This window comes from Paralichthys olivaceus, chromosome 14 (assembly GCF_024713975.1).
Source record: "Paralichthys olivaceus isolate ysfri-2021 chromosome 14, ASM2471397v2, whole genome shotgun sequence".
Taxonomy (NCBI): domain Eukaryota; kingdom Metazoa; phylum Chordata; class Actinopteri; order Pleuronectiformes; family Paralichthyidae; genus Paralichthys; species Paralichthys olivaceus.
Genome location: NC_091106.1, coordinates 8,363,190 through 8,472,265, shown reverse-complemented (window position 1 = coordinate 8,472,265; position 109,076 = coordinate 8,363,190). Strand labels below are relative to the sequence as shown.

The 109,076-nt window shown below is 42.9% G+C and overlaps 3 protein-coding genes across 9 annotated transcripts; 2 read left to right on the top strand and 1 right to left on the bottom strand.

Moving 5' to 3' along the window:
- Positions 1 to 14,805: 14,805 nt before the first annotated feature.
- sipa1l2 (signal induced proliferation associated 1 like 2) lies at positions 14,806 to 96,322 on the bottom strand. 7 transcript variants are annotated; one of them, XM_069538610.1, is made up of 23 exons: positions 96,047 to 96,321; positions 87,154 to 87,263; positions 65,315 to 67,141; positions 61,247 to 61,380; positions 59,774 to 59,962; positions 54,873 to 55,047; positions 54,525 to 54,628; positions 52,830 to 52,987; positions 51,592 to 52,168; positions 46,050 to 46,324; positions 39,272 to 39,526; positions 34,973 to 35,119; positions 33,464 to 33,567; positions 33,071 to 33,159; positions 31,468 to 31,841; positions 29,314 to 29,580; positions 28,181 to 28,234; positions 26,627 to 26,765; positions 22,349 to 22,568; positions 20,823 to 20,954; positions 18,433 to 18,550; positions 17,003 to 17,081; positions 14,806 to 16,608 (listed from the first exon to the last, which is right to left on the bottom strand). In XM_069538610.1, exons 3-23 carry the CDS (start codon positions 66,873 to 66,875, stop codon positions 16,462 to 16,464), a joined length of 5,298 nt encoding a protein of 1,765 aa, XP_069394711.1. In that variant the 5' UTR covers positions 66,876 to 67,141; positions 87,154 to 87,263; positions 96,047 to 96,321; the 3' UTR covers positions 14,806 to 16,461. The 7 variants fall into 7 exon arrangements, with proteins under 7 accessions (XP_069394711.1, XP_069394715.1, XP_069394712.1 ...); XM_069538614.1 differs by lacking the exon at positions 87,154 to 87,263 and having other exon boundaries at positions 96,047 to 96,322; XM_069538611.1 differs by lacking the exons at positions 87,154 to 87,263; positions 96,047 to 96,321 and adding an exon at positions 78,177 to 78,438.
- Positions 96,323 to 96,923: 601 nt separating this feature from the next.
- On the top strand, positions 96,924 to 100,666 carry map10 (microtubule associated protein 10). Its single transcript, XM_020108370.2, has one exon. The coding sequence runs from the start codon at positions 97,422 to 97,424 to the stop codon at positions 99,909 to 99,911; it is 2,490 nt and encodes an 829-aa protein (XP_019963929.2). The 5' UTR covers positions 96,924 to 97,421; the 3' UTR covers positions 99,912 to 100,666.
- Positions 100,667 to 100,800: 134 nt separating this feature from the next.
- Positions 100,801 to 104,322, top strand: ntpcr (nucleoside-triphosphatase, cancer-related). Its single transcript, XM_020108373.2, has 5 exons — positions 100,801 to 100,928; positions 101,900 to 102,062; positions 102,153 to 102,255; positions 102,824 to 103,033; positions 103,576 to 104,322. The coding sequence occupies exons 1-5, from the start codon at positions 100,895 to 100,897 to the stop codon at positions 103,651 to 103,653; spliced, it is 588 nt and encodes a 195-aa protein (XP_019963932.2). The 5' UTR covers positions 100,801 to 100,894; the 3' UTR covers positions 103,654 to 104,322.
- The last annotated feature ends 4,754 nt before the right edge of the window (positions 104,323 to 109,076 follow it).

The window sequence follows — 109,076 nt, the reverse complement described above, 5'->3', positions numbered from 1 at the left end:
GCAAAGTCATCCACCTAAAACATGAAAGTGGTGCAGGGAATGAGTGCTCCCCTCTATCCGCCGTATACTTGAGTGAGTGGCCGCTCCCTCCCTCCTCTGTTCTGCCGTCTCTCTCAGGCTCTTTGTGGGTTTTTAGCTGCAGAGTAGAAGTGCCTGTGATGCCTGATCACAACATGACACTGCAGAACATTGACTGCTCTTTCCAACTGTCTTCACGAGTCACCCTCTCTCTTCTGGCCTCATTCAACCTGCCTGGTGCTGGCGAGGCTGAGTCTGCAGGCTCCCCACACTGACTGTGTATTCACAACAGTGAGCAATGTCTGCTATTTCTGACCTCATTAGATCACATTAGCTGTACCTTAAGTATTATCTATCTCTCTGTGTTGAGAATGAGTGAGAATTATAGAAGTGTCTCAGTGGATCTTTAAACAAAAGTTCTGGAAAGAAAGAGTTCAACATGTTGAAAATTCACAAATTTACTTTCTCTCGAGTTAGGCCCATATGTGTAGATCAACATCTCATCCCATTCCAAAGGCGTCCAACAAACATCATCCCTAAGCAGTAGAGGCTCCAAGGTGGTTTTACTGAGAGATCCTTCTCAGACCAACCTTGCCCAGGTTTCATTGCGATTTCGATGACAAATTGTTTTTCAAAGAGATAATGCCGATGGCAAACAACCTCTGTTGACCATACTCAGGTATTTTGGTCTGGCCTTCATGGTCTACACGGAACTTGAAGGTCGCCTCCTTCACGGGCCATGTAGACCAAATCCTCTGTAAAATGGCCCCCTAATTGGGACACAGCTAATGATTATTATGTATCTTAATCAAGGACACTCGATAGGGGTGCTAGTGGAGTAGAATTGTTGCATATGTTGTCATTTTTACATAGAATTAGATGCATATAGAATTTGACGTAGATGATGTTAGAGGCTATCACATGGTCAGAGGTAAAGGACTTAGAATGTAGACTCGGAGACAGGATCAAAATCAAGGTTGTTAATACTCAAAGTCCAAGGGACAAGGAAAAAAGGTACAAATCTCTACAGGGAGAAACTCAGAGACTAAAAACTAAAAGAAGAGACAACAAAACAAAGGTGTGACACATCAGAGCAGGTGTGATCAGGAGAGCAGCACAGGCAGGAGGATCAGGAAGTGAAGTGATCCGATATCAGACAAATTGTGAGTTTCAAATTTAAAAGAGGAAGCAAAGCAACATGCAGGATAAAAAGGAAACAGAGAGGCGACTTCTTATGAAGATTAAAGCTGCAATCCATGTGAGAACTGACCATTGCTGAATATGGTGTTGTGCTGCTTTGACATACAGTACAGTTCAAGTTTTTTTTTCTGTTGTCTAAAATGTTTTGGGCCTTTCAAAACAAAGGCCAATAAAAAACAAACAGATAAAGAGCTGCTGCTCTGCATAAATTCAAACAAAAAATGTTTTTCACAATGTTATTAAGGACTAGCACTAACTAGTAAAGAAGATACAGCCTCAGGGGCCCCGAGAGGTCAGGGTGTGCCCCTGGGCCACAGCCTCTGTAGGAAGTGACAGTTAATCACTTCATAATCTTGTCTGAAAGTCAAAGAACTCAGTTAAGAGCCAACAAAAGAGTTGCATGTGAAAACCACTCTCATGACTGCAGCGAGGGGGGTTCAATCTTTTCATCTAACCCTTGGCAAGAAAAAGAACAAGTGTATTTCCAAAAATGTGGAACTCCCCCTTTCTCCAAATTTAGTTTACTGGAGCAGGAGATTACTCAGCATCCCCTTCAGGATCGTGCCCTTGTTTCTGATATAAAATGACCTCAGAGCTTTTATGTCTTTCATCAAACCGACCCAAAAGAATTCATCCCTCCCTGTAACTGTAATCTGCTTTATCTCATCATGGTGAAGTGCAGCGACCAGTACAATAAAGCAATGACCACAGCGCTCTCAGATTCCACCCTCAGCCTTGATCTAAGAGAAAGGGAGATACTCCCAGTTGAAATCAGATCAGTTACAGAGTAATGCAGGCTAAGTCTCTTACCTTCACTGTCTTTTTAATGTAACAAAGCCCCCATGAGAAACCTCTAGCAAATAGATAGCAAGATATAATGTTAATCAGCCAACCAAAATTAAATCAGGATTATCCTGGCAGAGTTGTATGACTTACACAGTCATATTTTACTTAAGTATTTGGACACATGCCCAAATATGAGAAATCTCATCTACACCCACTGCTCAGAAGTGACGTTAAGCCTGCAGAAGAATTTGCTAATAGGTCTGTGTGGCAGCGTTAAGCAGCTGGCAAAGACCAAGAAGTCAAGACAACTCATGTAACCATGACCACATCTAATCAGCAGCAGGCTCTTATACAAAGACAATAAGCAGTTCATTAGACTCACTGCTGAGCTGGTGGTTTGAAAAGGAAAACAGTCACACACCCGGGAAACACAGTCAACAACATAAGACTTCTGTTTGTTGGTTTGGTTTTACTCTTGGTTCAGTGGCACAAAGAGGTTACACATGGCACTGAGTTCTTTAATGTTTTGTCAAATATATAGATGGATGGGCATGTTGGTTGGATTGATGGATGGATTGATGGATGGTGGATAGGTGGGTGGTTAATTAGGTAAGTAGGTAGCTAGATAGGCTGTAAGATGGTTGGACAGATTAAAAGAAAGATATATACATTACATTACATGTAAGAGAGTAGATGGATAGATAGATAGATAGATAGATAGACGAACCTTCACCTTTCCATCTCTACTCTGTAGAATCTCTAACAGGCCTGAGGACTCTGGAGACAGAGCTGCAGCTCATAGGAACTTACAACGTGCACATGTTCACGAGGCTGTATTGATTTTCGCTGCTAGCCACACACACCATCCTGAATGGTCAGGAGACAAAGAACCAGACAGTATGGTCACTCACACTATACAGTCTGGCTACCGGGCACATTTCATGCCTCCATCACCGTGGAAACCCGGCAACTGCTGAGCCTGGAGGGTGACAACAAACCCTGCATTGGAGGGGAGAGTTCATTAGTGCCCTGGCAGCAGGGTAGGTAGTCAAAAACAGACTTTTTTTCTTTCTGCCTCTCTGACAGTCAAAAACCACGGCAGCAGCGTGAAAGTCTAAACTAAAACAAGCAGGAATGGTCAGGATCTGAAGATTATTTACCTCTCTGCGTTTGCTTTTAATCAGAGATGCCACTCACACCTTTCAATCCCAATCATTCCTGCTATCGCTCACATCTGCTCTGCACAATGTGCTGCCTTTGTGTGCTGAATTAGACCTATTGTATGTGCACGCCCACAGCCGCCTGTATCGCTCTGCCTTCATGAACACGGAGAAATTAATTTCAGCTTTTTTATTATAACAGCACAAGAACAAATTGTCATTACCTGCCCTCCTTTATACAACCAAATGGAATAAATGAGGATATAATGGCACCATGAATATATTAACATAACGCCGACACATGGACAGACTTGAGCTCTTGATTAGAAGCACTTGTGTTTGGTTGATAATCAGTGTTGTTACCAAACAACACTGATTATTCTGCATCCAGACAAGTGATGTTAATTCCTACATTATAACAATATTGAATATACATGTCTTTTAGCATTGACATCATTTGAAGCCTGACCCTGGATCTCTGATCTGTACTTTGGTGATGGAGCCACAGTGCAGGGCTGGTCTGATGCCTGATGGTGGAATGTAGGAGAAGCAGGCCAGATGTTTGTTCCCATCAACACGACATAATGCCTCTGTCCCTCAGAGTAAGCCATGTAATAGCAGAGTGAAGCATGATGGGAGGAAATGTTTAGTTTTGGTATTTTCTGGTGTTATATTCATACAATGAGGTTAAGGTATGTAACTGTGCACCAGGTTTCTAAGTTTTATCTTCTGTGATGTCAGCTGGTCACAGATTTCTTTTTATGGTCATCTGCTCCATGTTCCCACAGCACTTGTTGTATTATATGGATGTAATGTGCTCCAGCATATGACTTACTGACAGTGTAGGTTTACTACACAGTTGTGTGGCAACAGCAAAATATACTTTAACTGGCAGCATCAGCTTTTCTATTTCCCAACAGCACAGTTTGCACAAAAATAACTATTAACAATATATATGATATCAGATTGTGAGTGAAAGACTAAATCCACAGTTAAGTCAAACAGTGAGCAGGTAAAGAAGAAGAATTGTAAATAGTTGGTGTTGCCTTTGGTAATCAGTTATGTTCTGTCACTAAGTTTTAGTTGCTAGTTACTTAAGTTTAGTTATTTGATTTTAAACTTCAGAACCTCCACAACGCTCAGAGGATGATGTGGTGCTCATGAGCAGCCCTTCGGCAGGCTTTGGCCAATCAGAAGACAGTGGGCTGCTAAGAAGGCCTGAGCTCATATTTCCCGTTTCAGTCTGAGGCTCGACTGAAGTGCTGTGTGACAGGCAGCTTGAAAAAAAAAAAAACTCTTTGAACTGTGAGTCATGCAAAGCTACTCTGGAGGACTCCCGGAAATAAAAATATGGAAATTACGATTCCCCTTTAAAGATGAATAACTCTAAGCTTTGTGTTTAAATCTCGCAGGGTACATGATTTAAATCTGATCTGTGCTATTTTGTGTTTGACTTGAACTTAAACACCTGCAAAGCTTAGAGACAGATTATATTTCATTGGTGTTAACTGCATCAACAGTCTGTCATGTGCAAATCATGCTTTATTTTGCTTTCGTTGATGAACCCACTTGACCTCAGAGAATTCCTTCATTTCCCAGAGTGCCTCTCAACATCCCTGAAACGTGTGACTGTTCTTTCATCAGTGGATCACTCGGAGTGTGTTTAGAAGGAGCGATAACAACAGATCGTGTTCTCAGTAGCAACAGAGGAGCAGTTTGCTGGACAGTGAAGAAACAGTGAAGAAGATGTGAGTCATGGTTTTAATCAAAGGCACAAGCGCTGTTGCTGAATTGAAATCTGTACTATTGAGTTTACATGTGATGTTTTACAATGCTGAGGTATTTTCTTTCTATCAAACTCCAGTTCTTCTTGAGAGGAACATCTCCTGCCACCCCCCTGGGGAAATGTCAGGCAAATGTTTGAGTGAGTAAATAAAGAACCTACAAGTGTGAGATCAGATGTCAACGGATGCAGAATCGCATACCAAAGATCGCCCTAAAATGGACACCACCATGACAATGCAAACGGTCGGCCGAAGACAACATGAACTGTAACAGCCAAGCTAGAAGAGAAGGGTCTGACATGAGGGGGAGGACCAACATTGTTGATGCCCCTCAAGGGACAGAGAGTATTAGGATAAATAAGACGTGAGAATTCAGCAGGAAACTGCCCGCACAACACATGGTTTTGGTCATAACGTGCTGACGCCACTGCTGACTTGTCATGTCCTGCCTCCTGCATGCTTTACACACCATCCCTTCACTGAATGTTCCAGGCATGTTCCTGTTGTCATGAACACGTCTGACCTGAACAATCTCCTGCTGCACTCTTCGTGTGTGAAAAAAGTTTATGTCTGAAAATGACTTAGTTGGAGCCAGAAATGCAAAGATATAAAGTCACTTGTTGCATGAGCTCAAAGATATAAAGACATAACTTAACCCTACAATAAAAGGTGTATTACACTGAGTGAAATACAACTTTTTCTCAGTATGTTTTACAGCATTGAATGAGTGAATATGGAAAGCAGGACTGACAAAGTGAGAAAATTCTCTGGGAAAAATATTTAGGAGACAGATTATTGCTGGAGGTTGAATCTTGGCTCCACTATGATGATCTTTATGGGGCCATGGGACACGTTGCATTCATATAAATAAAAGATGGAATGGAATAAAAAGTATATTGAAATGACCTGCAAGGTGCATGTCTGGGATGTTTATTTACTGCCTGTGTTTGCTGCAGCTGCACAATACACTGGAGGAGAGTGACAGGAAGATGGCTGTTGGCAAACCGAATGATGAACACACACACACACACACTTTGCTTGTCAGTCCTGGTGAATCATCTCACATATTCAGCAACATTTCAACATTTCTAACACTGGGACAATAATACAGATTTGAAAATTGAAAAAATGTAAAAGAAAAAAATGTATGTACATGAATACAACTCAGTTAAGTCTCTGTGAATATGAACATAAACAAGAGTAATATTTGTAATTTGATTTCAGCCTGTTGCCCACCTGCCCTGTTGTACCTGCAGCGTAGTGGGTGGTGTGATAGAAACCTGATCTCGCTCCTTGAAGATGTTGTGGTGGTTTGAGCCCGTCCAGCTGCTTGCAGACACACAAGCTGCCACGAGGCGCACACTTGCACTTAGTGTCACTCTCGCTGTCTCGCCGCCCAGTTTACATTGTCACACTGTCACAGATCGAGGCTGCTGATTAGAGAGTGTATGAGAAAGGCCACAATCACAGTAACTACAAGCTGGAGAAAAGCAGTCCCTGTGTGTGTGTGTGTGTGTGTGTGTGTGTGTGTGTGTGTGTGTGTGTGTGTGTGTGTGTGTGTGTGTGTGTGTGTGTGTGTGTGTGTGTGTGTGGCTGAAGAGTACATAATGTTCAGCTGCAGAACATCCAGACTAGATGTCTTTTCACAGAGGAATGCAGTAGAAGCTAGTCAGATTGGTACCTGGCTTTGTTGATAAGCCCGGGCATTAGGAGGAGGAGAAGGAGAAGGAGGAGAGAGAGAGAGAGAGAACGTGGTCTCCATCATCAACCACTCTTTCTCCCATTGTTCTCTGATCCTTGCACCGTGTTATCTCACTGCTTCAAATCTTTATACAAAAGCTCGGTCTTACAACCACACTACATCAAAAGCTTTGTGTTCTGAGACTTTGCAAAGTTTGTTTCTTTACTTTGTGAAAGAACATGACGGAGGGTTCACAGCCACGCAAGCAACTCTGTGAGGAATCACAGTGGTGTTAACCCAGCATGCGTACAACTGCTAACTTAACCTGCCAATCTGGTTTAGCAAGGAACCAGGAAGTCATTTATTGGAACAAGTTTTACAGAGAGGGATAACATATTCAAGCAAGTAGATCAAATAAAGTTTGGAGTGTGTGGAGTTAGCATGCTCTCCACTTGGTTACTCCTGGTACTCCCACGGTCCAAAGACATGCAGATTGAGGTTAGGTTGAATAGAGACTATATTCTACATGTCAATGTTGTTTGTAAATGGTAAATGGTCTTAAATTATATATTTTTTTCTAGTCTTGATGATCACTCAAGTTACTTTACAGTTTTCCCATTCACACACATTCAAACAGTGCATCCATCATACATCAATCATAAACTGCCGGCACAGTATCAGTATCTTGTCCAAGGACACTTCAGCACGCTGAATGGGGGAGATTAAGATAAAACCTCTGACCCTCCGGATGGTGGACAACCCGTTTCACCTCCTGAGCCACACCTGACATATGTATGTTTGCCCAGCGAAATGCTGGCTACCGGTCCAGGGTGTTAACAGGACCCTCCAAGGATAAGTGATGTGGATAATGGATGGACATATAAAACAGCCGATAAACACAAAGTATAGCTGAGGCTGATGGGAATGTCTTGCATATTGTTTTGTACATATTTTCAAAAAATATTACAAGATTATAATGGCACTCAATAGAGTTCATACTTCCACCAAGGCCCAACACTCCCCTTAATTTCAATCAAACACAAACTTTTACACACTCATAGATATCAGTCCTCTAAATGATCTGGATTTTTCTCATCATCTCATCCATGAACTATTCTCAGTGAAAATGTCCATTGATCCACATCCTCACCAAACTTTTATGTGTTCTTTCCCTTCACCAAGTTTTCGTGGTAATCTGTTGATTGTTCTTCTGAACCCTCCTAACTAACAGTCTTGTTGAAGAATGCACAGCTATATACCATTAGAGCAGAGACATTGTAAACATTCACCAAAGCAAAAATGATCTACATATGAGGAAGAAGACTGTATTAAATGAAAAAGGAGGAGGTGGCTGTCATGTGGAATGGAGGTACAGTAAAAACTGATAGAGAAGTGAAAGTCTCTTGTACCTCTGGGATCTGGCAGACTGAAAGCTCTCTCGTCTTTGACGTACAGATCACCAGGGCTTTGCACTTTTGTTATTGCACACATAAATTACACGGGCAGCGCAGTGAGCACTTGTCAAAGTGTTATGTCGCACCGGGGAACAAAACCAAATAAGTCGTGAGTAAGTAAGTGAGTAAATAACACACAACGGCACGTCGGAGGATTGGAGAGTTAGTTTTCCTGACATTAAAGGTAGAGAGGACTGTTTTATGCAAATGAATTTGTCCTTATTAAGTTGCCTATTATTGATTGGACAAGCAATCAATATAAAAGAATGACCGAGGTCAGAGGTCGACTTTAAGATGTCAGACGTGTGTGTGGAGCTGGAGAAATTATCCCTCATATCTTCATCAAACATGAAAACACATTTTTGCCTCATTTCTTTCATACAGTTATTTATATATAATGGTGTCATGTATGGGTTAGATGTCATATTGCATCTATAGCAGCTCAGTATAAACTTATAGCATTAAATGGGTAATTGTAGTTTTGAAGAACATCTAGAAATATACAAGCAAACTGTTAATATCCCAATTAAAAAAATATAAGTCTATAGATCACATGTGTTTTTAATGGTGAATTCATCTGAGGGATCCAGGTCAAACCGATCGTTGGGCACACTGGGCTGTGGCACCGCAGCTTTGTTCCACCACATCATAAACTGAGCTGTCACCGAGGAAGAAGCGAACATTAATTTGTACTTATTGAACCGGTTAATGAGCTGTTCAGGAAAATACCAATATTCCATGTTTGCTTCATTGCTCCCAGTGAACATAACGTTCTGCCATCAAGCCGGCTGATTAAAATCACAACTCAAGATCTTTCGCTTTGTGTCTTTTTCATAGATATACATATATGACTTCTGTTAACGTGCTGAGTAAACATAGTGTCACCATCTGGCATGTGAAAAATCACTGCGGGGGGTGTGAGAAGACACACTCCTCAGGTGGGGAGTGTAAGACCAGAGGTTACAAATTTACTTTCAAGAACATTTTGGATCACGTGAACACTGACGATGACCTGGGACAGAGGTCATTTTAGCCACGTTAGCAGCGTGACTCTATGCATGCTAATGTATTTTGACAATTGACTCACATCTTTAGTCCAGACCAAGACCTTGTCTGTACTGTGAGAGGATTTTTTCCACGCGCAGGTCCACATGACCTTTGACAGAATATTTCTGTTAAGATGAGAACACAAAAATGACTACAAATGCTCAAACAAACATGCAGGGCCCATGGGGGGGTTTCGGGGTCTACATCACCGATCCGTCAAATACCAGCAAAGAAGGCTATGGTCAAAGTAAATTTGTCAACAACAAAACAATTGAGAGAGTGCAAAACTACAAATATCTTGGCTGATGAGAAACTGACCTCTAAAGTCTATACTGACAGGTTGTTGTCCAAGCTAAGAATGAAAGTGGGATTAAAAATCTTGTTTTCCTCTGTTTACAAAAAGGTTTTTCTCTCTGTTCTGGATTCTTGTTATTTATGGGCGAGCAACAAGCTCCACCCTTAATGTGGTTTACGATTTATTCCTGGAGATAGTTATGGGTTTGATTGTTTTTGGCCATTTCACTCGATCACCCAGAAGGTGCCAAAGATCCACACAGAGGCAGAAATTCTGCTTTTCTTCCAGTATCCACACACTTTGAATAGAATTCAACAGAAATTCAAGTGGACTTCATGAAGACCACTGAGGCACTTCTGAGCATTAATTCACAATACTATTGATTTTGGCTTTGAATTTTACTATACTGGTTTTATTTTCATTTTATTTTATTAATTTACTGTTACGATTTTTAACTGGTAAAACCATATATTATTTTATTGCTGTTACAGTTTGAATGTATTATATTCTCTGTATTGTATTCTTGTACCTCAGCACCATTGAAAATGAGGGTTCTACGTCAATGTGTCTCCTGAGGTTTTAAATAAATAGGTGATGATAAAATATAAAATGACATTAATGGCCCCCAGAGGATGAAACCAAACAACTCTAGCAATCCCATGATTTGTTTTGTTAAACTTTCACATCTATTCCACATGTTGAGATAAACTGTAAAACATATTCAAGCAGAAGGACACTCATACCTAAGCTAAGGCCCAACACTTCCCTCATGAAACCACTTCTTAAATTATTATAATCAAACACTTATAGATATCAGTCCCCTAAACATGTCAGATTTGTTTTTTCTGAGAAAAATAAAATCCTTGATCCGCCACTTGATGTGAATCCTCGTGAACCACACTGCATCCTTCCACCAAGTGTCCTGGTAATCCATCCGGGAGTCTTGTGTAATATTGCTCACAAAACCATCAAACAGACGGACAGGGGGGAAAGCATAACCTCCCTGGCGGATGTAACCTGCAGGTGATGACAGGTCAGCATGCGTTCTCTTTCACAGTGTGACGTCCGTGTGACCGGATGAAGGTAGACGCACCCTGGCGTCCCTCATTCCTGAGCTCTTTGTGTTTGACCTTCTAGTGTCTCCGTGTCTCCCCCTCTCACACACAGCATCGATTTCTTCTCCAGTTAAGCTTTTATTGCTGATGATGGGTCAGTGGGGGTTGTTCGTTATTCGGTACTATGCGCCCCCCGCCTCCCACACCTAACATTCACCATCCGGACATCAATATTCCCATGACCCTTTAAAAAAAACAACCTCACTACTCAGCCACAGGCCAGGCCAGACTAATGCGACTTTGCATAATCAATATCTTAGATTTTCCCTTTTTTGTCTTTTAGTGGAAAAAGTCTGTGTAGTGATCTGGGTCTGAGCTCCTTCTAACCACCACCCACCGCCCACTCACCCGCCTGCTCCACGCCTTGAATGCCTCCTCTCAGCTGGGGCCGTCTGCACTGGAGGAAGCCGATTGAGAATCAATAGCGGCGCTCGCTGTTGCTCGGCGGCTGAAAAGGACAACAGACAAGGACATCTCGACAAATGAAGATAATTCAGCTGTCCTGTCTTATCTGTTTGTTCCTGTCTCTTTATCTAATTTGGCAGTGGAAGAACACACACAGAGAACACAATAGAGCACTTTCATTGGCACAGGCCTGCAGCACAAGAGGCCGGTCGAGCGTTTTTTGTCTCCGCCGGGCGTGAGAGATTTCAAGCTTCTCTGCCAGCAATGACCTTTCTGGAAAATGATTTTCTTTTTTTTCTTTTTGATTTCTATTGAGGCCAGGCAGGCAGCGAGCGGCTTATGAGATGTCGCCCTTCACTAGGTTCAGCTGAGAGGTTTGGTCACCTGTGACTTGACTGACAGATAGTGACAGCCCATGGGGACCCAGGAGGCAGACGAGGGAGAGAAAGAGAGAGATGACTGTCTGCTGCTTTGGAGGATCTTTCTTTTCTTCTCTTCTCTTTCAGTTTTTTTGTGCTGTGTGAGTGTGTGTGTTTGTGTGTGTGCGAGAGAGAGATGCACCACCCCATTGAGTGGGAGGGAGTTTCAAAGCACCTGCAGAGGAGAGATGAGCTGCTCAGATAAGCAGTGCAGGTGAGAGAGCTAATCCTGCCGTTACGCCTGGCAGGCACACAACACGATTGAGATTTCATAACTGTCTGGCAACACCAGAGGCATGCTTATTGAATTTTTCTTCTCCGGTGCTTAATATCGCAGCCGTGGTCAATACTGTGCACAACTGACTCTCTGGTAAAAGCTGTATGAAGATATTGAACCGAGGAATACACACACTGCTCTGAATAATCATCCACAGATTCTTCTGATATTTATGAATAATTCCCCGAAATCCAAGCAATGGATGTTGTCAGTAACAGCGACACAAAATCAAACCCATTGTTTCGGATGAAGCTGATACTGACACTTGATATTTTGCAGGCAATAACTACAGGCTGACCTCCACACACTGACCCCCCCTCCCTCTGTGCTGTGCCAGCTGTGCTTTGGGCACACTGAACCCTATTCTGGGTAACATGATCCCGGCCGGGGTGGCAATCACAGCGGAGGAGCATCTGCTGTGGGACTGTGGACGCAGGACAACTGCGTCCCAGTCACATGTTATTATGTATGATGAGCAACAAATCTGTGTAGCAGTGGACGGCCATGTCTCCTGGAACGCCAGCCTTTACTCCTTACACTGCTGACACAGTTGAATATTAGAAATCAATACAGTTTGCGTGGGTGTAAGCTCTTCCATCTGGTTAGTGCAGATTCTCAACCTAATGGATTGGGTCTAACTTTTACTGCTTGTCAGCATATTTTGCAGGGCTAATAAAACTCCAGTATGTCATTGTAGTCTTGGAATGGTCCCATGTATCTTTTTTTCACTGCAGCTTGTTTTTCATCTTCTCCCTCTGCCTCGGTCCACGGATATTTCTCCAGATTCCTCTCATGCCAGAGTCATTTGGCACCTCTCCTCTCCTCAGTCGCTGGTCGAACTCCTGATCTTATCCCTCGCAACACACCCTGGAATCCGCCTCCGTCTATAACAGACACATACACTTTCGTCCTGTGCCAGTGTGAGCTCCCATCTGCTGTCCTGGCACCACACACACACACATGCACACATAGACACACACACACGTAGATTAACTATCTCGTCTCACTGCCCGTTGCTGTTGGCCAGATCCGGAGCTCATCCGTGAACACATGCAACCGTACAGGCATTTTATGGGCAGCTCTGTTTTGGACATCTGATGGAGAGAGGTCAGACAGAGATCAGGAGCCTCTCAGGAGACAGATCAAGCTGCCAGGTCAGAACTTCCAGGTCCATTCAGGTGATGAAGCCACTTCTTTTATACTCTAATTTGTCTCAGACACAGAGGGGGTGCAGGAATAAAAACATATGAAGTGTCTCTACATCAATTGGCTCCAAGTCCCTCTCAGGTAAGACAAAAGATCCAAAAAGGACTTTGCCAGCACAACTCTACCCACAATCCATTGCAGCTGCTCACCCACCAGCCCCGGGAGGACGTGATAGATTGGACCACACTCCAGCAGCTGGGCTGGAGGTTTACACAGGAAGTAGCAAACAAATTTAATTGTTTTCTTTCTCTCCGCACCCAAAAAGGCTTATGATTAATTATTCAGCCGTTGCCGTCCCTGAGGTGAAAAGCAGCATCTGTCATTTATTTTAAAGCAGACCAACACGCGGGGAATCAAGTCACAAACACATTAGGGTCTCGTGTTTCCATTCGATAGTCTTAGCACACCTGCTGTTGACAAAATAAGAGGATGAAAACGTCTCGAGGAAAATCTCTCGCCGTCTCCTGCGGGAGCTCTGAAAATGCACTGCTCAAAATTAGCTCTTTGTGTCTCGTCTGCACCTGGAGAGCAGGTATCAGTTCACTGAGGACACACACACACACACACACACACACACACACTTGTCTCTCTGTAGTTGTGAGGACACATTGAAATGTGTTCACTAGACCCTTACCCCGTAACTAAACCATCACAACTGAATGCCTAATCCTAACCCTAACCTAATTCTAACTTAAAACCAAGTCTTAACCCACAACCAGTCCTTTGAGTTTGTGAGGATCACAAAAATGTCCCCACAATGATGTTATTGAACCAAAATGTGAACTCATAACTCTCTCTCTCTCACACACACACACACACAATGTGCACACAACTCTCCTCAAATCATTTACTAGTAGTGCTTTGAATTGTCTGTTCCCAGATGTTGTCACATTAATGTTATAACAGAGCTGGTTTTAACAGGATTTGTTTAAAATATCTGCAATTTTTACATCAACTGACTTATTCTCTTTCTCTTTCTGTCTGATTCTGCAGCACAGTCTTCAAAGTTCATGTAAAAGGCAGATGTAAGAATTTGTTGAAAGCGGTAGACTGTGTGAGGATAGATTCACTAATCAAGTCTTTTTTTTTTTTGCTCAGCTGTGGTGGGGGATGGATGCAAAGAAATGGCGTTTCACACTCAACAGGCTGCAGCTTTGTAAGACCCACACTTCATTTGACTGATCAGTGGAATTCATTTTCAACACAGAATAAAGATGGTGGATTTGTGTCATTACAAATGCATTAGGAAGGGATAACTTCACACAACCAGTGGGGAGAGGAGAGTCTCAGTGTAGACACAGGCATAGAAGGGAAATGTGTTCATTGATTCACACAGTAAATATAAAGCTAGAGCAAACTGTTAGCTTAGTGAAGACAGGAAACATGGTTAGCTCTGCAAACTATCAGTTTGAGACAGTTTAAAAATGGGAATTCTTCATTTACCACCACTGAGTGCTACATTATTGAACTTATGGTTTTTAGAGTTTGCATAAATGACAGCTTACGTTTTACCTACGCCTGGTTGTAACCTCAGCTCCTCAGTATAGCCCTAACAGAAAATGTGAAATGGTGACTGTTCATCATTTCACATTTTCTGTTAGGGCTCCCACGGTTTAGAACAATCTCACTGAGGAGCCTTCTCAGGACTTGGGGCCTGAAATCACCTTGAATTTATAATTCTTATGTATTCATCTATATTCTTTTAATATAGCTCCGACCACACCGCCTGTTTTAATCATTATATTTTATTTTTGTTTGTTGGTACTCTTTTCTCATCTGTAACATTTCCATTCTTGTTTTCTATTGTTTATCTTCAATTCTTCATTTTTATCATGGGTAGCACCTTGTAACTGTTCTGAATGTTTGCAATGTAAATAAAGTTTTTATAGTTATTATGAGTGTGGCTATATAATGGTTGTCTGGAAAGCTACAATTTGCAATAAAGACCGCACAATTACTTATTTGTACAACTACATTTATTTAAAAAAACAAAGCAAAAATTAGAACCAAAAAAAAAAAGCCACCAGTGTCCCACCAGGGATGAGACAGTTTATGGAGAGAGACATTTTTAAAAGCATACAAACCAGCAAACTGTAATCTAGCAGCATCCAAATGTTGGAACCTCCAAAAAAATTCATCATTTATATATTTAAATATATATATTTTTTTGCCCTGGCAAGCTACACACTTTACAACATACACAGAGCTTTATCTCTCCTTAGTGCAGAAAAAAAACTCAAAACAAAAACCTTTTAATAAAATAAACAACTTTAGGTTAAATAAGCTTAAATAATAGTGTTAAATACAAGACACTTCTGTGGCAGATATGTACAGAAATAAACACATTTGGCATTGTAAGTGTGGTTCACTGGCGCCTGCTCTAATGCTCTAGAAACCACTGCATAAGAACACATTTTGCTGTGAAACTAAACCCCCAACACACACACACACATGCAAACACACACATCATCATCATCCACACACAGGATTTTATATCAGTGAGCCACAGACAAGGCTTGTGTTTAGAAAAGACGACTAAAAGCAAAGAGAAACAATCCATTTACAACCGAGAATTTTAGGCACAGTTTTATAAATACATGTCAAATACAACTGCTTCTCAACAGGAACTCTTCACGTTTGTGCTAACTTCTTTTTTTTTTTTAAAACACAGTTTTGAAACTACCACTTTTGTTATTGCTAGGACATTGTGACAGTGAATGGAAAAAACTACAGACAAACGCGCGTGTGTATATGTGTGTGTAGGGAAAAGCACCTTGAAACATCAAAATTACTGCCGTGTGACCCTACGATACGACACTGAGGACAAAGAAAAAGTGGAATTAATTCAACGAAAAGCAAAACATCAAACCTTGAAACTTTTTTGTGACTTCCAGAGAAAATAAAAGGGTCTCATTTGAGCTACATTCATGTTTCCCCCCCACAACCACGGTACGTTTCAAGACCCGACTCATGTGGATTCCTCTTGGTGCAAGCAGACAGTAAGTACCACTTCATTATGTCCAGTACATTCCTCCCCTCCTCACCCGCTCTACTTTTCCTGTGTCCATGAAGGCCGGCACAGAAACAGCTGTGTGACAGTGTGCGCAGTATGATACAGTACAGCTGAGAATACAGTACAGTAGACTGACGTGACATACGTAGGTAGATTATATGTTGACTACAGTAAATGAGCTTTACATTCCACTACTGTAAGAAGATCTCGGGGACTCGGGCTGGGGGGCCCCTTGGGGTTCGCCGTTCTCTATTCCTCCTTCCAGCACCGGATATGAGGACGCTTCCCGAGAGTCCTATTTGCCAGCACAGAGAAACCGTTAACGCAAGAAACAGCCCCGCACAGCAGACAAGAGGACGATCCCAAAGCTAAAGGTTCAGATCAGGGTTTCAAGTCACTCCACACACGGCTGCACGACAGTCTCCTAAAGCCATTTATTTTAAAGAGTCTTAATTTCTCTAGGGGCCTGTAAAGGTTTGTTTTAAAGTTTGTTTGCCTGTGGATCATCTGGGAGTCTTAAGTAGGAGTTGAGTGGGAGTGAAGGCCATCTTGCTCTCTCTTGTTCTCTTTCTGCAGGTCTCTCTCTCTCTCTCCGTCCCTCTCAGGGTTTCTTGTCGATGGAGTGAAAGAACCACTCTGTGAACTTCCTGAGCTGAGCCGCCGCCGTCAAGCTCTCCTCCTGCAGCCGCATGTTATCCTGTCTCAGGTGTTGCACCTCCTCCTGCAACATCGCCTTGTCCTCTTTCTCCTGAACACACCAACACAAACACACAATCAGCACCGGGACACGGAGCAAAACTAAATGTGTTAACTTTCGTCAGTGCTGTGTAAACGGGGGGCGTTAACATAGCAAAGCGGCCTTTTCTTTGTCCTGATAAAAGTGCATTTCCTCTCTCCATTTCTAGCACATTAGTGGAGGTGGGGAAATGTTGGGCTGGGACACAATAAGGAAAGGAAGCAGGATATTGAATTAAGTGGATGAGTTTATATTACACAGACCTCAGGGCGCCCATTACTCAGTGTCTTACTCTCCTGAGCTGCGTGACACAGTCATGCACAGTGCTGATGTGAGAAGGAGTGCAAAGAAAAGAGACTGCTGGTGAACACCTAATCAAGAGATTAGTTTGATATACACATCGTACCTTTCTGAGGTCATGCTGCAGCTGCCGGAGGATCACCTCCAACTGGTTGACTTTGCCGGTTAGCGTAGAGGGGGAGCCGCTGCAGAGGAGAAGAGCACAGCTTCCAGTTAAGACTCAAGACAGAAAAATCACAGAAATAAAACCGAACAGTTTCTACCAGGATACAGGAGCTAATAATGGACTCCTTGTTAAGTCCTGCATTTAGCTGCTGTTGCCAGTCAACATTTCTCTTCTCACACAGTGAGTTTGCAGTTTACAATTAATATGGAGGCAGATTTACCTATGTGGCTCATGTTTATTCAGAACTGTTCATCTGATTGGCTTCACACTTGTCTATTGTTAAGGGACTGAGGAAGTTCAGTGTCAAATTTTGTGCAATTTGGACTCACGGTATGTTCAATATTAATAAACTGTGAATAAACAGGGGACCAGGGCTCTGTGGCAGTGGTGGTTGGGACTCATTACTTCAAGTGTCAATCATGACAACATGTCCATTCACGACAAAGTGGTGCCTGAATACAACTGATTCCTCTTTTACCCATAAATCAGGTGAATGACTCAAACGATTATGGCTATTTATGTACCCACACCCATAAGTTCAATGCACAATGTGATGTTGCGCAGAAAAAGGAGAATTTAGTGTGTTCATCAGGGTGTCATGTTTCCATCACTGCCAATCGGAGCTCATTAAAACCTGTCTACTGCAGAGTCATTTGACCTGAGAGTGCATGTTGATATCTTTTCCCATTGAAGACAAAAGCCAGATGTTAGCAGATGTTCTTTGTGCAGCAGCGGTGGCTTCAGCATTCTGAAGGCCAGCAGTTGCTCTTCACCAGCTGCAGGGCACTTTTGCAGTTTCAGAAAGAAAGCTGCAACCAGAATCACCACAGACCAAGAAAACAGCCCAGTTTGTCAGTAAAACAAGCAGGCTGCTCATTTCTAGCAGACATACAACATTCACTTTCACCCATATTCAAAGACGAGACACAACTATGCGTTTGCCAAAAGTTTCACAATCTGAAACTGGTTTGACTGAAGTTTCTGGAGCTTTTCCAAACCGCATAAAGAGCAGGATAGAGCTTCTATAGTTACACTAAACTCTAATATACCAACACTGTGGCTCCCACTCTGGATGTTCTACTCCTACCAGACAGTTTGATTCACACTGTACACCTTTGTTCTTTAGTTTTTTAAGGTGACACCACCTTACTATTGACAAACAGAGTGTTGCTCTTGTTAGAGTTTCATGCACACTGCTTCATCAAGTGGAGAAATCTTCTTGACAGGCCTGCTGTGCCGAGGTACGGCCTCCAAGCTATGATTGGACGATCACCATTTGGGTGCAGGGTTGAACAAAGAGTCAATTATTCACTTGCTCCCGAATCATTGGTGCGGTGCTTGTGTGTTTGTGTCTGTCGGTAAGGCCGTACTCTGCTTCCAGTGCAGCTCCCTCCGCCTCCACCACACGTCTGGTCAGTTCTCTTGAGATCTGCAAAGCCTCTGCGCGCTGCATGTCCGTCATGGTGCAGAAGGACGCCACGCGCTGATCTGGAGAGAGAGCAGGTGACGTAACAGGTCATAATCTGCCCTTAACATCAAAAAACAGGAAATAGGTTCAGAAAATTCCCAGTGTCGACATGCAGCTAAAATAGAGCAGAATAACACACACGCAAGCACTTGACAGGATGGGGGTGACTCATTCATTCATGCTTTATATGAATGAACTAGTTCTGGTTGAAACCACTGAAGACAGTCCGCCTATACTAAGAAGTTTTTAACCAGAGAATAAGGAACAAGGTGGTAAACAGCCTTTTTTGACTATTACAGATCAAGTTAGTCCCTTGGGTGTCGCTCTGGTGCCCTCACCCCTCTGAGGCTCCTCCAACAGCTGTTTGGCTCATAATGGGCTGAATCCCAGAGCTGTAAGGCACCAGTCATGCTTGTTTTACCATATCAGGCCCTTAAGCTCCCTCAAAGCCCCATGGAAAGCCCAAACTTGGCATGTTACGCTCAGGGACTGCTCAGTTTGGAGGAATAATGCTCTTTTCTTTAGAATCCACTCTCACTCAAGCCCTTGGTCTGAGACTAAAGATAGGAGGATCTGCATATTCATAGAAAAGATTAAGGAACCCCTTCCATTAATTTAGCCCCCAAATGAAAGCTAATCCACTCCAAGACAAAAGCTGATGCAGCCCGGAGTCGGCTGCTCAGACGAGGCAGGAAAAGGGAGGCCATGCTTTCATTTACATATGAATGAACATTTTCATCATATTCGATGGCTGCATCAGAAAGATTAAAGACATCGAGGAAAACGGCGTCAGGCAAGCAGCTTGTCCTTTTTTTTCTGCGTGACCCCGTGTTTCCACAGATTTAGCGAACAAGCGGCTAAAATTCAAACAAACACAGATTACGTTAAAGAGAAATCATGACAATCTACATAAGTGAACATGCTGTGCTTAATTTATTTGTGAGTAAATACTGAAACATATCCCAGTTGTTTACAACGAGAGCTTTCGGTAATTGCACAAAAAGCACGGTGGGTTTTTTTGGGTGCTGAAAGCCAATCCAAACGTGCATCATGAATATGAATCGTCTCTCAGAAAACACAGGACCACGGTACTGAAAACTACAAATGCTTTACATCTCTGCCAACCTCTTTCTCTCCGTGCTGTAAACAGGGTTGGTTAAACATACATGATAACAGCCTTGAGCCACTTTCTGCTCAGCAACAAGCATCAGGTTAACACAGCGCTTTTTTTCTGGGCCAGCCGGGGTGACGTGACAACTGCCTTCTTGCTGCCAGTCAGATTCTGCATCATCTCCACTGATTCCACTCTTGTTAAATGATATGCTGCAGGCGATGCAGCAGGGAACGTATCAAAGGAGAAACTCCACAGTGGATTCATTAATTATGACAAATGAACGGTCACATGCCTCGTTGCCTGATCGCTGGTCGCGGGGTCGGGGCGAGGTCAAACGGAAGGAAACTCGTGGCATGTTAGATTTGTAGATTTCGTGATTGATGGCATGAGAGTGGTCGAAAACTAGAAAAAAACCTAAAGTAATAAAAAGTGATGATGTCGATCATGAGGTGATAAGGTGTAAAGTAAGAGACTAAATCCTCATACATTTATGTGAGTGCTTGTTTCCTACATCCCTCATCCCAGATCAGGTGCCACCCTTTATATACAGTCTATGGTGCCACCACAAAACACAAACTGTTCAGACGTTTAATAAGAAACATCAGTCCATCTTTAAAAAAATGAAGATTTCTATTTGTAAAGGGAGAATCTGCCACTTTGGGCTGTATAAATTGTGTCTCTTCATTTTCTACAAGAAGAAGAAAAAAACCACCATCCTCCAGTGGACCGTATTCAGAGTTAATGGACAGAAGGCCAAGAGAGGACCTGAAATTACCCCCAAACTATCAACCCAAGAGCTTAATAGTACAAGTCACCGCTTTGAGAGCCCTCCCTGAGTGGTAACTTGCTGACTTTATGGTGTGAAAATTGGCTCTGTGTCCGTGCAGAGAAATGATGGCTCATTCTTCCAAGTTACACTGCTCGATGGGAATCGCAATGGGGCTCAGAGTGGAGGCGCAAAAAGCAGAGGGATTCCCAAAAGTCACCTCCTACAGCACTTAAGAAACACAAACACGCAGCACACACAAACCTACACATGCAAGCCATTGAGCACTTGCAGGTTGCCGACACACACACACACACGTGCTAAGCAGCTAGGATGGCTAAGGGGGAAGAAGGTGGTGGTGTAGGGGGGAGGAGTTGCACAAAGTGCCCGCAGCTTCAGCCAGGCTGGTTACCTTCGAAGGCTCGTGCTGCATCAACCAGGTGGGACCAGTCCAGGCCCGAGGCGGTGTCTGGGAGGGGCATGAGGCCCGGGTCGCTGAACTTGGACCTGTCCGCCAAGGAGCCATCAGAGAACCAAAACTCATCTGCAGAGACAGGCAGGCACTCCGATCAGTGTCTTTGCCTGGCCTGGGTTTAAGGACTAATCTGAGTCACCCATCAGTTTGCATCAGACAGGAGGGGTCGGGAGAATGGAGAGGCTTAGGGGGGGGGGGGCAGGGGTTTTATTTGAACTAGTCATTGCTGCTAAAAGAGATTATCTTTACCTAACTCCAGCCCTGCACAGCAGGACACCTCGCTCGCCTGTGCTCACTAGTCGCTCGGATCCAATCATACCATCAACTCTGTCCACCTCTGATCTAAATACACTTAAACGAGAAATCCTCCTTACGCTTGCAAACAATTTATCTTTGGAAAGAATATTTTTCTATCAATGTGACAGAATGACAGACTAGCGACTGCTATCTCTGCATAGCGCACGCAAAGGCACTGTCTGAGGGGCAATAAATGACTTGTCTAAGTGAATGTCTCCATGTCTCAATCAATATCTCCTTTCCATCCCTTCTGTCTCCCTCTACCCTCCCTTGCTCTCAGCCCTGAAAGACAGGGAATGCAATAAACAAGCTCCCATTCTGCAGAGAGGGGTGTTCAGAAAAAAAAATTGTGAGTGGAGAAGCAGAGAACAGTCAGAGAGAGCTTGAGGTGATGCTGACACTCTCCTTTCAATTTATCCAGCGTCTCAAGTTGGAGTGATTCTCTGTTTACCAAACTGGGCTGTTTCAGCAGGCCTGTGTGCTCAGCTACCCTTCAAAACAATCAGGAATCCATCAGGCTGACAGCCAGAAGAGGCTAAAGAGAGAGAAGCATCTTTCCAAAAGCCATTTTCTATCTCGGTATGTTAGCCGGAGACGGGCAAGGAGCTGTATGGTAATGAGACAGGAGGGACGGAGAGGGGAGGCAGGCAGGGACTGATGAGTGAATGAAACATTATGTATGACAGACATTGTGACACTCCTGATGGAAAAATAGGCATGTTCATGTCAGATATCTTAACGACCTGCAGCAGCGCAGGAAGGACACATCACACCTCTCATTGCTGATACATATTCAGTGAACAGTGGAGAGGGGAGCGCTAGCCAGCAGTGACAGGTGTCTGCTTAATGCAGACGGAGCAGCGGGCCCCTCGCAAGTTGCACACTACTTCACCCGGTTCGAATTAGTTGGCTATATTGAGGAGTGTTGCTGGAGTGTTCACCAGTTGTGCTAATGAGATTTATGACCAGAGTGGCTCTTCAAACAAGTATCTTTATCCTGACTCTCGCCTGGTGCCACAGAAGAAGGTTGATAATCCAAAAACCACATGCAGAGAAAGACATTAGTCCTCCTCTCTCTATTCTTGCTTAAATCAAATATTTTACAAGTTGTCAGATGTTTCTTCAGCCCCACGTGGGCCCATGTGAATTTCACCATGTGCACTTACGTCTGAGGTTGGATGCTCCCTGGTTGTGGATCATGCGGGGAGGCAGTGTACTGTGGTAAGGTGGGGTGGTGCTGAATAGGATGTCATTGGGCATGGCTTGGTCCAGCATGGAGCTGTGCGAGCTGGCATAGGACGAACCCTTGCGGTTGCTGCACACACTTTCGTCCGACAGCGTCCGGTACAGGGAGCGCCTCGGTGATAAACTGCCGATCGCTGACACCTGCGAGATGGAGAAGGAGAACAGTTTGTTAAGAGATGGTCGCAATGCAAAGAACCGATTGATCTGCAAACCCCCAGCGATGGCCCCCTGTCTGCACCTTCCCTGCACAGTGCGTTTACACGAGCAGGCAGCTGGGATCAGTAAGGAGGGAAGGGAACATCAGGGAGCAGTCTCAGGAATCAATTACAGACTGTGCTCTCAGGAAAATGCAGATGGATTGAGCACAGCTGGTGAGTGTCTGACAGAGTGGGAAAAATATAGGACGGGGCTTGTGGAGGTGGTGACAAGAGGTCACTGCAGTGAGGCAGCCGATAGGCAGCTGAGCTTATAATGATAATAATAAGTTTATTTGTATAGCACCTTTTATATAAGTAAAGCAGCTCAAAGTGCTTTACAAACAATAAAGATACAAATAAAACACGTTTTAAAAGTAAAAACATGTAATTCATGTGAGAAAGTCAAGTTAAATGGACACAAGAATACCAAAGTCTATATTCTGACCCTGACTGCTGCAAGAATTCATGCAAAACAACTTTCAATGCTTGCTACACGATTGTCTCTGAATATGACTGAAACACAGGAAGTATCCTGTGCATTGGGATCTATTTCCAGGTCATTTTGCTTATTCATCCACTCATCATGTAATACTACTGCAGTTACACTGTCTTCTAAGCAATCATAATACAAGGATGGACGCAACCATATTAACTCAAACTGGAGGAATCAGAAATAATAATATTTTGATATAAATTAATATGATGTTGTATCAACACTACTACTAAAATATGTCCTGAGTATTTATTCTCCTAAATCCTATAGCTGCCAATAAAATAAGAAACTAGAATGGCATTCACAAAACAACATATCTCCGCCAAGGCCCAACAGTCCTGAAAACACATTTAAATTCACTAGATCTGGATTTTAATTTGGATAACATTTTCATCAAGATTCATGAATTATTCTCTGAGAAATCAATGAAAATGTTAAAAACTCCCAATCACACAATGTAAAAGAGAGAAAAAATTTAATGGGTTGTTCTTCATGTCCTACCTCTCAACAAAGTTTCATGGAAATTGGTCGTGCATTTTTGGCATAATCCTGCAAACCATCAAAAAACACAACCTCCTTGGCAGAGGTAACAACAAAGAATAGCTTTGAAGGTTGTTTCAGGCTGCTACTTTCTGTGTTTCCTGTCAGATGGACTCAGAGAAAAGCATTTGAAATGATTCTGTGTCAAAATTGATTTAGAAAGCTGACCGAGTCACAAGGAGCTTTGCACACAATGTTTTTTCCCCAAGCACACATGCTGTAAATGGAAAGTTAAAGCAATCCGTTGAATCACAATGACGACAGCAAGTTGGAAAATAAACTCTGAGCTGTCTTGTCAAGGGAGGCTCAAAACGCCTGAATTTGCTGAATTAACACGGATCATCATGATATTTGTAGATTAAGTCATGTACACTTTCTTTTGGTTCCTTATTTACAAACCAGAAGACCGATGAGCATAGTTAAGTGAGGCCTGTGGGCTTTAAGTAAAGTGAATATATTTTATTTGCAAATAGTGCATGCTCTCTAAAATAAGAGGGAACAAATCTAAAGTGGATGGAAGCCTATGGCAGACAACGTTGTGGTCAAAGGAAACTACAAGATTAAAGTTAAACAAGCTGAGTGGGCTTGAACAGCAGAATCCTGCAGGATGTCTTCTGTGAACGGAGGAGCACTACGCAGCATACCACTGCAGAGATACTAGAGTTACATGACCGTGGCTGCAGTTTTGACAGAGGATCTCTTGTTTAAACACACAAAACCACAAACACCCATCCCATCCATCATTGTCCCATTTAGCTTACATAAATATTGCTGGAGTGACATCAAAAGTAGCCACAAATGATATGCGGGGCAGTCGGCCAGATGGGTAAATGTCTGCCTTTGGCTTCCCAGCTGTAACCAACATTAAACTGGTATCCCCACAAGCCAACACCCAGCCATCTCCATTTCAAAGACGCACAAATCTCATGGTGAGAATTTAACAAACATCTAGTACATCTTTAAAGAGGAGATATATATACTGGAATGCAAAGCTCGGCACAGAAACACACGCACAACCTTTAAAAGAACATCTCAGAGGCTTTAACTCAACATGGGTGTCTCTTATTGCATTTTCCCACCCAACTTTACAAGATTAGAACCCATAAGGTTCTCGCTCATCAAAACAACTTTAAACAGGATTTGCTGCTCCTCTATATAAAGCAAAAATACCACAGATGCAGGAGCTCCAGTAAATGGAGTCACGGCAAATGAAATAATTTGCAATAGGGCTTAATGGTTTTTCAGAGGCAACAATCTATTTCATCTACAGTTTAAAATAAGGCTCCGTGAACACAGCTTGGCAGTGGTTGGCTCAACCTGCTGTGCACATTACACACAGAATATTGTATTTATCAAACCTGCGATTATAGGCAATTTCAGTGTAAATGCACCGCAGCCTGATTTTATTCTTTTGTACAACAACCACACTCTTATCAGTGGAGCCACATCCACCGGAATTTTCCTGATTTCCCAGAGTTTTTTTTGTCTTTGCTGCCCACAGCGAACAAAGACACCAACAAGCAGCTCTGGAAGCCTTTGACGTGCAGTTTAGAGGATGTGTTGGACAACCACCTTTTCAAATCCTTTTTTTTTCTCTTTCCCACAGGAGGTTCAAAAGAGGAATGCTGTGGGAGAATAAGCGGTGAGCTGCCTTTCCTATACGTCAGCCACACAATAGTCTGCCTGTCTGTGGAAGGGGCGTCCCAGCGGACACAGCGGCTGGCGAAGAAAACCTCTCTGCACCTGCTCACCCACACAAAGAATGGCGTCGGGTGACTACCTAAGTGACACACGCATTAACCTTTAGTGTAGACTCTGTTTAATTACTTAGGAGATTAAGCAAGTCAGATTGAATAAAATAAACAATAAATCAATGATGTTTCCAACATTGTCATTGCTGTAATTTGATTCCTTTAACGTGCCAGCTGATGATTGAAAACATGCAGCCCCAGAGAAGCTGCTCCCAGAAAAGAACAGTATGTGTTCATTGGGATCAGATGTGTATATGGTCGGAGTGTCTGGCATCGTGCCCTCCCTCATGCATCTCTTTTCCAGATCGCTTTTCCACACAGTGTGTTATTGCACGGAATTCGACTGGAGAGTGAGATTACAACAAATACCATACTCCTCTTTGAATCCAATAGGCAGCAGTGTGCACCTTTCTACTGGTTACTGTGCTTTTCTTCTCTGTGGGAAACAAAACAGATCCAACTGAATAAGAATCACAGCAAAGGCCTGATACACCTGCTTTCATTTTAGCCTGTTCTCTCACAGGGGCCACATTTTATATACAGTGAGCACGATGCATGACAGCGACAAACTAATCAGTGCATTGAGCTTCTTCATGTGAGAGACAAGGCCTGCCTGTGCCGGAGGACATGTTTGTCTTCTCAGGGGATGAAATGCTTTTGTATTAGAATCGAGCAGCATCCAAAAATAGCCCATTTATACGTCTCCTGGGTCCTTTCCTTGGAGATAATGGATGGGGGATGGGGACGGTAGGCGGCACGGGGAACTCAAGATGCAATTAATAGAGTCGGCAGGAACCAGGATCATCAAACATCGATGCACTCTCTGCAACTTCCTGCCTTTAATCCATGACATCCCGACTGATCAAACTCAGGTCCATTATAAATTAAATTAACCAAACACTGTGTGCCAGTCAGTCGGGGCTGAAAGGGTCTGGTGTTGGGAGAGTTGTGGTGCTTGGCAGCAGGGGCTAGCTGAGAGGCAGCAGATGTTTTTCCTGCTTAATCTTGCTTCCCAGCACGAGGTTATCTGCTCTGGTTCTGGACTCATATGTACCACGTCTGTGAGTCAGCGTGAGAAAGTAGCCTTAAGGGTTGCAGTAAACTGTAATTATGCTATCAATCATTGCATCATAGTTTCAACAGGTTTTATTTGTCTATGTGTTTAAACGTCAGAATTATCATGTCATTTAGAGATTCAGTCAGCCACAAAGATCTCACCTTCCGACTCCTGTCATCTCCCGGGGGGCTGTCTGGCAGCATCATTTTAAGGTATTCTTCTTTTGAAAGTCTCTGCAGCGATTTTCCATCCCGCTCTGCATCCTGGAGCCGGCAGGCAGCCTCCTGAGCGTACAGCTGCCTGTGGACAATACAGAGGGCATAGAAGAACAGGGCTCATCAGAAGGGGTCACACGATCCACAAACCTGCGAGGGAGGCCTCAAGCCATCGCAGCTTGGGATGACAGGTGTCCCCAGCTATTTAGAGGATAATGTCAGTATCAGACAAAGGGGTTTTGGGTGAAATCCGTGTTAGCATGCCAACATCAGGTGCCTCCCTGCTCAGTGCTACTCAGGTGATTGTGGGGAAACAGGGTTAGAGAGGGAGCTTGGGAAGAAAAACTCATTTTCCAACAACACCCAGTCTCATCTCTGTCTGCTAAAACAAATGATTAAAGAGACTGTAAAGAACGAAGCTGAGCACTGTGAAAGGTAGAAAGTCAGGGAAAATAGAGGGACAGAAATTAGAGACAAGGTAGTGCGAGGACAATGCGAGTGACACGGCGGCTGAAGTTGTGTGGCTGTGAGACCTCTGCTTTTAGTGAGCAGCCTGTGAGCATGACACACTGAGTGCTGTTGGCAGGGTGCTAGATGGCCACAGGGGGATACACTAGACGGTGAGACGATGGGACAGCCTGGCCGTGATGGTTACCTAGAGACATTATTGCTGAGAGTTGCCCTGTTTTAAGCTTTTGGCACCATGGCAACCAAGCCCTGAATACATAGACTAGTATTGCCAGATGCATTCTGACTGATCCACGAGATCTCTGGTTCAAAAACAATTACTCTGTTGTGAAGGCTGCATCTAAGATGAAGAAGTGCAATTTACTGAGCTCTGTTTATTCATGACTTGGTGTTAGGAAAAAAAACAACTTTAATTTCCCCCTGAATCTTGAACTCCTGCCCAATTTGTTCCTCTGTGATCAATCTGTGGTTATGGGAAATCTTCAACAACGCTAAGGCCCTGACCTCAGCAACTAAAGATTATTCCAACACATGGGAACCTCTGATAAATGCTTACAATGCAGGTCGTGAGAAAAAGAAGGTATGTTTTCATCCAACGATTATTTTTAATGTCTCAATTTAAAAAATAATGATGACTTGGCAGAACCTATTTCTGCTTCATCTATTGTATACAAGGTATGATGTCCTGCTGCCGAGCACTGTCACAGGCTCCAAATAATAAAAATAAAGCTCACATTTTATTTTGAAATTTCAGAACTTTGCTTCTGTCCTTAGTGTGTGTAGTGTGTTGGATGAGGGTCAGACAGGGAGAAGTGTTGGTGGACAGTACACAGCAGTGGGATTCTGTGGGAGATACAGCAGAAATGTCACAGCCACTGAGCCACAGCTGGTTGCCTTCCACTGTCAGCATGTGCCACATGGCAAGGCCAGCACATGATGAGAGGAATGGGGTGGTGGTCTAGGACATGGGAGGTGCGGAGGGTGGGCTGGGTCAGATCGGGGCCACAGGGTTGACTTTAACTGACTGTGTACCTTGAGCGATCAGCCAGCATTTTGAGAAGGAAGGCTAGCAAGCTCTCCGCTCCTCTGGAACAGGAAGAAGCAGCAGCAAGAGAGAAACAGCCAGGGGTTAGGAGCATTTTTACATCCTGCGTTAACATACAGTGTTAGAGCAGAGGAGGAAAGTTTTTAGAATGAAGGAAGAGAAACTTCATTACGTTAGAACAATATCTGTGAGTAACATTAGGCCATTCATCACAAGGCACAGATATGCAAGGTGAAATAAAACTGTAGGAATAGATAAACAAACAACGGGGAGGGTAACTGAATTACAGAGCTTTTTCATAAGTTGGCAAAAGATGACTTCAGTGCATGCGATCAATCACACAGGCCTTAAGTGGCAAATTTCAAAGCCTCAATGAAATTACTTGGGAGCAGGAGCAGGGGGTTTTCTTTCAGGGCGAATCTCACATTCTTTCCTTCAAAATATGCCCCGAGCCCGGCACACAAGCACCTTCAAACAAGCACACACACAGACGCTCACATACACACCTGTGTTTCAGCTTCACCATCAATGGTCCTACTCTTCACAGCAAAGCATTTAACCATCAGACTGAAACAGTCAGTTGTAGTTGGTCATATAAAGTCTGAAGGGAGTATATACATTTTGAGCCTGGCTGAATAACTGCCTACATCCCTTTTCCTAGAGGCTTTTCTGTGGCTGGTGTTGTCGAGCTAATGTGTGGATCGTTGCTTGGCTCTGCAGCAGAGATGCTGATCTGGTGGAGGCTCAGCACGGCAGTCCACAGGGACGCGATTTCACAGGAACAATCAATAACCACAAGTGACATGTGCCAAGTGTATTATGTCCGCAGCTTCATTGAGCTTATTTATTTTGTGGCTGTCGGCTTCAATCAAGGCCAGTTAAGGAACGCTGGGTGGGCTGATGGAGAGGGATGCTTGTATTGGAGCGGATTTGGCAAACGTGCAATAGCGAGTTTGGGAGAAAACAGCTGCTGGATGGGAGAAACAGCGATGGGGTCAATGAGTGAGACTGAAAAGTGTCATGTACCTTTGCATGATAGTGTTGAGCTTAATATCAGCCTCGTGAACTGACACCAAGAGCCTATTTGGTGATGTTCTCACACACACATGCACACACTCACCCACACTCTGAAATGTTGGGAGGTCCCTCAGTGCTGCGGTCTCCATCATCACCCTCATCATCACCACCAGTCGTCTTCACCCCCACCAGCAAATTGCAGCCAAGCTCGGGCCGGGTCTGTCCACAGGCCTCTGAGCTGGGCCCCGGCTCTGGCTCTGGCTCTGGCCCTGAGCTGCTGGTCTGGGGGATGGTGTACACCTTGGAGGAGTCAGCGGACATACAGTATCTGGCCCCACGGGCGAGGGGACTGCCAGAGTGGTGTGAGCCACTGATCAGACAGCAAAAAAAGCATAATGTAACTCAAAAATGACAAGAGAATGAATGCATTTAAAATGAGAGAAAAAAAAAACTAAACATAAAATTGTGAATAAAAGTATATAAAAGCATTAACAATGAAAAATGAGTCTTCTAGCAATGCAGTGAGGTTCCATGTTGAGAAATGACGGTGATTTTTGAAGCTGATTACTGCTATTGGCTTTGATGAGGGTGACTTTATTTCCTCCACACAAAGTGTATTCCAGCTAGTTCACCTCTAACCTACATTGGAATATGACTCACATCCAGTCTCTCATGCGACTGTTCCTGTTGAACTTTGTCCTTTCACTATTTAGTCAAATATCAACTGACAAACTGTATTAAAGGGTCAGTGCATTCAAATCCCAGACACATTTTTCAACTCCCTCACAGTGGTTTCTATCAAATTCTTAACATTTAAGTGACATTTTGGTCCCTAAAAAAATGTTTTGTTTCTGTTATATATTAATGATATAACATGCATTCTATTTGATGCCTTTGGACTTATTTACCCACACTGTCAATTGCTATTTTAAGGCAAATCTCCTCACTAATACAAGTGAGGGCAAGTCCCCTGGACAGATTGAGTTTTTATCTTTTAGCTACTGGACTGAGATTGAAATAATCTGTACAGCTTTACATTTTGGTTTGAACATCTTATCATTTGTTAACAAACTTTGCTCAAACTCTTCTCATTCTGCTTAAATACCCTGAGACATCACAGTTTATGCACTCTTGTTTCCATATTCATGACCATCTGGGCCACACCTTCCAAAGTGTGCTCCTACTGCTTCACTGTTAGTTCAGATGACACTCGGGTGACAAAGTCCATCACATTAAAGGTGGGAAGCATCGGGGTGGTCAAGGTGATGGCATGTGCTCTTTCCTAATTTCTGAATGATATCCTGGAGTGGACAGTTCTGACACCTCCCCAACAGCTCAGTGATCTGAACAGATTGCTCCCACATAATCCTGCACGGCATAAACAAAGAGGTACCCGTTCTATTTCATAAAGACAGACTGTGAGTGGCTTCAGGGCCAACCTCTATCTGACACCCCTCCTCTCTCAGCTGGACCCCAGTCTGGTGAGGAGGACTTGGACCACGGTGTGATGAACCCTACCCACAACCCCCAACCCCCATGTTGCTCCAGCCTGACAGCAGCTCCACCCAGCGGCTTCAGCACAGCTGGATGAGTCAGGCTGCGGGTCAGGAGTGAGGGAGCACGGAAAAGGGGAAAAGGTCAACTAACAGCCAGAAACAATCCTTTTGTGCATGTGTGTGTTGTCTGTGTTGTCTGTGTGTGTGTGTGTGTGTGTGTGTGTGTGTGTGTGTGTGTGTGTTTAACAGATCGGATAATGGGCTGAATTGTGTGGCGGAGGTGGTGTATATGTGAATGTACATTCACATGTTTGAACACAGTGGATTGTGCTCCGAGCCATATACCATGAAAAGGGTGTGAGTTTTACTCAGCGGGCAAATCAATGACCCGACACAGATGAATTAAGTCACGACAGAATGAAGTAATTGCCCATAGACAAGAAAAAACATAAAGTTGCTGCGGATGATGCAACAAGCACATCAAGTCTTTGTGGGTGTCTCAGCGTCGATGCTTCCTGGCACGGAGAGATCGCTTTCTAACATGTCAATCAAAAATCTCCCAGGGGTATTTAATTTGACTGGATCTGGTGACTGCTGAGGAAAAGGCATATGACTCCATAACCATCTGACTGTATGTGTAAGCTTCTACAGTCTCCTTATTTATGCTTTTTTCCATTTAAAATGACCCGAAAACAAAACATTGACACTAAAAGAATTAAAACTTACACATTTAACTGATTAAAGTTACATCTGTGCTTTACCTTGAATGGGACGAGATCTCGCTCAGGTCTCCGATGCTGCCCTCCGTTGCGTGACTTGACATAATAGCAGAAGCGTATCCCTGTGGTAAGTACAGTTTCCCGTGATCCTCCTCTGACGCCCCATCCTCGTGGTGCTCTGACACCCAGGGGTGTCCCTGCTCCCCCATCCTGCACTGCAGCAACACCCGGGCCCCGGGGGCCACGCAGGGATTAGTGTCTATGCCGCTGTCTGTGGACGCCCCTTTGATGTACGTGAGGCCGAGCATCTCCGGGTCCATCAAGTCTCCGGAGCCAAAGTGCTTATCATCGCTGTTGCTGGAGGCGTTGCTTGACAGAGTGTTGCTACTCGAGTGGCTGGAGTTTTTATCGCCCGTCTGGTGCAGAGACAGAGAGTGAGAAATACAGTAAATCAGATGAGGCCCAACAGCAGCTGCAAATAATTTTTTCTGGGTGTTTTGACATGCCTGGCACACCAGAAGGGAGGGGTTTACCCATCAGTTTACATGTTGATGTGTGTCTGACTGAAGGGACAACCCCTGATACTGTCACTAGTTGAGATTAATAAGAAGAAATAGAAACACAATACGCTGAATGTCACTTATTTTGCTCGTGACCTTTTTATATCTTGGTATTTAAGTGAGAGATCCAAGGGATCTGGTCCCTGATTAGCTTTAAAGAGGGTTTATAATATTTTATCAACTACTTTCTGATCAGAAAACCAGATTATTATTATTCATCACCAAGCACCACTTATCAGGCCAACTTTACTTCAATGGTTCCACAATGTAGATCAGCAGCATTGCAAATCAATTTGTTGACCCACAAAAAAACCCATGTGGACGGGGTTAACAGCGATGTTTAATTACATCAACTATGACCTCAGGGTTGCGACCTGTCATGTTTTCTTCATTATGCCACGCTAAACGCTGCTGAATTATGGAAGCAACTTAAATCACATTACATCAAAACGACAGAAAAAAAACAAGCAATGTGCATTAGGGGAACGGTTTAAATTTTCATCCACTGGCCTGAGTTAATGCTGAAAGCATTGAAAGAAGTTGTTAGCGGTATGTGTCTGCCTCCAGCAGCAAGGAGAAAGGAAAGAGAGTGAGAGAGTGCATGGGCCCAAAAAAAAGATAAATGAGATAGCAGGGGACAGAGAGAAAAGGGGAGGATGAGAGTATGAAGCACTTAATATATTCAACCTTCTAGGAAAATGTGTCCTAGAAAAGTGTGAGACAACCACAAATGGTGATGTGATGAGACGCCCGTTAGCAAGCTGATGAAGGCAAAGTGATAAGTGCAAAGAGTGGCAAGAGGGGACGACACGAGGCTGAACACCCCAATTGAAATGCTGATTGCTGCAAATCCCATAAACAAGGACAATCACCCTGATTCACACAGCGGTGTGGGGTAAAACAGGTCTGACAGTGCAGAGTGAAGCAGTGCAAAACACTCCACTGCAAACACAGCACACACACTGTCAATGCTGCATTAAACTTTCAAACACTGCGCCCTCCAGAGCAAGTTGAATATGAATTTCCAGTACATGCTATGTGGGCAGCGTCTGTCAAACTAAAATGAAAGTAGGTCAGTGATTTACCCTGGACAGCTTGTTGGGTGAGTCCTTTCCTCCTTCTCTTTGCTTCAGAGGGTTCAGGATCTTGGTGGAGGGGATGTGCCATTTGGCCTCTGTGCACCAAGAAGGAATAAGGAAGATTTTAAAACTTACATCGTATTTTTAGACATTATATGCGCTTGAATCAGGATTGGTTATCAATTGAATAAGTTCCTGAATTGATCAATACTAAATATCTCAGGATGAAAAAGAGACGCCACATATGCAGAAGACAACGAGATTCACAAGCTTCCTGTGATACATGATCTCTGCATATGACGTTTATAAGTTAGGTTGACTCCGGAGAACGTCTGAACCCCACTGTGAAGACTTTCTCTGCAGTTCATGCCTGAAATTGGCTAAAGAAAACAGGCTTACCTGCAGATCTGGTCCTTTCCAGAGTAGGCTCTCTCTCCCTGTGGATCTCCCCCTCTCCCCCCTGGATGTCCCCTGCACGTTCATGAAGAATAGGGGAGGGACACCTGCAGAAACAAAGAGGAAAATTATTATTCTCTGTATTGCAGTCAGAGAGAGGCTTCAACAGATATACATATACAGACATAAAGCAAGTAGCTTGATCGTTTAAGGTTGAATCACTTGAGTCTATAATAAAATAAAAAAGCAGCCAGACATCACTGACGAGAGACTTCCTTTCATTCGACTGTCCGGCGCTTGACAAAAGGAAAATATGTCAAAGGGTCTTAATAAAACCTAAACAGCAAATACAGGTTACATATGAACAGAGGCAACAGTGTCTCGTGATTTTAGTCTTTAACAAAGACTAGCTGGAGCTCAATGGGCCAGTCAGCGTGTGTGTTGTTCTGCATGGAGGCAGCTCTGACGGGGCACGGTGATCCCAGAGAGTCGGTTGCACTTTTGAGGCCTCTGACAGGGAGGCAACAGCGTTGAGCTAAGCCTCTTGTCATGGTCTGTAACTGCTTACACACAGACATTGGTCTCTGATGGATTCTGCTCATGTTGGAGTCTCAGACTGACAGATGTTACACCTGAGCAGTGTGCTGCCCTGCCAACCATTATATGAATGAAAGTGGCAGCAGCATGTTGCAAAGAGATCCATGTTGATAAAATGCTGTACAGGGGACAACACACATGTGTGGTGGCTTAAGTTATGTTGGCAGAAGGTTCTCGAGCTCTGTCTGCTTCCTCCAGAATTGACATTTCTGTGATATTTTTAACAAAAAAATATTTTCAGCGGCCAACTCCAAAATTACAGAGTAGTTTGCTCAAATGGCACTTTAGTCACAGTAGTAGACACTGGAGGACAAGAGAGACATTTTTATAATCACTTGTTATTATACTTAAGTGCTCATCCTTTCAAAATCTCCTGAACAGAAAAAGATGTTCTCAAACTAACTCCAATGAAAAATACTGCACCAGGCTTGGATTTAAATTTAGACTATAATCCAATGGCTATAAAACTATATGGTTTGATTTACAAAGTGTTAATTTATGTTTGGAGTTACCTTCATGTTCTGCTCAGTGAAATCATGAACCTAAAGCTTTGGAATGACTGAAAGGAAACTTTACTAATAAGTGTTACATGAAAAAAATCACATACATTAAAGTCATCATCCTCCATCATTTTCTTTCATTTAATGTCTGAATAAGAACGTGGCTTTAAACCAGAGCAGGAATCGTTTTATTGTTTCGTTGGAATACGTCCTGCAAAATAACTGGACAAATGTGCCTCGATGATTTGTTCATTTCATGTGGAAAAATTGCTGTCATTTTCTAAAATTGCAAGTTCTCAGAAATAGCACCGGGGCTGATTGTAGCTGCATTCATCACGGCAAAAACCACATAATCCTGGAGGAACTACTTATGAGGCTGTTTCAAATAAAAAGTAACACTGCTGTGGTGCCTTACCCGTCGTATCCAGGCTGCTGGGACCAGGTGCCGCTGCCGCAGGGTCCCGGATCACTGGAGGAGGACTGGTTACTGGGGGAGCTGCGGTAGTGCTGGTCCCCCTTGTTGCATGAGGTGACCTGGGGATTTTCAATATCCTGCATTGTCCTGCAGAAACAGGAAAGATATGCTTTGGTTAAACACACTGCCACATATGATCAAAACCCAGGCTGTATATGAAACTATTATACCATATACTGTTTATTCAATTCTAGGGGGCGTCTAATTGCTCATTTTCCCAGAATCAAGGTGTCATTATGAAATTGCTTGTTTAATTCAACCAACAGTCCAAAACTAGAAGATATACAACGACAAAAACAAAGACAATCAGTGATTCTTCACTTTTGATATTCAAAAAATGTAAATGTGGTTATTTTGATTGATAAATCCATTCATACATTTGTAAAAAGAATCAGTTGCAATGTACTAATGAGGTAAAGTGGGACGTCCAATTACTGAAAAGTCAGTAGATAGATCCCCAGCTCCTCCGGTCTACATGTTGGCAGGACTTTGGGCAAGAAACTGAGCGTTAAAATTGCTTCTGATGGCGGTATAATGGTATTAATATGCGTTTGTCTGAATGAGATCTATGAATTTGTGCAAACAGGTTAATGTGGGAAAATGCCAACATTTCCATTGAACTTTTTGATCATTTAAATATTTACTATTATAAATTTACCATCTTTAGTATTATCATTATTGTTTTTACATGATGCATATATTAGATTTTGATTCAAGTGGCTCTTCTGAAACAAACTTCAATAACCTTCTTTTCCTCGCTGTCCGATGTTTATGTCTTTATTATTGGGTGTCAGTCCTGAGAATAGTCACTTCCTGTAAGTACTGTGGAAAATCTCTCACAAAATGTGAGAACTGTCAGTGATGGAGAAGGTGTCTTGTTCTCCAAAGACACACAGAAGAAGAGATTAGTTATGGTAATAAGCCTCAGCGACTAATCCAGATGGTGGAGCCCTCACTGTGTGTGTGTGTGTGCAAAGCAAAGGCAGAAGTAGCTTCTGAATGTAAGAGGATGTTTGAGATTTCTGCTTTACACAAAGTTGACTCTGTTCCCGAGCTGTCGACGCGCACATGATCTGTTAAGAAGTTTATCTCCATTGACTTTGACCATGATCTCAGCTCAACTCGTCCAATGTGTGTGTGTTTCACTGTCCTTCAGTAAGTCCTGAACCGGCTCAATATCCTAAGACGAGAGGGTTCTTTGCCTACTTCACGTGGCCAGGTCAACAGTGTGGAGTGAAAAATAACACTGGATTTGAGTTATGTCTGCTGCCAGGAGACCAAACACCAAATATACCTAAGAGGGTTCGGATGACCAGATGGAAATATGACTGAAATAACATAGACGGGATAGCTTTCACATTCTGTCTCTCGCTACACATTCTATACTGTTCATTTATGCTTTGTCTTTTCCTTATATATATATTTAACTTTAATAACCTGATTCCACACTTGCATAAACACTTGAAGATTAGGAATGTGCAGATTAATCTAACAAAAATAATCCAGTCGAATTTTATTATTCCAAAATCTAATTATTAACATGCCCTCAAAAGCTGACAGATTCCTAAGGGGGGCGCACCAGTAGCTCTCTTGGTTAAGCGCGTCACATGTATCAGGTTGATTCCTCACCACAGCAGCCTGGGTTTGAATCCAGGCCAGGCCTTTTGCTACATGTCATCCCCTCTCTCTTTGCTGCCTTTCCTGTTGCTGTCAAAAAAGGCAGAAATGCCAAAACAATATCTTAAGATAAAAGGAGCTGACGAATCCTTCACATCAGCCCTTTCTGCTTTGTCATCAAGTTTCCTTTGTTTTTTCCATGAGAAACTCGCCCAACTGTCAGTAACTCAATCACAACACACATCATCAAACACCCCGACCAGATCGCTACATTTCCGCCTTGGCTGAAGTGTTAGTCTTCTCTGCCGGGGCCATGCAGGCACTTTAATGTGAAACAGCAGCAGCTGCTTCTTATTCTCTGTCTCTTCCTCCTTTGACATATAATGTTATGTTCCCTCTGCATTGAAATAACACTTGAGGCTGCAGAGATTAGCAGTGGGTCTCGGTTGGCTGAATGCTAGGTGTCATATTTTACTGTACCAAATCTGGATTCTGCTCTATGAGGATGGGATGATTTTTTATCTAAGCAGTAAAAACTCACATGTGACCCATACACGAGTGGTTTGCCAACAGTTTTTTTGTCAGGCACCCCCCAGAAGAACCACCTGTTATGTTACAGAAATGTGCATTTGTATTTAAGCTGGATGTAATTTTACACTAATAATTAAAGTGTTTTTTCGTTCCGCATCGGTAATAATCTCAGTCCATACTAACATACCAGAAAATGTATATATTGTGACCATTCAAAAACACTGGGCCTAACCCTACAGGAAGAAGATTGACTACTCTGCAGTTAGTTGCGTAGTTACAGGAAGTACTAAGAACAAGAAACAAAAACGGCGAAAAATAAGATGAGGGATTTCTTTTTTTGGACTGACGATGAGGTGGAATTGTTACTGACAGTGTTTACAATGTTTTGCCTACACCGCTGGTATCTGTGTTGTGACTGATAAGAACCAATCAGGAAGTGAATGTTGGTTGACTGCGTAATCGTTTCCAACCCCAGGAGTGGTGTGGAAAGCAGGTGTAAACCAAGCAGAAGTGATGAGTTTCAAAACTAAAATATAGTAGTATGGATGTAAGCTGGACCAATCGACATGTCTATTTTTCCTTTTTTCCTTAACGATCGGCTATAGTCGCTACTTGGAGCTGTTTCATCTGTTATCCATTAATTTGAACTGTCTTTAAGAATGTGCATGCTCGATAGTTTTCATGCCCTTTCATTCACAACACACATGTACCTAAATCAATATATGGATCTGTTTTCAAACTAAATTACTGTTAAATTTTATTAGTTGAGCCTCTCTACAATCTTTGCATTTCTGTTTGTCACTACTACAGATGATTTTTCTTCTGCATGTCCACACAGTATGGAAAAAATAATAAGCAAACGTGACACATACAAACAACTTACTACATTTTTCTCCCTCAATTAAGCTTCATGTGACTTATTTTTCTAGAATATGTGACTGTAAAATATTCTACCCCTCCCTCCCTGCCTCTTCAGTCTACAATTCTTCCAGCCCCCTCTTCTACTCCCTCTCCCTCTGGGGTGCTACATATCGTGGTCCAGGAAGAGCGCTCTCTTTGTTTCTGTAGTAATTGGATGAGATGAGCTGAGCCGTGTCAGTGTCCCCATCACCTCCTCCTCAGCAGGGTGCAGGAAGAGGGAGGGAGCGAGGAGCGGGGCGAATAAGGAGAGAGAGAGATGGGAAAAAGAGAGGGAAGGAGAATGGAGTACTCCCACTGCCAGGAACTCTGATTAGGCAGAGAAGGCGGCCATTATCCCAGCATAGTCAGAACAGGCAACACCAGGGGGGGTTGGTGTGACACACTGGAGAGGTTATCATGACTGTAGGAGGTTTCATTAGAACGAACAAATCACTGCTTTACATGGCTCGATGGAGCTGTCCAAAAGCCGAGGACAGAAGAAAGTCTGAGTGTGGCCTTATCATCCAAAAGGGAGATGAAAGCCATGAATTAATTTTACTAAAATGCTCCATTTAAACAGTATGTATGCAAATAACTGAGCAAAATAACAGACCCTCAAAGTGTTATTTTGAAGAGCTACTTAAGTGTGAGAAAGGCAGAGAGTTCAAAGATTTAATCTCAAAAGGATTGGACCTTTTAAACATCATGATGTTCGTGCACAAGCTTTGCTCAGCCGAGCTTCTATAAAAACCTTGCATTTATTCAGACCAAAGTATTAGTCCTGCAGGGGACGTTTTCTTTATTTTGATTGATGTTATCGGGACGTGAAGAGGATTTCAATAAATAAGATGTAAAAAAGTGTTTCAAACGCAAATCACCAACCCCACCTTTGATAAAGATCTAATACTCCTTGACCCAGGATGTGAGATATAGCAGTATTGCTTTAACATGTGATAAGCAATATAAAACAGTGGACAGAATTTCTTTCATAATGTAAATTTATAGGATTTCACAGCCTTGCGATATCTTTTCTGATCAGATTATTCTAAATGAGACATCCCCTTTACCAACTAAATCAAGTATGAAGAGTTTTTAACCTGTCTATGAAAAATAATTATTCTGTCACTTACTAATTCAGATGTACAACGCTGATCAGAAAACAAACAGATGGAGAGACAGAAAAGAGTTTACCTGGACCCGTCTGGCAGCTTCCTATCAAAGGAGGTGCTTCGTGGGATCGCTGCCTGGTGCTGCTGAAGGATCTGCTGGCACTGCAGGCGATCAGGGCCCTGCGTTGGCGAGCCTCGGGACAGCGCCGGACCAGCAGTCGTGGGCACGCGATGCCAGGTGGTGTTTCTTCTGAAGGGGGTCTTGTACTCGCAGGGTGTCCCCTCGCTGTCGACCTTATACTCCACCATCGGTATGCGGTAGAGCTCGGAGCAGCCCCTGAGAGGGGAAGAGGGAGGATGGGTGAGGAAACAAGGGTTAAAGGTCAGCAATGAGGGATGACACTGTGATAGTAACATCTTACTTTAATGGTAAGAATCTCTTACGATAACAGCATCTAAAATCTTAATCCCAAGAGTGTCATTTTTAAACTACCTGTGATTAGTACATTAATATTGGATCAAAGCCTTTTTATGTAATCCGTTTATACTACCACATTATTTCACTATGAAAACATCAGCCATATGTATATATCTACAGTTAATTAGTTAATAATCATGTCATAAATCTTAAGAATAGGAAGATATCAATAGCTCCTTATTAGCCATTGTAATTGTTGCATAAACCCACAATAAAATATTAAAATAATTAAAGGTAATATAAATATATCATGCTTTTGCATTGCACTACATATTATTATGCATTCAGGCTATGAAACTAAATGGACAATCCAATAACATTTTGCTGTTGTACTCCCAGCCAGCTTCTTTCCACTGTACAACAACCGTTGACCCTGATCTCCTCAGTAAAAATTGGTGAGGAGGGGTCCCTTCTGTTACCATGACTACACCACAACACACTAATGCTGTCAGAAATATTTAGCCGGAGGCTGACATCTAGAGATAGTGCCACACACATGCCTGCACACAGATAACAGGCACACACATATATAAACATGAATGTGCACACTGAGGGCTTAGGAGAGATACCTGGAAAACTGTGGAAAACACTTTTCCCTTTTTAATAGAACTGAAAATCTCAGCTTGCCGTTAAATGAGACGTGGGCCTCCCCTGAGTGGCTCCACACAGGAGGCTTTAGCCCCGTCCACCTCCATCCCATTACTGCTAACAACACTGAAGATCTCTGGGATGGACAAGGCCTGTGATGCCATTTCATGCAACATTAATCTTCGGGGCTGGGCAGAGGCTTGATGTGTATGTTTGGAAGAACGGGGGGGGGGGGGTTACAGGGAGGTGGGTCAGGTTTAAACAGCCTAGGTACTCTGCTAGCTCTCCAAAAGCATCTCAAGCATGACCCTAATGATAACACTACCCTCCCCCTCCAAAGTCGATTTTCTAGGATCCATTGCTGGTGGGGTACTGGAAAATGTGTATACTTTGCTGCGGTCCTAGGTGTACACACAGCGGAACATGAGGAGGGTGCACTGGCTGATTGCAAAGGCTGCGGTGGAGGGGGCACATAATCCCTTTCAGAGACCCTTTCATCAAACTGGGCCATGGGTGGCTGGGGCTGTTTGCAGCCTGCTTCCCACCGGGGCAGTGGGTGTTATAAGATCTAACTAGAAGATCATTCTTCACTCGTCACATGTCTCTCACATCTGGTCAATGTCAACGCCAAGATGTCCTCATCAATGATGAACGGCTGTCAATGGCATGTTCTACGTCCGCTACATCTCACGCTTTACATAATTCATTGGATGTGTGTAGGTAGCATGCATCGCTGGCTTGATATATGGGACAGTGAGCATAATGAGCGGCATTACAGACACTTCCGTGAATAGAAAAGGAGTTTATCTTGTTAACTGAAGCTACTATAAGGTCAAAAACTCATTCACACCCTCTAAAATCTGGCTTTTTGTATGTAATGAGAATGGATACAATTGGCATTCACTCTTGAGTTGATTGACTTTGCAGTAGACCCAGTTTTTATCAGCCCAGGTCCTAATAGGGAGTGATATAGATGAGACAATTGAGTGAATGCCTATTTAGCAAGACAGCGAGCTGAAAGCACTTCTCTGTTTTCAGTATGTTTGTGATGCTTGTTACATGTTTATCCACATAAAAAAACAGCGTATACCTGCTACTTTTGGTCTAAAAGTAAAATAGGTATCTACAGTATGTACAAGGAGCTCAGATATAACAGTTTTAACAGATACAATTATATTCTTGTTATTCTTATTGTCACCCGTGAGGGCTTTAAATAACTTTATGTTCATCTCAGAGGAACAGGATGCTAACAAGAGTGTTAAATCCTTAACTATTAGTCAATTAGTTTTAAACAAGGCTACTAACCCACTCATTAGCATGATTAAGTGTGTGTACGTGTAGGTGGTCATGCCAGGTTGCTACACATCATTACTCTCTGAATAGGCTAAACATTGCTAACAGCTTGTCAACAGGAAAGGTCTCAGCTGTTGCCTCTCGCTGTGCTTTTTGCATCAGAAGGACTAAGCACTGACAAAATACATTTCTCTTATGATCCTAATGTTGTCCTCCCTGTTCCCCACAAGCTTAGCTGGAGGTGGAAACACCTCCATCCTTTTGACCTGAAGTATATGTGGAACGTGCTTCTTGTTCGTAACATATATGGTGGTGACTGAGCCTCCGTGTATAAATCACAGAGAAACTGCAGGAAACCTGTGTTTGGTCAACAGTTAAACCTGAGCTGGAGGCTGATGGTGGACGAGACGCTGTTAGACGCAGTCAGCCAGCCATGAGGAGAGGGGGAAGTGAGAAATAATGTTTCCTCTTGATTCCATCAAGAGCTGCTGTTGCACTATTCAAACTCATTGTGAGGTGATATAAAGTATACTATACTGTTATCATAAGTTTGTAGAGAAAAAGGAATTCTACAGCTTAAAACTAACATCAAGTCAACTAAAAATACAGAATTAGCCACTGTGCCCAGTGGCTATTTCGGAACAAAATCTTGTCCTTTGCATACAGATTCTGTATTTTTACATTCAGAATCTGTTTATAGAGATAAGTAACATGACTAAAAGAGAACCAAGAGTTCAGCTCAGTTAGTGGCCTGTTATAGGTGAACAATCAGCTCCTTCAGCCATTGTCTCTTAACGAATTACAATAGATCAGTGTGACAACAGGACCTTAGACCTCAGAGAGCTGTCACTCTAATGACATGGCCAGCAACTGAGGGAGATGCTAATCCATTCCCACAGTCTGAGTCCATGTCACAGCAAAGAGCCGCAGAGGTTGTGACCTCCACAAGGCCTTTGCAGACTTTTGTCAAGAGGTTCATGAAATAATGTGTGCTCAAAAGTCCATAGGTTTGCAAAAAAAGAAAGAAAGAAAACCTTTTCCAGTGATTTCTTTGCAAACTGATCTAAAGGAAATAGGCTCCTGTGCATAATGTGATGGTATTAGGGCGAGCAATTTGTGATGCAGGCTCTCTGAGTTTTGGTTTAGCGGCACTCTCTTTCACAGGGTGTCGGCATGGGAAGTGAGAATTCCAGCTTAACTTCGGTCCAGATGAGAATCCATGATGACAAGTCTGATGACACTTCAAAGCAAAGGTCACAAGTGGCCTTCTGAGTGTCACAGGCAATACTCATTATCAGCAGGGGTCTGGTGCAAGTTGAATCCATTTAGATTCAGGTTAGCCACCATCTCAAACATAAATCTTAGTGATCAAAACCTAAAAATGTACAATATGTTATAATAAAAAGCATAAAAGAATGGTTCTTTAGAACACACATGCTTCTTGTTTGTGTTGATGTTTCTGTGTCTTGTAGTAATCATTCATTTTAGTCCATATTGTACAGATCCCTTTGTTTACACTAACATCTCTGATGACCATATACCAAAACATACAATCAGTGCCATGTTCTGTACATTGCATTCCTGTTTCAAAGAGCTAATCTTTTTCATCCTTTTCTCATTAGTTTGATCCAAGGCTAACATGTTGAACTTGTTTAAAAGCCTCTCAGAGTGATGATGGAAAAGCCTCTGGTATTGCACTGGGCTAAAAACCACATCCTGCCTCCAGTGTAAATAAATTCAATACTAGGTAAAGCTAATATTAGAGCCATATCGTCTCTGGCTTTAGACAGAGTGAGCAGGGAAAAACAGTTTAAAATATAAACAGCTTAGGGAGGTTTGCCACAAAACAGTGCTACACATTCATTCAGCATAATCTTAGCAGCCGGATGAGCCCATCAGTCCTCAATGAATCACAAACTTTATAGGATAAAATAATTTTTGACTGTGTATCAAAAGTAAAGAGGAAACACTCCCTCCAGCCCCTGCATGTGCTTATGAAAACATTTTTGCTTGTCATAGTAGCAGTGTGAAGCCAGGGTGCATTGTCTGGAGGTCATGAGACTCTTGTCCATTGTTGTTAGACTAACCCCCATTTCTCTGGCCACGGGGGACTGACTGGGGCCTTCTGGCCCCTGCAGAATTCCTTTCCTTTGAGATAATAGTGGAGAAACTGGAGCACTTATTGTTGACTGCAACACTTTAGCGACTCAAAGACGCAGGGGCGAAAAGAGTTGAGGGTCCTCGAGATTCTTCACCTGACCTCCCACCTCTTGGTTTATTGGAGCTATGGTTGAAAAATTTGCAGGGCCCTTGGAGCATTTGGTTCCCATGGGGTGACGATGAGAAATTGTGTCTCAGTAAGATGGAGAAATCTCCCAGTAGGGCTCACAACACACCAGTATGGTCCTCTACTATAATACCTACTAATCTGCCACATGCATCTGTTAGAAAACGCCATATATGGGTCAAGCTTAGTCCATCATGCATCTCACAGCCCATTATGAACAAACAGCATAGCATAGAGCTCAGTTTCTGGCACAGTGCTATGTAGAATGCATATTTTTAAAGCAATCTTTTATTGGCAGTCTAAAGTACCTTAACAGGGTTCAGTTGTGTCACTCAAACCAAGCCAGATGTCTTCCACTGGCACAGAGACTCTTTTACCAAATCCTTTATCCTGTCACCACATCTCCAGGGAGCAGGACACGTTTGTTGACACATAACCAGTTTTGGAAGATGCTTGTTTTGTACTGCTTCCTCCTTCCCTGCACTGCGATTATGATTGTATCATCATGTATCATCACAGATCGTGGTAAGAGGATTAGAAGTCGGTTCAGCCAGAGAGGCCTCTGTGTTGGATTCACAGACGAGGCATGTTAGCCCGCCATCTGGGAGAGCAAATATGTTACTCCTCTTGTTGCCAAACCAGAGCGCAAAGTTGAAACACAGTTAAACATTTGACGACTATTCAGTCTTTGACACATATACATAGATACACACAGCTGTTTAAGATTGTATCATCCAGAATATTTAGCAAGTATACATTAACATTAATATACACAAATATGCATGAGGCATAATCTTATCAAAATGCACAAATTGTGATACATTTAATTGTTGTTGTCTATAGGCTTTACATTTTAGTGATAACCCAACAGAGAATGGGATTACGTGAAGGTTTGGTCTCTGCACAATGAAGTGGGAACAGCATTTGCTGGTACAGAAATCTGTTGGCCAATAGCACAAGCAAAACAAAGCTGCTGAAAGTGTGAGTGTGAACAAGTGATGGATATGATTTCACACACAAAACAAACAGATGTGCTTTCAGAACAAGCATTTTAGACAGACCTTCATCTCTTCCCATCACAAAAGATTGTTTAAAATATTCCCTCTTTTATTACAGGGACGATGGAATTTCCCCATGGGTGCGTGTCCCTAAAAAGCCCAAACACTCCAATCCTAATTGATGAGTGAAAGATTGGGTGAGGTTACAAAGAAGCAATCTGCAAATGTGAGCTATCAGACAATGGCAGCGAGAGTTGAGCCATTCATCAAAATGCTCCTCTCATTATCATTAGGGAGAAAACGCTGACTGTCCGTGCCTGCATGACTCCACAGCCCCTGCTGGAGTTTTCTCCCTGCAACAAAGCCACATCAATACAAAGAGCCGCTCTTCTCCAGAGAAATCAGCGAGAACAACATCAACCCTGCTGCAGCGAAAACAGTATGTAAGCATTTCTTTATGCTAATCAGCTCAAATATGAGAGCAAATGTCAGGCTAATTTACCCCAGCTGCATGGAAAAATGAGACAAACACCACTTCATACATTTTTGAGGAGCACCTGCTTCTGTCTCACAAACTGTAGCACAACAGCCTTAACTCAATGACAATAGTAAGTCTGCAAATGTTTAGACTACATCCATACTACGCTTTAGTTTGAAAATAAATGAAAATCTATTATGATATGCCTGCTGTCCCCACTACTCCAGAGTTTAAGAGTGGATAAAAATGTAAATTGGAATTTGGAAACACTGCTGGCCCCATTTTATTTTGAAAACTATGGGGCAGCGTTTTAGTTTGGACAGGCAGAAACAGAGATGTTTGGAAACAATGATGTAGACACTCACAACAGAACTCACTTATAGAACACAACATAACCTTCCCCCTTTGTCAGGCTCCAATCACAGGAAAAAAACAACCAACATTAGCCTCTGCAACCAGTGTAGAACGCAATCAATTTTAAGGATTGCTTTATTAGCAAATAGGTGTTGTGCAGTTAAATTCTGCAATTTTCAACACTATAACTGCTTACAAGTGTAGAAGACAAGATTACTATTCGAGCAATCTGTGTGTACAGGCACATGCATGGGCAGTGTACACACGCCTGTGGATAAAGATTTTGAGTTTGTTTTGAAAACACTGAAAATGTAGAAGTATGGGTGAAGGTTTAGTTTGTAGTCTAAGCATTCAGGTCAAAATAAGAGAACGGAGAGGATTTACCTTCGCGGGGTTCCGTCTTCATGAGGCTGGATAATGACCACCTTGACAGTGATGGAGGTGCGCAGCAGGTCAATCATTTGCTCATGAGTGAGAGTAGCGACGGCTACCTTGCAGATCTCCACCAGTCGGCTGCCCTGCCTCAGCCCTGCCTTCCAGGCGAAGCCAAAGGGCTCCACGTCGGCCACAATGCCCTCAAAGTTGACGTGGAAACCAAGCTGGCCGAGGCTGTTCCGACGCAAAGTTATATCTGATGTCTCACAGCCTCTGGTGGTGATCTGAAATAAAAAATTGAATACATTTGTACAAAAACGGAAATTGTTCTCTTGATTGCACTGATTCTGACATAAGGACATGACTTCACGTAGACGTGGGCAGAAAACAAAAGTGTAAACATGAAATAGGCAGTAACCATACACACTGACACTGAGAAAACAAATCTTAATTTCCCTCAATAGGATCTTTCTAAGCTAAAACAGTATATCAAAGCATTGGGCTTCCTCAGTGTACAGTTTTTTAATGGATGTGTGGGATGTACTGCTCAAGTGTCAACACACACAGGAAAAATATTATTAGAGCAGAGTGAAAATCCTCTCCTTAGGCAAAATAATGTTTGTATGGCTCATTCAAAGAACCCTTCAAAATAGAAGTTAATGAGAGGATACATCACAGAGCTAATGCTTCAGTCCAAAAATTCCACAGAGACAGCTAAAAGCTGTTTCTTTGGACACCAGCTACAGTAGCTCTGTGGGTGCTGCATGGGGAAATTAGGATCTAACTGGCCCCTGATACATGGACCTGTCCACAGATCTAAGTCTATTAGTCAGAATAAATGACTTGGAAAGACCTTGAGAGCAACGTTTGTACAGAAACACATCAACTGGCAGCTTGTGACGATCTCCTTCACCCCTTGATCTCAGAATTCTGCCAGAGACTTCACCCATGGATACTTGGTGGACAGGCTCTGCTTGTTTTGTTGTGTTCTTGGATGAAAAGCTTAAAGTAGGTTTTGTGTCCAATCGTGGACTCGCATGCAAATTGAGTTGCTCGCTTTGCTCAAGGGAGGCCTGGCCTAATCTTCTGCTTTAATGTAATTCAGGTTCAGCTGAAGTTCAAGCATCGCTCTTGCTTCAGTTAAACACATAACCACAGAAGTGAGCAGAGATAAAAACACATGCAACTGTAGCCTATGTTCACCAGAGTGATATGAAGAGACTGAGCCTATAAATAGGCCGTGCTGCAGTGTAGGTGCACAGCAGAGCTGGACCTCTACGTTTTTTGTGACAACCACTGGAAAAAAAACTCATTGCATCCAATGAGCTTTAATCACCCTTCAGATTAGTCTTGGTTCAGTTGTGGGTGACTGCCTCCATTTGCCTCAGAGTGGCAGCTGGCTTCAGGGACACATTAACTCAGTCTACGGACTGTCAACACTAAAACAGATTCTCACACTGGCAGAAATCCTACCCAACTGTGTGACGAGGGACCCGAGACAACCATGATGGACTGTCACGCATTGACTCCCAATAAGAGATAACCCCAAAACTCATCATGTAATTAGTTCAATCATAGTCTCAACCTCAGTTAAACCTGCAATAAAAAATACTGACCCAAAAATCCAGTTTTCAAACCAGTGGAGTTAGAATGACAGACAATCACTCTGCTTGAAGCATTAAGGTCAAGAGAACCCAGAGATGTGACGTCTGAATGCTCTCCAGGGGCAAAGTCTGTGTGTAAATGGCTTGTGTGTGAGGATGACATCGCCCTGGGTATTTGGGTCCATGAATCAAACTGCCCTTTGATAGAAATTCATTAGGCTAAATAATGGCTTTCTAAATGCCTTCATCAGGAACCTTTATCCAGTCCAAGCACAAAATGAATGTGCCCAGATTCTGCTCTGAGAGGCCAAAATCCATAACAGCTGAATCTACCGGGACACTCATTATCTACCAGGAGGGACTTGTGGCCTGCAGAGTTATTTTGATGGGGAAGGTGACATGTGTGGGTGTCCACACGGAGCCTAATCATGGGCTCTTACAAATGGTGACATAAACACTACAACATTGCCCTTAAGAAACAAACAGTGTCAGCCTCAGTCGTCATTTGTCACAGAGTTTCTGGCATTGATCCTCAGCGAATGATCTGAGACAGTGCCTGCTAATGTGTAATGACATTGTTGTATTGAATACACTTGGCATTTCAACGGTTAGTTGGACCAAACAAGCAAATATTAGATGTCACCAGGTATTATTTTGTTTTCTGGATGTCCGTCTGATTCTCGTGAATGTGATATCTCAGGTACAACCTAAGGGAATATTTTTAAAGTTGGCAAACACTTTCACTTAGACTCAGTGATAAACTAATTCGATTTTAGTTGACAAACGACACAGCTTAAAGTCACTGTGACCTCCATTATTCAGGAACCACAAGTCAGGAGCAGAAGGCTGCTTTCCATTGATTATAATTGTTAGGCAATTAATTTTCTGATCTTGTATTGTTTTATCAAGATTCAACTGTTATATGTTTGTCAGCTGTTAAAAAGCATTCAGTGTGCAAAAAACCTTATTATGTGTTTTCCTTATTTAATTTAACTGATTTGCCTCAGTCACAGAAATCTATAGTAGGCTACATACTCCATACCCGCACATACTCATACACACAAAATGGAGGAGAGTGGCTTCACTTTGACTTTGTTCTGGAAAACAAAAAAAACAGCAAATGAGGCAGCACCCGAGCCAAGATGACTTGTCTCATAAAAGCCGAACACGCGGCCACCCAGCTCAGCAACACCCTGGAGAGAAGGACTTTATCACAAAGCTTTTAGCTGTGCTCCCACACTCGGCTCCTCTGTGTGTTGCAGTGGACAATCTGTTCACTCTGCCTCACATTACATCACAAGTCCGGCAGCCTGTAAATCCCGGCAATGAAACATGATTCGAGTCAACGTCTGGGTCGTTTAGAAAAACACACACACACCTTTGGGAAAAAGAATGCGCAATCAACTCATACGCAAACTTACTTACAAATATACTGTACCGCTGCTGCTCCACTGTCTGTGTGAGGACTAGCAACAGCCACCAATTTATTAATACTTATTCTGAGCTTCTCCTGTGAAATATCCTTCACAAATCCCGTGGGTAAGTGGATAGTAAAAGTGAGAGGAGATTAGCATAGAAAATGAAGAAGTGATGTCCTTTGGCTAATCACAAATGCTAATATATCCTGCTCTGTCCTTTCCTAAGATGATCGGTGAAGACACTGAATGACATCCGTGTCCTTCATAGATTAATTATGGTAAATTATTTCACAGGATCTTGTTGTTTTAGAGGTGGTTGGGATATGCAAGACTTTAGTGCTCACCTGAACATTTATTTTTTTTAAGCCTGTCTAAAAATAGTTCATTTCAATATGGGTTGATGAAAAATGTGCAATTATCTCCATCTATCCTTTTCCTAAAAGAATGACATTCTTGCTTGGTTGTTTAGCAGGAAATTGATTGCTATTACCATGTCATTGGCTGCAGCAGTGTTTTTCTGGCGCGGGTTTGCTGGAAATTTGAGGCTGCCAAAGAGGGACTGTGAGGGATAAGTGGATGAGAGTGTGCAGGCGGGCAGACAAAAATAAGGTCATGCACCGCTCAGGTTTGGCTTTTGGGATTCAACCTCAATATTATTTATAAGGGGAAAAGGTGTTGCCTGATGAGAAGCTCAGTAAACAATCGATGGAAACACCAAACACGAAAAAACAAGCCTCGACGCCAACACAGTGATTGTAACAAGGCATCGAGTGAGCATCCAGATAAAGGAACCTTTTTTTCTTAACGTCAGGATGCCTACACCCACTTGACCCCCTATGTCGTACAACGTGACCAGAGTTGTACAGATGGCAGAGGCAGACTTACAAAATGGGGAAAAGAGGGCTTGGACTAAATGGGTAGATCTCAATTGGAGTGAAGAAGTCTTGAGGTCAAGTGTCCTCTATTCTTAGTCTGTCAGACCCAAATAATGTGTCTGCATTTCCTCTCCTCCCCATCGAAACTGGGTTAGTGTCCTGTTTAAACTGCCTCCTCCTGTACCTGCATCCAAACAACACAAGCATGGCCTAAAATCACATCATTGCTAACCTTTAATTCCATTAAATGTGTTGCCTGCTGCAGGGGACAGCTCCGGCTTTGATTTTTTGATGAAAGTGTTGTGATGTTTCATAATGGTTTGTCCTGACGAATAGACGGACAACCTTTATAACTGTGTGACCTAAACGGCTGAATGACCGCAGAGCCAAAGAAAGCCAAAGGAAACAACAGGAGGTCTATAATCCTCACTGCAAAGTTTCATATTCAAATGACACTCCTGTCCCTGTGTAACCCAGAGAGGACCAGGGGAACGGGAGGAAGATGTGAGGGAAACAAGGGAATTTTTGAATATCTCTGAAAGCCATAGTCTTACAATGTTGTGGAGGAAAGGCATGAAACAAACAGAAGGGAAGAAAATAGCAGAAGCTCAGAGCACATGAGAGTTGACAGGATGCATATAGGTTAAGTAAGCAGCGGTTCTGCAAACTTAATGACGAAAATAAAATAACAAGGTTTGTGGAATGTAGTAAAGCTACAATGGCAGGAGAAACATTTGCAGAATGTTTTGTTTCACCACAGAGGGACCACAACTATCTTAAGGTTACCAGACTCACTGCACCATTTAAAGCAAAGAGACAATTTTCCTTTATACACCATGCAGCTAATGTGTTTTAGACTTGGAGGGCAATTGTCATGACAGACTACTATTTCCTGTCTCATGAAATCACTTTTTGTATGAAATACACTAGGAAACTCCTTTTTAAAACAAAACAAGGGTGTATCTTTCTCATTCTTAGATATTAGTACTGAGACTACTACCAAGAGGTTCTTATATATTCAAAAAAAGCTGTATAATTAGTGTTCAACAAAGATGCAACAGCAAAACTAGAATGGCACTTTTTAGAGTGCATCTGCCAAGGGGCCATATATCGCAATGTTAAAGAAGATGATATAAAAATCTTTTGCTGGGATCATGCCAAAAGTTAATAAGTTCTTTATTGGCCCATGACCCATCTTTACACCAAGTTTTGTGGAAATCCTTTTAGCACTTTTTGCATAACCCTGCTAACAAGCCAACAAACAAACCAAACAACCAACCAACAGACAGGGGTTAAAACACAACATCCTCGGTGGGGGACAATTGTGTTGTCTTGTCATTTACAAAATCAGTGACCAGACTGAGAAACAGGAGACAAAAACAAATGATTTTAACAGTATTTACATTAACTGATGTCAAACTATAAGAAGCAACCCTCAATTAACCACACACAGTGTAAACAGAGTGAATAGAGGAAGGCGATGCTTTAAAAACTGATTTCAGTCTTTTGTTCTGTGAAATCTCTTTGTGTGGTATTATTTGATACAAGCACTGCAGACACTGTGCTACAAAAGGATCAGCTCGTCTTTAATCCAGCAGACATTAAGACTTAAAGATGAGAGAGATTATAATAATTGAGCCTTCAAGGGTCTTACCTCTAGTCTTTGCACCATCTCCCTGATGTCTTCTCCGCAGTTGTCATGGGCAGACAGCATGATACACTCCCCACGCTCATAGAAGATCTTAATGCTCATAATCCCTGAGGTCCATCCAATGACGTCGCGACAAGAGCAGTTGAAGACAACGTTTCTCGATTCCTCCTCAATTAGGACGATGAACTCGTTGGATATGCCTAGCAAGCAGTCCACGTCCATCGATTGGCCGAAGTCCCGGGTGCGGACACTCCAGGTGATGGCCCCCACGCTGAGCAGATGTGCGTCCTTCCTCGGTTTCACCTTCTCCTTCTTCTTGGCTCCGAGGGTGATGAAGCTGAATTTGACAGCAGAGTCAATAGTGGCAGTGCTAACAAAGTTCTCCGCCAAGTCCTTCAGGTACTCTTGCCGTGTACGAGTAGCCATGGCTCGGAACTTCTCTGACTTGTGTGCGGCATTTTCTCCGTTGATGACCTTGGCAAGCAGGAAGTCCCTGAAAACTGCTGATTTAGGGAACGTTACAGACTTGGGAATAGGGGGTCCAAAAGGAGGCACGTCTTTCGACCTGGACACAGCGACACTGGAAAACAGGGTGGAACCAATAAATCAAATGAATTGGTAACATTAAAGAGAAACTGTAAAGAAGTGAGAGCCTATTGAACTATGTATATAATGAGCAACCATTTGATGTGTTAAAATTACAGCATATGGCTTAAGATAAATTATTTCTGGTGGAGCACAGACTAATCTCGCTCCGTTCAGCAAATGCTATGTAATTAAGAAGCGTCGTCATGACTTCAGAAACACTCGAGTTGAGTCGTAAGTCATGATTTCAAGGTGTCTCTGAAGATAATAACGGTATCATCACTGAACAGATCAAACAGTGCCTAGAGACTCCAGCACATTACTATGAAGTCGTGACAGAAACCACAGAAAGCACTCAGCAGGCTATTATTATTATTCTTTCAAATTAAGTGCTGTTAAAAGTTCATGAAGAGCCATTTGGCATGAAGACATTTATGCAAAGCTCATCAAAAGATAAACATATTTCCTAAATTGTCTAGAGGATATTAATGTGACTCATACTGTGGTGAAGCTCACTTATACTTGGTGGTTTGACTCGATGACACCAAATTCAAATATTGCATATCGACCCTCTCCTCCTGGATTTTTGACGGGTTAAATAGCTGAAATAGCGGAGAGAGCTTTGCATGCATGTGGAGTATGCTTGTCCTATTTACCTGTAGCAGACGTTATCGGTGCAGGGGTTGTGGACTTTGACGATGACAAACACATGTTGGAAATGGGAGCGGATGTTTTTTGGAGTAAAAGGAAGGGCCCCGGGCTCCTGAAACACTATGGTGACGATATCATTGCCAATGTGCCTCTTCCTTAATAACTGTAAAAAAAGAGGGAGAAAAAGAGTCAAATAAAAGATGACAGAAAAACAATAGAGGGTGGATACTGTTACATAGATCAAGTGAGGAAGGTTTCAAAATCACATTTATTGAAATGAGAATAAGAAACATATCTTAGGCCCTGATCCCACCTGGTATTAAGATCTGACCTGAGAGATCCGCTCACAGGTGGACAGTGTTAAGTTTGTCTTTAATGTGTCTCCTGTGACCACTTGTGATTGAAATTTATTAACCCGCTCTATTTGCAAATATACATGTCAAAATCGAATTACGTTGTTTGACCCAGTTTAAGTTGTGTCCAATGACAAAGTTTGTGTGTGTCAGCATGAGAGAGAAAGATAGATCTTAGTGTCAGTCATTATGTGTTGGTCAGTGTTGATCAACAAGTCAACGTATGAACACTGAGAAGTTCACACGTCTACTTGCGCTGACCTCATCTGAATGGAGTCATACAAGCAATAATGGGAACAAACACAAGCTACGGTAAAGTCAGTCGTCTTTGAGACTGATCTGTGTGTTAATGTTTAGTCTTTGTCATCTGTAAATAGAGATATCATGCAGGTTTTGTCATTGAACACAACATAGCTCTATGTTTTGAACCTGAAATATTTCATCCAAAATCAGGATAAGAGGCTTTTGGGGCAGAAGAGATTCTATTCAATTGAATTTAGGCTTTTTGGATGAAGGAGGCGTATTCTCCCAAACTCAATTTAGCCTGCTTGTATTGTTGGATTGTGTAGATAGTTAACCTCATTCTCTGGCTGGAATAAAGTTGTCAATGAGGGTCAGCGAGAGCCAAAAACGGGCGGGATTAAAGGGTACAGAGGTGAATTGGGAAGGATGAAGAGATGAGTAAGGCAGGCTCTGCTAGGGTCTGCTGGAAGATTACCACCGTGGATTAAGTTAAACTATCCCACTTCATGGAACAGTATTGTAGAGTAGAAAAGAAAGGAGAAAGAACACCCCCCCCTCCAAAATAAAATCCTGCCAACCAGACGCACAGGGCAGATTAGGTCTTTGCAGTGGTTCAATGAGGATACTGCCTGATTCCACACAGTCACAATTCTTCTGTATACGGGGTTGTAACAGATTTCATTATTGGGTCAAAAAGTACTTCTATACAAGCGGAGCAGACACTGAGATGAACCTCGGTATTTGCAGCTTTATCAGACCATCACTCGCCAGTCCACCGCTACATCCACTTAATTCCACTTGTTAGTGTAGACAGAAACAGTGGCCGATCTAAATACCTCATCAGGTCCAGCCCCTGGGGATGCATTGATTAAAATCCAACTGTGGGGTACCGTTACCATAGCAATTGTCGTGCTTTCTACTGATAGGTCATTATCATGGCAAAATGAGCCACTGGGGAAGATTGGCAGTAGCCGAGGAGAAGATATCCAAAAAGGAAGCTGCTTGGGGACTTATTACCTCCATTAGTGACTGGCTCACTAATCAGAAAAGCAAACATTGTGGCCTGTTGAAGAGGATATAGTGCAAAGTGTAGAGTTTACTGACCTGCTGTCTGTTGTTGGGTGTGTAGGGGAGCATGGTGGACACGTGAAACATCAGCTCATAGTCCTTATAGGTGGTGTAGAGAGAGTGTGTGCCCGTGGAGTCGGCTGCAACACAGGAAAGAGGGTAGTTTTGGTCTCAGGCCTACTACAAAAGGCTGTTGTATTAAACATGCAGATGATGTTATTGAATAGAAATCAAGATATAGATATATAGGCTTTAGAAAAATATTACAGCTGCCAGAAAGCGATATAAAACAAAGCAGAGCATCTGCACTCAGCAGGATTAAAAGTGCGTGGGCTTGCTCTTTGTGAATGTTTAGTTTGGTGTGTGATGTGTGTTTTATCTTACTCTTGTTATCCAGCTGAGCCCTGTACTTGGTGAAGCCCTTGAGCCGCACCCTCTGGCCGAGCAGATCCAAGAACTCCTCGAGCGCCGGGCCTGCGCTCTCGTTGTTGTACATCTCCTCCTCTGTGCTCTGGCCCGCCTTGCAGTAGAGCACCCCCACCTTGTGCTGGAAGCTTAGCTGGAATGAGAAGCACACGCAGACACTCGGCGAGTGAGTATCATTTCCTGTTGCAGAGGATATATCACGCGCCACACTCATACATACTGTACATTATGCACTCAAAGCATGCAAGTGCCCACTTTCCATCAAGTCACAGCTAATGTGAAGGCATTCATAAGCCTTCTAGGAGAGAGAGGTGAAATTCGCCTTTGTGCAACCAGGCTGTGAACTCTGAGGAGCTCGAAGCAGGGCATAAATCAGGCCAAGCTAATAGCAGCTACTTAAGAGCAGCTGTAGAGCAATGAGGGAGTGAATTACAGAGATATAACAGGATAGCTTTGGTTTATGGTAGAAAACTTATAAACTGCAGGCAACGGCACTTTAATCTTTGCAAAAAAAAGATGTCCTCGAGCAATGCCTTTGTTTGGCTAAGTCCTCACAGAACAGCAATAATGCTGCTCTCCCAACCTCCCCACTAGTACAAGTAATTCTCAATAAAACCTCAATAGAGACAAATGTCTTCTCACAAAGAGGAATAGTCATAGACACATACCAGACAACCAAATACCACAGCTTTTCACTGCAAGAATTAATATTATGCAGCACCGACAGGTCTGATATGAAGTCAATGCGTGAAGAAGACAGGAAGAAATAAAACATCCCAAGTGATTCTTCTTGCACAGTGAAAGCAAAATCCCTCTCCACTGGCATCAATCTTTTATTTATGGCATTTATGGCTTATAGCTCACTGATGCTGGCCAACAAAGAAGAAAAGAAAGAGTCAAAGGAGAAAAAACAGATGAAAAAATAGCCCCCCCTGTGTTTAGCACCTGTTGCCCAATATTCACAGCTGAGGACAGCACCTTGATCTTGACCCAGGGTCGAAGTGTCAATGCGGCAAGAAGAAACGGGTCCCTCTCCATGTGAAAGTCAATGAATGGCCTGTATACTAAAACAAATTGGAATTGTCTTTTTCCTCCGTCACAGGTTATCAGTTCCCGGTGCGCTCCTGACACTGTTGTCATGGTGACTTCCCCCTCTCAGGCTGTGTGCTCGGCACTAAAGCTCCCATGGTGCAGCAAAGCTATTATACCATCAAGCCCAGTGGAAATGGCATGATGTGCAATGATGTGGTCTTCTATTTTTTATCCCATATTATATGGGCTCACTTAACCCGCTGCTCCTCTTAACAGACTGGCCGACGGCAAGGACAATCGCATTGCCCTTTGGTTGCGAATTTGTCGCTGCCTCAGAAAGTGCAAGCACATCAGAGCACACAAACACATACACCGATGAGTAATGCTCCTGAAGTGAGGCTGATTCAGTAACCGGCTTTGATGTCTTTTCTGGTGGCATCAGCTTCTAAAAAAGGTAGAGCAACCATAAAAAGCCCTTTTAACGGATGTGCGACTAACTCAAATATTCCATTTAGGGTAAATCTGAGCAGACCTTGCTAGAAAGCAGTAATTTTCTCTCTCTTTATATATTTTCCTCATATTTTGACCTCTGTCTTTATTCATCTATGCATTGCTGCAGGGTGTTGAAAACTATTTGCATGAAAATAAAATAAACGGAAAAATACTAAATTAGTTGGGAGAGAGAAATGAGGACAGTGTTCCCACAGGGGAAAGCTGAGATGCACCTGAGGGATACAGCAGTGTCCTAGCACAACACACAACATTACAATGACATCTGTCCGCACTGCAGTGTCCCAATGCAGCAAAAAAATCCAAAACGTGGCTACCAAATCCTCCTGGCTACAATCACACAGCACGACTACGCACAAAAACCCTATCACCGCTATTGGGTCACAAATGAAAACAATGGAAGCAACACCTAAAAAGGAGAAAGGTCACCACATAATTTCACTGAGGTAATCCTGAGGTTTTAATATGACAGGGGACTGATTTCCTTAAGAGAGAATTGATTTTTGCTCTCTGCAATAACAGCATTAGTAGGTGGTCGATTACTCTTTTCAACATGAGGATCAAATCTCACTTTGAGGTCAGAGATCCTCTGGAGGATTCAGTATGAGCGAGAGGGCGTGTTGATGACGTTTCTAATACAGAAGCAAAACTGGGGGGGGGAACAAAATGACTACAAATATCTTAGTATAAATAGAAGTGTTATAGATGTAGAAGACACAGAAGAAGATGTCAACTTGGAAAGACAACAAAATTTGAGGGCCTGTGGTGATACAGGCTGATGCTAGTGTTGATGTGCTGTAAACAAAAACACATGATCTCTGCAGCAGACTTTAAAGTCCAGACCCCATTATCCTGACATGTTCCAGTGTTCATGTCTGAAAACAGCTTAGGAAAGAAATGAGCTGTTGCTATGGGAATCAGGACGGATAAAGGTTTTACCTGTTGATCATTGTGAGACCACAGCAAAACATGAAAAGCAGTATTGGTAATGGAAAATGTTCTTTGTGTTATTATACAGAGCGCTTCAGTGAAAACTACTTTTCTGGGTTAGAGAGGTCATTAGTTTAGCCTTATTGAGAGTAAAGATTATTAGCCTTTGTCTGCCCTGGTTTCAACACACATTATTATTGGTGTTATATTTTTTAGAGGCCACGGGGAAGCCATCTGGCTCAACTTTATCTTGTTCACATCGTCCGTTATTATCAATAATTATATCAAAAGCCGAAAACTACATTTTAAATTTTGAATCTGATGCAGCTGATGAACTTGTGTTTATATTAAACACAAATTCTGTTATTTTACTTTAGATGGTAACAACAGATACACTTTATTATCAATGGCTTCCTTAGAAAAATGTATAGTTTGTGATTTTTATCACCTAATATCATATCTCAGAATCTAATTAACTGCCTAATGCTTTTTCCAGTCCGTGTGCACACAGTTAGTTCACTGTGATCTACAATGTGATCTAAAATACATTCACATATGCTCAGTTCTCCGCTTACGTTCCGGGGTCATTACAGCAGAGTAGACTACACTGCTCTCAGGGATATTTCTTTCTGCAGAACTGATCATGAGGATATTGTAAAGGCTTTCTTGCTCCAGGATACTTTCTCTCACCAGACGTGGTTCCTGTTCTCACCAAAAAAGAAGCCTTTGCACACACGCACAAAGAAATATGATGATGGAGAACAGATGAAGCTTTTTCGATGTGGTAGAAGAAAATGATGCACTCAAACAAAACAGCTCTGGCACACGACTCTAGTTCTTCCTCGACAACACATTAAGGCTGCAGAAGTCCAGCTTGGTTAAAAAAGTAGATTAGTGCGTGGTTGACTTATTAAACATTTGCATGGGTTGCATAAAATTAATGATTAAAACAGGGGTGCTTAAAAATACTGATGTCCAAATATAAACCTGGCCTCCACTGGGCGTTTGGTTTGAGGTCTGCGAGGGGGAGTGCCAGTTGGAGGAACTTTAAGTCCCACTTAGCCTGAGCTCTCCACCTCCGAAAGTTGTTCCTTACATGACTTTATCGCCTTTTTTCCACTCTGTGCGTCAGTTTCCGTCTAACTGCAGACAGTATCTCATCGCAAAGGCATAGGGAGCTGTAATGCAGGTGAACAAACTCCTGTATCGGCTCCCTGAGATCCGCCAGGAAGAAAAGTCCAATAGCACTGGATCCACAAAGTCTGTCATCGTCTTGAGAGCATCTAACTTGCTCTAGAGAGAACACTTCACTGCTCTTGTTTATATGTGTAACAAAATGTAATATAAAAGAGGGACATGGCTGACACTTTCTATTATAAGAGCCTTTCCCCTGTCAATTGGAAGGATGGGCTTGTGCAATCGAGAGTAATTACACTAATTAGCAACCAATGCTCTGATTGTAGGACATGCAGTGCAGTACAAGCAACCCCCCACACTCATTTCCATCATGCAGTTCCATTAGAAGAGAAAATAAAGGCCTTAAGATCACACAGTGAATCCATCTCTAACACCTGTGAATATAGACAGTCCACATCACTGATAGCTACTTTCTTCAAACAAAGATAATGCAAGGTGACATCCTCACCATCCAGGCTGAATACCAAATCACTCGCTCTCAGATGAAGTAAGTTGTCAAAAGTGAGTTCGCTTGCACCTGCGTGTCCTTTTAGCAGAAAGAGTGTGTCAAAGTAGTTGATGCTGTCCACAGACAGTCGGGTATTGATTTTGTGTAAGTGTGATATTGGCTGTCTTATGCCTCCACCTGGGAGCCTGTCTTCATTTATAATAAGCAGCCCACATATGGAACAAAGGTTCCCACAATCTGAAGTTAATCTGTACTCTGGTTCCTTCTGTAGCTGTTGCAAACGTCAGGAACAGACAGATAAGCTTTGAATAGAAAATATATTCTGTAGTATAAATACAGTCAGTCATCCTATCACCCAAAACATTATTCTTAACACTGATCTACAGCAGAGTATCTTCAAAAGAAAGCTGTGGAAAAGATGTGTAGGGAAAGGGGGAATAGGTAACACTTTTCCCTTCCTCTAAGGATTTGGCCCATTTGCCAAACATAAAATGATAAGATTTACATATCATATAAATCACTTCATACCTTTCTCTTAAGCTGCAGCCAGCAGCAGTTAGCTTAGCAAAAATTAAATCACGAATAAATCAGAGTACAGGACACTCTGCGGTCAGACATTTGAGATTGTCCAAAGCAACTGACATCGGACATTTGTGTTCTCACATAATTATCAAGAGTTCAGTGCAGTGCTTTTGGGGGTCACAAAAGGTGGTTGACATGGGGGCAATCTAGAGTTACTCACCCCCTGCTCGTCCAGCTTCAGGAGCTGTTCCGGGACCTTCGGGGAGTTGAGGGCCAGCCTCAGACACTGGATGTTAAGCTCAGGAATTACGTACTCGAGCACTTCTTTCAGCGGCAGGCCACGGGCCGTCCCGTGTCTCGCCGTGGATGGAATGGCATCCTCCAAGATTGCTCCACGAAGTGTGGTCAGCTGTCAGGAAAGAAGATGATCCTCCAGTTAATTAGCTCAACAGTCTGTTGAATGTTTTTTAAGCTTCAGGTCAGCTCTTTTATACTAATGTTGAAGTAGAGCAGATTGGATACATTTCATTATCCAAAATGTTGGAAATGGGAACCGTGCTGACAAGCCTGCTGCTGTGTGAGTCAGTCATAATATCCTTTAATGTTGTGGCTTATTATTTAGAGCAATGGCTCCATTACAGCTCCATTGGAAGGCATTATGATCTTGCAGTCTAAATAATTAAGACAGGCTAACTGAACACAAGATGTTAAGTGGTATTTTGCTGTTAGGACCATTAATGTTCCCGTAAACATTGACCCAAACAGCTTCCAAACACCCACTCTGAAACAATGTGTTGTTGTTTGCAGCATCGCAGACAGATTTACGTCCATAAATCCCATTTCCATCTGTACAGCCTGTGGACATGAACGTCAGCAGTCAATGGTGGTCCGACAGAGAGGCTTTCTGAAAAGCAGATTACTTAACAGACTCAGAGAGGGAGGTAAAGTGAGAGTGGGGCAGAGAGGCTGAGAGCTCTCTGGCTAAATGATGGGAGCACATGCAAATAGATGCTCCAGTGGTTGGGGAGTTAAAACATTGTCTGCGTGCTACTTGCAGGGCTACCATGACCCAGATACATTGTTTTATCGTGGGAGTGGTGCTTTAGACCAAGAATGGCACTAGATATCAGTGACATTTCCCTGCCTGACACATCTGTTGCACCTGAATTATTCAGTGGATGAGACCACCCAGCATCAATCAAGGAGAAATTTCTGTAGCCACCAGGGACTGTGAGATGGTGCATCTCAGTTTGTGGATTAATCATGTTGTGTGTGTGTGCAGGCGCGTGCATATGTGCATGCACACTGCCTCTGATAGACTGCATTGTTACTTGCATGACTGGCCGCTTGAATTACAACTGGCACAGAATCACTGGACACATTAGGGAGGTTCGAGGAGATTTGGGAAGGAGGAGCTGTGAGAAGTCTCCTCTTGTTTCAGGAGTACCGAAGCATTCCTGTATTCTTGTGCTGCTTGACTAAACCCTGAGCTCAGTGACCTTAACATGTCTCGCTGAATACAGTATATGAGAAGGATGACAAATATCCTTTAAAAGCATGCTCTTGCTAGAAAACAGTTATTTGATAGAGCGATAGAACTCACGCAGGTTTCTCCTGCCATGCATTCATAATAGCTCTACACTGATTTAAAACATTAGGCAGCAGACAAAGTGCTTGTCTGTGTTATAGTTACCTGACTGGTTCTGAAGGTGACCCGATGGTTGAATTGCATTCCCTCTTTCTCCTTTCCATCATCCAACCTCTCCCGGCGGATGCTGACTGCCACAGGTCCCAGATTGTCGTCTACCCCGAAATAGTTTTGATGCTCTTGGGGTGGAACAAGAAAAAGATCCAAATTAAACACACATTTAGAATTACATTGATTTTTCACATCGCACTACCAGAATTGAAAGCCCTTAATTCATAGAAATCTTTCAGATGTTAAAGATGTTTTCACATCACTTCTATATCAATTGAAATGACTCAGTCGATTAGTCTAAAAAAAACGCTTTGAAGAGTGACCGCGGGCGAGCTGCGACACTGATTACAGACAGCAGCAGGGGTCCGCTGGAGATTTGAAATTGATTCACTTTGGATTAGAAACTGGCTTGTAGTGGTGGCACTGGGTTTAGAAAGTAAACAAATTAATCAAAATGCAGCGCTGGAAAGTTTGACCCATCACTGACCCAAATACTTCTCACGATACAATCACATGTTAAAACGAAAGGAGTTTTAAGCACATAGATATGTATTTGTTCAGATTTACTCTGTTAAAGTTGAAAAACAGAAATCTTTCATACTATTTATTCCAAAGTCATTCATTCATAATCAGACCACATGCGCACGCTTCAGAAATGCAAGCGAACATATATGTTTTGGGGCTTTTTGTATCTGTATTCCTGGACTCACTCGCCTGACTCACACCATTACAAACAGACAGCTACTGAAAACCCAGGCTTAAACAGCCATGCTAAAATTAAATGGTACAGGAATAAAGCTATTGCTTTAATGGCAGATTGTTTTTATTGGATAATTGACTGTGGTGGGTGGAATGAAATATGGGGCGAGACAGACAAGACGAGGTTTCCTGGCTAGATATCAACCCACAATGCTGTTACATGGTATGTGCCTCAGACCACGAGGCCACCAGGATGTATTTTCAGTCAAGAATAAGTGATGTCAGTGTTTACAGGCAGGATTGGTGGATAGCTAGCTGGTTCAATGATAGTTAAACACAACATTAGCATTTACGATGATAACGATGATTTGTAATATTCCCTTGTCCTACACTTTGATCTATGACACTTTATCTCATATGCTGATTGGCAGATCTTCAGGAAATGTCATGGTCATAGTCATGATGCTCAGAGAGAATCTCCTAATGTTTTTGTGACCTCTTCACCCGTTCTACACAAAAAAATCTCTAATTGGCAGCGTTTAATAATATTTCCTCGTGATCTTTATGCCCCCGGGAGAATGAGCAATTTTTCATTTGTAAAAACTCAATAAAATTTTCTCTTTTCGTCACCCTCAAGTCAAGATGTTAATTTGTGCAGAATATGAATCATAACCTTGTGGGCAGATTGTCAGGAAATTTACAGATTCTAATAATGCTCCTGAGAGGTTGAATATTTTAACCTGATATCTGTGGAGACGTTTTGAATGGGGGATGTCACTTGCATGCCTTTTGATTTTTGTCCTTGTAATAAAATGTTTCACTTATTTTTGTGTTGATATAAAAATGCATTCTAACTGCTTAAAGGTCCAGTGTGTAAGATTTAGGTGAAATTTAATGTAGAATAATCCTCATGATGTTTTCACTAGTTCATTTCATCTAAATTGTATGAATTGTAGTTTTCTTTACCCCAGAAAAGGCCCTTTATATTCCAATACTTTATATTTACATGGAGGGGACCCTCTTTACAGAGACCGCCATGTTTCTTACATTAGTCCAGACTGGACAAACTAAACCCCTTTTGAGCTTTTATGTGTTTTTCATGTTTGAAGGAGAGGGTGACGTGAGGGGTGTTCAGCTGCAAAATGCAATTTCAACACTAGATATCACAAAATTCTACACACTGTACCTTTAAATCACTGTAAATGCGGTTCTCCAATGATTCTCTTGAGTTTTAATAAAGCAAGAAAATTATGATAAAATTGTTGTGTGTGTGTGTGTGTGTGTGTGTGTGTGTGTGTGTGTGTGTGTGTGTGTGTGTGTGTGTGTGTGTGTGTGTGTGTGTGTGTGTGTGGTTAGGGCATGGACAGGAACAGAGCTTTGCACACACATAGCAGTGCCTTGAGCAAACACTCCCTAATCCAGGCTAAAGCCAGGGAGAAAGACCTGGATTCAACAGACAACAAAATAAAAACCTCTATGGGGACACAGCACTGACATTCGCCAAGGGATTTCTGCACAGGTTGCATCCATGCCACATGCAATGTAAATACACTGGTTCTTTTCACCGCGGCATCAACATTGGGGCAAAGTGCATATCAGCATGAATAATAAGTTAAATGTGTGGAGGCAACGCGGGGTTAACCTTCTGAGGAATGCATGGCTTGTCAAGGACAGTGGACTGAGGGGAAATGTTCTGTGAGGCATAAGGTCAAATGGTGGTAGGAGGGCTGTCTTTGCATATGAGGCCGCTGGCCATCCGAATACCGATGGCACAGCGAGAGAGAGTCAACTGTGGAGGGAAGCTTTTTGTTGATGCATTTCTTTAACATGTCACTGTTGTTCATCACTTGCTGTTGACAGTTTGCCAAAGGTTGCATTATGGATGAATTTCATTGTCATGTCAAATAATGCTTCTTTTCCATCTTGCTGTCACTCCACTTTGCAGAAATTCATCAAAATCTTTAAAAAGTCCTACATTGACTGCACGTCCTTACTTTCAAGTCATGAAGTTGCAAAACTTTATTTCAGATCACATATTTCCATTCCATATGATACCCAGTATATCTCTATGTCTAGTTGCATACAGTATGTGACCATGACCTGTGTAACAAGGCTTGGCCTGGGGGTGTGAATGAAATATTGTGTCCATTAGGAGTGTCTGAAGGGAAACACTCCCGTTGCTAAGGGAAGGAGGGCTTTAGGCAATCAATAGGATCAATGTTCAGACCAGGTTGATAAAAGCTTGCCCGAAAGTGGTGACATGCTGTCATGTTTGTGTGAGAGTGTGCGTGGGTATGTGCCTGTTTTCATGTGTGTTTGCGGTGAAGCAGAGGTGACGACAGACTTGTCACTCCAATAAAACACCTCGTGAAAAAGGGCAAGGGCTAGATCCACACACTGAAAAAGCCATCTACCGTAAAAAACAATATCATCATCAAAACTAATCTGACAGCAACAAGGGGCATTTCAATTATGCATTGACCTGTGTTGCTACAGGAAAAGATTAAATGCATAATATAGCTACAGCAGTTATAGGATGAGTAGTGAGTGAGGCAACATTTCACAATAAATGATGATCATAGTAACCTTAATGGTATATTCAAATGTACTGTAAGTGGAGCAGATCCGTAATGGTCTCATTAACCTCGAGTGAACCCTGGGTGTGGTTACACGCTGTGGCAAACTTCAATTCAAAGTATCTTTCTGAAGACGTTCAGGCATGTGTGGGAGTGAAAGGTGAAGCAGCTGTTTTCTACGGGGCTTAACAACGAGTAATTCAATCTGATGAGAGCAGCAAACACAGCCTCACAGACAGTGGGAAAACAGATATGTATAATGCGGTGAAGGGTTACGGGTTGGCATGGTATTTCTAGCATCAGTCACATAGGTGTTTTAATGAGGGGAGCTGGGACCTTGGCATAGTTTCACTGACCCTAAAGTTTCATATGAGGGGTCCTCACACCCCCACAGCCCCCATGGGGAACAGCTGCAATACACCCTCTCACTCACCTCTCTCTTCTCACATGACTAATCACAGCTTCTCCGCAGGGTTCAGGGTAATATCACAGGGAGGACATGACCGCTCTTCTCCCAAGGAAGTGAAACACACACCCCTGCACCAAACACAGGCCTGCTATTGTTCTGGACCTTATTTCATCTAGTCCTACAAAAGTATCTAGGCCGTCAAGATATCCGACCCTATGAGTGAAGGCTGTTCGATTTGGGACATAGCTCTCATAGAGCATTGTCCAAAATTGGTCTAGGAAGTTTATTAATACTCAATAGTGAGTCATTCTGATACTCTTGTATCATCACTATACAATCTCTTAACACATAAAAAAAATGATCATGAGGATTCCTTACCTTTTCCATAAAAGTACTTGTGGTAGTAGTATGCTCCAAGGTCAATGTGTTCAATGATGTACCGTTTGACCTTCTCCCTGTGGATTGGCTGGTTTTCTCGTGGGACCTCCAGGACAGAGACTCCTGCATTGGTGCAGTGGGAACTTAAAGATGATTCAAAAGAGCAGCTCTCCGTCACAGTACTGTAGTTGGCACTGTTGGCTCTGGAGAGAGAGATCTTCCTCTCGCCCTCACCACCGATCTCATTGCGAAAGTGTGGGCAGCTCAGTACTAGATTGCTACTCTTCCCGTCCCCGTCATCAACATCCAGGTTCTCTTTGGGGTTCAAGTCCTCCCTGCTGCCTAGTGGAGACTCAAACATGGGGACATTTCCACTGCTACATCCTGCTGCCCCACAATCTGCCCCTGATCCTGGTCCAGGCCCAAGTATGGAACCACCTCCAACAGCTCCAGGGACTGCCCCAGAGAGAGGTCCAGGGAGAGGTCCAGGCATAGCCCCAGGGATAGCTCCAGCGGAGGCAGCTGAAGCCCCAGTGGTTGTGTTCTTCCTCTGACTGAGGTTTGCTCTGCTGGCCACCGCCTCACTGATGTTAAAAAGAACACTCTGGACATCATAATGGGCAAAGCATTTTTGGAAGCTGAGTGGTCGCCGGTCATCTTCTAATGAGAGCCGCAAAGCATCACTCTCACTCTTTATGGTCCGCAGTTTCCTGAACAGAGATGTTTCAGATGATTCCGATTTGAGACGCCTCATGAAGGACTTCTCCCGCTCCCGGGTGTAGAGGAGAGAATTGTCTATGTAGTCATAGCCTGGAATGTGCACTATCTCTCCCCTAGCAATCTGGGCTGCTGTCTGCAGGCTGGGGGAGAGGGAGGCATCACAGCGCAACAACTCGGGGAAACCCAGAGGTGGTATGCTACGGTGGTCCAAGGTGTCCACTCGGTAGCCCCTAAGCATGGTGAAAAAGCCATCCCCACTCAGACCCTGACGGTCAATAGAGGATGTGCTGCCATACTCGCGGTGCAGTGAGGCCCCTGTGTTTGGATTGACAGCATGCTGGTCCATTATGTCCTCGGAGTCAATGTCACTTATGGTGACATCACTGTTGCTGCGTTGACGGATTGGGTGAAGACCCCTCTGTGGCGAGTGGCAGAGGAGGTCACTTAGTGTGTATTTGTCTGTATAGTCTATTTCCACACAAACTTCTTCACCCTGCTCAAGTAATTCCACAGCATGCTCCTGCTGGCCATTCTGAAACACTGGTATCACACTCTGGTAGTTGGGTGAAGGCCGTCCATCCCATCCATCTTTCCTTGGTGGCCATTCTGTCACCCTGGCCCTGACGCCCATTTTAGGCATGGCTGGAGTACCATTTGTTTTGCCTGAACCATCAGGTTTCCCTTGCATGTTGGTGGTTGGTGGTCCCATGCTACCATTCAGAGCTTTGAGCTTCCGGCTAAATAGCTCTTCTGACTGCATGGCTCTGGAGTATTCTTCTGGGGCTCCCACAATTCCCACAAGGTTTGATTTGTTATCTGTCACAGGGCTCAAAATACTCATATCCTGCTGGCAGACTCCTTGAAGAGCAGACTTTTAGGACCTTTGTACTTTACATCATGTGATTTGCACTGTGGTGGGTGGAGGAGGAGCCTCTTTCCTGAGTCAGTGAAGCAACCGTCGGCATAACTCACAGAGGGTGGCTGGCACGATGTTCGATGCACAGCACTTGGATGTCAAGGAAAAGTGTCTGAGGAGAGCTGAGGCACAGCCTGAGTTATTTCTCACAGGGCGCCGTCAATGTAGAATGACAGCTGGAAGAGGTGAACCTATGGTACAGAAACAAACACAAGAGAAAATGTTAACACACAGCTAGTGGGTTTTAATAAGGGAGGCATTTTCATTTACAAATACATGAATTCCAAACAGCCACAACTGAGCAATGAAAAGGATCACCCTGCTAACTTGAATAGTTTTATATCTGGTAATCTTGTTATAAAATCCCTGCATGGGGTACACAGGGCTGTACTAGTTCTGAAACTATGTAGTGCATCACTAAATGAAGTTAATTAGTGTATTGGAGAAGAGTTGATGACATTATGGGTTTATAACAAGATAGATGTATATCTTTGTTGGTGCTTCCAGCCAATGCCAAACAGATGGTGGTGAAGCAAATTACAGCAACAAGAGGCAGATGTTCAGCTAAGTGTTCACATGTACAGAGATCTCATCCAACCGCTTGCAGCAGCATCATCAAGCCTGCAAATTATACAGTAGGGATAGTGTTGCATATTCAACGCCAGTTCCATCTCTCCTTTTCTATCTGCAGTAGTTTGTTAGCTGGAAAATTAACACTGACCCAATGAGGTAAATTGGATGTGATGAATAAAAAACAGAAATGTGGGAATTTCACTGAAATACTTTGTGTTGTACTCCACTACAGTGACTTTTAGAAAGTTTGAATGTTTATCCTTTTCCCCTTGTTCAGTTTTGTTCAACTGGGGACCTTTTTAAGGCTGGGGTCAGTAGTTTTATTCATTAATCTGAACATCTGAGGACAGAGAGGAGAGTGAAAACAACTTATCCTTGAAAAATGACTTTGTTACTTCTATTATAGATGTCCCTGAACATCATCCACGTACACGTGTTGATCAAATAGCCTCAGTCAGCTGCAGAGGATGATTGTACATGAACAATGTAATAAAGACACTAACAAGGATTGTACTATGCAGACACTGGACTCAAGGCTCCAAAAGGAAAAGAGCAATTCAGCACAACATCCTTCTCCAATCGATTCCATCCCATTAGGTGTACTGTAGTTCCACTGGGGCTAAGTGTGTGAGGTGTTACACTGGATTCATCTCCTCAATGTCTGACTTCTGCATGAAAGCTTACACCACACCATGCCATGCCAATAAAAGAGAATGTGAGCCCTTCTATGTTGACCTAAATGCCTTTTCCTTGTTCTTTGCAGCTGGTGGTGTGCCAGCATTTCTCCTAGTCTTGCAACTATGTGAAAACCTCTTAGGTTACCAAGTAAACCCCACCTCTACCCCAGAGAACAGGGTACTGTTTTGTTTTTGCTCCAGAGAAGATGATGAGGTCTGTTTAAGTGATTCTCTTTATACTGTTTCAATGAGAAGATGATGCATTAAGTTTGCCCCAGTCTTAACTTCAGCTCAGTGAGCTGGCGTTAAACATGATGGCTTCTGTTTCCAGACAATAGTTTACATTTTTCTGTCATTTACTTTTCAGGAGCAGGATGGACTATTTTGGGAAGAAAATGTGGGCCACATCAAGATTAGCTTCAAGCCAGACTAGACAAATTCTCTCAGGACGAGTCAGAAACATTGTTATACTAAAGTATGCTTCTGTGCCTGGGCCAAATACAGGTTAATGCATGCATGACCTAAATGTGTAGGAATAAACTAATACCTTCTCAGTTCAGTCTACTGCCAAACTATCCATAATCCTGTCTCTCTCATTAAAGACGGGTTTGGTTATGAAAACAGTTTAACTCACAAGCAGGGAACTGTCTGTTGTGTCACTGTATTTAACACAAGGCTTTGAGAGGAGAGCAAGATATTGTGTTGTCATGTGAATGCATAATGTAGCAACCAGTACTGTTCTGGGGGAATATGTTTGTCTGTTGCAGTTGGCAAATAATGAATAATGGATTTAAAGAGTGAGAGAGTGTAGTAGAGGCCAGAGCCACTCATTTTTAACAGAGACCATGTCTGCATCTGAAAGGAGCGGAAGTGGTTCATGTTTGTTATTATCTCCGAGTAAAACAATTAATCTGATTTGCACAAATGAATTCTCAAATTCAAAAACTGGTTCATCTACAACTCATAAAGCGTAATCTTGTCCTAACCTGTAATAATGGAGCACAATATAAACAGAGTTTATATAGAACTAGTGGAGTAAATCTGGTAATACTTTTTAAAAAGACAGTATTGTTCCTGAGGTATTGGTGTCATCCATCATCCATCTCCACTCTGTTTCTAAGACATGACAGGGAACAGAGGTGAGCATGGCACTCATGTTGACCATAACCCAGATGTCAAGTGTTGACTGAACACTGTCTTTTCACACACACAAGTAGAGCAAGTGACAGCAAAATGTGCCACCTGTGCAAACAGCTTCATCTGTGGTGACACTCTAGCCAAGACTTTCGCGGATGACTGAGATCAGGAAGAACAGAGAAGGTGACACACTGTAATGTCAATGCATAACAACAAAACAGCATGATGGACTCCGGCTCAAAAAGTTAGAGGGGTGTAGTGTGGTGAAAAGTGATGTTAAAAGTGCTCCTTTTTTAGAATCCTTGCACATTCTTTTTGTTCCTGGCTGTGTATTCTTGGCTAATTTTGCATCCAATCTTACCCACTGGTAGTGAATTCCCAGTAACAACAGATGAAGGAAACTTGTGTGTTTATGTTCGTACTGCCAGGCTTCTCCCAGACTGTGTTCCTACATGGGGTCAGGAAAGGGTGAGTTGGCCTTTATTTCATGTCGAGGACAGGACAGGATGAACCACTGATGTTGGTCTGCATTTCCCTTTCCTGCCTTCTATGAGCTACTTTCCCAAAGACAGTGATTGATAAACACAGTGGTACTATGTCTCTTTTAAAGGACCCAACACGATTAACCAAAGGAGTGTGCCATGAGCTATTGGTCAGCAGCATCTATCCTCTGTGTAACCTAAGGCTGTTTTCTGTCCTTTGCTTTGAGGCTGTGTGTGTGCAGATGGAGGGTGGGCGGTCTGCCTTTCTAACAGCCCTTTATTACAGGAGTAATGCATCGCCATTATGGGTGTTTAAGACACAAGGCCTAGTGAACAGAGGGAAGGGATGGAGAAGCAGAGAGAAGGAGAGGCCTAAACACAGTAATGAACTCAATTTCTGTCTCTGATGTTCAATAGTCTGTCTTTCGTCTTGGTTCATCCAGAGAGGAGTGGCCTAGCACTTCTGCCAGGTCTGAAAATAATCCTTTGACACTGTGGCCTGATTAAAGACCCAGCAGATATTAATAGGATGTCAGAAAAGCGAGTGCGTTCTGTACACTATCCTGAGATTAATGCTCTGCTATCACTGATAGGCCATCTCCCTAAAGCAGGACACAAGGCATGATGTCAGTCAACTCTGGAAGACTCAACAGACTGACTGACTTCTCATTAGTCACTTCTAGGACTCCGCACAACTGTCACTGTGCGAGGACATCCCTCTGAACAAAGCTGCAGAATGCCCATTTGTTTGGTTTTGATGCAGCTCTTTTGGATTTCTGCAAAATGAGCCGGGTCCCTCAGATACTTGAACTAACAGTGAAAAAAAGGAAATAATACAATGAAGATTTATGGAAATTAAGTGAAACAGTACTGCATAAATTAAATTGAAGCTTTATTTGGTGCCAGTCCCAAACACATTTTGTGAACATTATTAGGGCTAATCCACTCAGAGCTGATGACACTTCAGGAAATTTTTCAGATACTGCATGCTCAAAAAGCAGGGAGATGTCATGAGCCCTTAAAAAAATATTAGTGTGAGGAATGCCAAATCCTTTACACGCCTGATTTGTTGGCAACAAGGCTGGTTTCAGGTAGCCGTGGTTCTCTGAAAAGCCAAACATGTCACATAATGACACATCTATGACCTTTCAAAATTGTATTCTTCATAAAATAGGGGAACTGATGTTGCACAGGTTTTTTTAAATTGCATGTTAAAATATCACAAAGTCACCAAGAAGTCACAATTATTTGAGCAAAAATATCAAGATTTACATATGTATATGTATGCCATCACAGGCCCAATTTAGCTGCATATTTCTGCCAGTATGCTTACAGTACATGAATACAGGATAGTGTAATATCAAAGTATCATGTTGTTATATTATTCAGTACACTGGAAAAGTCCATGTTGTTGGTAAAAGAAGGCACATGGCCTACAAGTGAGACAGTTGCATTGGAGCTATGATTCTGTCTTAAAATTTCACTTTCTTCCAAAATGTGGTGTCCTCCACAATGTCCACCTAATTGCACCTCAGGTCAAAGTCAAACATGTTTATTTAGCCCCAACCAAGCTGCTGGGCCACTCTGAGCCCTGGGGACAACCCAGACCTGTGATTATGGTCAATTATCTTTAATAAAGCCTTGTGTAATTGAGTCATATTAATACCCCTCTGTTCTCTGGAAACAGGAAGTAGTAGCCAGACTCCCAAGACGCCTCGACCTACAGAGGTGAGGCCAAGCCATGATGCAGTCATTCCCCCCTCCTGCAGCCAAATTAGGCTGCAGAGTAGGTTAGAGGCCAAGATGATTACACCAATTTTCCAGCTCATGGACTTCATCATATAGTGAGTCAGGCAGCATTGCTATGTGAAATAAATCCACAAGTATAGTGCATTCACAGCCCCATTTATTTCAGTTCCTTGTTACCATGCCTTCTAATGCTTTATGTTGAGAGGCGGCAGCCAGTCAGACATTTGATTCTGTCACACTGTGTTTATGATTAAAATAGAGGAAGGAAAAACTCAAGTGGAAAGAAAATAAACCTGGAGGCCTGTTGATTATGCTTCAATGCCCGCCATTTGATTCCTCAATAAACTTAGTATAAAAACAACAAATCACATTCCATGTCACTCCACACCGAAATCCGATCAAATTTGCGCTGCACACAGTGTTAGTGTTTCGCCCTCTGAGGAGTTAATTTAAAACAACGTGGGGGCTCTGTTTTCAATACTGTATTGTGAGCAGCTGTTCCAAACTTGCAGTGGGAATGAGGGGTATGTGTAGTGGTTTTGGGCAGGACAGATATTAAATTCATCACACTTGCAGCAAGAGCAGGAGGAGTATGTCTGCAACCAGATACGTGGTATTGGAAATCTGATGAAAACACTTGTGTTTGTGCTTCACTGGAGCAATTCTTTACCTTAACCGGGTTATTGCATAGGAGAATGTGGGGTTAGGAAGAGGAGTAAAAGTGGAGGGGTGGGCAGAAAAAAAAGAAAAAAAAAAAAGAATGGGAGTTTTGCCAAACCTTGCTCAAAGAGATTCAAGCTATTAAACCACAGAACCAATTAATTGGGCGATGTTATCCTGGCAAGTTCATTACTGGGGCCTGGGAAACCGGGCATACCATCTTTCCTAAGTTGCACGATATCCGGAAAAGACTTGTTAAGGGATATTACGACTGAGTGTGTGTGTGTGTGCGCTACCCCCACACTACAACCAACAGAGGCTATGAAAGTATGGACCAAAGAAAACCAAATGCACCATTCAACTTCTTCCTCTTTCATCTACTGGTCCCACTATTCAACCTCTCAACAGGGAGGAGTCTCCCACCAGTTGACACTCAAATTAGCAGTGATGCTAAAGCCTCGCCATTATTGGCCAAACCTGCCCCTTCCTTTAAGCACTGATAACTCACTATTTCTGAGCCGGTAAGAACCCAATCATCTAACTCCTCCCTCCTTTATTGTGGTCAGACCACCAACCAAACAGCACAATGTGCCAATATTGCCTGCAGGTTGTAATGCTGAGATTTTAATGGCTAGTGTGAATGGAGGGTCACACCCTCAGTGGGAGGTAAGGAAACCAATGAAATGAGTTCCAGCCAGCATCATTATCCAGCACGATATGTGGAAATAAACAGCAAATCACATCCAACCAAGGTTTCAGTTCAAAATATTGCTGTGGACGAGATTTTAACAACCACAGATGCTTCATGTTTATTTAGGTTAAGTGGGATTGCGACAGAATTAAAAATGATACTTTACTAGTCATGGGTGGTAATTAAACAACATCATCCATTAGAGAGGATTTTCAGATGTGACTGTCCCAAACCAAACAGACAACATTGCATCAACACTGTCAACATCAGCTTCAACTTCATCCACCATTGGCCCACTAGCCCCCCCTGTATCAGACCCTCTTCTTCTAAAGAATCACTTCCTGTCAATTTGAGCTCTGGGATATCCAATTTGAAATCAAATTTGCCTGTTGAAATGAAACGCTGTTGGGAATTGAGGTCTGTCCTCACAGAGTCACGAAGACGTAAGGTCAGAAATCCTCATGATGAAATTTGTTATAAATAGATGCACCAGCTCCAGATGCATTAGTAGTTCGCCCATATGACGGGGAGGGAGAAGATTACTTCGACGTGGTCCTGGTGCCGCTTTAGAACAACAGAAAGCAGACGTGGAGATGATGTGTGTTCCATTAACTAAACAAGCAAACAGAAGTGAAGATTGGTGCAGATGAGTGTTTGGAATGGAATGTGTGCCAGCTATTTTGAAGCTGTGCCAAAAACAAGTGACCCTTTTCATTAAAAAGCATCTGCTATTTATCAAATTCAAAAACCAATTCATTATGTTTAACAAGCAATAAGCAGTCCAAGTATGGAAGCTTGATGTAATTTATTGAATTTATTAATTCCAATAAAAGGGTATTTCAGACACTGACTTTTTGGCAAACTCTGTGTTTTGCATTCTGGCTAAGATTCAGGCCCAGGATAGATAATATCAGATTTCTGCAAATGCTTAAATATTACACATAACATCTATTCTAGGCAATATGAAAGGTGTGATGTGCAGACAAGTACCATCTGCTTTTTACTAGTTTTCAATATAAAAAACTTGGATCTCGGTAGATCCTTGTGTATTTGTGGAACATATAAATGAAACTAGAAAAGTGCTTTGAGAGCTCATACCTCCACCAAGGCTAATATCAATATCACAATATCACAGCAGTGTTTCCCAATAATTATGCAGACTGTGGTGGCCCGCTGTATTCTAGATTGTCCTGCCACAGTTAAAAACATTTTTTTCTTTCAACCTTTCTTAATAAAGTAAGTAATCTCTAACTTGGTGTTCTGCTCCATTGCTGCATTGTATAGCTGTGTGCAGCACTATTTGCCACGTGCTTGCTCTTAATAATGTCCAAAAGATGTTACCATCCACATTGACAGACCTCATAGTTTCAGCTGCAGTTGTGACCTAATTTACAAGTGGCACTCGAGAACTTGTCTTTCACTCTCTAGTCTGTGTACGTGGCATACGATTGAATGAGTTTTATTGGAAGCACTGCAGAGAAAGTGAAACAAAATTCCTGGATCCGCCCATTTATTTGGCTCCACACCAAAAATTTGTGAGTTCTTCCCTGACCACACTGCATCCTCGTGCAAAGTTCTGTGGTAATCCAGTCTAGTGGCTTTTGCGTAATCCTGCGAACTAACAGACAACAAAAATATAACCTCCTTAGCGGAGGCAAAACATTTATTTCAAAGTCGTTTGGATTTATTGATCTTGGTTTCATATGTGCACCCAAAAGCAACATCTAAATAACCACATGACATTTTCAAGCAGCTTGGGATGTTTTCTGTTTTTGAAAGTCTTATCTGCAATCTCATCTCAACCTGTGCATGTTTCCTGTGTCTCTAAGCAAAAATCTTCCACTGAAAGTATACAAGTGTCATGTCATCATCACTGACCAGTCTTACATGATCTAATTTACCTGGTGATGCCCACAATCACACACTCGCACAAACACACAGTGTGTGTGTTTATGTGTGTGTGTTTGCATAAACAGAGAGCGGCTAAGCAGAGGCAGTTTCTGTGGGAGCGAGAGACGATTAGAGGCTCTTTGTTTACATCTCAGCGCACACAGACCTGAGTTGACCCAACAGCACTAGAACAATCAGAAGAAGAGATAAAAAGGAGGTCAGACAGTGCAGAGTAAACATATATGCTCACTGTCTCATCATGTCTCCAGCGCTCGGCCTCACAATGCACTGTGGGAAATGCCCACGTTCGCTAATGCCCAGTCAGTGCCCCCAGGTGCACAGATTTAAGGGAGGACAGCCTTGATCAAACATGTACAGCAGAGTCTGCAGGAGTCCAACTTCTGGTATGAGTGCTACTTCAGAAGAGACTCTGTATGCTCGGTCTGCATTTTGATCTATATAAAACTCCTTTCAACTGTTTCTCCTCTGGGTTGAGCCGACGAGACAGGAATCTCTGCGAAAAGGAAGCTGCTTCATACCAGGATAAGACTTAGATGCTTCGCAAACAACCAAGGAAAACTGCACCGCTTTCCACAAATATAAGATAGAGAACAGCTGTAAAACAAGAGGCTGAAGAGATAAGTTATGAGCCACAACGTCTGATATCTGCTCCAATGGCTGCAGCTCTAACCTGACTCGATCACTGCCCTCCAACAGTCGTCTCGCCACACCTCATCTGTCAACAGTTATGCCCTCATGCGTAAAATTAAACAAAGGATAGCTGTTTGCTTTGCCGTGGACTTTGTGGTTTGGACTGGTGGTTATTTCTAGCTGTTGTCTTATCTTGGAGGCAGCTTACATGAACACGAGTCTGTTTTCCTACACCAGTGCACCCCTGAGTGTGCTCCGCTTTGTGCAAGCGGTAGCTCCATCTGGAATGTGCTCACTACAGCTGGGTCTTAAGCACGGAGGTCACCTGTGATCAAACTCCGGTTCACTTGGTTCAGGGAGTTGCGAGTATTTACCCGGCAGAAACTGAAAAGTGGTAAATTATTTTTTTAAATTTCCTGCACACAATTCAAATCTTATAATATCGACCACATGCTTTGTTACAGACAAAGACAAATGAGTCTGCCAGAAAAGAAAGTGGATTGAAACACAATGATTGTGTACGGACGCCAGTGAGCTAGAAGGAGAGGGAGTCAAGGTAAATCCAATAATGTGTATACTGATCCATGCAACATGACTGCACATATTTCTCATGGCTCTGGAAACATCAATTGAGGCTTTCAAAGTAATTGATTGTATTGTGGAGCATCATAGCATGGCAAAAGTCTGTGTGTGTAAATAGATGAAATACAGCATTAATGCTACTTCTTTATGTGATTTAACAGACCTGAAAATGATCACTTTGTTATAACTGAGTGGATGCATCACTCGTCAGTCATTTTCTTGTGAAAACATAAAATACATCGAGTGCATCAACTGTAGCACTGGAATGACCACCTGCACACGCCAAGATTAACACAATCACTAACAGCAATCCATCAAGTGAGACCTTCCCCAAAGTCACAACACTGATGTAAGCTTCACATAACCACACTGACAAGGTGTGGAGCTGAGCAATGTGGTTCAGTCGTGTTGTGAATAGAAAAGAGCCCCTGATCTTAAGTTGGACTGAGCCTCATATAAAACAGCTCAACAGAGGTGGTGCTGGCCGTATGTAGTGTGGGAGAGAGGCAGACCTCCTCCTGGCTCCACTGAAAATGGGAGTATCCTGCCCTGTTGCTCCGCCAGCTGGCTACCTGCCCAGCGCCTGCCAGGCAGCACACTGCCATTGTCCTTTCGTTGTTTCAGGGTGATCTGAGAATTAAAATAGACAAGACAACAGATTGTTCCCTGTTTGTTCACACAAGAACAAAGAACAAGCTTCATCGATAACAGAGACCCATGATGCACAGAGTTAGAAGATTTAAGTAATGTTGTAAACTTGGTTACGAATTAAGTGGCAAGTCCCCATTCGTATATACAAAATTAATGAATACTGACTAATTTGACTAATGGAATACTGTGTTAATAGAAATGTGACTTGCAGTGCTATCATGGAGCACTTAGCTGAATGTCAGTTACCATTATGTTAGAACCAGCATTGGAATCACTCCCCAGATACTTGTGCTTAGTTTTAGATGTCGCTCCCAGTCTTTTCAGGTTTCTCACTCAGACTGAGGCTTCTGCATGTTCCCAACAGAAGGAGACCATGTTTGTTCTTGGCTGCTCCAGCAGAGCCCCGTGAACACAGAGCACTGTGCTGTGGCACTTCTCCAAAAGGGACCATCTGTCCCCCCCATCCCAAAACTGGGCCTAGCCTCACAGGTCTTCGGTGCTATGGGGGAGATAGAAAATGACGAGCAGGGTTGATGTGGCCCAGCAGGCCTCCACAATAAAACCACCACCTATTTCCATCAGCACACACACCCCCCTTTACTGCTTCTCAGCCGCCTGCTGTTTAGCCAGCTACCTCAGTACCAGCGGCAGCCTGTCAGCAGAGTGCACGCTCTCAGCAAAAAGTAAAGAAAGAAAACAAGGAGGAGAGAAATGGTAAGAAGTGCGCTCTCATCTCGCAAACTGTGAAAGGAGCTGTTTGGGTTGCAGATCCAGAGCTCTTGGAATGACCATGTTTCTGCTCCTCTGCTGAGGGCAGTCAGAGTCCAGACACATTATCACTGAGAAACAGTGCAGCAGAGCAGGGAAGTAGGTAAGCTGTGTATAAGCTGTGAGACACTGTTAGGACTGAGAACCAACATTCACACACTTCTTTCAGGGAGAAGAATCTATACTCGCTATCCGGCTGAGCGACCTTGGAACACGTTGACGCCAGGGACCATCTCTCCCTCCTCTTGTTCACTTCCTAGGTGCCCATTTTCTTTTCAAATTTTAATTTTCACACTTGGCCTGGTTTTACTGACAGAAATCTGGCATACCAGAGACAATTTGGACTTCGAGACAACAGCTGGAGCTCGACAGCTGACGCAGAATAAGGTTTATTCAAGCGGAGGATGCAAAGGGAAGATAACAGTGAGGAGGACAGAAGTGAGCACAGCTACACATGAGTCACTCATTTCTTCACCTTGAAAGAACGTTTTGTTCTGTGTCTGCCAGAAAATGCCTCCTCCTCTGATACACACCACAGGCTAGACTACTCACACATACCATTGTCAGCAAAACAAGCCTTTCCTCACTTTATAAATGTCTAATTCTTCTCACAAATACAAATAAACATGAGGTCTATATGTATTACTAAGCATTTTTCCCTCACAGATAATTCCATGGAAGACCAAAAGTAGACACCGAGAGTTGCCATGCTTACCTGTTAAAGAAAGTCCTTTTTCATCAGAGCCATAAATCCTACGAGCAGAAGACACAAAGGCCTCTGAGCCACTGTGGAAATGAGCCCAATGTGGAGACGCTATCCAAGTGCATTAAATCCATCAGCCACTTGTTGAGTACAAACCACCCATAAACACACAAGGGAGAGAGAAATCCACCACACGTCTCGGCAGAAAGGCAGGAAAATAAACAACAACGCCACAGCTCTTCCTTTTGGCACGGTTATCCAGCAACTAGTTCGGAAAGAAACTGGAGAAAAGAGTAAAATAAGGACAAGACTAGCAGCCACCGGGGAGTCAATTTAGCAAAATGCATACAGCTGCCCCTTAATGCACACAATCCTCTCCCTCCCCCTGTGACAAAGCCACCAACAGCTGAATGAGACTGCAGCATTAGCATATGTAAGGGAAAGTAGGTGGCTATGCTGGGTGGTGGGGGGAGAGAGACTGCTGAGTGTTGGTGGCTGGGGGGAGGGGGTGGACCATGACATTCAGAGCTTCTCTGGCTGACAGGAAGAACAAGAAAAGAGAGGGGGGGGAAGAAGCTATTGTTGTAGGGAAAAGATGCCCAGGTCAAGCCAGTGACCTTCTAAGTTCCTTGCCATGGCTGACATTTGGAGCGGCGGGAGATAAAGAATCCACTTATCTGTTTGCTGTTCGAGAAACCACAGCCTGGTACAAAGACACAGCAAGCATGACCACCTCATGTATGTTCCATATTGTAGAAATGAGGTTGTCTTTGTTGATTTATAAAGCAGGTTTATGTGCTATATAAATACTGTGAAATACCAAAATGCTCAATGCACACAGCCTTTATTCCGAAACTGTGTGCGAAAAACTTTGAAAACATTAACTTCGAGATGTCATGAATATACTATCACCACCTTCAGTCACAGCTCCAATGTAGTCGACCCACACTCAACACCCAAGGATTTAGTTTCTCTGTGTTTACTTGAAGTCTGGCACTGCAGTGAGTGGGAGAATGAGCTGAAGGCAGAGGTAGTGGACTCCAACACTCCTGCGTGGGACCTGGACATTGTATCAACACATCGACCCCATGTTGCCAGATGATGATCTAGATGTTTTGCAGCAGAACCAGACCTGCATGGCCATGCAGGACTCCAATCACAAGAGAGGCTCAGAGACAGACTCAAAACACCCTGTTCTTCCTCGAGCTCCAGAGAGAAGCGTGAGAACTGAGATGTAAAACGACATCGAGGAGGATTTTTGGTGCCGAACATATATTTTCTTATGGTTATCAAAACTAGATGTTCCTAGACGGGTAATCCTTCAATCCACATACCATATGCTAAGCCTGCATATTTTTTACCTTCAGCAGAGACAGGAACAACAGACAAGAGGAAGGGAGGGAGGAGAGAGGCTGTGATAGTCCTCAGAGGGAGGACTTCATCTCTGCAGGGCGCTACTCTCCACTGCTTCACGGCAAACAGCTGTGAGTTTAAGAGCCGACATACACACAAGCCAAAGAAGTAGCACCAATACAGACTGAATCATGTGCTGCCCCATGTCCTCTAATGAAACACACAGCAAAGACTACAGCTGACAGCAAGATGCCCGCTTCATGTGCATTCTGCACCTGCAAATAATCAGTTCAAGGGCTATTAAAAAGTTACAGAAGATACTTTCACATATGCTTTACTGAGCTGAAATGATTTAAAATATACAGAAACAATCTAAAGCTCAACAAAAAAACAACGCTGAGACAGATATAAGGAATTAAAACATGTTTGATTCAATACATCGTAAGATGACGTTATTATCAAATCCTTATGACAAAGAAATATTAAAATATATATTTTAGGCTCAAATATTTTTACTTTATTATAGATAACTGTAAGTAAAAAGAAAACACAAGTACTACAAAATAAACAAATACATATCTTTTCATAATTGTTTATTCTCTCAAATATTTTTTATTATTTATTTCTGTGCATATCAGCAAACACACACAGATGGCGGTATCTCTGTGAAAGGCTCAACTTGTCGAGCTCTATTGTAATTCTCAAATGTTTAGCTAGTTTTAGTGTTTTTTGTATAACATCTATAGAGTAGTCCTTTCCTCTAACGCTAGCACAGTTCAGCTGCCCATAAACTGTCGCCTTTGTTGCGTTCAAATTTCATGTTGTTACAGAAGGCGACAGGCAAACTTCAGCTGCCATTGTGAGTGTGTTTGATTAGCTGCTGTTTGTTGATACTAGTTGTTTGGGGGTCAGCTCGGTGTCATGCTCAAACTGCAGTCAGTGAAGCAGAATGCGACTTTGTAGGTTTATGGTTGAAATCTGTTAACTGTGGTGAGACATATAAAAAGCTCATCCGTAAACCATTGAGGAACATTTGAGCAAGATGCTTTTAACCCTCCAAACCTGTTTAATTACCAGGTATGTGTTAAGTATGTTATTTCTGAGGAAGTGAGTCTTCGTTGGACACATAAAAGCTAAATAAAGAACAACTCTGTGGGGTAATTGAGTTCTGATGATATATTTCTCCTCTTGCACAGTGCAACATAATTGAGTTTCAGGGAGCTTAATTGGGAAAAACACAACAGTGTCATTTTAACCACTTCCTGATGACTGCTTTGCTCTGTCTGTTTCTTGTTGGAGGTAGGAGCATGTTAATAGCAGGAAATGACAGACTTTAATCAAGCTCAATGAATGGCAGCAAGTGCAGGTCTTTGTGGCGCGGTCGGCTTTGATCCAGCCTGTGCTCGCAGGTTCTCAGCTTTGATTTGAGCTGAGGGGAAGGAAAAGAGTTTTATTTGAAGAGTGGGAAGCCCCAGGAGGTAACACTTAGCCGTTCTTGTCACTGCATCCCAGCAAACAGACAAACTATTCATCAGCCTACACACATGTGCAGCAGGGCCTGCAGAGAAACACGCTGTCCCACAAACACTGCTCGTTTGCACATGGACACATGGGTAATTTACATACCAAGGCTACTCATTACACAAAGCGATAGATGTAAAGATGACCTACATTCGCTAAAAAAGAAAAACATCTTTCATAGCTCATGGAGTTTTGGCTCATTTAAAGATATATACTGAACCTTTTGGGCTCAGCCAAAGTTCATATAACTCCATATGATAAAACAGGAGGAAATCTAACAAAAACAGTGCACTTTTAGTGGCAGGCTGTTTATCTTGAGACACTTGAGATGTAGTTTGTTTTATTCAAGGAGGAATTCATATAGAAGATGGAAATATTTGGCAGGACACAAAGTTCCTGTTGGGTAAGAGTTTCCCAGTTTCCATTCGTTTCCCTTTCACGACAAGGCGTTTTAAACTTATTTAATAAATATCAAAAATGTCTTTGGATTAGAGAAAGCTTTGTACTTGAGGTTGTTAGAGCAATTAACAGTGCACTTCACGTTTTAAAGTTTAGTAAGACAGTTTGGAGATATGCATAAAAATATAACATTTCCAGCCTGCTCTATGAGTGTCTCCAGCCTGTAGCTTCAAGTTTAGCAGACTAGAGTAGTAGCATCTCATCCAAAAAATAATAGGTGTATGATACATAATGTTGAACAATTCCTTGATGCATTGCCATAGTGCAGAATTTTCTACTGGAGACACCTGATGATTTATAAAAGCGACCAATTGCACTAAAGCCCTTTTTTCCACTGGTCAAAAAACCCACTAACACATGGCTCATGGATACTCTCAGCATTTACTCCCAGATCAAATGACTCTGCAGTTGACACAGGCTTAAAATCGACTGGGGATCCGATCATCAGGGATGGAAACAAGACACCTCGGTGAACGTGCTAATTTGGCAAGACAGCGAGGTGAGAGAGCACCTCAGTTATCAGTGCGTTTGTGACGCACCGGGGTAAATAAACAGAAAGGCAAACTCCTGGACTGGCAATGGAAAAAAATCAACCACCTTTTAACCCACGCTTACACTTGCTAATTTTAATGTAAAAGAGGATTCAATGTCAAAAACCCAGAGTAATAATTTACCTATGAAGGGTTACTAGTTCTAATTATGTACAAACGGCATCTCTAGTGTGGTGTGTTTTGACAAATCCTTACTTTACCTCTGCAGTCAAGTCTATTCTCTCGAAACAAAACCACCTCTTGTCATTCTGTGGTCAACCTGACAGCTACACTCAGTATGGTAGTGTGGAAGTCATTCAGCCTTGCTGCGTAATTACAGGACCAAACAAGTTAAAACAACATAATGTGGTAAGAAACAAAGGCTTTTTGTCTGATTGCTTCCACCAGGGGACATTTAATAATCCGGAGAGAACGAAAGGCACCTGTATCCACTTAGTTTGAGCCCCTCTCTCAGGAGGGTGTGACGAGAGCCATACAGGCATGTGATACATTTGGCGTCCAGTATTTTTAGTCCTGCTGATAGCGGCATGCTGTGGCAAGACAACTTTCTCCTTAGTTATGCAGAGTGGGAGAGGAGTTGTTTAGGGAAATGGCCTGTTCCTCCTGCAGAGAGGAAGGGAGGAACAGCAGCTGGCAGGCAACAGGCAGACACAGCATCTCTGAATGTCAGTCTCCCCGCCCCGTCCCCCTCCTCTTCTCCCTCCACACCTTCTCTCCTTCTCTCAGTATCTGTTGTCTGGATTCATCAGCGGGCAGGAGAACGCCCTGCCTCCACTGTCCTCCCATGCCACTCTGTCTCTACCTCAGAGGCAGAGAGTGCGAGAGAAGGGGGCAGTGGGCACATGAGGTGAGGGGGTGGAGAGTAAACAGGGGCTTCGCATCCCTACATGTTGTTGCTAGGCAACTTTTTCTGCCTATGACAGCCTTGAGTGACAGCAGACCTCCCTTCAGAACAAAGAGAGAGTTGAGGGAGGGAAAGGCGAGAGAAGCAGGGAGCAGCACAGAGATGAGCGGTGATCGGGGGAACAGTGAGGGCAGCTGCATTGTTGGTTCATTTCCAGCAAAACATAGTAAAAACTTTATAAAATCCATAAAATAAAGCAAGAGATTATTCCAGAGCCACTTTCAATCTCCTCACCTATATGAGTCTCAAGATAAATCTTGAGGGGTCAAGAGATAAATAACCTGAGCATCAAACATGTACCATTAATATTTACTCTACTCTTTAGAGGACAGTGGATATTGCATAATTTTAAGGGATTTCAATTTTAAAATGATGAGGGATACAGTTTAAAAACAAGGCTTTCGAAAATAGTTTGTCATTGTTGAAAGCAGCTTTATCAGATATCCTTAGGTTCTGTTGCTGGAATCACAGTAGAAATCAAACAAATGTATTTATTTTTGAACACTACAACATTGAGCATCTCTACAGCAGTTCTGTGCAGATCCCAGCCTTGTTTTGCACATGCTCTTTCATTACCTATGAACATATGATTAGGATCTGTACCAAACTCCTGAGGCAGAGTACCAGAATTATCACCACAACCTCCAAACTATACTTTGGCAAAAGTTGGCAGACACAAGCCATTTCCGGCTCAGCACATTTAAGTGCGGCAGAGATCACATGTTTCATCCATAGGGCACATAATGAGGGTTTCTGACAATTACACAAGCTAAAATTAGCATGTGAATAATAATCACTGGCCGGAGCACTGGTTTTCATTTTAAGTTTGGCAGGGGAGAGAGTGCTACATGCCAGATCAGGGGTGCTGCTCTATGGATGTGAGCAGAGGCAGAAAGCATTCAGGAAGCAAAATAAAGTTAACGCTGGAAACCATGTTGCTGACAGCAGCATCTGCAAAGTTGCCAGTCCTTTTGGGACTGAGGATGCCAAATGCTTGCATCATGGCTGGCTAGTAAACAGGAGAACAACATTATGAGCATACAAGAAACTACATCCAGATACGTATCAACTTGTTGTCATGCAGTATGTGTCCGAAATAACCAATGTTGAAGGACCTACATACCAAAATAACAATAACAAGGGAAAGAGACTTTAAAAAGAATAACTTAAATCTATGGACATCCAGAGGTGTTCCAGTGAAGCAACTTCCTCCTGTAATTAATGAAATTCTCCAAAGGGAACAGTACGATTAAGTGAAAATTCTTCTTATTCTCCACAGGCCGTGACGGAGCTCAGACGGAAAAGGCTCTGGAAGAATTCCTGAGAACTAGGCGGCCTTGGTTTGTCATGCAGCTGGCATCTCTTTTATGGAGTCACTTTTAAAGCTACAAGTGGCATCAAAAACATCTGTTCCCAGTGCAGCCACCCACATGAGAGATTGCCTGGTCCTGGCAGGACGGCCTACAGATGTATGCTACAACCGACATGCAAATGATCATGTAAAACCCCAGACAGCCACAACGTGACAGCTAAGACAACAATGTGCCAAAGAGTCACAGAGGGGAGAGGAGAGGAGAAAAGAAAAGACAAACACAGAGTGGAAAGTTAGGTAAAGATAAAAAAATACATGAGGAAGAGAACCTGAATAACTAGAGAACATCTTGTCATTATGGGCCAGTTTCTCCTCAGCCTGGTATAGCATGATCAATTTGCATTTGCAAATAATTCTGCAATCTCTCACTTTTGATTTCTAATGGATGTTATCAACAGTCACAAAAAAGTAGCATGTGACAAAGTGCAAAGAGACAGAAACATGTAAACAGACTAAAGCTTGTAGGGTTGTTTGTTCCTTTAAGAGAGAATATATAATCTAGTTTGGTCAATACTGTCTTGATTACTAAATCAACAAACCTCTCCACATCAGCGGGAGCCATCTTCTGTCTATCATTGTTTCAAACCCGGCTCATTCCAGATATATGATTGTGATCTGTTTTAGGATATATGGAAATCAATGGCAGGGAAGCAGATCCATATGCAAAAATGAATAAACACGAGGTTTCCAGGCTACAGTGTCTCCATATGAAAAGGACATACAGTGGTACATTATATCTGAGGCAAAACATTGATTTGACCTCCATGTTGTTTAAAGCAGTGGTGAAAGAACCTGGTAAAGCCTGATGAAGAAGTAGCACTATTACTGCGATATTAAGTCTTCTGTGTCCACTGTGTTCGAAATGCTTAAACGTGCACTCTGCCAGTGCTCAGAGCTGTGCAAAACACTGTGCATCATTAAGTGGAAGTGTGCTTGAGTACTGTCCACGGCCTTGTAAAGAGACTGCAAATGGGGGGAGAGTGGATAGAGGGAGGCAATGGGAAATGGTCTTCTAAGTTATTTCCATTCCCTCAGCCCGTTTATGGAAACATTATGGGAGAAAGGTTCAGTTCTCACGGAGCAGGAAAGGTTTGGGAAGCAAGTTAAGAGTGACAGACAGGAGAGAGTGAAGGAGGGAGTGAGAGAAAAGGAAGGAGGGACTGTAAGAAATGCTGCTTTTAGCTGTTTTCACTGGATAAGACCTCGCTCTGTGTGTGTCCTTCATTGTGTGGTTGTGCCTCTGGCAAAGGCCACAAAAGCCTCCATTTATCTATCCCAAGCATCTAGCCTTATTGAGAAAAGGCCCTGAAAGGCTGGGCAGTCATCACATGTGCCAGAGCGACACGGCTTTTCCCTTGTTAACACTTTAGTCCCGCACCCAGAGCGCACCCAGCACAATCTCCACGGGAGTGAGGGATTACTCCTGCCGACAAATGGGGAAAAGGAGGTAGTACATCTGTTCTATATATTTGCATTTCTTTGGTTGAGATCACAATACACCACTTGACTCGATGGAAAGCGAACATTCTCAGTCAGGCGTGAGAAACCCACCCCATCAATGAGGCCTTTTTTTCCACCCTTTGGTTTCTTTAACCAGGGTAACAGCACATCACAAGGAGCAGTTGCACCAAACACAATCTGTCAACTCCGAGGCAGACGGGGCTGGTTTATTCATGATTCGCTCTCATCAGTTTCTATTTACTCAGTGTTCTTGGTGGTGGAAAGGCGACCAAGTGCAATTTTTAGGACATCGCAATGTGTGCTATTCAGCAATCTGCAGCTCTAATTGCAGAGTGAGAAGAATTTTCTACATCTCTAGCACCGAGGCCCAACAGCTGCAGCTGGCATGGCATGCAGTGGGTGTGTTTAAGGGAGGTGTGGTGGCTAAAAGGGTGTCAAAGACTAACCACCCACTGAGAGCCATCCGCACACGTTCAGCTACGTATAAACACGCGTAAATGCATGCGGTGTTGCATGCAGACGCCAACGCATTCACAATTACACAGTATGCTTTTGTCCCCATGTGCAGATTAATAAATGATATACCGAATCATTGGGGTCCGCTCTAAATGTGCTTCCCTTTCTACTGCCACTCGACAGATCCTCGATGCCACTGATTTAGAGAGGAGTCAGCTGCCATCAACAAAAAAGACCTCACATCCCATTCCTCCTGTCAACTGGTCATCATTATCTCCTGACAAATTTCTGTTCATACTGTACATGATACATAAAAGTGTTGTGAGGGAGAAGAAACATGGGAGAAGAATGATCTTTGCATCTTCCCTCCATTCCTTGACCCACCTCACTACACTCCCCTATCTTACCATCCCCCCTTTTTGAATTCTAAATGGGAAAAAGCATCCATGGAGATGAGTGCGCATGAATTCATTCCTTCCACCAGGAGCCAAGTGCACTAATCTGACCTGACGTGGGGCCCCCAGTGATCAAGTGACCTTTGACCTTCAGAACTGATCGAGGCCAACGATCTGATGAGGTGCTCTTACGATGGGGGGAAGGGAGCATACAATGTCTAGGACGAAGGGTTGGATGAAAGACAAACATCCCGTACAGTTGTATTGCATACTGCGGCACTTCCTCCAGAGAGACCACGGTGACTACACATGGAGCTCCTCTGGCATTAATATTTATGCAATTCATAATGACATGAAAAGAGCTGGAGTTAGAGTCTGTAATGTACTGCCACCGCACTCAAGCTGAGATCAGGCCCACGATGAAAAATGTGCACAGGAAGGTGTCTGTACTTAATCAGAGAGCTGGCCAGACTTTACCACCGCATCCCAAATAAGCTCAGATTTCCTTATTCCTCACTTCCTTATCTCTTAACTGCAGCAGGCTCGGAAGAATGTCACCAAGGAGGCAGCGTTCAGAGAGAAGACCAGGCGCTGGCAGCTGTACAACATGCACTCAGGGTCAGCAACCTGGCAGAATCAAACGGAAAGACTTGCTCTCATTTCGGTAGACAGAAAATGCAGTATTTTAACCAGCAGGGTTTGATAAGACAGACAATTCCCACAGACTGTAGCTATAAATAAGACAACCTGCCGGGTTAATAAGAGACAAAGAGGCCTTCAGCACTGTGCATATGACCTTGAAATAGCACCTCAGAAACACAAAACGTTTGAATTCTCAGCACCAATATGACACCTTAGAAAGACAGTAATAACATTCAATAGTAAATCAATACCAGCCACAGTCTTCCAGTATGATTTCCCCGGAGCAAAATCCAATCAAGCAGACGTTCCAAGTTTGCAGTGTGTCTTTACTCTTTTTTTTTTTACATTGTCCATCGTCCGTGGAAAGACATATGTTACCATTGCACACTGTAATCCTATACCATGGTCACAATGATGCAGCGTGGCGACAAAAACAATAAGGGGGACAGAGGAATTAGGTAGCAGCAATCCATGAAGACAACAAACAGAGCAGCAGTGCGGAGCAAGCAAGGTTTGTTTGAGCAGAGTCTGGTCTCCTCTGGGACCTGAGACTTAAACCGCCTTTCAGTGAAAATTAAACAAAATGACAGGAAATAATTAACTGATACTCGTTTCTCCCTCTGCCCTCCTCGAGAAAAATGTCAAATGTCACCACCTGAGAGTGCGGATCTCAGTGTGTGACATGATGAGAGCGAGAGTGATTACATGCATCTAACTAACCTGATTATTGTTGACTTTGTGCGCTAACCTTGTTTAGAGGTGTTTAATGAGAAACAGTTTCCTTAAAAAAAACTTGAATTCTTGGCATGTGCACACTCTGCTGTTGAGGAGTTTTACATGCACGACAAAGGACTTGGCCAGAAACACATCACTTGAGGAAAAAGTACAAACTTTAGCTTTTTGTAAGTGTATTAAAATAATCTTATTAAGTAGTTGGTCAATCAACACAGCTTAGTTTTGACCTCTGACCTTTGGTGTTTGTGTAAACACAGATTATCTCGAGACAGATGAGAACAGTGTAATTATACAGCTGCTCCTGTGGTCAGATATACAGCACCTGGCTGTGTATGAAGCAGTTGTGTGTTTTCATTGTGTTTTGGCCAGGGTCGACGCAGCTCAGCGCTGAACTGTATGTGGCCCTCCAGTCCTGTTTACATTTCAGAGAGGTTCCACAGGCTTCCAGTAAACAGCCTGGGGAAGGTGTAAGCACTGAATGAACACACAGTGCAACTGTTAGGCATTGTAAGAATTATTCAAACAGAGGCCTCTTGTTAATATCCCCACATAGTGTCTAGGACAGTGTTTGCTTGAATGTGTTATGCAATCTCCTTTTCCCTTTGCTCCCTCTTCTTTTTAAGGCAATAAACCCATATAAAGGCGAGCATTCAGTGTCAAATGTTTTGCCCCTCTGGCTCTGGATCCCACAGCGTCCCACCCCCTGTGGCTAAATTGCAAACGTCCCCAGTCGCAAGAGAAAGGGGGGGAGCTGTTGACCCCCCCACCCCCCACCCCAACACACACACACACACATTGAAAGACAGTGCGATTACAGAAACAGGAGGAAAAAAATCAGGTCACTGTCACTCCAGATCATTATCCTCCGTCAACAGCCTTTACAAATCGCATAAAATGAAGGCCGGTCAAAATGATGTTGCAAAGAGGGAGGATAAAAAAGAAAAACAATTGAGATGGAATACACGACTCTAGCTTGGAATTAGCTCTGCTTGACTGAACCGGTTCTCCTTAAACACATCATACCGCTGCTGCATGCTGCGGCCCCGTGTACTAGAAAAGGCCAGACTGAGAACGAGCCCTTCACAGTTCAGCTCCTGTCCGCTTAAGCCTCCCTCGCCACTCTGCGTAAAAGTGATTCCCATACACACCAGTAACTCCAGTATCTCAGGCTTGTCGAAAATAGCCATGGACTGCCATGTCTTTGCTAACAGCAAGTTACAAGAATAGGCCAAAGGCAATGTCGTATGCAGGCATTTTTGTGCTTCAGTAAGTGGATACAAAGGCTACATGGTGATGCCCTGGTTTAATGGTGTGCATAATTCAAAGGCACAGAATTAACTGAACTACAAGAGAAAACATATTTCTGTTTCAAGGATACTGACAGCAGGATAGACATTACTTTGACCACAAAGACCTAGAGAACAGTTACAGATTCATCTGTCGATATAGTAAGGGGCCATAAAGGGGCCACAACTTACACAGAGGGGCCAATTATATGTCCAACATCCATGAACAATTCCTGATTCAGTAAGATGCACATTAAATTCATCCCCTGTTTACTGTTTTTTGTGTATGTTATTGTATTTTTAGTATATTTAGTTACTCTTATCTTGCATGTCGAGTTGCTTGAGGTGCCTGAGATTTAAGATTTTCATTGCAAACATGTACGCTGTATCTGTTGTGCAGATGACAATAAAACCTTTGAACATTTGTTAGCTCTTTAAACAAAGCTTCACATCATTGCTTCACAAGAAGGCTTTAACTGCAGTAGCAGGTCAAAGTATAACACAATCAGAACAATACACTGCATTACACTGAAAATTAAACTGCAAATGTCCAAAGTTTTGCTGTAATTCCTGGAGATAAACCACAAATAACCAGTAACCTAACCCCATTATCATCTAATTTATGGACCAGTGGAAACACAAACAACAGTAACATCCTCCCCTCAATACGTTTCGTCAGTGATTTTAAAAAGAAACACAATGACAGACCACAGACCATGACAGGACTTTCCAATTTGTTGCATATCAGCGAGCTGGCAAACATGAAAGGAAGCAACAAAAAAACAGCCAGTTTCTCACAGTTGAGTCAAGGCCTGTTTAGGAGAAATTTCCTTCCTGTCAAAAAGGCTGATACCAGGAAAAACTTGTAAGTTCCCGACTGAACTGCACACAAAGCCGGACAGGGCAACGCAACAACAATACCAATCTGCCACTGAAAAACAGAATAAACAAACCCTTCCACTTCTATTCTTCACAGCTTGAGGATTGTAACAACACATAATGCTTTCAAACCTGTCTTACATTTTACAGTGTAAAACCTCAGAAGCAACCCTGCTGCTAATGTGGGTTAAATTGAATTTCCACAGAGCCTCCTGCTCAACAAAAGTGTGGAAGCACTGCAGTGCACTGGTGAGGTTAAGTGAAGGATACTGGCTCCAGCAGCAATGCCTCAATGACTCACTCTCTCTTACACACACACACACACACACACACACACACTAAAGCTGTGCACTTTATGGCACATCTGTCACAGCTCTGCTCCATTTGACTTGTTAATTACAATCAACCTCTATCAGAAACAAGTCAGCACACTTTTAACGCTTTAAAACAACTCATCCGATGGCTATTTGCTCCTTGCCTTAGCATAGGTCGATTTGGCAGTCAAGGGCACAGATGCTTGCTCGAGGCGTCTCACGCAGGAATGGTCTAGATTTTATGACTACAGGGCCAAATTACCACACCTAAGAGGACTCTGAAATGGCTATTATCACATGCATAGGTGTTATGAAATAAAATCATCCTTTGAATTGATACAAGAAAATAGATCAACGAATTTTAATAGCAGGTGATTGGTTAAATGGCAGGGCTTATTGGGAATTTATTGGTTCATATTCATATTTTTCTGAACTTGTATAGGCCTATTTATTTTACATTTTAAACTCCTTCCCTGCCATATATAGTTGAGTAGAATTCCATGAATGAATCAACAGACACAGAGCTTCTGCAGAGGCCATGATGGAATGCAGTATGGACTCTGGCGGTATCGCTCACACCCAGTCCAGTCTGCCTATTCAGACAGGCCCTTTCTTTTTCGCTACAGTAGGGAGGAGGTATGCACACCAGCACTAAACCAAATCCTTCTTATCTCCCGTCGGAGAATGGCTAACACCACAGAGGTCAGTAGTCCCGATTGTCTGGGCCTGCCAAGGGGAGCACAGACCGAGTTAACCCCGTGGGTCAGGCCTGGTCCTCGGTCTCAGTGGCTGTTGGGTTAATGACTGGCCAGCACTCATTCTCTCCATTGTAATCCGGTGACGGACATGTAGACAAAACATGCAGGGAGAGTCAGCAACTTTCAATGGCCTTTTCCCCAACATTCCTGATAGGGACACTAATGAGTCCCAAAGGGAATAGGAGGTGCAGACATAATTCATCATGGCAAGACACATTTTCCTACATGCTCCACTAGTGCAAATCCATAATGCATGACAATGATGATTTTCGGAGTGACATTAAATTATTGGCTTAGTGAAACAAACAGTGATTCACCCATTCTCACTGCTCTGACACTGGGTATTTGTACTGCAGTCCGCTGGATTTGGTGTGAAAGGATTAGAAAGCCCTATATAATATAGATTGTGCTTTCACTAAATTAGGACAAGGCTGTGGTTTACCTCTATTTTGACAAGCAAGAATTATGTTATGCTGATCATAAACTCAGATGTCCAACATTTGACAATCGCAGATCAGATCAGGAGGATTAATGGTTTGCTTTCAGATGAAAAACATATCTTATATCTACATCTGTGTTGTCTTTCAGGGCTACATCTGTGACCTGCTGCCATACAGTAAAGACCATATGTAGCTCCATCTGTCAGTCATGTGTGTAGGATGGAGCTTTCAGTCCAGAGAATCACGTGGGGTTTCAAAAGGTCATCTTTAAATTGTAAGGTCCGAGCTGATCTAAGCTGGTCATATGATGATGTTTTCACAACCAGAGATACAATAATGATACCTAAAGCATGGATGTATTACAATATGTCATCTGCAGATAGGCACTTCAGAACCGCTTTGAAGTGGATAACGTGGAAAGCATTTATCATCCATTGCTCTGGCTGAAGTTATCAGACGCCTAATCTTTCTCCATTAGGAGTCAAGCAATGCATGAACAGGCGGTGACGGCAAAGTCTGTCATCAGAGGACTCAAACCTTTAACCCCTCTGCCCACACGCCTCACCTCCTCCCCGGTCCCTTCAGAGGCTCGGCTGTGTTTCGGCAGAGGTTGATAATGTCGTCACCAGTGACAGCACAATTGGCATTTGACTTCTGTCATCATACCATCAGCCCAGTCCCGCAGCTTCCCCTCCAGCCACGGCACCGCCTTTCACTCAAATGTGGCCAGTTCGACAGCAGGCGGCCAGATGAGTGGCACGAGGGTGGGAAATTAAAGAGAAGGACTGTTACAAGATGAACGAGGCACAAGGGATTGGTTAATGTGGCTGCTATTTTAGCTGATTTTAGAGATTACTGCATTCTGTAACAGCATCTTCTAAAAAGAATAATCCTGGAAATGTTGAAAACTGTCATATTCCTCATTGAAAACCATGTAAGGTATAATGTAGAGAAAACATGTGACCAAAAATATTGCGCATCTGTGTCGAATCTAAACAGCTCATCTAAATGAAAAGGGTCATATTAACCAATGATACATCTACCAGACACAAACAAACACGCAAAGTAGCACATGAGGATGCCAGTTTCCTCATGTACTGAAGAAACACCACAAACCACAACATCTCATTTGTGCACATCACACAAAGGGAAACATGGAGCCTTGAAGGGCTGCAGGCATCTTTCTGTGGTTTCCGGAGATGCACACTGACCCAGAGATGCTACCATACCTCTGCGCCTGAGCAGTTAAACATGCCGTTTCGAAGCCATTACACTGATTACACACAAGAAGCTGTGCAATGTGAATTTCAGACAGAAATGATGAACGACCAAAGGAGAACCCAACACGCTGACCCTTGAAGCAGTGAGAGTGGCCAGATCCCTTGGAAACCATGATTCAACATTCCTCGGATAATCTTATGAAAGGTTTACAGCTACTTTTTTTTATTCCAGACTAATGAGAGGCATTGTTGGAACTCATGTAGTGAGATAGTTCAGGAGCCTGAGCGCCATTGTGCATACTAAACATCAAACTGATGCTCCTAATCAAAAGAGAAACTTATTTCTATTCACAGTTCTCAGTAAATCACACACAATGACCACTAATAGAAACCTATTGGAACAGGGAATTGATTTGTTAAAAAAAAAAACCTTGACCCAATGACGGCATCTGTACTTTCCCTGACAGCGATGAGTGGGCCTAAATCCCTCCACAAATCCAGACTGCAATCAAAACAAAGGCTGACAAAAAAGACGTGGAGAGAGTCTGGCTCTCACAACAGGAGCAGGCAGCATGTGATCCCCTGTCTGCTGGTTGGTTGGTTTTGAAGCAACAGGATTTGGATGGAGAGGCCTATTGTGACTCCTGGCCAGCCAGCCGGCCAGCCAGCCAGTCAGCCAGCCGGTCAGCCGGCACAGACCAGACCAGGTTTCCTGATCCTCGTCACATGCATGGGGTGTGGAATCAGCTGGAAAATGGTGCCACATGCTTTGGCATGCTTCCATGGTACAGTAAGGAGAAATGCATCACCTCTAACAAACGCCTTTTAACAGCGTTTTTCCTTCTGCTGCTCTCCAAAGCATGACGTGGAACAGAGACAAAGAGTGTCAGGTGCACTGGCTGATCTGTGCACAGGAAGACTGGAATGATCCACTACTGTTAAGTAATCTCCCAAACCTAAACAAAGCCCCCAAACAGCTGGGTGTTATGGTAATATCTTGACAGGCAATTTCTGTGTCACAAACGCGACATAACGGCTGTAACTGGAGTGGGGCGTCTCCAAGCCCACGAGGCCAGGAAACATCCTTAACAGCTCTGCAATGGTAACAACTGGATATGGCCTGTGGGCATGTCACAGGAAGCCGTCTCTCTGCCAAACCTGACAGGTGCCTCATTGTTCAGCTGAGCACACATTGTGCACATAACTTTATTTTGAAAGACATATCTATCCGGCTCAATTACCCATTGTCTGGTTATTCATGCAGAAGGTGCTTTTTAGAAATAGACTGAACACATTTCTTCTTCAGGGGCCCTGTGTGCACACTATTGATGGCAAAATGCAACAGATCTCTATTCACAGTGAGATTGAAAGATTTTCTGCGGCATTGTCATTATTGTGGTGGCTGAATAGGTCTCCCTCTTGGAGTGCACTGCTGGCAACGGGGGAGATGGGGTACCTCGGCAGCCTCATTTACATCCACATTAGGGAAGATCTTGTCTTTAATCTAACTTTCATCTGTGTGGAAACTGCTGCCCTCCCAAACATTCCCTTTCTGACAAATTGTGTGCAAAAGATAATGAAGAAAACTACGAATCCAATTGAAAAATAGGTTTGCTAATAGAAATATTTGCGGGAAGACAGAGAAAATAAGCAGATTAATTGGGTTGTTTTTCGCTCTCGTGCACAATAACAGCAGATCCTTCACACATCACTACAGACGTCTTTATTCCTATTCAGGAGAGTGGTCAGTTGAGAAACGCCCCCCCTGATGTGTAGTCCTATGACAGCTGGAGATAAGCCATACATTTTTGGCATTAAAGGAAAATATGTTAAGGCCCTGAACATATTGGAGCCATCTTAAAAAACTCCCATCTACTCAGCCCCACAGAAGAAAAAATAACTGATCTTTCAAAACACAATGGTGTCTTATTGATTTTAACGCTCCAGGAGCAGGGAACTCTTTATGCTTGATCTGTTCAGATGGGAGCTGTGAAGCCAAAAGGACATAAATCCAGGGCACTGAAAGTTAAGCAATGGAAACTTTACATTTACACACCACACTACACCTACTGGAGTTGTTGTGTCTGCAGCTGCAGCCACCAGCAGAGGAGTGGGGCCTACTTGTTTCCTTTTATTGAGTTTTTTAGTTATTGTGGAGGATAAACTTCCTGCAGGAAGACGGTGAAGACAAACAACACTTCACTTGTTTACTCTTTCAGAGCAGTATACGCTGCGATGTATGTCGCATGCAAAAGCAAAACTGTACATGCTGTGCAAGTGCACACTGATGGATATTATTTATGGAGAAATCCAAACAACTGAGATGTCAGGGGAACTCAAGTCTTTTGGCTGGACACTGTGAAAAACTCCCACTGCTCCAAGAAATATAAAGTTCAGCCAAACTAACTCACAGTGCACAGTGGAGCGTGTGATTTGCTCTGAACATTGCTTTTTCTTTTACAAGTAATAAAATGTCGCACACACACGCACACTGGGGCTTGGCAGTGCAATTAAAGATGGCCCCGTAAGACTAGTGCACCTACAGTGGGCATGAGGAGGCTTTACCCCATGACCAGCTGGACAATGATGCCTTTAGCGCCCCCTAATGTTTGCATGCAAACAAACAAATTCATTCAAAAATATATTAACAGTGCAAATCCAGACCACTTACAGACCCCCCCCCCCCCCCCCCACACACACACACACTCTCACACCACCAGTATCATAATCAATATGACGTCACCATGCAGCATCACTGAAAGTACAAATATTACATACTAGAAACAAGAAATAGGTGTGATGTAGCAAATCCTAATTTGAGGAACCCTGAGACAAAATGGGATGTTTTTTGCATTGAGTTTGGTTGACACGCTCCCTCGCGAACAGACAGCAGCGCTCACTTTGTGATTAGACGCATATACAGGCTATAGATAGGCTGAAACATTATATATCCTCCACCTCTTTCGTTTTCCATCCTCTCGTGTGTCCGTGGAGTAACTTCACCCGCCGTGCTCACTGTTTACCAGCCGCGTCTCTCACTCTCACTGTGCGTGTCGCTCCTCACTTTCAGCTCCAGCCCTACTTTTCACTTTGTGGTGGGGCCGGGAGGACGGAGACAAGACAGATGGGGGCTTACCGTGCGGTGTGGGGGGATGTCCGGGGGTCCGGTGGTTAGTTATCCGTGAGGTGGGGGAGTCGCCAGCGGTGCGTGTGTCCGGTACAGCCGCTGATCTGCGTCTCATCCCGCTGCTCCGCGCTCAGCCTCCAGACTGAAGTGGCCCTCGGAGCCGACAGAGCACCTATCCGCTGCCGCCGTGATGACGACAGCACGTACAGACGCGTGGCCCCGCCCACTCCCCGCGGTGTCGGTGGCTCCTGCGATAATTCTCGTCACATGTGAGTGTTGATGCTGGAAGATCCACAGACCGCTGTCCGCTGGAGGTTAAAGGTCTGTGAGGAGCCTGTTACCACAGTCCAGTGCTTCACCTTCACCATTCACCACAGACACAGTCCAGTCTGCAGAGGTCCAGTCAGCCCCGCAGCGCCACCATCCGGCCAACTGCAGAAGTGTTTCTCTTTAGCTCTTTAGTTTCTCTATCTATCTATCTATCTATCTATCTATCTATCTATCTATCTATCTATCTGTCTGTCTGTCTGCCTGTCTGTCTATATATCTATCTGTCTATCTTTCTGTCTATCTATATATCTATCTGTCTGTCTGTCTATATATCTATCTATCTATCTATCATCTATCTGTCTGTCTAGCTATCTGTCTGTCTGTCTGTCTGCTTTATTTTACATACATTTGGTTAACTTGTTAACCTGGTATCTTTATTTAAATATAAGCAATACTTTATCTATTTTAACACTAAGTTAAATTACAAAAAACAACATAAAGAATGAAGTAACACTACAAATAATGTCAGCATTTATATACAACACTTCAGACAATCAAATATAAAGTGATAGTGGTACGTATATAGATAAAGAAAAGAAAAGATGTGTTTTAATACAGCAAACTGCATCAAAAAGTAGGTTTTAATCTAATTTATTTCACATAACATGAATACAAAAGACATAAAAATACGAGTGGGTGTGGAAGAAAGCAGTAATGGCTTGTATGAAAACTATACCTAAATAAACCAACAAAAAATAGATCAATAAAATACAAAACAGTAAAGAATACAATAAAATAAAACATATACAATCTCCCATACAGATGATATATTAGCTTTAGCTAGTAGCACCCTACATTTATAGATAGGGGACATGGACAGTGATATGAGGTTGCACAGACAAAATATATTTCTAATCCCCTTCTGCAATTTGTGAAGCCAGACGATCAAGCAAAGTACAAAACCTAAAACTGCATTTCCCAGGTGTCTGCGGGCGTAATGTGACGTAAACATATCGCGACGGTTGCTTGTTTCCATGGAGCCGACGCGAAGCTAACAACTCGGATTAGTTAAAGCTGTCTAGTTAGCTTAAAGTTAGCTTCCACAGCTTCCAAGATGTCAGGAGGACAAAATAATGACAATGTCGAGACTCTGTTTTCCTTTGAGCTTTTGGTGGAAAACATCCGAGTCGATAAAGATGGTCAGGTTTCTGACGAGCTGGCTCTCGGGGTGAGGCTGCTGGATTTCCCGACGCTGCTCATTTATCAACCCCAGCATCAGAATGGCGACGATAAGCACCCTAGAGAGCACGTGGAAGATAAGAGGGGAGATCACACATTTAACAGAGGGAAGTCTTGTTTCTTTCTGATGAATCTGACCTCGCTGCACAGCCATCTGTCGAACACCCCTCTGTATGCCATGGTGCTGGATGTGAAAGAGGAGATTCCCAGACTAGTTGGCTCCTCCCTGATATCACTGGCTACAGTGATGGACAGAGTCATGCAGGATGTTGCCCAGCACGGAGTGTCTGCTCCCTCCTCACACGGAGAAAGGGGGATCTTTGGTGTGTGCAGCCTCACAGGGGAGAAGACTGGGTCGATTTCCTTGAGTTACAAATTGCTAAGTCTGGGGACTAGTTTGCTGCCACATGTTGCAGACAGGAGGGGGCTTAAAAGCAGGAGAGTACAAGGAGGACAGTGTGTACAAGGAAGCGTCGAGGAGAAAAACATAATTACAGAATCGCAGCGTCTTGCCCATTCACCCACACTGGACAAGTCTGGCGGAAACATCCCAAACACAGCACCAGCGAGTGCAAAGAAATGTAAGGACAAACAGGATGATGGTGATGTGTGTGTTGCCACTGAAGACAAACCAAGATCCCAAAGTCCTGTGGCACTCAAAGAAACTGGAAACTGTTATGAGGAGGATTTAAGCATTTTCTGCCCCCCACATCTATACTACAGTAATTCTGCACAAAGCAAAAATGAAGGATGGGAATACAAACATCTCACTCTAGACTCCAATGCTTTTACATTGGAGGATTCATGCTCTGAGACATCTGACAATAAGATTGAAGCTCTGAGTTCTCTGTTGCACCAGAGAGTGAGATCTAAGAGAAAAACATCAAGAAACCAAGAAACAAGTAGCTCAAGTAGCTTGAGTCCTAATGTCCATGGGGAAGCTTTGAGACAGTTGCCTCTGCTAAACGCTCTGCTGGTTGAGCTGTCACATTTAAATAACCAGAACCCACAACAACCCATGTCCATTCATCCCAATCTGGCATGGATTTACAGGCCTGCATCCACGGAGCTGTCAGCTGAGCACAGAGACACACCCCGAAAGACATTGGAGAAAAGCAGACAGGGGACAAGTCCCTGTTTTAAACATTTACATCCTCCTAGAAACTGCTCTACTCCAATAGTTAGACCTACGTCTGTACAAAAGAAAGACAATCAAGAGGAGAGGAAAAGCTCCAGTAAATCTACCAGGAAGAAGCTTGTGTACGGAACCACCAGAACATTTAATCTGAGGTTGAAGCAAGTGTCACCTCATAAAATAAAACACCGTGAATGCATGGAATTAATGCAGAATGAAAAACAGACGAGTATGACTAAAGGAAAGCCCAGAAAGTTGAAATCCAGTCAAAGGAAATCAATATTAAATCAGAGCTTCAGGTTTAATGAAAATATTGAGACGATGATACAAAGCATCACAGTGGATGCAACCATACATCAAGGAAAAGTTCCTGATGAAGAAGATAAAGACCCTCTGACTGTTTCAGAGGAACCTTCTCTTTCTGAGAGGAGAGAGTTGAAGTGTATTCACATCCCCAGTATGGACAGTGACAGTGCCGCCCCAAGCAAAGACAAGAGCGAGCATCACAGTGAGTCGAATCGATCACAGTCCGAACGTGACAGAGAGAAAAAAATGAAATCCTCAAGAAGTAGCAGACACAGCAGCACTAAGTCTTCACTTTCAGACTCCAGCAGGGAAGGAAACGAGGAAGGAGACTACACCGATAAAGGAAATGAAGAAGCAGACTATGCTGATGACTTTAACAGTCTTGAACCCAGTGATGCCTACTCTCCTGACCCTGTGAGTAGCCCGGAGCCCTCTAGGGCCAAAACCCCTAAGTCTCCTCTCCGCCTCGACTTCTGCAACCCTGACTCTGGCTCTGAATCTGTGCAGAGGAGAGCAGTCCTCCCCGTGCCCCTCAAAGCTCCCAGCTCGCCACAGAGGTCTCTGAGGGCCACACACATCATTCGCCCTCGAAACCACGCCTCTGCCCTCAGCTTCTCCTCCGATGATGGAGACAGAGACGGGTCGGCTTCCCTGCAAACCGTATGCTCCAGAAAGCAGATGAAGGAGAGCAGTCGAGCGGAAAGGAGCTCCGGTGCGGAGAGTTTCGTATCATCAAGAGGTGAAAGGAGAGAGTCGACCAAGAACAGCGGTCCACTCCGAGGACTCTCTGTAGAATCAACATCATCCTTTGAACCACAGGAGGCAGAGGAAGTGGAGGATGAGCTTGGATCTTTAGATTTTAGAAAAGAATATCGACATATCTCTGAGCTGGTGGCCAACAAACTCCCAGGTTACACAATGTAAAGAAACACATGTAGCTCTATATTATGGTACAGCCAAAGATACAGTATTTCTCTTAACAAAGTGAAACAGATGCTATTGTCCTGTACTCATCTTATAAACATGTAAATGTGTACGTTTTCCTTTAGTTATTATCGATGATTAATTAAATAAACTATTTTTGTGGAAATAATGTGATCATTTTTCATATTAATGAAAGAGACTACTGGACATAACTTTCATTTATAAGATTTTGTTTTAAATAAAATCAAAGAATGAAACTCCTTCGAGCAGCTCCTGATCTCAGGGTACTGGCCAATTTAGTTTCCAACAGTATTATTTGATTGGCAAAGCACAGAGGTATTTCAGTGGCTTTTAACAGGTTTGTTGTGTTTTGCATGATACAGTCGTGATGAGAGTTTCTTTTTACAGTGTTGAGTTGCAGTGGGACAACTCAACCATGACAATGATTTACAGTGGGTGAAAACGTAATAATTATATTCCTTTGAACTCTGCTTCAAATATCTGGTGGCTATAATTACTTGTTACTTTTCAGATTAAGAGTTAAAAGCATATACTGATACAAAATACCATGGATTATTTCTCAAAATCTTAAAGGACACAAAAATAAATACATAACCTGTCACTCAGCTAAAACTTAAAAGTGCTGCTGAATGTATCGATAGTAATCCACAAACCTTTAATCGTTAATTGTTTAAAAAGAGGGATTTACTTTTCATGAAATATGCTTCATAATAAACAACGTTTCAACCACTTTATCCAGTTTTTATTGTACTTTTTTATTTCTTATACCGAAACGAAATTATTTGAACAGATTTTACTGATGTTGAATTTGTTGGTTAAATCCATAGACTGTATATAAAGGTTAAATCAAACGCTTTTCAAAATAAAAGTGCTGGCGTCTGCTGCGAACTGCGCATGCGTCAGACATCCATGTATACGGAAGTCTTGCAGCAGCAGCGACGGTCAGCACGGTGTAAACAGAAATGATCAAACACGTGTTCTTGACAGGAGCTCCAGGTAACTCACCACATCCACTGTGTTCGATCCACCGATGTTCGAGTCCCTGTTCGCTTGTTTTGTACTGATGATGTAGAAATGTACAGTCGAGTTAATCACACAGGTTGTTACATTTAAACTGTATTTTCACTGTTTTCAATCAATCGTACTCACATAGATGAATTCATGTCTGTACAACATGGGTGTTATAATGTTCAGGTGTTGATCTGACTGTAGTTTGTGTTGTTGCAGAACTGTATGTTATTACATTACTGTGGGTTTCAGAGGTGTCTCAGGTATTCACTATACCCTCACTGATAAAAATGACAGACTGAACAATATAAACCGTCATGATGGTAAAATCTATTTTACTGCTTGGCTGTAACACTAGACTGCAGCAGTCTGGTTCTGAACCTAATAAACTGTTCATAGAGCAATTATGAGAAAATGGGCCCTTGGGCACAGAGAGGTGGAAGACGCCACACTCTGCCTACACAGGATCTTGTGTCTCTTTGTAGCCTCCAGCCTGGTTGTTGGTTTGCATCCTTTTGTGGTTTAACTATTTTTGGCCCTTTTGTGTCTTATTGTGGTGATTAAGTGTCTTTTTGGTCACTCTTAGATGCTTTTTTTGGTTCCTTTGTGTATATTTGTGATAATTGCATGCCCCTTTGTGATTTTGTGTCTGTTTTTGATCATTTTAACTGTCATTTAACAAAACTCTGGTTTTTAAATAAGAAATATGAACAGTTGCTTTATAACCTGGTGCTCCCAAGCCTCTGTGGCCCATGTGCCTGTGTCTTGCACACCCATGTAGTAATCAATACATAGATTTATGTATATGTTTGACTGAGAGAATTGATTCAGGACTAAGAAAGGGAACACTACTACTACTGCATAATTTAAACAGCTCCCACTGTTTACACTAAGTGTATGCTGGTTTTAAATGGTGATTTCACTTTTTTTTTTTCCTGTGTCTTTGTTCTTGATTGAAGGTGTGGGGAAAACCACTCTGGTCCAGAAAGCCTGTGAAGCTCTGCTGTCATCAAGCGTAGGAGTTGAGGGGTTTTACACAGAGGAGGTCAGGGAGAGAGGCCGCAGAGTCGGCTTTGATGTCGTCACCGTGACAGGAGAGAGGGGCCACCTGTCCAGAATCAGGTAGCCGGGTTGTCATCCTGTCTGAAGCTAACTATCTGCTCTCCTTCATCACTTTGTTTTGACTAACCCTCACTACATCTCGACTTACAGAGACGGTGCTGCTGCGTCTCATGGAAGACGGGAGTACACAGTTGGGCAGTATGTGGTCGACTTACCTTCATTTGAAAATCTGGCTCTCCCCCTATTCAGAAATGTAAGATAGCCACATGTGCTTTTTTTTTTTTTTTTTTTTTACTCATCCTCATCAATAGATCACAGTAAGCTAAACATTCCTGTGTCCCCCCCACTTAACGAATCATCAAACCTTTGATTTTCTCAGAATTGATGGAATAATTGGAAGCTTGCAAACACATAAATTCCAGAGTGACACTTTTAGAGTTTGTGGTGCCGTCTGGCTGTCACTGACCGTGATTAATCTGGCATGTAAATGAGCCGTGAGTGACGCCTACACATGCACTGTAAAGGAAGGTGTCTGTGTCGTGGCGGCACATGTTCCACTTTCATCTCACTTAAGGCACTTCTCACCCATTGCATGTAAAATGCAACCACTGTCACAGTCATACTGTCAGTCAGTGAGATTCACTTAAATATGATGACATTAGATTCGACACACAGCCACCATGGAAACAAATCGTATCTTTTATTTATTCATGGATGTCCAAACTGACCTTCCTTTTATTTCCAGATTGTGATTAACACTAGGCATAAATCTCCGTCAGCGCTCCTTGCGGAATACTAACATTAACATCTCTCGTCTGCAGGTCGGGGCGGCAGATGGGGGCAGCAGGAAGGTGTTCATCATTGACGAAATTGGCAAAATGGAGCTTTTCAGCCAGTCGTTCATCAGAGCAGTGAGACAGACTTTAGATAGCTCTTCCTACACCATCCTGGGCACCATCCCCATCCCCAAGGGTAAACCGCTGGGTCTCGTGGAAGAGGTGCGGAGCAGGGGAGATGTCAAGGTCTTTGCTGTGAGTACAAATAACAGCGCCCTCACTGTAAAAAAAGATATTTAGGTCAGTTTAGGAGCTTATAAGTCGCACAATAGCTATTGCACACTGTTCACGCTGCACCCACTCTTAGGAGGTTGGTCAGTCTGTTCACCAACGCAGGAGGGGCATGGCCTGCATTATCCCTTTCCCCGATAGCAGGATTAACTCTAAATCATGCATGACTGATTCAACAACAAAGGGTGGTCTCAAATGTCCAAATGATTTATCACGGAAGACTCAGTTATGGATATTGTCATGCAAAGTTCCTCACTATGCAGGGGCAGTTATCATATTATACAAGGTAACGAGACAGTGTAAATATTTTTTATTTCATCAAACATGGTCAGTGATTTACTCACAAGATTCGATTACAGTTTAACATGTTGTCTTCTATTGATCCCTCAGGAAAAACAGTTTTTCTTATATCTTTGATCATTAGTTGTATGATTTTACATGATCTGCACACTGCTCACTCACCATCAGTCATGACTTCTGCTCATCTCTGTCCTCTCCCCACTCAGGTGTCTAAGGAGAACAGAGACACTATTCTGCAGGACATTTTAGCAGCACTACAAGAAAGTCTAAAACATGCAGCCTAATGTGAAGAATGAAAACCCTGCACTTTGTGTGTGCTTTTTTTTTTTTTGTGCTGACAACAACTTTTATTTGTGTCAGTGCGTATACAGCACACACAGCCAGACTATTCAGTGGATCTACTACACGCACCTCATAACAGGGTTGTGACCTAACCCGAGGAGCTGCTAAAAGAGTTAGTGTGTCACATGCATGCATTTATGTACACAATTCATTTTTTCTCCATCCTCATACAGCCTCAAAATGGATTGCATGCTGAATAATTGATTGTTAGCTGGAGCACAGCGCAGGGAATTGTTCGGTGTATAAGAGTGTAAACCCAGAGCAGAGTCAAAGACTGCTTAGTCCTCAAAACAACTGGGTTTTATTTAATTTTTTATTTTATTTCTAATTTATGGAGACTCCTGCAGGCCTTTCTTGGTTTTGAGTGTGTGATATTAATTTGTTCATTAGGACGAGCGGTGCTTGTTTTTTTCTGAGCAAACAAAGCAGCGCCGCAGTTCATTCATTATTTCTTCATGCGAGCTCCCCTCGTGTGTCTAGTCAACCTGAGGATGCGCTCTTTGAAAATCAATCAGTATTTAATGGTACAACTGTGTCCTGTACCTTTCATGGTTTATTCATCCACTAGCATGAACAAGAAAATTGATAAATAAACAGTTACTGTCTCCTAACAAGGACGTGGTTTAATTTCTTATAGTCAAATAAGGCTTGCATTTATCGAGCAGATGTAAATGTTTTCATACCGTTGATAATCTTCACAGTATTCAGCTGGAGAAATAAATATGTTTTGTCTTGAGGATTTTCAGCTCCGTCCCGGGAGATAATGGAAACTATCCACGCGCAGGCAGCTTACTGTAAAGGATAAACAGTAAAACAGAATACAGGAATTTAGAGCTGTCAGAGAGAATCTATGGAGGGTTTACGCTGATGGTACAACACAAAAGAGCTCTTTGAAGGGTTTGTACATTGATACAGCGAGACATGTTGTCAAACTCTGTGACTGTCAACAAATAGCTGTGAAATTAAAGCAATGTTCTTTTTTGTTTCAGACACAGTGTCTATTCTTAATATAGGTGACGTAGCTGGAGGTAGCTCTAGAAGATTCATGGCTCAGGGGTTTATTGATCACACACGCTCCGTAGACATGGAATTCCACTGACTCTGCGTGAGCTCCAGCGTCTGGCAGTCATACGGAGGTTTTTAATCGAGACCCTCTGGCAGAGGGAGATTTGTCTCAGCATCAAAGAATCTTCAGGTCATTTGAAAGAGAAAATATGTGGAAGGCTTCTCTGGCTTGGTTTTTCAGCAGCACCGCTTGTGTAACTGATGTAACCTGTCAGGCCGGCTGCAGACAGGGCTGCCAGCTGTGATCTGCGTCAGACGAGCTGCTGTGCCAGCATCTGCTCTGTGGCCACTGCTGACGTACCTCTGGATCAGCTGGCACCGACACGCACTGAACTGGCCTCAAAGTCAACATCGGTCGTAATTTTGAACCAAAGTGGAAAATGATGCTGCATCATTATTGTTGGGGCAGGATTTACAGGTGATTAGAGCTGGTGGGTTCATGGTTGGCAAGTCAAGCAGTACTGCTGAGGTAGCTGGCTCTCCTCAAGGTGATCCTCAGCTCCCTGCAGCAGGGCCGCAGATGGGTTATGTAACAGTGACAGAGTCCCTGCCTGTTTTGTGACTATATGGTGTGCAAGTGGATGCATTTGATGGGTTATGATGTAATTAGGAAACCACATTCATTAATATTGGGACATTATATCATTGTTTTACTCTTTAACTTTTCTTGTGTTATATATGTTGCATGTGTTTGTGCCACCTAAATTTGATTGTAACACTTGGTTTTACTTAAATTATTCCAAAGTTTATTTATGATATAATGTAAGGTGTCCTTGGCTTTACAGAAAGGCACAGTGAAAAAAACCCTGAAATAATAATAATAATGTAAATAATATGAATTATAATTATCATTGATTATTTATAGCAGTGATTCACAGTGAGAAGTCTGCGGAGAAACTTATCTAATTTGGAAAAAACAGAAAAGACAAACATTTGGTTTGTTTTCTTTGAATAAATATCCCCCTATTGAGTCAGCTGTGTTGACAGCACAGAAACACAGTTGCAAGGAAGCAGAGAAGTTGGACCATTTATCATAAAGTGATGGCTACAGGGGTCAAAACAGAGAGCCTGTAAAGTAAGCTACATAGTGAAATGGCTAAAGGTCAGTGACACAGATAGAGAGAATAATGGATTCCACTAAACTTAAGCAAAGTAAAGGATAGCCAATGATGGATAGAAAAAAGCATAATGGCTAAATGGCTTCATATCAAAGGATAAAGAGTTAGAATATTCTTTAATAATTGAGTAATGAATAAATGGATGAAATAAATATACTCAAGCACATGAGAATAAAGAATAAAAAATGTTGTTGGTAAAGAAGAGGTATTTACTCTGTGTGTGTGTGTGTGTGTGTGTGTGTGTGTGTGTGTGTGTGTGTGTGTGTTAGTTACAGGATGATGATGGTATAGTGATGATGATTATAGTAGCATCTGGACATGAGGTTCTTTTTTTTTTCCTTATCCTATATTGTAAACAACATGGCTTTGTCCACATATAACAGTTGTGTAACTGTAACAATAGGCTGCACTGTCAGGGGACTTGAATGTATTGATGTGTCCTCAGTGGTAGGAGTGTTGCATTAAAGACCATATAGAACAGCCTGAATGAATACACAGAGTGCATTAATATCCATATCACCGAGACGCATTCGCACCATATCTGCAGGACAGATGTCTGTGTGGCACCCTGCATCCTTTATCCCTCCACACACGGAGGACACAGAAATGCAAGGAGCTTACCAACGATCCAGGACAAAAGGGAGCTGGCTGGTGAGGGGGGAGTGGGGGGTTGGGGTGGGGGTGGTCTGGTGTTTAGATGAGGAAACATCTCTCGAGTTATTACATTTTGTGGTGGCAGCCCAGGAGGCCCAGTGACAGCTGTAGAGAAGGGGACATATTATGCTATATTTGTCCGAGAAGCCGTCGGCCAAAAGGCCAAACACGTTTGATGAAAATCTGTTATTGTTTACAGACCATGTGGGAGATGCTTGTAAGCCTGATCCAGCATTATTTCCCAAGACAACTGTATGATTTATTGTAATATGTGGTGTTAAGGCTTCTTAGCATCTGCAATGTCAGATTTCTCAGTTCCACAGCATGCAGATTATAAGTCATTTCTCAGCGTGCACTGGGTATGTGACTTCTAACAGTTTCTGCCACAATATTACAGAGAGCCAGGCGTTATGATTTCAGATACATTCCCAGAAACTGAGCTTTACATGAGCTCATTGTGCTCACGAGCATAACTAATGTGTGCTGGTCTCGACAGGTGGGCTGTTAATGTCAAACGGGATATGATGGTTTCGGAAATTAAGGCCATTTGATCTGGGTTCCTAACCACTATTCCGCCCCGCTGCCCACCACCGATGAGTCTTCCCATTACATCACTTTCATGGGCTCCCCGGGGCCACTGCAGGCAGTCAGTGTTGGGTTTCAAAGCCTGCGTCCGGGCCACTAGCACACTGCACGGCAGGCCTACCTTAAGAGCTCGGGATCAAAGCTGCGAGATGCAAGTGAAAGGCAATGATTTTGCATGATCCCAACAAATGTCTTCCTTTGTTTATCAGATGAGCAGAGTTTGTTATTTTCCAAAACCACTGGCGTGTGTCTGGTTTGATCTAACGGCTTAAAGAGCAGCAACTGGCTTATTCCCTGCAGAAAGCTGTGATGTGTAAAGATGCATTCACCATTTTCCATCAACAGCAGGGGAGGGGTTGAGGCCTGAGGACATCCGTCTCCTCTTACACCACCTTGATGGTAACTTCTGATCTCCGGATCTCATCGAATGACTGTGGTAACCGACGTTAGTCACCGTTTACTCGGCCACAGGCTAAAGCCTGGACCTTGCCTCACCTATGGGAGGATATGTGTGTTATTAGTGGTTGGAGATGGGAAATGCAACAACCGAAGTGTGGAGATGTGTGTGGGAGTTGAGTTTTTGTGGTGCACGTATCCATTGCCTCACCCACACTTTAGTGACAAAAGCCTCCGGAGAGTGGTGACACACACAGAGTGAGAATGAGTGTAAGAATGTCTCTGGAAAGCCCCCAGAGCTGTGGAGGAAGCAGTGGGAGCTGTCAGTGGATGATGATATGGAGGTCAAAGGGCACAGAGGGAATACAAAGATCGAGGGCATGGTGATCAATCGATTGACCAGCGCTGCATGCCTCTGGGCCGCAAAGGATGTGGCTGTCAGTCCAAACTTGATGGAGATGAAAACACACAAGAAATGTCTTTAGTGTGGAGGCGAAAAGCCGAATGTTTGCAGTCCATGCATGTCAACAAAATAGATGCCATATGTGCACGCAGCAACTATGAGAATCAGTCTTATACTGTATGTCACTGTGGATCAAGTTGTCCTGCATGGAGGACAGTAAGAGCAAATAGTCCACTGCAGTGGCACATAAACATGACACACACACAGATTTTATATATAAAGGGAATAAATGAAGGCTGTACATTTCACAGAGCTGTGAGAGGCTGAGTCATACAGATTTCAGCTCTATAGAGTCTTGATAATGATTCACAGATTGCTGAGCTGCCATGATTAATGCCTGCGCTGGATGCTTTTGACAAATTTGCACCACAAACACACAACTCCTCAAACTGTTTCCATCCCATACACTACTCTAGCTGCTCGGTGCATGTGCGTATGCATATAAACACGCCAAGACCACACTGTGACTTTTGGCAGCGCCGCATGAATGGAAAGGTGGTGTCATGGTTGTGCCAAAACGCAATGCTGCTTCTTTTACTTTTTTTTACATCAGATCCTGCTCTGCAAATGTGTGTGTGTGGCGCTCATGGTGGAAGGCATCAAATGTTTTTATCTTTCATTGGGACTGGACTGTTCAAATACTTCCAGCGCTCGCATACAAACTGACATTTCACTTCCCTCCAGGGCTGGAAATTCAAATTTCAAATGATCACCACCGCTTATGGCTCTTACTCTTTGAGAGACATTTCAAAATCTGTCATTGCTCTCACTTCAGCTGACACTTCAGCTGCTTCAGGTGCCGCAACTTCAGCTTCACCTTTATGCACTTATGTGCATGAAAACAATTCATATTTTAACCTTTTTGCAGAGTTTGCACCTACAATTTTCTGAGAAAACATATTTTCATTCCAAGTTGTTTATGTACAAAATTTAGCAAAAATGTAAATTTGCCCAAAGATCTCTTTTTCTGCAACGTCCCTCTGTCTCGTAATCTGTCTCTTCGACATCCTGCAGGGAATAGCTGATCATTTTTGTCATGCTAAACAGTAGCATTTTCCAAACTCTTTATGCATATTAGTCATTA

Bases quoted from the DNA above. Each gene is read 5' to 3' on its own strand.
- map10 (XM_020108370.2), top strand. From the start codon at position 97,422: ATGTCAGGAGGACAAAATAATGACAATGTCGAGACTCTGTTTTCCTTT.
- ntpcr (XM_020108373.2), top strand. From the start codon at position 100,895: ATGATCAAACACGTGTTCTTGACAGGAGCTCCAG. The intron at 100,929-101,899 runs GTAACTCACCAC...TCTTGATTGAAG, and splicing joins GTTCTTGACAGGAGCTCCAG to GTGTGGGGAAAACCACTCTG. The intron at 102,256-102,823 runs GTAAGATAGCCA...TCTCGTCTGCAG, and splicing joins CTCTCCCCCTATTCAGAAAT to GTCGGGGCGGCAGATGGGGG.
- sipa1l2 (XM_069538614.1), bottom strand. From the start codon at position 66,875: ATGAGTATTTTGAGCCCTGTGACAGATAACAAATCAAACCTTGTGGGA. The intron at 17,082-18,432 runs GTACGGCCTTAC...TCTCCTCTGCAG, and splicing joins GGAGCTGCACTGGAAGCAGA to CGGCTCCCCCTCTACGCTAA. The intron at 16,609-17,002 runs GTACGATGTGTA...TGGTGTGTTCAG, and splicing joins TGCAGCATGACCTCAGAAAG to GAGAAAGAGGACAAGGCGAT.